This window comes from Balaenoptera musculus, chromosome 9, assembly GCF_009873245.2.
Source record: "Balaenoptera musculus isolate JJ_BM4_2016_0621 chromosome 9, mBalMus1.pri.v3, whole genome shotgun sequence".
NCBI classification, from domain to species: domain Eukaryota; kingdom Metazoa; phylum Chordata; class Mammalia; order Artiodactyla; family Balaenopteridae; genus Balaenoptera; species Balaenoptera musculus.
Window position 1 is genome coordinate 70,822,619 of NC_045793.1, and position 144,179 is coordinate 70,966,797.

At 38.2% G+C, this 144,179-nt stretch overlaps 3 protein-coding genes across 4 annotated transcripts; 1 reads left to right on the forward strand and 2 right to left on the reverse strand.

Moving 5' to 3' along the window:
• Nucleotides 1–11,186: 11,186 nt before the first annotated feature.
• Nucleotides 11,187–41,711, forward strand: TSPAN13 (tetraspanin 13). Its single transcript, XM_036863828.1, has 6 exons — nucleotides 11,187–11,506; nucleotides 30,241–30,408; nucleotides 31,384–31,464; nucleotides 32,332–32,445; nucleotides 33,762–33,875; nucleotides 40,610–41,711. Exons 1-6 carry the CDS (start codon nucleotides 11,444–11,446, stop codon nucleotides 40,682–40,684), a joined length of 615 nt encoding a protein of 204 aa, XP_036719723.1. The 5' UTR covers nucleotides 11,187–11,443; the 3' UTR covers nucleotides 40,685–41,711.
• A 5,896-nt stretch (nucleotides 41,712–47,607) lies between these two features.
• AGR2 (anterior gradient 2, protein disulphide isomerase family member) lies at nucleotides 47,608–59,146 on the reverse strand. 2 transcript variants are annotated; one of them, XM_036863861.1, is made up of 8 exons: nucleotides 59,080–59,146; nucleotides 56,158–56,303; nucleotides 55,833–55,896; nucleotides 55,662–55,714; nucleotides 54,251–54,324; nucleotides 51,460–51,523; nucleotides 49,070–49,153; nucleotides 47,608–47,897 (listed from the first exon to the last, which is right to left on the reverse strand). In XM_036863861.1, exons 2-8 carry the CDS (start codon nucleotides 56,294–56,296, stop codon nucleotides 47,848–47,850), a joined length of 528 nt encoding a protein of 175 aa, XP_036719756.1. In that variant the 5' UTR covers nucleotides 56,297–56,303; nucleotides 59,080–59,146; the 3' UTR covers nucleotides 47,608–47,847. The 2 variants fall into 2 exon arrangements, with proteins under 2 accessions (XP_036719756.1, XP_036719757.1); XM_036863862.1 differs by having other exon boundaries at nucleotides 47,846–47,897; nucleotides 59,062–59,146.
• Nucleotides 59,147–105,017: 45,871 nt separating this feature from the next.
• Nucleotides 105,018–117,773, reverse strand: AGR3 (anterior gradient 3, protein disulphide isomerase family member). Its single transcript, XM_036863863.1, has 7 exons — nucleotides 117,665–117,773; nucleotides 113,273–113,336; nucleotides 107,268–107,320; nucleotides 106,659–106,735; nucleotides 106,350–106,413; nucleotides 105,821–105,904; nucleotides 105,018–105,067 (listed from the first exon to the last, which is right to left on the reverse strand). The coding sequence occupies exons 1-7, from the start codon at nucleotides 117,771–117,773 to the stop codon at nucleotides 105,018–105,020; spliced, it is 501 nt and encodes a 166-aa protein (XP_036719758.1).
• Between the last annotated feature and the right edge of the window lie 26,406 nt (nucleotides 117,774–144,179).

A 144,179-nucleotide genomic window follows, 5' to 3' on the forward strand; every position in this document is an offset into this window, starting at 1 on the left:
AGTCAGAAAGAGGAAAACAAATATCGTATATTAACGCATATATGTGGAACCTAGAAAAATGGTACAGATGAACTGGTTTGCAGGGCAGAAATAGAGACAGAGATGTAGAGAACAAACGTATGCACACCAAGGGGGGAAAGTGACGGAGGGGTGGGGTGGTGGTGGTGGGATGAATTGGGAGATTGGGATTGACATATATACACTAATATGTATAAAATAGATAACTAATAAGAACCTGCTGTACAAAAAAATAAATAAAATTCAAAAATTCAAAAAAAAAAAAAAGAAAAAGAATGGGTGGAGAGATAAGTGAAAAGACCTGGGCAAAAGGAGTGATAAAAATGATGATGGGGTTGGTAGAGGTTGTGATGGGAGTAGCTTAGGTGGGTAATGTCTCCTGGTTAGTGTTGCTCACCAATTATTCCAGCAATTCAATTTATTCTGGCCCAGGGTCTGTGAGCAGAAGGTGTTTGGACCCCTTATGCCTGAAAGCTTTATGAGCAAGTGTGTTCTCTGCAGGCCCTCACCCTGACGTGATAAGATAGAAGCTGCTTGGCTTGCTGGGTCAACGCATAAAGACAGCTGTTTTGACTTTCAGTTTTGCATGTGTGAGGAATAAACTTTTGTTAGAATTATGAAATTTCAGGGTCACATATTCATTGCAGCATAATCTACCATATCTAATAGAGTACCTAACCCGGACCCAGGAATTAGGAAGGCCTAGAGTGAAAAGAATACCAGGGAATTAAAACAGTTCAGTGTGCTTGGATTAAAGAACGCTTGAAAGGCCAATGAGAAGAGTTAGCATGAAAGGTCCAGGCTTTGAAAAGCCTTGTAAACCATTTTAAGGAATTTGACAAATGGCAAAGAGCCATTGAGAATTTTAATTTAGAATGACAAACAGGTCAAATTTATGTTTTAGAGTGATTACTCTTGTTGCAGGATAGAGAGTAGATTGAAGCAGGACAAAATCTGAGGAAAGGAGGCATGTTATAGAGGCTGTAGCAGCAAGCCAGAGGAAAGCTATCCTCAAGTGTTGGGGAGACTGGAGGTCAAGGAAAAGAGTGTAAATAAGCCTTTAAAAGGCTTTGGGAAGGCGTTCTAGCAATGTGTTCAAATATTCCAATGTTTCTGTAAAACATGCTAACGTAAGATATTTTAACCCTAATCAGCTGACATTCTGTGCTCCAACTTCTCCTCTGTCACACTTCTCCCTCCTGTCAGGTGGCTTTGTAGAGGCTGTCCACACATTTGAATTAAGCTAGGGATATATTTAGTTTGGGTTTAGTGTGATATAGTTATGTAGCCTGAAGTCACTTCCATATATAGATATTCCATATATATATTCCATATATAGTTTAGCTAGTTTCATGTAGGAATGTCTTCCAGGAAAACTCATATTGCTACCATGTTAATCCACTCCATGAAACACAAAGGTGCAGTGCCAGAATCAGAATGTGTTATGAATTTATCCTATGGAACCCAGCACAAAAAGAATATGGAGGAGAAAGATTGTGATTTGTAGAGCCAAAAGGAAGTCTGTGGAAAATTCTTTCAATCATTGGATATGTAAAATTGTAAATGGAAGATTCTGTCTCAACTGTATGTATCTCATCAAAATGGAAGTTTTCTCATATCAGATACAATTGCATAAAACCTATAATATGTCACTACTTATGGACATCAATGCAAACTTACTGAGTTGTCGATTTGAGAGTATTTAAGATTATGAAATGCCTTGAAAGGAAGAGAATATATATGAAAGAAATTTGTTAGGGTGTGGCCACTAACATCAAAGATACCCCCAATGCCTTCTGGTATTCATGCCCTTGTACAATCTCCTCCCTTAAGTCTGGGTTGGCCATATTGCTTGGTTTTGACCAATGTGGTAGAAGTGATGAATTCTTAGTAGGTGAATTTACCTACTAAGTAGTAGATTCACCTTAGTAGGTGAATTCTGAGGCTAAGTCCTAAGAAGTCTTGCAGCTTCTGCCTGGATCTCTTGAAACATGTACTGCAGGGGAAGCAATAGATTGTATAAAAAGTCCAATTACCCTAAGATTGCCCTTCTGTGAGGAAGCTCAAGCTAGTCATGTGAGAGGGCCTGCATCCTCCACCGATTTCAGCCATGCCAGCTGAGGCTCCAGGCATTTGGTGAGAAGCCATCTTTTATGTCCAGCCAATTCAAGCCTCCATGTGATTGCAACAGATTGAGAAACCTCAAGTGAGAAATGCCAGACTGAGTCCAGAAAACCCACAGAACCATGGGCGATAATACCAAATTATTGTTTTAAGCCTCTCTTGTTGCGGGGGGGGGGGGTTGTTAGATAGCAATAGATAACTAAAATAGAATCACTGTGGTATAGTAAAGACACCCCCCAAAAATCTTTTCCACATTCCTATCAAGAGATGGCATCTAATTTCCTCTCCCTTTGAATCTGGCCTGGCCAGTTAATTCTCTGCCCAGAGTACAAGAAGTGATACTGTGCCAGTTCTGAGGCCTGTCTTTGAGAGGATTGTAAGCTTCCGCTCTGTTCCTTAGAGCACAAAGACGTTATGTGGTAAAGTCACACAGAGACCACATGGATAGTCCCTAAGACTAAGTGGAGAGAGAGAACAGGTCAGTTCAACCCCAGCAGGTGAGGATGTGAAAACAGACTTTCCAGACCAGCCTGGGTGCCACCTCAATATCATCCAAAAGTCCTATCAACGTTATAAGGAGCAGAAGAATTGGCCAGCCCAGCCCTGCTCAAATTCTTGACCTACGAAATTATGAGATAGAATAAAGAGATTATTTTTTAAGCTATTAAATTTAGGGGTAATGTAATACATTATGCAGAAATAGATAATGGAGATCAGGGGTTTCTCCAAATTTACGTAACATTACCAATAATGAATTGTGACTGTAAGTTGTAGAGCAGAAAAAAGTTAATTTAAATTGTTGATAATAAATAAATTTCTATTAATCATACTAGAGAGAAGATAATTACTTTCCTGTTTTCTCTGTGGAATATATTATCAAATGTTTACCACATAAAAAATAGATCAAAAGTAAGCAGCCAAAAAAATAGAAAAAATGTATTATAGAGTTACATAAGGCAGTCAATTAATAAAAGCTATGTTTTTTTTTTTCAGGATTTTGTGAGGTTTTAGGACTGATCATTTTAAAACTTTATAATTTGTTGTGTTTTCTTTATCTATTCTAGACAATTACTTAATTTTGTACCAAATTTTGTTTTTTGCACTTTGGTATTCTTTTTCTTAAAGTGTTCCTCCAAATTTTCAGAACACTGAGGTCAAAGAGAAGATTCTATAAAGAGAATAAAATCTTCAAAGAGAATAGAATAGAATAGAATCTTCAAAGAGAAGAACAAAAAAATACAAAAGGTCATAAGTGAAGTATCAGGAATCATAACGGCTTTGGACTTTTTAACAACACTGCAAGATAGAATTTAATAAAGAAAGACCTTCAAACTTCTAAGGAGAAACAATTTCCAACCTAGATCAATAACACTGGGCAATTTCAATAAAATGAGAGAGAAGAATAGAAATATTTTCTGACCAGTTGTATAAAGTCTCAAAAAATTTACCATGCTCCTTTATTTTAGGAAAGTGCTAAACAATGTGTTCCAGTATATTTCCAGTATATTCCAGCTAGGTTTCCTTCCATTTTTCTCAAACATAATGATAGCTTATTTAAATAAGCTTATTTAAATAAGCTATAAAGCTGTTGACCACTTTCATTGTACCTTTTCCTGTTCATTCTAATATATTTGTATTAATTAAGGCAGTATTATTTGCTTTCAAATAAAAACAGGATATGGCTTGTAAACAGGATATGACTTAACTCAGACACACTTTTATTTCCCAAAATTATGTGTCTTTGCCCTAAATGGTACCTGGTAGATTGCCAAAAATATCATGAAGACACAGTTGGCATTTTATGGCAGTAACAGCTACTATACAAAACCCCCTGAGTTGAAATGACAAAAGTCACCTTATGAACTGTACTCCTTAATAAACAGTTATTGTTTTAAAGAAAAATTTGTGCAAGAAACTAAGTTTGAAAAATACACAGGTGGTTTTACTATTTTTTTCTAGAATACCATTGTTTATATAATATAAAATATCAGATTACTGCTACTTTAGGCTGTAAGTATTTCTCTCCCCTCTCTCAACTCTTTCACAGTCTAATCCCAAAGTGATCATCCAGGAACAGTGTCAGCGCCCGGGGAGTCCCCGCTCACCCTTTCCCAATCACTATTTCCACACACACTCCCCCAAATGCACGACTACCTGATATTTATGGTTATCGATCCCTCGATTTTATTTATAGTTTTTAAGTCATCTCTAAATACTGTCATTAAATTTATGTTTTTGAGTTTTATATAAATGGAATTATAAAATCTGCATTCTTGCGTTTGGGTTTCTTTCTCTCAACTCCACGTTGGTAAGACACATCCATATTGTCGAGGTAGCTGGATTTTGTTCATTTTTGGTTTGGGATAGGTTTCCACTATGTGAGCGTACCATGATTTAGTTATCCATTTCTAGTATTGATGGATATCTGAGTTGTTTCCAGCTTGGACGATTTCCAGTGCAACAGAAGCTGCATTAGACTATATCAATCTCACTTTTAGAACTCATAAACTGTTTATAGGTGAGGCAGAAAGACACATTTTTATACAAATTAAGAACATTTAGTCACCCTTATAAATGCTAGGTTTCCTTCCATTTTTCTCAAACATAATGATAGCTTATTGAAATAAGCTATAAAGCTGTTGACCACTTTCATTGCACCTTTTCCTGTTGATTCTAATATATTTGTATTAATTAAGGCAGTATTATTCGCTTTCAAATAAAAATAATGTATCTACTGAAGTAGCCATTGGACTAAATAAATACAACACATATCGATCTACAGCACTTAAAATGAAACACATTCAGGCCTCAGAATTGAAATAGGGTAGATTTCCAGAAAGTTTTTTTTAGGTGTGATGGAACATTAATAAATTGCATCAATTCCCTCTAAATTGTAATCTCACTGGTACATTGTTAATATAGTGAATAAAGAAAAATTGGAAGGGAGAATGTGGAGGCAAAAGAGGCAAAGGGCCAAGCGGATTATCCCATCACTAAAGCTGATTGTCCCACCTCTTTAAAGTCAGCTGATCAGGTTGGATTTCTCTGGCTATCAAGCTGAATTTGCCCATTAGGCCCTGGAATTGTATGTAATTTTGTAATAGCTGAATATGCCACCAAAAATAGTCACTTACAGACATTTAGAATTGAGATTTTAGTGTCATATATGACAAGATAGTCATATATATCTATATGTTTTAGTCTTCCTGGCATCATATGGAGGGGAAAATAAAGCAGGTAAAAGCAATAAAAATCTTCAAGTTTAATTTGTGGTTAGAGGAAAAACATTTTCTGAAAATGAATTATGATTTGAGGTCTTTTAGCATGAATTGTGAAACATCCTGCATAGCAAAAGGCAGTCTGAATATTATTGTAGGAGGGATGAACGTGTTGCATTTAATTGCTAAAGATGGCAAAACATCAGAAAGGATAACAGAAAATAGAGCAAGAGATAGACTCGGAAGGAGACAGACAGCCATTGATCAGCTCCTTAGTCTCATTCTTGGCCAAGAAACTCCCTTCTCAAGCTTCCTTCAATCCAAAAAGCTGCAAATCATTATAAAGGAAAGTTTCTACAGTTCTTTCCTTTATTTCCCTGGAGACACAAGAGTATCAGAGGAATAGATGACAAAGAAATTTGTAATTAAAAAAAAATCATTATAAGTAATTTAACTGGATCAATTCTAGTAAAATCACTGAGAGACATTTTAAAAATTGGCGCTTAATTTATTTAAGGATATTTTATTGACTAAGGAAAATGTAGTGGGGTTTAGATATAGCAAAGTGTACTATAGTTGAAGCAATTTAAAATTTGCAGTATTACTGATATTTTATTTGACTATAGATTGTGCATGAGCAATTTTATGTTTATCAATTTCATGTTTATATTTCTGAGAAGTCTAGAAAGTCTTTTGGTAACATAGTTAAAAGTTCTGTACAATAGCTTAGGAGTAATTTTACTTAGGATTTGTTGAACACAATCAAGTCTTGGTGTTGAATTATTAAAAAAGAAATGTTGACCTTAAACTGAACTGATAGAAAAACAGAATTAAAAAAATTAAGATCATGTTAAGCTAAACCTAAGCCACAAAGAAAGAGTTTTTAAATAAGGATTGTTAAAACCTGCAATAGATTACCCAGATGAAGTGAGAGAATTTCCTTCCATGGTAAAATGATGAAGACTGAAAAATTGAAAGATGGTTTGAAATGTGACTAGAGAAATGTTTTTAGGACAGAAGGGGAATATGTAGTCACAATTATTTTTCAAGAAAACACGCCTCTCAGATCTCTCGTGGGAGCATAATTGAAGCCAGCCCCAACGCTATACTCTGAAATTCATCACAGCATTTGTGCTGATATTTCTAGCCAATTACTGTGGCAGGGATACCAAGGCAGGTTCATTACAAGAGGGTGTGTTGGATGTCTCTGACATTTGGCTTTGGCTTGAAGACTCCCTGCTTTCCTTGCCAGAGCTTTTAAAAAGTGCACTGCAGTCTAAGACTTTCCTTCCTTCCTCCCTCCCTCCCTTTTCGCCTTCCTTCCTTTCCTCCTCCCTTCCTCTCCTCCTCCCTTCCTCCTTCCCTCTATCCCTCCCTCTCTTCTATCCTTCCTTCCCTCTCTCCTTCATAGAGGTCAGACCCGAATTGTGTTCTTTTAGCTCTCCTAGCCTCCTATAGCTCCTTCCCTATTTTCCCTCACAGATGTTTCTCCCAGTAAATCTCTTGCACATCTAATCCAGTCTTGGTGTTTGCTTCTCAGAGAATCTGGACTAATGCACAAGAATTCTGTTTGATTTAGATGAAAAACAAAACAAAACAAAACACATTTAAAACAAAGGAGAAGGAGAAAGGAGTATAGCAATCTCCTAAATTGTTAGAAACTCATCTCATATTAAAGATTTATTTAAGGATTAAGAAATTATATGTAAAAACTGATTAGATTTAGTTTGTCTTTGTTATTCCTATTTAAAAACAGTTAAAAAAGCAGTTTTCTAGGAGGCCCAATTTTTTAAAATAAATTTCAATGATCTAGTCTATGGATTTTGGACAAAGACAAATTTCTTTTATAAAAATAAAACTTCCTCTTCCACTTAACAAAATAGTCTCTTACCTTAGTCTCCAATATAATTCTCTGAGAAGAACTACAGTCCAATGTCCTATTTTTTTTTTTTTTCTCACTCAAAAACAGCAATTTGTCGACAAAGGCACAATACCAAAACATAATTTGGAAAAAGGACATTACCTGTGGCAGATTTTATTTTCCAAAGATATACTACAGTACCTAGCATCCTCTGTGCTCTTCTGCAGTGTGGCTTGTAACCCTCCCATCAAGAGGTGGGTCTACTTTCCCCTCACTTTGAAACTTGTCAGGCTTGGGTTCTCCTGACTAGTAGAGAATGGTGGAGGTGATCTTCCTTGGACCTATGCGTTGATACCTCTTACTAACTTTGGAAAATTCCTGACCATTATTTTCTCTTTACATATTTCTTCTGCCCCATTTTCTTTCTCTTTTCCATCTGGAACTATAGTCACACACACACTACTGGATTTTTGTCTCACAGGTATCAAATGCTCTGATCCATTTTTCCACTTTCCGTCTTTGTGTTTTAGTTTGCATAATTTCTTTTATCTTCAAGTTTACTTTTTTCTTCTGTTGTATCCAGTCTGCTGAAATCACATTTTCAAAAATCTCTGATTATATTCTTCATTTTATTTTCATTTTCCCCTCAGTAATCTTTATCTTTCTGCTGAAATTCTCCATGTGCTCCTGTATGTTTTCCACTAAATCCTTTAACACATTTATCATGTTGAGTTTTCAGGACCTGTCTGATAATTCTAATATCTGGATCATCTCTGGTTCTGTTTCTACTGACCATTTCTTCTTTTGACCATAGGTCAAATTTTTTTGATCATCCAAGTCTTTCATAATTTTTGATTGTGTGTCAGGTAGTGTGTATAAAAGAACACTGAGAGTAAAGTAAATAATATTTACCAGCAGAAACTGGTACATCCTTTATTCTGCCAGGCTGCTACTATGGGTACCTAAGTCAGTCTGCACTATAGTTGAGCTGGGTCAGGATTTGTTACAGGTTTAGTTAGGTTCAATTCAGCATTGGCTTCAAATGTTTTTTGAGGGCACAATCAAGATTTTCCTTTTATAGGAAGGAGGCCTCATACAGATCTCTTTGTACTTTACAGCTCAGCCATCAGCATTCTCAGCCTCAGATGTGCTTTACAACTTGGCTGTTACTTTTTTTTTTTTTTTGCTGGGGAGTGTTCTTTGCTCTTCTGTCATGTCCTTGGCTTTCACTCATGTCCTTATGAGTCCTCTCCCTTTCTTGCTGTTTTAACCCAGCCTTGGCGGGCTCTTGCAGTATACTGTAAAGAGATTTTTCTCTTCTGCTAATTCCTTAGCCTTTGGCAGCCACTGCTTTGGATTAGGTAAAGACCCAGATTGCTTCATCTTTCCTGTCCTAATCTGTTTTCAGCCACTGTCATACTTGAGGATGTTTGTGCCCATTGAGATAGCTGGGGAGGGAGCCCTCTTGCCTGACCACAGCCTATAGAGCTTCAAATCCTTGTACTATGTGAAGGCCCATGGGTTAGAGTTGGTACGTAGTTGTACACTCACTCTGTGGCTTTTGATCCTTGGATTATAAACTGTCACACTAGACCATACACCCACATTAAAAGATGGTTAAATGATCAGCTAGTTTCCCTTTATCCCTCTCTATGGCAGTCTTCTTTCTATAGCTAATCCATAAGAGATAAAAGCACTGTGGGCTTTTTCTTCCTGAGAATGTCTTATTACTTCTTGGATTTTAGTTCCTTTAGATGTCTTTGGTTCCTCAGTTCCATGAGAGGTTTTTTTTTTTTAATTGAGGTGAAATTGATATATAACATTCCATACATTTCTGGTGTACAACGTTATAATTCTACATCCACATACACCACAAAGTGATCATCACCAAAAGTCTCATTATCATCCATCATCATACAATTGATTCTCTTCACTCACTTTGCCTACCTCCCCACCCCTTTCCTCCCTGGTAACCACCAATCTATTCTTTGTATCTGTGAATTTGTTTTTTGTTTGTTCATTTGTTTTGTTTTCTGATAGGTTTTTTTTGTTTTTTTAAACTATGATTCTGTAGCTTTTCTAGCTCATTCTTGTTGGGGTGAGAGCAAATGGTCTTTTGCAAATTTCTACATCCAAATTCTAAGGTGGAATCCCGCTATGTTCACTTGTTTTGTTTTCCAATTTGCAGTACTTTCTTGGTTTTCTCTCTTAAAGGCCGCAACTCCTAATACAACCCTCCTACAACTTTAGCTCTTGCCTGGTTTCCATAACTGCTCCCTTAAATTGCCCCCCAGACTTAAGGGGAATTATAATAACTACCTGCTCTTGCTAGCTCTGAGCTGCTTCACTATCCTTTGTTGGCTTCCTTTAACCTTGTCCATATTTTTCAAAACAATCCCTTTATTAAACTCTTCTCAGTCATTTAAATGAGCCACCTCCTTCCTGCTGGGCCCCTGACTGATAGGGGACATTCCTAGGAGAAAAAGTAAGAGATTCAACCCACAGGCAGATAGTAGAGTGTATTATGAAGAAAGCAAATAGAGAATTGTCACAGTTGGTTGAGTTATGTTGAAGTGGTAGTAACGTTGGTGACATCCAGGAATGAGAAGAGGAAGAATAGATTTCCCCCCTAATTCTTCTTTAATAAGCCTCTGGCTTCTCAAATGGAAAGCTGAGCCACAAAGTTTTATTTGGGTTTGAGAGTCATTTTCCAGCTTAAAATTAAAAAAAAAAAAAAAAAAGGAACTCATTTGGGTGTATACAAAAGGTTAATGTGGAATACCAAGGCTAAAGAATTAATGTGGCTTTCTTGGTGAAGTCGGGTCTGGGAAGGTAAAGAGAGATTAGAAGAGGAAGCAGACAATTCCAAGAAGACAAATTATTTTTATCAGCTGCAATATTTTATTTAACATATATAGTATCATTTGTTATCACATAACTTACTCAGCATGAACCCTTAGGTTTCATATAAGTACCTGAATATTTCTCTCTAAGAACCTTTTTTGGCAGAAGGCACCACGAAATAACCAAACCTTTATTGGCTTAGCTTAGTGCTTGGAACACAGCAGGTTTTCAAAAACTGTTAGATGTATTAATACTAGCTGACATATATTAAGGACTAGCTGAGTCCTTACACTGTGCCAGGCGCTCTGCAAAGAGCGCTTGACATACTGTTAATATCCCAATTTTTAGGTGAGGAATCTGAGGATACATGAAGCATTTCTATAGTAGACACTCAAAGTGATAATGAATTGACCCAGGTGGAGACTGTGTCATTTAAAATTTTTCAGTTATCTGTGGGGAAAGAACCCTCAGCTTATTGAAATGCAGGATTGGAAGACAAAAAACCCTCTTGATTTTCTTTTGCATGCATGATAAAGTTTATCAGCATTTTTGCAAATCCCTGTAGGATACATCTGACCTGACAAGAGTCACAATTATGGGCCATATACCTTACCTATTTTCTGAGAAAAGCAGAGATTTCATCTCTCCGTTTATTCTTTCACTTATTTTCTTCCTTTCATTTTCCCCCACTTCATTCTTTCTTTTAAATCGTTCACGTTTATTCATTTATTACTTCATTCCTTCCTTTTTTCCTTCATTCAAACAAGGCCAGGTGCTTAATTTTAAAATCTCATTCAAAATGGTGCCACGTCACCCGCTGGGGCCAAGAACCGAGAGGTGCTGTCATCTTTCTCCCTGCCAGCGTGGATCTCCGTGGAGTCCCGCCCTCTTCTCCTCACCTGCTCCCCAGGAACCCGCGGCGAGGTCGCCGCCACACACTCTGGCCTCAGGCACTCTCCCTCAAGGCCTCCGCCCCTTCCCCCTCTCCCAGGGGCCGCCCCGCCCCGCCCCTCCTCTCCCTCCCCTCCCCTCTCCTCCCCTCCCCTCCCCTCCCTGATCCCAGCTAGCTGAGCGCATTTATTTGCATATTTCTACCTTTGTTCCCCGCCGGCGGCCAATCAGCGCGCGGGGCGAGGCGGGGGGGCTGGGCGGGGCTCGGGCTCGTGCTTCAGCAGCTGCGGCCGCAGGTTCCAGAGCGGGTAGGAGCCGCCGCGGGCGTGCCGCGCACTGCAGCCCCTGCCCAAGCCCCGGGCTTCCCCCCGCGTCCCCGCTGCTGCGCCGCCTCGGCCAGGCCCCGAAGGCAAGGACAAAGAGGCTGCCTGGAGGCTCCGCCGGAGCCAGACTTTACCTGCAGTTGCCGGGAACCGCAGGCTCCAAGATGGTTTGCGGGGGCTTCGCGTGTTCCAAGAACTGCCTGTGCGCGCTCAACCTACTCTACACCGTGAGTATCCCGAGCCCGTTCCTCCCCGCCTGGGGGCTTTGCACCTGCTCGGGTGCTCGGTGACTTCCCTGTCTGGCCAATGACTCGCTCACTTCATCCCGCACCCCCTTTCTGTCTTCCCACGCTCTGGCCTCCCCCGCCCGGCCTCGCCATCCGTCCCCGCTGGGGACCAGGAGCCGGCGACTGTCGCAGTCTCTTCCTTTCATTGTGAAGCCGCCGTCTTTCTGGCTCACTGGCCGCGTCTCTTCCCCATTGCTCTACCCCGCCCCCTCACCCACCGCCTTGTTTTTCAGTTATTTGACCAGACCTCTCCACTTTCCCATCCTTATCCCTTCTGCAACTCGCTCTTGGTTCCCAAACCCATCTGGGGCGGATTTGGAGGCGGGAGCCGCCTCGGGTTTGAGGACAGTTTTGCAAAAATAGCGTGATCTGAAACTGACAAGGTGGCATATGGATGATGTGCGTCGTGTTTAGCTCTACGTGCGCCTGTGATTTTAATTGAGGCCGCCGAGTAGGTTCACAGGATATCCGCAGCTTCCGAAGTTTGTTTCGTGCTTACATAAAGGAATGTCTTTTTGCGGGGAGCGGGAGTTGGGGGAGGGGGAGTTTTGCTTATACCTGATGCTTTTTCCATGTATCTCCCCTCTTATCAATATCCTAAATCCATTTTAAGCTAAATTCTCCAGTAAATAAGCGAGCCTCCACCCAGGTTGTTTCTTTCCCTGCCAACCAGCTCGGGCTTTTTAGTTTTAACCCTGCAGTGTATGTTTATAATTTTTGAGGGGCAATTCGGGGTGAACCGGAGGATGGGAGAGTAGATTGCCATTTACCGATTGCCTACCGCGTCCCAGATTTTACGTACACTTTCCTTTTTCTGACAATCATCCGAGGCAAGGGGCATTGTCTAAATTTTATACGTAAGATAATAGACCGAATAGGGCTTTAATAACTTTACATAGTTGATAGTTGGCGAGTCAAGAAGTGGAACCCAGGCTGTGGGATCCAGATCTTTCCACAGGCTTCTTTACCATGCGGAAGAAACTTCATCTTCTGTCATCATCCCTCCATCATAGTCTTGCTCCCTTCTATAAATACACCTGGGTTTGTTTTGCAGCACCCACCCTGAAAACGAACCCAGCTCCTGTGCATTAGCAGAGAGGTAGGCCATCTGTGCAAGCTTAGGTTACGTCCTTGGAGTGCGGAGTCTGCCTGTGGTCCCCAGCAGGAGGGAGAGGCTGGGTCCTTTTAGCATTACTGTTCCATTGTATGTGAACATGGTTGCAAAGCTTTGAAAGCAAGACATAAACCTGTAAAAAGTATGTCTTTCTGACTAGTTAGTAGGAATCTAATCAACATGTCACTAATCCTAGATTTGGGAAAAATTCTAGACCACCTGGTGATTCAGGTCCTTGTAATCGGAGATCCATGTCAAGTTTCAGATCAGAATTCACCTTTGTCTCACCTGAACATGCCTATCACATTGATTATTTATTAAGTAAAAGCTGACCAATTCTGCAGGTATTTTCTTTTATTAGCATGAATGGCCTGTTTAGAACTTCACATTCCCCATTTTATGCTCTGAATTCTGCCCCTCCCCCTCATGATTTAGTTACCTGTTTGCCAGACGTTTAACCTTATAGTATCTGCTTACACACAGTAGAATGTCTGCGTTGCATACTTACGTCACTGAGGAGGTCTATATAGATTAATATGCCGTATATATTCTTTTTTTCTAAAGGCAAGTTATTTTAAAATCCGGTTCTGTTGCTTTTGAGATATGTCATTTCTACTTGTATCTCTTGTGTATCCGGAAAGCAAAGAGAAAGGTAATTCTGAAGGAGCATATTATATAAGACTTTTATATCTGTTCTAAATTATTGACCTTCAGAGTGTATTCTATTGATTTTAATAGCTCTGTAGTAAAAATTAATTGGAAATTCACAGGACCATAAAGATGGTTGGCCCTTTTAAATCTAAACCTTTTAATTTATTTTTTAAAATTTATTTATTTATTTTTGGCTGCGTTTGGTCTTCGTTGCTGCGCGTGGGCTTTCTCTAGTTGCGGCGAGCGGGGTCTACTCTTTGTGCGGTGCGCGGGCTTCTCATTGCGGTGGCTTCTCTTGTTGCAGAGCACGGGCTCTAGGCGTGTGGGCTTCAGTAGTTGTGACTCGCGGGCTCCAGAGTGCAGGCTCAGTAGTTGTGGCACACAGGCTTAGTTGCTCGGGACCAGGGCTCGAACACGTGTCCCCTGCATTGGCAGGCGGATTCTTAACCACTGCACCACCAGGGAAGCCCTAAGGCTTTTTAGAAAAAGGATATTTCTTAAAATGAATTAGTGTCTACTGTTTATATATTGTGAACAAGTTTAGATGAGTTCAGCAGTTTAAACTGGAAATGAATGAAAGGTAAACGTTGAACCAGGTCTTAAATAGATGCTGAAAATGTGCCATTGCTATTATTTAGATTCTGTATCTTCCCTGGTTTCACCTCAACATTTTAAGATGGGAAATGTTAAGTGGTTGGGGGCAGGGTTAAGGCTGAAGACTTGGGAGACATTTCTTTTTAAGGCATGAATAGGAGGACCCTTTATAGGTTCCAGTCCCACCTGGGTCACTGCCTCCGAAATAAGCTCAAAGTTGTGGGATTGAATCTGAGATTATTTCTAAAGGTGTTAGTAAAGCCAGGATTGCATACTGGTGTGGCAGGTGTAAAGGCCATGGTCTGCTCTGAGTCATCACTCTTGCCTTGAAGCATTTTCTTGAGGAACTTAGGGCAGCCTAACTGTCCACATGCTCAGGTGGCCTGCTTATGACCTTGAGATTAGGGCAGAATTCGTGACCAGTCCAGAAAGCACGTCATTAAGATAGGTTGGATGGAACATCGCCCAAACTTGTCATGGATTTTTGATCACTAGCCAAAGGCGTGGCTGGTTTTTGTTGTTGTTTATGGTTTGGTTGTTTTAATTAATAGAATCCCTAGTGTAGTGAATATCAACAGTTTATAGATACGGGAGGAAAGGGAGAAGATACGGTTTCTTCATGCACTTTCATGGTGTTATACAAAAGAATGACTTGCTCTAGAACTTCCTACATTTATAGAAACTGAATGTTTCTTCACTCAGCAAATATTTATTGGGTGTCTACTGTGTGCAAGTCACTGTTCTCAGTCGGGGAATACAGCAGTGAACCAAACTGGGCTTTGAAATCAACATGCCTTACGAAGCCTCTTTTTCATTCATTATCTTCTCTACATATGATCTCAAGAGCTTTCTTCAGTCAATAAACATTTGCTTACTGTGTGCATTCTGCTGAGAACTGTGGGAAATAATAAACACATACAAAGGCAAATACCTCCTCTGTGAAGACAGGATCTAGTTGGGATTTATGGAGTGGAAAAATTAATGCTATATAAAGGAAGGACTGACTTTAGGTGCCACAAAATTTAGGACTAGGGTAGGTCTTTGTGGGTTGGAGAAGAAGGTATGATTGAATTGGGGAAGTGTGGAAATAGCTTGGTCTTTTTGATACTGTTCAGGATATAAACACAAGTGAAAACTGCTTTGGGAAAACGGTCTATTTTATTTTTAATCGTTGATTTTAAAATAATTTTGATTGAAAGTATTTTGACAAAAAGTGAAAAATAACTTTAAATAATTATTCCTAGTGATTTGTGGGGAATTTTAGGAGGTATGAAATAAGTGTTATATTAAAATATGTAACATTTTGAGGGGGCTTCCCTGGTGGCGCTGTGGTTGAGAGTCTGCCTGCCAATGCAGGTGACACGGGTTCGAGCCCTGGTCTGGGAAGATCCCACATGCCGCGGAGCAACTAGGCCCGTGAGCCACAACTACTGAGGCTGCGCGTCTGCAGCCTGTGCTCCGCAACAAGAGAGGCGGCGATAGTGAGAGGCCCGCGCACCGCGATGAAGAGCGACCCCCACTTGCCGCAACTAGAGAAAGCCCTCGCACAGAAACGAAGACCCAACACAGCCATAAATAAATAAATAAATAATTTAAAATATGTAACATTTTGAATATGTCTCCTCGTGCTTCTTAAGCAGAGAAGAAAAGACTTCTAGGAATCGACTTCTGTTTATATGTATGTGTGTGTGTGTGTGTGTGTGTGTGTGTGTGTTTGTGTGTATGAATAGTTTTAATTAAGAACGTAAGGAACAGAAAATAACTCGTGGTCTTTAAATAAGGGTCATTTCAGAAGTTTCAGTTTTGTTTCTTAGTCTATATTTATTCTTCTAAAATCTAAGTTTGTTTCTGTTGATTTTTTGCAATATTTTTTCTATATCTTGGGTTGCTTTGGGGAAAAAATCTCCATGCAGTCAAAAATTATACCAATTTACATTCATTCTAAGGCATATGTTTATTTGCGTTTTAGGTATCTCTGAAATTGAGGTTGTCTTAAAATAGGTAAAACATAGAAGATAAAAAATATATATATATATATATATATATATCTGTACAGTCTATGGAGAGAAAAACAGCTGGGTTTCAGAAGGAAACCTAAATTTGAATACCAACTTTACAACTTGCTTGGAATTTAACCTTGGGCAAAGGTCTCCATCTGAGTTTCAGTTTTTTCATTTATAAACTGGTGATGATATTTTTCATTCTTCCCTTGTGGAGTTGTTAGGATAAAAGGAGAGAATGTGGATAAATGCTTTGGATGTGCTATAGAAAAAAGAGCAAGTTGTTACAGCTTCGTGGAAAAAGTTGAATTATTTTAAATTTCTGAATTACAAACCTGTATGTTACAATGGAAAGGTTTTCAAGCTACTGGGATTTCTAACACTTACAGGCTGGTGTTAACTCAAGCAGGCCCTATGGGGTCAAGAGTTCATACCCTCAAAACAGTAATATTAATCTTTCAGTTGTAAGAAAAAAATGACTGAGGTATGGTGAGTCTAAGTTTGGAACGATTTTCCTGTACATTTTTTAAAGTCCTATTCTGGTCATTAGAGGGCTGGAAAAGTATAATTTTGTTCAGTTTCTACTCCAAAATAAATGAAAAACACTAATACTTCAGCCAAAGAAAAAAATCTGCTTATTGTAATTGCCTTCAAATTATTGTATTTGACATTTTTCAAAATTCTGATCATTATTTTTCAAATTATTCTTATTTAATATTTTAATGTGTGGTTAGGCTTATGTTATTTCTCGGCCCTTGTTCAAACTACTGAGTGAATTTAAAATATTTAAGTGGTTGCTGAATATTTACTTGGATTTTGAATTTAAAAATGATTCACTGTTTACAGAACCTGGAATTTCCACACGATGCTGTTGAGCTGGTGTTTATAGTCGGCCTTTGTGCTAAATACGTTTGTGAAATTTCCCAACTTTTGATTTTAAAACAGTTACCGAAATGTGCTATTTATGCCATTTCTTACTTGAAATGAGGTTATTTTCTTTCACAAAGTTTAACAACATAATTGAGAGGCTTTTACAAAGAAAGAAAATTTATTAGGGGAATAATTGTATTTCAGCCTACATTTGAAAAGTGAGATTTGAACATCTCAGTGGTTTAATTTGCATACAGTTTTAGGTAGGTTAAAAGTGGGCCATCATCACCTCAAACACATATGAATTACTGGTGAAGACAGGCTAGGTTTAGTTCGTCTTCCTTCTTATCACATTTCACCTGAATTGTTCCTCCATATTATCTTATCACTGTAAAATGAATAATGCACTTGTAATAGTGGATGAAAACTCAGAGAATAAACCCAAATTCCTTAGCATGCCATTCAAGATCTTTCAGCATCCGCTCTTCCCGTGTGCATCTCTTCGTATATTTCAGCCACAGAGGGTTCCCCAGACATTTTACCCTTTGTCGCCTGTCTTTGCTGATCCTCTGCTCTTGACCTCTAATACCTTGCTCTGTCTTTGTAAAACTACTCAAATAAAGCCTCCCGTTTCTTAAGTCAGAAAGAATTGTTTCCTTAAATTTTCACTTGGGAATCAATCTTACTACTTGAGTGCCACCCCAGACTAATTCAATCAGGATTCAGAGAGAGGGAGGAGACATGTGATTTTTTGGTTAAAAAAACCCTTTTTAAAATCTTCCTAGCTAATTCTAAATTACAGTGAGGGCTGAGAGTCAGTGTTGTAAGACTTTATATTATTAGTCTAATTTATTATTATTAGTCTAATATAAACATATTGTTAAGACGAACCAAATAATTTTTCTTTTATTCATTCCAATAATATTAATTAAGCAACAGCAGCAGTGAACAAAAGAAACCAAAAGTTCCTGCCTTCATGGATCTTACGTTTGGGGGAGAAGGTAGATGATAAGCAAATAAGCAAATAAGTTATACATCATGTTAGAAGGTAAAATGCTATGGAGAAAAATGGAGTAAGAAGGCTGAAGCACAGTGGGGCATTGGGGGGTGTAGGGGAGGATAAGGGCATATTTTTATATGTGGTGGTCGGGATTAGCCTTCTCGGTAAGACAGCAGTGGAACAAAAACTTGAAGGAGATGAAGGACAGACATCTGGAAAACAACACTGGAGGGAACGGCCTTTGAGAAGATCCTGAAGGAGTATTTCTGATTTATGCAAGGGACAGAGAGGACTCCTGTGGCTGGGACAGAGTGAGCAAGGGGTGGGTGGAGTGGTTGGAAATGAGTCAGAGAGTTTCTGGGACCCAGATTGAAGGAGTTGAACTTTTACACCAAGGGAAATGGGGAGCCATTGGTGGCTTTGGGACTGATTTTCATTTAAAAGTTTGTCTGGCTCCTGAATTGAGAATAGATTATAGATGGCAAAAGTAGAAACAGTGAGATCACCTGTAAGGCTACTGCAGTAATTGAAGCAAAGATGATGGAGGTTTGGACCAATATTATAGCAATGGAAGTAAGAGAAATAGTCAGATTTTGGGTGTATTTTGAAGGTGGTGCCAACATAATTTCCTGATGGATGAGAATGGGATGTGAGAGAGACCAGTCACAGATTACTTGTGATTTATGGCCTAAACAACTGGCTTGCTGAATCTGCTATTAACAGGAATGGGGAGACTGTGGGTGGACCAGGCTTTGGAAGGAAAATAAGAGGTTCAGTATTAGATGTGATGCCAATCAGATACCCAAGTGGAGATGTCAGATGGCAGGTAGTCTAATAACAGTGGAGTTCAGGGGAGAGGAATAGCTGGAGGTTGAAATTCAGGGAGCCATCAATGTAGAGAGTGGTATTTAGAATTGCTACTAGATGAAATCAACCAGTTGGTGAGGATAGGTAGAGAAGGGCAGTGATCTGTGAACTGAACCAAGGACACTCTTATAATAACAGTTTTCGGAGACAAGGAGGAGCCAGCCAAGGAGCCTGAGAAGGAATGGCCGGTCAGATAGGAGGAAAACCTGATAGAGGCGGGTGTCTTAGAAGCCAAATGCACATCATTTTAAGGAGGCAGAGTTGAACATCTGTGTCAAATGCTGCTAAGTAAGATGAGGACTAAGACATGATTCTTAGGTTGATCAATGAAGAAGTCACTGAAAAAAGCAATTACCCTTTTATTTTGTCTTTTGGTAGACTATATGTCCCTCAACAGTAACGACCGTGTCCCAATCACTCCGGCTTTCCTGAATGCCCAGCACAGCCTTGCCATATGGTTGGCATTTAGTTGATTGAATGAAGGCGGCAGTGCAGGGCTGTTTTGCCCATAATTCCACTTCTTGTCTCCCAAAACTGCTCTGAAGAAGGAAGATGTAGGGTGGGGTTGAAACTTTGTTGGCAGCTGTGAGTGCTACCTCAAACTAGTTATCCTTGGAAAATGGCAAGTCAGGATGCCTTATTTTGATTCTCTTTACATAATTTCTTCCCAGCAGATATTATATATTATGTATTCTGTGCCTTGTAAGTATAAAGCAATCTGCTTGGCACCAAGGAGAACACAGAGAAGAAAACTATGTGACAACAGCACATCAGCCTTCCTTGTATCATTTGAGGAATGAAAATGAGACGAAGAACTGCGGTCTTGGCTTCAACACTAAATGTCTGGATATTTAGCAATATCCAGATTATTTACAGAATTTTCAAATTTCCATCCAGATATTTGGTATCAGAGAAACACATGCTTGATAATCACTGAATTGTTCTTCAATTTTTCACATTAGGCAGAAGTTCAGAGGGAGAGTTCAGTGTCAAGTGTAATTACTCTTATGACATGGAGAGGTCTGGGGCCTTAGTTTTTAATGTATCGGTGGATGCTGTATTACATTTTCGTGGTATAGTCCTTTTAAATCTTATTACTGTTTTAAGATTCTTACCCTCCACTATCATCACGTCTTCTCTCTTGCTTTAGTGCTGACAAAACATTTTTGAATTATTTAACTGCAGAATCGCATCCAGTTTTTTCAAAGGTTCTACGTTCCTCTTTCGTCCTCAAAGCAATTCACTTACCCTGGTAGAATTTGGATGCTCAAAAAATGTAGCTGCTCTAGAAATGATTCAGGTCTCTCTTTGCATGTTGTTTCTGCAATGTGGTGGATATTTGGTGAAAGAATGAAACTCTCTTTTATAGGTTATATAGAGAAAGAATAATCTGGGACACCATTAGGCTGGATTTCTTCACCCCAAATATTGATTAGGTTAGGGAATAAGCATTTGCCTATCCCTAAAGCGTAATGAACAAGATCATGAGCTCTTTCAGTCTGCAGTGTATTTGGAGTACCTCTCCTGTACCAGGCACTTAGCCACATGCTAGGAATATCAGGTCGACATGTGCTTTGACTGTATGGCACTCAAAGTGTAGAGGGCTCATTAGAAGAATTCAAAGTATGACTGGAGGTGGGGAATAGTGGCTAATGAGTTACCTCGAGAGGTAAGCCAGGCCCTTCACATTCTTGGATTTGTCAGCCTGGTGTTTGGACTTTATTCTGAGATTAGGAACAAAAGATAGCCGGCATGGGAATGACCTGATCTATTGGCTTTAAATTAAAGACCATCAAAGACTACCATATTAGGAATAGAGTCCAGCTGCAGGTAATAGAAACCCAGCTACTGCTGCTTCAAATAGTAAGCTCTGTTATTTTCACGTAGCAAGATGTCTAGAAGTAGGTAATCTAGAGAAGGTGCACAATGCAAGCATGTTATCAAGGTCCCAGTTATCCTGCCCTACCATCCTTGGTATGTGACTTTCTTCTTTGTCACCCAATTACATCTGCAACTCTAGGCATTAGGATTTGTTCCCTGCTGGAAGAAGGATAACGCTGTAAAATGCTTTTCCTCATTAAGCTCTGTGTGTGTGTGTGTGTGTGTGTGTGTGTGTGTGTGTGTTAGAATAGTTCTATTGGGGTATTAATGACATACAATAAGCTGCACATATTTAAAGTATAAATTTGATAAAGTTGTGACACATATATACACCTGTGAACCCATCATTGCATTCATGACCTTGAACATATCAACCCCCAAAGTTTCCTTATCCTCCTTTGTAATCCCTCTCTCCTGCCACATAACCTTTGCTCCCAATTTGCAGGCAACCACTGACCTGCTCAGCAGTAAAATTGAGGCTAGAGTTCAATTTGGTAAGCCTGGGGAGGGTGTTTGCAGGAGGGAGATGGCCTAGGACATTTCTCTGGCTCATTGAGTCCCTTCTCGTTTGGTCCTTACAGTAAAAAGTTTCAGGTAGGTCTTTTAGGCTAAAAGGGAGTGCTCATATTTTGTAAAAGCCCATTGATAAGGTGAAGGATATAGAGTTAGTCTAGGTGGGGAAGGTGGTCACAGTGGGGAAGGTAGACAGGGTCACTGCAAGTTTGCAAGTATTAAAAATGTTACGATAAACACTTGCAAGATGAAGCTTGCATTAACCAGAATTCTTTATAATTTATAAATGAACTTAAAAGAATGTGTTGGCGAGATAACACAAACTCTTAGAAGGATATAATTGGGAGATTCAATAGTTGGATCACCAAGTATGGCTGGATCAAGGGGCTCAGAAAAGGTCAGAACTCTCTTGCTCCTTCTATCCACTTGTCAGCCCAGCTTGCCTCTGCGTAGATTCTTTTTGAGGCCAGAACTTTCCATGTGCAAGATGACCACTGGCAGAATCAATTTTAATTGTCCTTATGGCTTGCCATACCAGAGGAACCCTTTTTTCCTCTTTCAATATTCCTGTATGATCATATGGGACATACTAATTAACCCTGTTGGTTTATGGACCCAACCCATGAACCAATCACTGTGGGTAGGAGGATGAGCAACCATGATTGCTGCTGGCAGTGGTTGGAGGGGGCCAGTGAGACACTATGATTACGGGTTTTATAAGAAATGTATGTGCTGGGTTGTAAAAACACCGTATGTCCCCTACAGAGATCATTTGTCCTCTGAGTAGGAATTTGAATCTTCTATTCCTAATTCTAGAATGTTCTAGCAACTCCATCATTTGAAAGGCCTACTGTAGTGGTTTAATGCTTCAACACCTACTTAAGCTAGATTGTAAAGAACATTATGCACAACATTTTTTTTCTTTCTTCCGGAGTGGCATTGCATGTTATTGATCCAAAAAGTGCATAAATACATGTTTATTAGTTTTAAATAATTTTATTTGCTGGAGTGATCTCAAAGATAAAGACTGTTCATCCTGACTAGGATTTCTTGCTCCCCTACTCCAGGCAATGCACTGTGTGCTTGTATATGAATGTCGGCATATGGGACAAATTTTCTAGGTCGGGTAAAAGAAAAATAAGCGCAAAATGAATAAGCAAGGATTTGGTAGTTAACTAATAGCAAAGTCGTATGAGTGAGGACCTTATTGTTCGTTTATACATGACTGTGCAACCAGATCTCATAGGGAGTCAGTCAAGGAGACGCTAATCAAAGCTATATCAACCTGGCTACGAAGCAAGAGCTACAGTTTCTTATGCATTATAATATTGTCTTTACTATTATATCTCGATGTTAAAAATTACTTAACTATGTTGCTAGGCAGTATGATATGGTCCTACAGGAAGAAAAAAATGCACCAAACAGAAAGGTTGCCACAGTTCTGCCTCTGTCATTGGGCACGTCATTTTGCTACTCTGATTTATCACCTGTAAAATGAAGGGACTCGGTTAAGGTCACTGTCCAGATAGCTTTGTGCCGCTAGTGCCCTCCTTCATCAGAATCTATGGGACTTCCCTGGCAGTCCAGTGGTTAAGAATCCGCCTTCCAATGCAGGGGATGTGGGTTCGATCCCTGGTCGGGGAACTAAGGTCCCTCGTGCCGCGGGGCAACTAAGCCCGCGCACCGCAACTACTGAGCCCACGAGCCTCAACTAGAGAGAAGCCAGGGTGCCGCAATGAAAGATCCCGTGCAACTAAGACCCGATGCAGCCCAAAATAAAAATAAATAAATTTTTTTTAAAAAAAGAATCTATCCATGTGCGCACTAGTAGTTTTGCCACCACCTCCTTTTTTAAGGGTTTGCTTGGGGAAGCAATACCAGTTGTAGACACTTTTATAATCTTGCCTTGGCGTGGCTTTTCATTTTAGCCTTTGTACTCTCTCTTTTAAAAGCTCTTTTTTGTATGATTCACTTTTCTTTGTTTTAAAGAGAAAACAGGAAAGGTTGGCGCTTCCTGTTCATAAAAAACATCGCTATCAACAAGTTAACAGATCCATAATTTGTTTTTATCAGCCTTCTGTCTCCCAAAGGAAGGAAACTATTTGTCACAGGTCTAAATTTACTTTCTATTACCATTGGTCTCATAAGGAAACTGTTGTTATTATTAAACAAAAAATTCATGCAGTTCCTTTGTCTACCAGGTTCTAGTGACAAGCAGGCTTTTTAATTATACAGTTAGAATTTTATTGGAATCCATAATTTTTGTATCACTCATTTGGAAGATTTCACATAATCCCATTCTCTTCAAAATTACAAACCAACCATAACATACAATTACCACTATTCAGAAATGAATTGCTTCATTATTATCTTTAAAAGGCTCCTTCTTAGTAAAAGTTAAAGAAACACTGATAATCAGATCTAATTAGAGGCATATCATAAAACTTTAGGTGTTGTTTCTAATTTAAAAAGTTAATTATGAGTACTTGGGGATTTTTGTTACAGTGTGTTAGAGACAGCAGTCACACCCAAAAACATTTATGTTGTTTTCAGTTTTGCTTTATTAAAAAAACCAAACAGGGCTTCCCTGGTGGCGCAGTGGTTAAGAATCCGCCTGCCAATACAGGGGACACGGGTTCGAGCCCTGGTCCGGGAAGATCCCACATGCCACGGAGCAGCTAAGCCTGTGCGCCACGACTACTGAGCCTGTGCTCTAGAGCCTGTGAGCCACAACTACTGAGCCCACGTGCCACAACTACTGAAGCCCGCGCGCCTAGAGCCCGTGCTCCGCAACAAGAGAAGCCACTGCAATGAGCAACCCGCGCACCACAACGAAGAGTAGCCCCTGCTCACCGCAACTAGAGAAAGCCCGCACGAAGCAACGAAGACCCAACGCAGCCATAAATAAATAAATGTTTTAAAAAAACCCAAAAAACAAAAAAACCCAAACATATTTTGGGGGTTTATTAGAAAAAATTGAGTCACTTAAGTAAGTTTATGTTTGGACGGTTTCTCTGTTGTGGTAATAAATGCAAAATTTGTTTTTGATTGGACCGTTAAATCATGTTCTCTTCCACGTTACAAGTGAGAATGTGTATTTAGGAGTCGGGTACCAGAAGGAGGTGATAGGGTGGTGTCAGGATGCACACGTGAGTCTACCCAAGTGTGACAGACCTAGAGCTTCACTTTCTGTTACAAACAAGTGGAGAGTCAGTGAATTACTGCCTACTGTCTTCAGGTCTCTACCACCTTCATTTGAAAGCCTTCCTTTTTCTTAAGTGGGTGCAAATTGTAGGGGAGAATGTGGACAGTACCTGGAGATGCACAGTTGGGAATTAATGTGAAATATTTGAGAGACAAATGAGAATATCTTGATGCGAGTAGCCATGTTTGGGGAATTGTGGGAACAAAGGCTGGGTGAGGCAAGTTGGACAAATTTACAGAGGAAAGCAAAGCGGAAGAATTTAGTATTGGTGTTCCAGTAAGAAAAGGGTTGTTACATTTTCAGGCTACTTGTAACTTGGAAATGCTTTATATGCACAGAAAGTAATATGGTGTACTCATGTGATCCCAACAGCCTGATTTCACAAATGCCAGTGTTTTGCTATGTCTCTTTTTAAGAGCTTCAAAGTTATAGTACAGCTAAAGGGCCCCTCTCCGTTCCCTTTCCCAATCCGCACCAAAAGTATTGTACTCACTATCCTAAAATCAACATACATCATTTCTATGCATGTTTATATATGACAATTTGATCTGGTAATCAACCACAGAGAATATATAGTTTTTTTTTTTTAATAATTAATTAATTTATTTTTGGCTGCGTTGGGTCTTCGTTGCTGCGTGCGGGCTTTCTCTAGCTGCGGCGAGCGGGGGCTACTCTTGATTGCAGTGTGCGGGCTTCTCACTGCGGTGGCTTCCCTTGTTGCGGAGCACGGGCTCTAGTTGCACGGGCTTCAGTAGTCGTGGCTCGCGGGCTCTAGAGCGCAGCCTCAGTAGTTGTGGCGCACGGGCTCTAGAGCGCAGGCTCAGTAGTTGTGGTGCATGGGCTTAGTTGCACCGTGGCATGTGGGATCTTCCCGGACCAGAGTTCGAACCCATGTCCCCTGCGTTGGCAGGTGGATTTTTAACCACTGCACCACCAGGGAAGTCCCTCAGCTAAATATTTAAATAAAATGTTAAGTCTTTTTCAATATTTTAAAGTACGAGTAGCAGGAAGGACTCAGTTACGTGGGTAACTCAGTTGCCTAAGTTCTATGGTAGGATGAGTAATACTCTTCTCCCACCAAAGGTTCACATCCTCATCCTTAGAACCTGTGAATATGTCACCTTATATAGCAAAAGGGGCTTTGAAGATGTGATTAAATTAAGCATCTTGAGATGGGCGATTATTCTGGGTTACCTGGGGGCCCTATATAATCATAAAGGTCTGTATAAGAGGGATGTAGGTGGCTTATACTCAGAGAAAGTGATGTGCTTAGAGAAGGAGGTTGCAGTCTGAGAAATTTGAAGATACAACACAGCTGCCTTTGAAGATGGAGAAAGGGGATATACTGGCCAAGGAGTGCAAGTGGCTTCTAGAGGCTAGAAAAGGCAAAGAAATGGATTCTCCCCTAGAGCTTCCAGAAGGAATGAAGTCTTACTGACACTGTTATTTTAGCTTGGAGGACCCGTGTTGGACTTCTGACCTCCAGAATTACAAGAGAGTACTTTTGTGGTGTTTTAAGCCACTAAGCTTGTGCTAATTTGTTAAAACGACAATAAGAAAGTGATACACCCTCTCAAATGTTTTTGAAGGAGAGGTGCCTAGTATCAGTGATGGGGATAGACTAAAACTATATTAGAGACACAGCAGAGCTAACTTGGTGAGGAATACTCTTGAGAGAGAGGTACATAGAAGGGTGTAGCCTTTTTCTTCCCCTACCTAGAAAAAAAAAAAATCAGAGCAAAGATACTTGTGAATGTTCTAGATAATGTTTTCAATAACAGCATAAAGCCTAGTCTGGAAGCTAGAACTTCTTATAGAAGTGATAAAGTGCCCTACCCCCTTTTTAGTTATAGACATTATTTTTCAAAGGGGGAAGGATTCTCATTATTAATAAGCCTGTAAGTTGGGTAGCTGAGAGAGCAGAGAGCAGTTTTCTCCTTTTGTTGAAATGCTGCTGTTGTAAATAAAGGATTTGGTTTGCTGGGAGGGTACTGACAAGGGATACCTGAATAATTCACTCCAGCTATATGGTAAGGATTGCGCTGATGGTAAAATATCAGGCAGCTTTCTGTAACATGCATTCCTGACTTGTTCATCTGCGAATGCGAGGACTGCTTTGTGTGGGCTGCTGTGACAGATTACCACAAACACGGTGCCTTAAAAACAGCAGAAAGCTATCCTAACAGTTCACGAGGCCAGAAGTTCACCATCAAGTCGTTGACACGGTTGCACTCCCTCTGAAGGCCCTAGGGGAGAATCTGTTCCTTGCCTCCTTGCCGCTTTGCCTCTTCTGTCTTCTGCTGGCCGCCAGCATTCCTTGCCTTGTGGTCACATCACCCTCTGCCTCTGTCTTTATGTTGCTGTCTTCTCTCTCTGTCTCTACTCTCCCTCTGCCTCTCTCGTAAGGATACTTTTTTTTTTTTTTAAGAAATTCACGTTCTTTTTATTTATTTATTTATTCATGACTGTATTGGGTCTTCGTTTCTGTGCGAGGGCTTTCTCTAGTTGTGGCAAGTGGGGACCACTCTTCATCGCGGTGCGCGGGCCTCTCACCATCACGGCCTCTCTTGTTGTGGAGCACAGGCTCCAGACGCGCAGGCTCAGTAATTGTGGCTCACGGGCCCAGTTGCTCCGTGGCATGTGGGATCTTCCCAGACCAGGGCTCGAACCCGTGTCCCCTGCATTGGCAGGCAGATTCTCAACCACTGCGCCACCAGGAAAGCCCCCGTAAGGATACTTTTGATGACACTTAGAGGCCGCCTGATAATCCAGGATAAGCTTGTCCCTTTTAGACCCTTAATTGAGTCACATCTTTTGCCATGGGATACAGCATTCATTCTTTTGCTGTATATGGTAATATTCAGTTGGGGTCATTTTTCGGCCTACTATGTGTTCTGTTATGGTTCCTTTGCAGTCTTTGATGTGTCCTGTTTATCTGGATATTTTTGATTATTGTTCTCTACTCTGACCCACTTTGTAAAAATCTCTGACATAGCAATGATTTGCCCCATTGTAGTTTTTCATTCTCTCCTACATTGAATTCTAGAATGAAAGTCAGCAAGCTGCAGCCCATGGGCCACATCCATTCCATTGCCTATTATTGTACAGCCTGCCAACTAAGAATGGTTTTACATTTTTAAATGGTTGAAAAAAAATCAAAGGAACATATTGTGTTCCACATGAAAATTATATGAATTTAAATTTCAGTATTTAGGGGTATCTTGTCTCTGGCTTCCATGTGTAGTGGGCACTAACCATTTGTTGATGAATATTTAACTCGTGGTAAGAATTTGATTAATGTTGTTAAGGATTTGGTATAATTCCCAAAGGATTCTTTAAAACTATGGATTAGAAGAATTTTATGTGTCATATTATTCACGCTTCTGATCTTTTTGGCCTTAAGACTCAAAGAAATATAGAGTAAATGTCCTGCCCCTGAATTTAATTAAGTTAGTAAATAGGCATCACACCCAGGACTTGAAGCTGGCAAGTGTTGGTTAATTTTATATGTCACCTTGGCTGGGCTGCGATGCCAAGATGCTTTTTCAAGCATCAGTCTAGATGTTGCTCTGAAGGTATTTTTTAGTTGTGATTAACATTTATACTCAGTTGAGTTTAAGTAATCATGGGCCTCATGTACGATATGAAATATGAAAGCATTAAGAACAAAGACTACGTTTCCTAAAGGAGAAGGAATTCTGTCTCAAGACTGCATCGCTGAAATCGTTTCAGAATTTCCAACCTGTCATCCCGTCCTACACATTCTGGACTTGGTGGACCCCACAAGTACATCAGCCAGTTCCTTCAAATAAATCTCCTCTCTCTCTCTTAGTCTCTCTCAATATATATCCTGTTGGTTCTGTTTCTCTGGAGAACCCTGACCGATACAGCAAGTTACTCTGATGTGTTGAGACTGTGGACCATCTTCAGTGTTTGTTGAGTATGTTAAGCATTGCCCTCTCCCCTCACTGAGGTGAGGCCCCTCCAGCATTATCTTCCTCTCCTTCCTTGACACCTCCTTCAGGCTTCTGCCTTTTACACCTTGTGAAAGGAAATGTGTTATATTCGGGTATAACAAAGTCAGAAATAAGCTCACTTGTGATGGGCCCAAGGACTTTTTCTCAATCCAAGATTGTTTGAAGTTGTGAGAAGACTGTGAGTTGATAAAAATGAGACAGAAGCAAGTGGATCTGCTGAGAAGAAGCAGTTGAGAAAATGAGGAGAACTAATTTCTGGGTAGCAGTATTTGTGAGAAGTTTATCCTCTTCTTCTCCCTCTAAAAAGAAAAACTTCCTCTGTGTACTAATTCAATGGAGAACATCAAGTCCATATAACTCCGTAACTTGTTCCTATCGTGCTACAGATAGTTGCTTTCATTCTCAAGTTTTGCTGCTTTATAATAAATGGATAAAAATACAAATAGCTGCTGTATTTGTCCATATTTAGCCATTTTACTTGTATGTCTATACATATAAGAAGTTTTACATACCAAGGCATTTAAAAATTGTGTCTGATAAACAATGACTACACTTATAAAAAATTACACATTTGAGTAAAGAACCATTTGAGTGAGTGATGATTTATTTTGTATCTCAAAACAGTTTATTAGGCCTTGGAGTGGTGCTAGAAAGTTTATTTTACATACTTTGATTCCTCCCAACAAGGTATTAAGCTGTCAACTTGCTCCAGGAAATGGTTGACTCTCGATTGACTTGAAGATACTGTCTCTTTCCTGTTCCACCCTCCACCCCGGCCCCCCGCCCCCATACCTATTTAAGCTGTATCTTCTATCAGTTGATTATAATCTTTATATGGCATGCTATTTAAGTGTTATTTTAAAGAAGTAACTGTAACTTTGAGTTTTACAGGTAATGACTGATTGAGGCATGTGTTTTACCTCTTACACTTGATTTTGTTTTATAAGAATATAAATTAAATGATTGGGATGTAAAATAATTTCTTCTTGCTCAGAACGCCATTTTTGCTCTAAGTAGCTAAAATCTCTTATACTCTTTTCATCCTAAAAGTTTTAATAGTCTCTCTCTATATTTGAATTCTCACAGAATAGCCAATGATATCTAAAGCAATTCATTTCGTCAACAATATTGTGAGATATTTTGACTGTTCCAAAGGCGAGGTTCTGTGATAGGTTCTGGGGATAAAGAGAAGTGAAAAGATGGGGTCTCTAAGTTGCTCAGAATTTAGTTTGTTGGGGACTAGGAAGGTACCACAGAGAAGGTTACAGTCTGGGGCTTTGAAGGAAAGACATGTGATATCCACGTGAAGAAACCAGTATGTCGGACTGAGATGTGTTGGTGTCTAAAAGTTTTACATACGCTATTATTTCAAAAGCTTAAGTAGAAATCGTTTAAGTTTCGTAAGCCAGACGGCCTCTGAGGATCCATAATAATTTTATAGATTATTGTTTGTTTTTTAAAAGCATGGCCAAGGATTAATATAACTTGTTAAGACAATACTATCTGTGAGATCATGTGTGTATTCTAGTATTGAGTGTTAGCAATCATTTGTAAGATACTAAGTAGGTGCCTGAAAAATGTTCTTTTTTTTTAAAGTTTCTTTAATTAATTAATTTATATTTATTTTTGGCTGTGTTGGGTCTTCGTTTCTGCGCGAGGGCTTTCTCCAGTTGTGGCAAGCGGGGGCCGCTCTTCATCGCGGTGCGCGGGCCTCTCACTATCGCGGCCTCTCTTGTTGCGGAGCACAGGCTCCAGACGCGCAGGCTCAGTAACTGTGGCTCACGGGCCCAGCTGCTCCGCGGCATGTGGGATCTTCCCAGACCAGGGCTCGAACCCGTGTCCCCTGCATTGGCAGGCAGATTCCCAACCACTGCGCCACCAGGGAAGCCCTGAAAAATGTTCTTGATATTAATACATAAATTGACGCTTTTCCCTTCTTTCTTCTCCCTCCCCCTCCCTCCGCCCCTCCCCCCATCACTGCCCTTTGTGGTTGTTTTTGCAGTTGGTTAGTCTGCTGCTAATTGGAATTGCAGCGTGGGGCATCGGCTTCGGGCTGATTTCCAGTCTCCGGGTGGTCGGTGTGGTCATCGCAGTGGGCATCTTCTTGTTCCTGATTGCATTAGTGGGGCTGATCGGAGCTGTGAAACACCATCAGGTGTTGCTTTTTTTTGTATCCTTTTTTACAGGTGGGATTTATACCCCACTTGGGTTTGCTCTTATCTTATTGATTACTCCTGTGATAACTACAACTAATTTAAAATTACCGTAAGGAAATTAATTGCCAGACAGCAACTCCTGGCCAGCATTATGTGTATTTGTCCAACCAACATTAGGAACATTTCTTAGGGTTAAGTTATTGTATGTTTACATATTCTCTCTCCTTTTCACATCATGACGAATGTATTCTGCAAGTTCAGTATCATCCTATGTATGTGTTGCAAATTCAGAGTTACATTGAACTGATTCAGTGACTTCTAGGTCCTTTCCAAGTCATTAATATTTGGTTGAGAATTTCACAATGATTTTTTTTTTAAGAGTTGATATTAAGAAAGCTTACATACATTTATCTCTACTTATTTCCTGTTTTATCTATGTAAGAATTTTTATTTTAATCTAAATGAAATTATAATAGATCAGCTTTTATTTATTTTTAATAATTTATTGAAGTATAGTTGATTTACAATGTTGTGTTTAATTTCTGCTGTATAGCAAAGTGACTCAGTTATACATATATATTCTTTTCATATTCTTTTCTATTATGGTTTATCACAGGATATTGAATATAGTTCCCTGTGCTATACAGTAGGATCTTGTTGTTTATCCATCCTATGTATAAGAGTTTGCATCTGCTAATCCCAAACTCCCAATCCATCCCTCCCCACTCCCCTCCCCCTTGGCAACCACAAGGCTTTTCTCTATAATAGATCAGCATTTAAATAATTATTGTTGTTAGTATTTTTCTATATAATTATATCTACAGTGTATCATCAAAATAAAAATTACGTGTATTCTTCTTGCACTTTCTCTAAGTGCCATTTGTTCTGTTTTCTGGGTGACCTCCTTCTAGTGAGTTGTGAAGTTGGCAGTACCTCTGTTTTATGTTATTTTAAGAATTTCCAGAAATAGCCTTAACTTTGATTCTCAGTACATGATTATTCTCTTGCTTGTATTTATTGTCCAGTTTTCCGTATCATGTGCTTGCTTAGCCCTGAACCAGGAGCAACAGGTAAGCAAAGACTTTTTTTCTTTCTACGTTATTATACCACATAGTACATGTAGGAAGAAAGGGGGAGGAATGATTGGAATATAATATAATTTCTTCCTGTTCAGATGCCATTTCGCTCTACATAGCTGAAGTCTTTTGTTCCTCATTGCCTTAGTGGGGCTTCTTAGAGCCCTAAAACACCACGTGTTGCTATTTTCTGCATCCTTGAAGTAGGATTTTGCCCTCACTGGGTAAAAAGTGCTCCTGCTAATGGATGTTCACCCAGTCTTTCCCTACTATTATGCAATGAAACATTGGCTCCAGAATGTTTGTGGTTTCATTCTGGCAATTATTCTCTTCAAACTCTAATTTGTTTGAAGAATATGGGTCTCTCTTTTGGGGCAATGGAAAATTTGTCTTGCTACACTCTGAAAACTAGGCCTTTGACCTAAGTGCTTCTTTTAAATCACATGTGAACGTGAAGACTTTTTATTCTTGGGATAGAAATCATGCCTTCTTTTTGTTGCAGATTGAAGTGTAACCCTTTGAAAAGTTTTGATGCTCTTATAAAGAGTATTATATTAGGTGCACTCAGTTTTAAGAGTTGCAGGCTCCAGCTTTATACACTTTATGCAGGGATGACACTTTTTTTTTTTTTTAAGATTTTTTTTTGATGTGGACCATTTTTCAAGTCTTTATTGAATTTGTTAAAATATTGCTTCTGTTTTATGTTTTGTTTTTTTGGCCACGAGGCATGTGGGATCTTAGCTCCCCGACCAGGGATTGAACCTGCACCCCCTGCCTTGGAAGGCGAAGTCTTAACCACTGGACCACCAGGGAAGTCCCAGAGATGACACATTTTAATGTATGTTTAAATGCGTTTTCTAGGGTCAGCTTTTGGAAGTTGGTTGGAACAATACAGCAAGTGCTCGAAATGACATCCAGAGAAATTTAAACTGCTGTGGGTTCCGAAGCTTTAGCCCAAATGACACCTGTCTGGCTGTAAGTACAAAGTATACAGTGTTTTTTGGAGATGTATTGCATACAGGTGAATAATGGTTAACATGGAAGAAGTGGACTTTCTGATGGTGAATTGTACTTTTAAAGTGTTTTTTATATACCAGCATTACATTCCGTGTACACTATTGTATCAATTGTCTGTTCTCAAATATCCATCCTGAGGATACTGAATATTCCAGGGCCCAGCCAGGCACGGATGCTTTCGGTTCTTTGCCCCTAATTCCTTCCCAGTCAAATCCTCCTAGAACAAGTTGTGAAAGAGAAATAACAGCAGATCAGCAAGTAAATGTCTTGGTTTGGAAGCCTATCAGGGTGGTAGGAGGAGAGTGGTCTGTACTAAATTGGGCTTCTCAACCAGCTAAACATCCCCAGGATGGAGGACACAAGGAACCATCCTCTTTCCTCTCTCCCTTCTTCCCCATCACAACTTCATGCCCTTTCTCTCTGGGAGCTGAGCTAGCAATAGATCAATTAGAGCCATCCTGTTGCCCCAGGCCAGACCACTGACCTCCCAAGTCCAACCCAATCCCATATGGCGATTGACTTGGAGCTTGGAGCTTGGCTCTCCTGGGAAGTTGACATGTGTTTATATTTTGGGGAAACTCCTATTACCCCCTCGCTGAGCCCTGAGCTGGACATCCCTGCGTTGTGTCCTCTTTTGTGGGTTATTAGTTTTCTATTGCTATACAATACATTATCACAGTTTTAGTGGTTAAAACAACACCCGTTTATTGTCTTAGTTTCCCTAAGTCAGGAGCCTGCGTATAGCTTAGCTAGGTCCTCTGCTCATCAGGATCTCACCAGAATGAAGTCAAGGTATTGGCCAGGGCTACAATCTCATCTCAGGTTTGGGGTCTTCTACCAAGCTATTGTTGGTTGAATTCAGCTTCTGGTGGTTGTAGGACTGAAGTCCCATTTTCTTTCTGGTGTCTCTAAGTTCCTAGATGCTGGTCAGCTCTTAACTATACAGACATCTCACAACATGGCATCAAAATCAGCGTGAGAATCTCTTCATTTTATTAAGACAGTGTCTTACGTAATGCAACATAAACATGGGAGTGAAAATCCATCCTATTCACAAATCCCATCCACTCTCAAGGGGTGGTTATTCAGGGCATGTACCCTGGGGGTGGGAATCTTAGGAGCCATCTTACGATTTTGGACACTACTAAAGAACCACGGCTCCAAGATGGATATGATATTCCAGACAGTCATTTTTATGTAGGTGTTTTTTTTTTTTAATCTGCTCATTATAAATGTACTTTGAAATAAAAGTTCTTTTTTGAAAATTGATACAGAGCTGTGTGAAAAGCAGCCACCAGTGCTCACCCTGTGCTCCGATAATAGGAAAATATGCAGGAGAAGTTCTGAGATTTGTTGGCGGCATTGGCCTCTTCTTCAGTTTTACAGAGGTATGTACAAATAACTCAATATCTTCCGTTCTTTGTCATAGAGATTCCTGTTTTATAGGGCAAGAGGGCATGGCATTTTACCTTAGCATGGCACTTAACTTTTGGAATATATCAATGGATGTTTTCACTGGGAACTAGTACTGTAATAGGTGGAGCTGTGGCTTGAAATCAGAAGATCTCGCAGATCTAGCATTAAGTTTATACAGGGTGAAGTGCTTGATCATTAATTATGTAAAATTAAATGAAGAGATTTGACTGGGTTATCTTTTGAGTCTCTTCTATTTCTAGAGTTGTATGATAAATTATAATTTTAGATATAATTTTGGAATAGGTAGGACATTCACATTGTTTAATATATATATATTAATGTGTAATGTACACACATTTATATATAGGTATGCTTTGAAAAGTTGCCTTCCAACCCTATCCCCACTCCCCTTTGTTCCTAGCCTTCTAAAACCTGTAGGGAATCATTGTTATTAATTTCTTACCTATATAACATACATCTATGTTATATTAATATATTTACTATATTAATACATTTATATATATGTCTAAGCAAAACCACACACATATTATTTTGATAATTTTTGAGGAATGCTAATTCCTCATTGTCTTTATTAAACACTCAATAACTCTGGACATTTTTGATGCATCTGAATTGGCAATATGTATTTAAATTAAAACTTTTTTCTTTCACTCATCAATTCTACTTGCAGTGCTTTATTTCATGGAGATAATTGTATAACTATGTAAAATGAATACACAAGAATGTTTATTGTTTATAACAGCAAACCTTTGGGCCAGCTCATGTTTGTCTAGTGAATAATGAGCTGGTGAAATTAGAGTTTATTAGACAAGAGCAAATAGTTAAAAAATGCACTCTCTGGGTTGGAAACCTAGTTCTCCTGCTTTATTAACTGTGTGACCTTGGGCAAGTTCCTTAATCTTTCTGTGCTGCTGTTTCTTTGGCTTTGCAAACAGGCGTAATAATGGAAAGCCCCTATTTCACGAAGTTGTTTTGATGCTTAAAGGAGTTAGTATATGTAAAAACTTGTAATATATAGAAAAATGCCTGACATACGGCAAGTGCTGTGTGTGTTAGCTGTCGTTTTGTAGACATGAGTAAATTATTGATGTACAAGTCCCCATATTATACCCCCTTAAAAAATGATGATGGGACCCCTGTGATGGTTGTGTTAATTGCCCATGTCACACTCCTGTTTTAAACAAAGAATAGCATGTGTAGAATAATGCTATTAAGTAAGATTGTGCATATAACTGTGGAAATATATGGTAGGCTATTGTAAGAATGAGCATTTATCTTTAAAAGGAAATCAGAAAAATCTTGTATTTTTTATATTTGAAGTTTACTCTGTCATTTAATTTCTTGGACATTTGATTTCCCCATCAGTATGTCCCTATAATAAGTAATTTCATGGTCAACTTCCTTGTATATATATTTTTGATCTATATTCCCTAGTTTTTCTTTAGAGTACACCTCCAGAAGTAAAATATGACACATTCAGTATATGGGCATTTTAAAAGAGTTTGATAAATATTGCCAAATTGCCTTTTGGGGGAGATTCTACCAACTTTTGATTCAAGCACTAATTCTCGATATTTTTATCTTATAAAATATTTGCCAATTTGGTAGGTAAAAATAGTATTACAGTTCTGTTTGCTCTTTTGGAAATGTGACTAGTGAATTTGAAAATATTCATGTATTCATGTGTTTTTGGACCACTGGTATTACTTCTTTTGTGAATTGCCCACCTACTGTCTGTCCTGATCAAGGACCTTTGGATCGCCTGTAACTCAGTCTATGCAAAAAAGGGGAATTTTGTAAAAGAATAGGAGAGCGGGCCTCAGGGCCTAGAAGGTGTTTAGAAAAGAGGCCTCAAGGCTGGGGCTCACTGGGTGCTCTTAGAAACCCAGGTGCCCCAGAAAGTTGCCCACTCTCCTTTTATTTCCTCCGTTCCCTTCCTGGCTCCCTCCTCCTCTCATCACTCACTCTACTTGACTTCTTTGTCCTGCTTTCAACTTCTTTTGCATTTACTTAACTTTTTCACGATTTTTAAATAAAATTTATAGGTTTTACTTTTTATGTGGTTCAGTTTATTGCTTTTTGCCTATATGGTTTATCCAGTTGATTTTTATGTTTAGAAGCCCCTTTTTCATTTTGAGTATATATGTTAAAAATGATTAAAGAAGGCAGTTTAGGTGATACAAACAAATTTTAACACTTCATGGACAGTCTCCTTTCAGAGAACTGCAAAATAAGGCCAAAGGCAAGGAGCTTTTATAGGATAAAGAATAAGGAAGGGAATAATAGAAAATATCTGATTGGCTGGGGCCACATAGTCATTCTTGTTTGGGGTGAGAAGGCCCAGAATTGGCTTGGCCTTTGGGGATTGGCTGACTGAATATGTTGCACTTCCGGTCAAGAGGAGCATTTACAGGGACACAAAGTTTACCCAAGTTTCGGTTTGCTGATGTGGCACCCTGGATAAGAGCAGCTTCATCTTGGGCCTAGAAATTTACTTCTCTCTGTATAATTAAATATAAAAATACAAAAAAATATATTTTTTGTTTTATTGAGGTATAATTGACAAGTAAAATTGTAAGATATTTAAAGTGTATATCATGATGATTTGATATACGTATACATTGTGAAAGGATTCCCCCTATCAAGTTCATTAACACATCCATCACCTCACATATTTACCTTTTTTTTTGGGTGAAAACATTTAAGTTCTACTCTCTTAGCAAGAGAGTAGATTGTACAATACAATACAGTATTCTGTACAATTGTACAATACAGTGTTTTCACTGTAGTCACCATGTTGCACATTAGATCTTCTCATTTTGATTGTGTGTGTGTGACATGTATTGAATTTGTGTATATAATGTATACATTACATATATATGTATAAAATGTATGATTAAGATAACATATTATATATACATAGATGTTTGTGTATATTGTATATTCTAATTCAGTTTCTTTTTCTCCCTTTGAGAATGAAAAATCCATACCTGGCTGTTATTATCAAACTGGAGATAAAGACCAAACTTAGTATTCACTTTTTTTTTTTGGCCTCACCACATTTGCGGGATCTTAGTTCCCCAACCAGGGATTGAACCTGGGCCCCCTGCAGTGGAAGCTTGGGGTCCTAACCACTGGAATTCCTCCCAGGAATTCTCATTAGTATTCACTTTTCAAAAGAAGTTTTCCCTGACATCCCTTCCTACTCTAAGCATATTTTCACTTCACTTTTTCTCAGGAAGGAGCCATCTTACTTCTGGGCTGGTCATGGCATTGATTCAAGAAAATTCATATACCGTTTGAAAACAATCCTGTGCATTTTTCCTTTCTTTCTTTTAAAATAAAACATGGATTTAAAAGTAAAAAAATTTTGTCATAAAAATTTAAAAATATAGGTGGGAAAAAACCAGAATGAGCAATCTCCATACACTCTATTAGCCAGAGTCAGTAATGATCAGAATTTCGCCACATGGTTTCTTTTTTATATCTGGGATTTATTTTGAGAATTTAGTGCTTTTGAGCAGCTCCATTTTCTTCTCATCGGATCACACTGCCTTCAGCTATGCATATATTATTTTAAAAGGAGGTTATTTATTTATTTTTAGAGCAGTTTTAAGTTCACAGCCAAATTGAGAGGAAGGTCCAGAGATTTCCAGTATCTCCCTGCACCCACACAAGCAGAGCCTCCGCACTGTCACCATGACTCACCGGATGGTGCATTTGTCACAACTGCATTGGCACATAATAACACACAAAGCCCATAACCTATATTAGGGTTCACTTTTGGTGTTGCACAGTCTATGAGTTTGGACAAATATCTCCATCATTATGGTATCATACAGAGTATGTTCACTGCCCTAAAAATGCTCTCGTGCCCTGCCTATTCATCCCTCCCAGCCCCCGCTGTCTTCTAAAATATTAATTATTGAAGAATATAAACTCATGGGTCTTAGATTTCTAAGGTGTTCTTTCATGGAGTCCTGCTCTGAATTTATACACCATGTCCTTTTGAAACCTAGCTAGAGATTTTAACAGTAATTTATCCAACCTGATATTTTTTGGATTGTGACTATTTTATAGGCTCTCTCACTTTAAAAATTTTTATTTTATTCAATATTTCACAGAATCAGCGACTCTCAGAGTTTGAAGGGATGAGACTAGCTAGCTGATGATTTCCTGTCATAGAGGAAATAGAAAGATTTCCTTTGAACTATTTGTAATACATGAAAATAAATATAAACCATCAAAGAAACATTGATTTAGAATCCCCCAAAAAAGTTATAACAATTAGTACATGTGCTTTGTAGAAAATTTAGAAAATACAGACAATTATGAAGCTGAAAGAGTAAATGTATCTACTAACTAAAATTACCTCCTCAGAAATCATCATTAATATTTTGTCATATTACCTTCTGCCTTTCTATATTTAATAAATATAAAAATAAATAACAAAGGACATGCTTTTTGCACACTCTGTGTAGACATTTCATAGAACTGTACTCTGGTGATCTCTTGCATCCTGGGTGTAGGTTCTAGAGTCAGCAGAGTTTATGATCGGGTCAAAGTTACCCTTGAAAATCTTTAAATCATGAGCACCTTTGTAAGCTAAAAATCCAGTAATTATCTAACTTTGATCTTTTTGCATTTTGGGCATGACCTTTTCATGCTCTCTCTGGGTGTGAGGAGATAGTGGTCCAGCAATGGGGCACAAGAAGGGGTTGTTTCATTTTATCACAGCTTAATTGGAGGAATTTTGGTAAAATGTGACTCCAGATTATGAGTATGTTATTTACCCGATGGCTTTGTTTCCCCTAAGAACTGTAACTTACACCATCGGCATGTATTCTGGGGTGATTATAAAAATATTTAACAAACTCAGAAATTCTAACTAGAAGTTCCCTGTGTGCCGGTATTTCTGAGGCAGGGTCAGGGAAATGATGCTCGGGCAGGATGAGAGGTGTCAGAGAAGTAGCTGCTTGATAACAGGTGTGTAAGTATTTCAGTACTGTAATAACAAGCATGGCTGAAATGGTAGGTGGAATGTTGTTAGCTTGAGAATGGCCTGTAACACATCAGATTCTCATATAAAACAACACACGTAATTAAGAGCTTGGACCCAAGATTTGAATCCTGGTTCTGGCACTCATGACCTGTGTAACTATTATCCAGTTATTTAACCTCTTGATGCCTCAGTTCCCTCACTGGTAAAATGAGGGTAATGACAGTTCCTATCATATAGGGTTTTTGGTCAAATTATATGAATTTGTGAAATGTGAAGAACAGAGCCAGTCACAAAGTACTCGTCATAGTTTTAAGTAAATTCCTTCCCCCCAACCCCCGTCATACAGACACCAAACCAGACTTTCCACTTCCTTAAATTAGACTTTTGTTTCCTTGATTCAACACAAAGCATAGTTCCATCAGCCCTTACATGTTGTAATAAACATTGCCAATCATGAGTTTTATAGTAACTCAGAAATTATTATTGTGGTAAATGGAGAAAATTTTAGATTTACCACAATTCTCTACACGTAGTTTCAAGAGCTAATGAGTAGTCAAGTGAAGTCAAGTGAAGTCAAGTGAACAAAATTTAGATTAAAAGTTGGCACAGGTCTGAAATGGGAAATATAATTTGAAATTCATTTTGTTCCATTAAAATTTTGCATCTTTTTCAGTCTAAGAATTTTTGATTATTTTAAATAAATTAACTTTGAGGTAGCAGAACCAGAATGAACACATTTCTCAATTAAAAAAAAGGCAGGTTATATTGATTAACTCGTTAGTGAACGTGGTGTGAGAAATGGCACGATAACTACTTATTACTTTTCTAAAAGTATACGTCCCCCTCGCTTGGAGAGGTAGGAATTATGACATTGTTTATGATCTGTGTTGGAAAATGTATCTATTGCAGGATTTTTGTTATTGCTTAATTTTTGCCAAACTCTGTTTCTGAATTAGCAAAATATATGATATTTTAGCTATTAAGACAATTCAGTATTAATAGCTAACTTGTATCACTTTCCTATTGCCGCTCTAACAAGCAATCACAAATGTAGTAGCTTAAAGCAACACACATTTATCTTCTTATACTTCTGGAGGTCAGAAGCTTAAAATGGAGACTCATTCTGGAGGCTCTAGGGGAAACCTGTTTGCTTGCCTAGCTTCTAGAGGCTGCCTGCACCCCTTGGCTCGACTTTGGCTTGACTTTTCTTCATCTTCAAAGCCAGCAGTGTTGCATCTTCTCTCTCTGAATCTGCTTCCCAGTGCTTCTGTCATGACATCACCTTTTGGCTGTATCTCTGATTTTTGTCCTTCCCGCTTCCCTCTTTTAAGGACCCCTGTGATTACATCACAGAGCCCACCCAGATAATCTCCCTGTCTCACGAGCTTTAACTCAGTCATGTCTGCAATGTCCCTGTTACCACGTAAGGTTGTATATTTGCAGATTCTGGGGATTATGGTGTGGACAACCTTGGAGGGCCATTATTCAGCCTACCACAATGTTCATATTAATTTTTTTTAGGATCTCTAATTTGGGTTACGTACTACATTTTAAAAAGAAATCTCTTCCTCTTTGAACAAATAATACAAAGTGCTTCAGAGGTTTCAGATTATTTTGCTGATAAACTGAATAAATACACACAACTGTTACTTTCTCTTTCTTCTTTTCTTTCTTCCATTCCAGATCCTGGGTGTTTGGCTGACCTACAGATACAGGAACCAGAAAGATCCTCGTGCTAATCCTAGTGCGTTCCTTTGATGAGAAAACAAGAGAAATCTTTCATATTCTGATCTTGTACATTTCCTCTAACTTTAAGTTAAGCTAATTTGCCTGTTTAAGGAAACAGTATATGAAAAATTGCATAATTGACAGTGGAATTATATATTTTTATGTTTCTCTGAATGCTTTTCTTTTTCCATTGCTGAAAAAATCTGAAACTTGTGGTCTCCTCTGAACCTCAGTGGTACCTTGTAATCTACTGTTTTTCACAGTGTCAGCACTGTCCACTGTGGCCTTTCTTAGCGTTTTTACCTGCAGAAAAACTTTGTATGGCACTATTGTGTTGATCATATTGTGAATCTAAATGTACATCTCACTGGAATAATTAATTGTATGTGGCACTGTGCTGTGTAGATAGTTCCCACTGGAAAAAAGAGTTGAAGTTTATTAAAGCCAGAAAGTATGAGATTCTATTCTGTTAAGTTCAATAAGGGAAATCTAAATTCCCCATTTTTTTTTGTCCTTTTAGGAAAGATGTTGTGGTGAAAATTGTTAACATAAAAGTGATAATTTAGTTCTAGTAGTCTTTCTGATTACACTAATGTACTCTAGAAATAGCTAGGTCTTTAGGAAAGTGTGGTTTAGTTTTTGATATTTACAGGTAAGTGCAAAGGAGAAATGGTTTCATGAATGTTCTAATGTGTAACATTTGCCTTCAGCCTTCAAAATGAAATGAGTTTGAGAAATTCAGAAATTATATCTATATAATCTTGATATTCTTTTATAATAATTTGAAGTCCAAAAGACTGCCTTTTTAATCAAGTTACTATTAATGCATTGGCCCATATAGCAAAAAGATATTTGACTATCTTACAAATTCTAAATACCTTTTCCGTGAAATTTCTCAGTATTGTCTCAGCAACTCGTCAAATCCAAGCTATTTGAGTGTGATCTCCCATAATTTGGAATTTAAATAGTATTGTGGTTCTGTATATCATGTTAAAAAATTAAGTATGGAAACCTTTCTTCGTCTATGAATGTTTGAATTAAAAGAAAGTAATGGAAGGATTGATAAATGAATTAAGTGAAGTGGAATTCTTCTCTTTTTTGCTTCGGGTTCCCTTTGACTGACCTAGAGCTGAGTGTATAATCCAACCGTGGAATTAACTTCCAGCACCAGTAGTCATCCCAAAATCTTTTCTTGAAATGTTTCAGTGTCTAATATTTTCTCCATAGCGAAAATTGTTTTTTAAAAGAGAAGTCGCTCATTTTGGGGGGAAAAATATGTAAGTTCTTTCCTGTTACTGAAAATTACTAATTTCCTGTCTTATATTTTATGTAGTATATGGTATTTCATTAGTAATTGTTTCGATGGCTTTTAGACCAAGAAAGAGGATAAATGGTTAATCTGTAGAATTTTAGAGCATTTTGAGGGTGGGTCACTTACATGCCTCTGGAAGACTTGCTCATCTTTCAAGAAAACTAAATTCCCTTGCTGTTGTAGGGGAAGAAAGATAATTTTTTCTCTGTTCTTCTGAGTTCTTGGCTGAGACCCCGTGTAGTAAATGACAGATAACAAGAGAAACAACAGAAATTTATTAACATGTATACCTCATGTATACATAGGAAATATCCAGAAAAACTGATTAACTCCTCGAGATGGCTCAAGCCATCATCTTACATACTGTCTTCAGCTAAAGGCAAAAGAAAGGTGTGTGTGTATGGGAGGGGGGCTATCAGGAAGCCAGTTATGGGAGGTTACTAGGAAAGACACAGTAAATAAGGATAAGGTTTGTTAGCAGTTTTAAGCCAGTGCCATTGATAAAAGAGTTTCTTGTGATTTGGAATCATCCTTTTCTTCCTGGTACAGAGAAGGAGACACCTTTACAAATGGAGATTTAAGTGTAAATTTACCTTACAGAAGAGTAAATTTCTACTCTGTTTTCAGAGCTTCTCCTGTCTGTTGTTTCTCAAAAGTAATCAACTCAAACTAATCTTAATGCCGAAGAGGCATATTGTGAGGTGGCGGGCGTATTCTGCTCTCCTTCAATTTCATATCGAGCTCTGGGTGACCCTAAAAATGTTGCCACTTGTACCATAAGATGAGATTGTAAGTGACACATGAAGGAAGTGAGATTTTTGGACTCCGTCTTCCTTTAAGGCATTTTGTATTTTCCCTGTTTGCTTTGTTGCATTTTGAAGTTTCCATGAAGTTCTGGAATCTCCTACTAGAATACTTTTCTTGGTGCGAATGATTTTATGTGGGAAGGGCTGTTCCAGAGAGAACCAACCCATAACCTTGGTTTGTGCTCTAATTGCAATGGCCTTATTTAGGTCACCCTAGTTACAGACCAGGGACTGAGAAGCAAGAATCTTTAGGACTACTAAACTCTGAAGACTGTCCCGAGTCCCGAATGGCTGCTGGAGAGGCTGCCGAGGTCAGGCGGATCCCAGGATGACCGGAGGGCCACTGCCTCTTGTGCACAAAATGTTGCCACAAACACATTTTGTGACCTCAGAGGAGGGTACGTTTCAAATCAGGGTCTGTCCTGGAGCGATAACAAATGTCTGTAAGGCCAACTCAAGACTCCAGAGCTTCTTTCTTCTAAACCTAGCATTTATTAAAAAGCAGACAAACAAAATACCTATTTTAAAAAATTCTTTCATTCTCTGTGGACTTATTTCATTTAGAGAAATGTTTCTCAGAACATTTACGCAGTCAGCCTTGATGTTAAAGTTGGAATTTTAGAAAATATAAGGCTAATACAAAGGGAAAAAAGTTAGGTTATAAATTCTAGAAATCCGAGCTCATATAGCTTAAATTCATCTCAGCTACTGTGTTATCTAAGCAACAGTGAGTTTGTGAAAACCAGTTATGCATGTTCAACCTAAGTAATATGCTGCTGAATGGAACCTTTCAGGAGAAAAAGAAACCAGAAGAGTGGCTTTTAGTTCTTAGTTTCTTCAGCCAAAACCCTCCTCCCACAGTTTTTCTAAATATTTGTTTAACCCTGTTTAAGTTTTTTCATCCTCTTGAAAATGCACTGACTAAATATATGAAACTGTTTCACCATTTAGCTGGTACTGAGAAAGTTAGAATCACGTTTTTACATAGTATTTTCTAGGGGAAAACCACTTTTGGGCATCTTGATTATACAAATAGGATCATTCACATGTCAGTTGTTTTATTGCAGACGACAATAAGGTTAAAGACCAAGTTGTCCAAGTTTCTGGATAAGTGAAGGGATTTGTGTAAAGTTGTTCTGCACTTGGTATGTTTGGGTCTGGCAGTTAATTTTTACACCAGGCTCTCTATGCCAGATGCAATTACAAGGTGGGTTTTCCATGAATGTTTTCTAAACAATTTTAAAGGGGCGGTGCCCTTCACCCCACACCTCCACCTGACTCCAGAGGGAGAGGGAGGGAGAAAGAGAAAAGAGACCACAGCTTTTCATGTTGAAGTTTATCTGGAATGTCATGATCACAATTGTAGTCATTGAAATGACTCTTGAAACAGTGGGAAAGGGGAAGAGCAGCACCCCCTATACCATGTGCCGGGCTGCTTCTCTGGTCCTCTCCTCTGCTGAGGAAACTCAGCTTTTGGAATTCATTTTCAAAGAAGGGCTTGAGGGAGTTCCCTGTGAGTGAAAATATATGTCGAAGAACGGACTTTCACATCTCTTGGAGGGTGAAACCATTTCTGCTTACTTTTGGGATCTTGCTTTTGACAGGTCGATGAGGTCACAACTTGACAGGCGGCCTCTTAATAAGTTAGGCTGACTTCATCTGGACTTTGAAGTCTGCCTCCTTGGTGGGGTGCTGGAAAGTTTCGTGCTTGCCTTCGAGCTCTTTCTCTTCTCCCTCCAGCTCCCATTCTCAACAGTGATTACTAAATATGAGGACCTCAGTACCTACTTAGGATTACTGAAGGCATCAAACAAGCAAAAAACCAAAGCAGAGATAGCTGGTTATAGGTGATCGTTGGAAGAAGACCGCGGTTCTAAAACAGGTAATAAAGGTTTAGTCAGGTATGTTGATCATCTACGTAAATGACTTTTATGGATGATTTTTGTTACTACCTTTTTTTTTCAAAGTTAGTCCTCTCCCTCCTACCCTCAGATAAAACTGATAAAAAAAAAATTTAAGGTGGTAACATATACATAGCATAAAATTTATCATTTTAACTGGCTTAGGTGAGCAGTTCAGTGTTATTAAGTACATTCGCATTGTTGCACAACTGTCGCCACCATCCATTTCTAGAACTTTTTCATCTTCCCAAACTGAAACTTTGTATCTGTTAAACAATAACCCCTCATTCCTCCCTCCCTTCAGCTGCTGGCAACTACCATTCTACTTTTATCTGTGTGAACTTTACTGCTCCAGATGCCTGTCTGGAAATCAGACAGTATTTGTCCTTTTGTGGCTGGTTTATTTCACTTAGCATAATGTCCTCCATGTTCATCCATATGTCAGAATTTCCTTCTTTTAAAGGCTATAGAATATTCCATTCTATGTAAAGCACATTTTGTTTACACATTCATCCATCAATGGCTATTTGGTTTGCTTCTACCTCCCAGCTATTGTGAACAATGGTGCTGTGAATGTGAGTGTACAGATATCTTTTTGGGTACCCACTCAGAAGTGGAATTATCAGATTGTATGGTAATTCTGTATTTATTTTTTGAGGAACGGTTATATTTTTTCCATAGTGGCTGTACCATTTTACATCCCCCCTAGGTTACCAACATTTTAATTCAGCTATTCAAAATAATACTCTAGTCTTAAGGCATTCTTCCATTTCTCTCTCAAGATATGCTCTCACTTAAATTTATTTAAACACAAAGGAAAGACTGTGAGATGACAGTAAAGGGTTTGGTAGAAAGAGCAGGCATTGTTAACATTTCCATGAGCTTAAAACAACCATTTTTATGTTTGCAACTTCCCTTTCTAACCTTTGTTAAGTACACATGTCCTATAGTTGCAATTATAGCATAGAAATTCTTAAATTCTTTTTCACTTACCCTTTTTGTTTCCCTGTGATGTTTATAACTTATAGATGACAACGTAGTGCACTTTGTGTTAATTATGTAATCATTAGATTTGGAGGTGGCCCCTTTCTTTGGGTATGTTTAAATAATGTTGCCATTGGCATCTTCGCAGAACAGTTTCTCTTGAGTGATTTTCTTAGGACAAATTCTCAGAAGTAGAGAAAACTGGGTCAAAGTTGATCAATTTTTTTTTTTGAATGACTATTGCTCTGTCACTTTTCTAAGGGAGACTCATTTCCCTTGCAGCCTTGACATTTGACTTCTCAGAGATGTATTTATATTTTAAAAAGTATATGGGTGGCTAAAATAGCATGTCATTCAATAAATTTTAAGGACTTAATCTTATTTCACATCAGCCCAATTAAAAAAAAAAAACTATTTTGCTGTACAATAAGGAAACCTGAATAGCTTAGAAGTTGTCATTCAAAATATTTGTTTATATACATGGAACCTGTTTTTTCCTCCAGTTAACCCTCAGAGAGCTTTCTAAATGGGATATTTTACCTTTTTAAGTACATGTAGGTTACCTACTTACAAGGAGGGCACCCAATCCCTCTGGTGATATTTTTGCTGAGGATTTATATGTCATTAAATCAACAACATAGGTTTCTGTTGCAGAGCTCTTTGACAGTACTGTGTGAGAGAAAAGTATTTTAAAAAGTATCAACTGGGAAAGTTAATAATGCCAAAGAATCTATTCAGAAAAGGCTGTATCCAAACAAACAAACAAAGTTAATTAAGACAAGCAATAGATAACCAATAGGCAAAGCATTGCACAGACTGTCGCAGCCATTCAGGGGCCAAAGCAGGCAGTGGGGTTTGGGTGATAAAGGAATTTTATCTAACAATGAATGTGAGATTAAATATGTAGTGAAGTAATTAATACATGGTTCTACTTTTTTTTTTTTTTTTTTTTTTTTTGGCTGCGTTGGGTCTTCGTTTCTGTGCGAGGGCTTTCTCTAGTTGCGGCGAGCGGGGGTCACTCTTCATCGCGGTGCGCGGGCCTCTCACTATCGCGGCCTCTCTTGTTGCGGAGCACAGGCTCCAGACGCGCAGGCTCAGTAGTTGTGGCTCACGGGCCTAGTTGCTCCGCGGCATGTGGGATCTTCCCAGACCAGGGCTCGAACCCGTGTCCCCTGCATTGGCAGGCAGATTCTCAACCACTGCGCCACCAGGGAAGCCCCATGGTTCTACTTTTTGTCAGCAGAATAAAGAGTTAAAGGTAGTTAAAGTGCTCCCCTATCTGATGGCACCTCCTCTCTCACCTCATCCAAAGATAAGTAGTAACCTCTGATCTTTACCCCATGGACATGATGTCAGTGCCCTTTGCTCTTTACCCAGCAAGTCACATTTGGGTGAAGAAGATGGGAACATATCAACTGAATTTATTCCCGGCCAGTACTCTAAAACCTTAAGAAACCAAATATATTATGAGTTTAATTTTCAGGATTTCATTAGGGTGTGTTTAAGGATACAGATATTCTTTGAATGACCTTTTTTTACAAAATTAGTCTTCTGAAGGAGAAAGCTACCTGCCAGAGGCTTTCTCTGAGAGCAAAATCTAACTAAAATTGGATTGCTAAATTCAAGAGTGTCCATTGGAGTTTCTGGCCAGGGTGAGGAGGGGTGGTCTTCAATTAGGTATTGATTTTCATGGGATGCCTTTCTAGATATTTTCACACTAGAGCATATCATTTGATACTTCTGTTGTTCAAGCTCATGTCTACTTTTAGTCAGCCAGTGAGAAACTATAGTGAGATGAGATGATAACTTTGTTTTTGGGCTTCATTGCTTGAATTAGGTTTGTCTTGTCCTCTTTTTGAACATTTTGTGTGTCTGAAAATCCTATTTGGTGAATGAACCAAAGAGCTTTTCTGTGAAAGACCAAGTTGGGGGAAAAAAGAACAGTTTGAACACCCCTAAAAGGATTTATTTTTTTAAAAATCATGGCTCACTCTGGTAGTATAAGATATTGTTTTCATACATGTATACTTAAAGCCAAATTTAAAAAAAGAGCTGTTGTAACATGAAACCATAATCTAATCAGTAGGTTCACCAGTGCTTCTGCCTTCTCCACAGTCTTCTAAAATCTCCTTTGGTTCCAAGTCTCAAGGCCCAACACAAAGGGAGGAGCTTGCAGATTTTGTTTTTCCTCTATAATTCAGTCTTCAGGAACTTGAGAGCTTTCTTCATGTTGTCAAGCACTAATGTGGGAAAAAGTTATGAGAGTCAATACATCATCAGATCATATTGATAGATATAGCGTGAATGTTGGTAACCTTGTAAATTTTTTTCTAAAAGTATGTGAAATGGCTTTTATTATTATAATCTAGTTCTCTTCCAATGTTTATTAACTGCCTTTCTTACAAGGCACGGTGATATTACCTGTGCAGAATACCTGCCTTTAAGGAACCCAAAGTCTTATTAAGATCTATACTGTTATCTCAAGAATGGTCAATACATTTAGAATGTGCTTCACCTGGCACACCCAGCATCTACTGGAGACATTGCTAATGGACCAGGACATTCTTTCCTGCTGCCCAGACACAACCTCATAATCCTTCCCAACATAACGTTCTAGGTTGGTGCCACCCAACAGAAATTTCTGTGATGATGAAAAATAGTCAATGCCTATTCACTGAGTACTTTAAATGTGGTTACCATGTCTGAGGATCTGAATTTTAAAATCTTAATTAAAACAGCTACATGTGACTAATGGCTGACATATTGGGCAGTGCAGGTCTACATAGTCACTAGTCATTGAGTGAATTGGTTCTTATGACAAGACTCAATTTTCTTCCCAGAAGGACTAATTAGATGTCACAACTAGGTACAGCCTCTCATTGAGGTTCTTCATCTGCCTTGAGTCTCACACTTTTTTTTTTTTCATGTTATGGCAACCCCAGGGGAAGTGAGTATCTTGGCAACTATTTGGAACCATCTTTCCTATTGATCTTTAAAATTGAACTTGAATTCAACTTTAATAAGCTGGACTAAATTATTTCACTTTTGTTACTTGGAAAACATTTAACAAAGCATGCAGATTGCTACTGTTGCTATTGTAATGGTACGATTACTATTGCGCTCAGGTCTGTGGTAGAAGGAGTTAAGTGAGCCTAAGAGAAACCTGAAAAGGAGGTAATATGGTCCTAGGATTCTCCTAGAGGAAAAGATACCTAATCTAAATAACTCATCTTTAATTGAGTTTTTAAAAAAGTGAGATCAATGCTTGAATGTCATTTGCTGGAGGACACAAGGCCAGTTAGGGTCAGACTGGTTGTCTGGGGTCTCTGAGCACAGCTTTTTCTCCCCTCCCCATGTGGGCTCTCCTCCCAGTACAGCAGTGAAACAGATGTTCAAAGGAGGTAACACTTACGTAGAGCCATATCCGAAGGTTCGTAAGCATAGAGACGATTTGAGTATCTTCCAGTGATGTCGGCTCTAACTGTCAGGGATGGGTCTACAAAGAAAAAGCCAAAGGGAATGGAGTACTATGTTTCAAAATAACCCCTATTGCATGATGAAGCCTACATGTGTATCCACATCCCATGAAGAGAACACAGTGTGTCCTGCTGGATGAGATTCTACTCCATCCGGTCTGCAACCTGGCCTCTGCAGCCGGTACCCAAAGCCAGACTGGGAGCATTCAACAGCCGTGCAGCGCTATTTGTGGAAAAGGTTAAGAACCCTGCTGTCCTATCTATAGCAACCTGAAAATAGGGTAATATACATTCTTGGGATGGCGTTTTGTTTTTTTGGTGAAAACATTGGCATTCTCTACTAAAGAATTATTTTAAATTTTTGAAATGATTATACTGTAATTGAAATATGTTACCAAGAGCAACCTGGATAATTAGGAACTCACATCAAATGCTAGTTTTCCAAACCAAAGTTGTTTTTTTTTTTAAGTGAATAAAAGAATGCAAGCCCTTAAGACCAGCCAAGGCGAAATAAGTGTGTAGTTTTTTTACTTTATTGTTAAGTAGCTGCATTTTAAAAATAGAGATTTAAGCGTCTTCCCCTATACATATATTCCTATAGGTTGAAATCCTTTTTTTTTTTCATGTTTTATATTTACTTGAAGTTATCAGTTATTGAGGAAAAAACAGGTATAAATAAGATGCATCCAGAAGGGAGGTACTAGGATATGCAAAGGCCTAGCAACCTTGCCTTGAGAGAAGTGATTGAAGGAGGCTATGGTCTGTGTCCTGAGAATTAGATGAAGAGGAAAGATGAGGCCCAGCCACATGGATGCCAAGTCTGTCACCGGTACCTGATGGACAATCCCTGTCATTTCAGAATGTTGGACTAGGACCAGCAGACATAAATCACAGGAAGCAGACTTTCCTTTGTTCAAGAAAGACTTAAGACCTACTCTGCTTCAGCTCGCTGTAGAGGATACACACACAGGGTCTCATCTTCATAATACTGTGACATCAGAAAAGCGTTTTCAACTCCCAAGCATTGGCTTACAGCCTTGGCTGCACAGTCATCTGCAGAGCTTTCAAAGACTGCCACCTGCGTCCCAGCCCCTGAGATTCTGATTTAATTGCTTTGAGGTGTAACCTGGGCAGCTTGATGTTTAAGATCTTCCAGGCAATTCTAATGTGCAGGCCTCGTGGAGCACTACTGAGCCGGAAGAGCAAGCTGCCTGGGACCTAGTTCTTATGACCAAAGGAATCGAACGGGGGTTAAAAAGCCCTTAGACAGGAACACTCTGAAAAGAATTCCAGCACAGGGTGTGACTGGATGACCTATAAGGGCCCTTTCCTTTAAGGGTCTAAATCCCAACAAAACCAAATCTGTAAGATTAGCTCTAGTTCGGCCTTTCTCCTTTTCTCCCTTCACTTTTTCTTGCCCCTGTTTTATAGGTTAGTGTGAACTTGGATGAACTACAGAGGTGATCTGCTTGATCAGAGTGAGCTCTGCTGTGTGATGGATTTAATTATGGATTGTCCTTTTATCAGTATCACTTTGATCAAAGCCAAACTCAATTCATTTGTTCAATCATTTAACGAATACTTATTGTGAGCCTACCACAGGGTCATGCTGAAAATATGATGGTGACCTGAAGGAGATCTGGTCCCTGCCACATGGGGGGCAATATTTATTAAACAATCACCCAATAAATACAAAATTAAAACTGAGGAAAGAGTGACCATTGAGAGGAATATGGTGCCACAAGAGCACATCGTGGGAGTTTGAGCAGGTCAGTGAATGACAGTGATTAACCAGGTGACCTGGGGGTACCGAGGGGGGAAGCAGAAAAGCTTTCCAGCAGAGGGAATGGCACATGAAAAGTACCAGTGGCAGGAAGGAGCATGTCTCCTTTGATTTTTTTTTTCTTTCAGCCCATATTCATAACTTGCCTAGAAATAATGATCAAAAAATGTCAGAAAGAAAAATCCAGCACAGGAATCAAAAGTTTGCCTGATTAAATATTTATAGACCTGATATAATTCAGGGAAATGATTAATACGTTTAAACAGTTAACAGGTTACTTCCTTCTCAGGTGTACTTGTGGCAGAAGATGAGAAGTTAATATTAGCAGATGAAGAAAAAAATGTCATGTATGGAAATAGGTAGAAGCTTGCATTTCCTAATGAAAATAGGTTGTGAAACTGAACGTTAAACCTCCCCAGTAGAGCTTCGTCGTGGCCTTGGCCATGGTGCAGCAGCACGTGAGGGTGTGGAGGACAGAGGCAGAGATATGGCGGCACTTGTGTAATGTTCACAGTGTTTTATCTCATTGTCACTTTTACTTACCAATAAACATAATCCTGGGGACGTATTGGCCATCGGGAGAAAGGTGTTTGTCAGTTGTTTCATACTAAGATTTAAAAAAAAGCAGCTTTCAGTTTGTTTATATTCTTCAGTTATTTTCAAACTTGTTAAAACAACAGTGTGTCCATTCCTGGGCTAGGCATCTTAAGACACTATAAGTCACATCTCTTAATACAGAGAGTTTATAATATAGATGGGGAGGCAAGTTCCATGCATGAAATAATAAGACAGAGCAGACTGTGATGCAGAACATGAGGTAAAGAACTGATGCATGTGGTGAACAAAGAGCCAAAAAACTCAGTAAGGGAGAATTTGGAAGGCATACAGTGTTTGGGGAAGGAGCTTGGATGAGGTAGGAGGAAATAGCATAATGAAAAAAAAAAAAACAGAAGTCATTTTTAGAGAATCTGCAAAAACAGGATTATCTTGAGAATTCGTCTATCCATTTATCATTTTTTAATTTTCTCTGTTTAACAGGGAGATACAGGTAGGAGAAGGAATATTTAGGATCCAGGGGGGTGAAATGTTATGATGAAGGATATACAGGTGCATTGGGTGCCCAGCAGGGCATTTAGCCTCATCTGCAGGTTCCGCTAGGACTTTCTGAAGTGGGTAAAGAGGAATCTTTAAAAAGTGAATAGGGGTCAGTTATATAGAAAAGGAGGTTACTCCAGGCAGTGGAGGGGGGAAGATTATACAAAGGTAGAGGAAAGGCCTAGCACTTCATATAACCAAGTGTTTGGATGCGACTAAAGGATAGGGATACCTGAGGCAGTAGTGAGAGAAGATGCTAGAAAGCTACTTCAGGGGCTGGCTTGTGAGTGGCCTTGCACACCACGCCACAGTGTTTACGTCTGCTCGTAAATAAATAAGAACCACTGAGACTGTCATACAGAGTGAAGTAAGTCAGAAAGAGAAAAACAACTATCGTATATTAACGCATATATGTGGAATTTAGAAAAATGGTACAGATGAACCTATTTGCAAAGCAGAAATAGAGACACAGACATAGAGAACAGATGTGTGGACACCAAGTGGGGAGAGGGGGGTGGGATGGATTGGGAGATTGGGGTTGACATATGTACACTACTATGTATGAAGTAGACGGCTGGTGAGGGCCTACTATATAGCACAGGGGGAAGAAAAAAGAAGGTACAATCTGTCTGCAGGACACATATTAAGTTAACCTTAGAAATGCATTCCAGTATACATTAGGTGCAGACAAATACTGTTTGATTCCACTTATGTGAGGTACCTACAGTAGTCAAATTCATAGAGTCAGAAAGTACATTGGTAGATGCCAGGGGCCAAAGGGGGACAGTGGGGGGAGTGGGGAGGGGGAATGGGGAGTTAAAGTTCAATGGGGACAGAGCTTCAGTTTAGGAAGGTGAAAAATTCGGAAGATGGATGATGGTAAGAGTTGTACAACGATGTGAATATACTTATTGCCACTGAACTGTACAATTAAATATGGTTAAAATAGTATGATTTATATTTTGTGACTTTTACCACAATAAAAAGAAAAAATATTAAGAAGAAAAAAAAAAGAACCACTGGAGGGGTGTTAGAAGTGCCATGATTGCAATTTGGTTTTTAGAGTGATTACCCCGACAATCATGTGGGATTAGATGGGATTTATTTTGTAGGCAGGGAGCCACTTAGTAATACTGCAATAAGCTAGGCAAGGTGAAAAACTCTTACACTAAAACAGCGGTCCTCAATTTATAGGGAAGTGACCAATAGCAAGAATATTTCAAAGTTAGAACCACAGGGCTTCTTGACTGCCGGAGGTGAGTGGGAGGATCACCTCTAGAATAACACTCTAATGGAATAAGGAATAGAGGAAAAAGAGCTTTTTGAAAAACCTGGGCCTCGCTGATAAATTCGGTGTTGAACGTGTCGAGTTGAAGCTGATTACGAGATTTCTGGAACTAGGCTGTGTGCGTAAGTTGGAAGCTGGTGCGTGTTTGGGGAAGATGTGGGAGTTATCGGTAAGCAGGCATTGATTAAAGGCCGATGAAATTGTCCATAGAGAATATAAAATACAAAAAGAGAAGTAGGTCAAGTAGAGATTCATGAAGTCACTCATATTAAGGGGTAGAAGGAGGAAGAGGAGCCTTGGAAGGGAGGTGGGGAAGAACCGCTGGCGTGGATGTTCCTTCAAAAAGCCAACTTGTCAACCTGGAAAGAGGATGACAGAGAGAAGCTTCAGGGGACATCTAGTTAGGGAGAGTAGTTTTCTGAGTAGTTTATTGACTGTTTGCTCTCAGAAGGAAAGTGGATACTGTTTGTATACCAAGCAGAAGAACTTGTCAAGGCAGAAAGCTTGACCATCAGGAGGGGTGGTGATGGTGAAGTAGGACGGGAAAGCATGAGGCCACAGCACATGTGGAATGATTAGATTTGGACACCTGGAGAGCCATCTCTTCCGGGGAGAGAGGGCACACGGACTAAGAATGGGTGGAGAGCAGCGAGGACTGCAGGGGAAAGGGGCACAGCGAGGAGTTTTTAATGACAAAAACGTTCCACTTATTACAGCAGCAGAGAAATTCTGGACCACAGGAGAGTATTTTTCAGACAACTTAAAATTATTAATTCCTCAATAAAAATGTAGACATGCAAGAAATAAAATCTTTCCTCATTGTTATCTATGAGATGAGATGTTTGGAGCACATCCCCATTAATGCAGTGTGACTAAGATGTGTAGGGAAGATGAACCATCCATTTCAAATTCTAAGCCCCAGAGAAATGGCAGGATGAAGAGTAAACTTACAACTAGATTGAGGAGGACAAACTGCTCTGCCAATTTCTGGATTTCTTTATTTTCAGCAAATGTCTTCTTTAAAGCTATAATGTAAAGAAAAGATTGTTAAGCATTCATTTCATCACCAGTTAAAACCATTATTCTCTGTTGGATTTTAAGTTGAACTGTATTTGTAATACAATACTCAACTCCGCCCTTTCTGCAAATGGTTAGTGAAGTAATATCTAGGCCATTGACTAGCTTTGCTTCGCTACGGACTCATCCAATCATTCATTCATTCATCCCTTAATTTTTTTAACCCATATTTACTGAGTGGTTACTATGTGGCAGGACCGTTTCATGTACTGGGAATAGAGCAGTGGGGAAAAAAAAAATAATGTGCTTTCTTCATAGGGCTCAAATGCTTGTGTAGGAGACAGGTCATAAACAAGTAAATAATTTTAGGTGGAGATAATGGTACTTTGCAGAAAAATAAAGCAAAGCAAGAGGTTTAAAAGCTACAGGGTGGTTAGGGTAGACTTCTTTGAGGAGGTGACATAGAAGTGAGAGGGTGCTGCATTCTAAGATGTTAGGGAAATGTCACACATGGCGGAGGGGACCGCAAGAGCAATAGCCCTGAGCTGGGAATGGGTTTGGATGCTTGAGGGAAAGCACAATGGCCAGGCTAGATGCAGTGGAGGGAAAACATGGCGAGAGTGGTAAGAAAGGCAAGGCAGCCAGGGGCCAGATCATGTCCAGCCATTTGGGCCATGATCAGGAATCTGGATTTAATTTTACCTGTGATGAGAAGCCACTTGAGCACGTGAGTGTTAGGATCTGATGGCTTCCGTGTGGAGAACTGACTGTCCGGTGACCAGGTAGGTGCCTGTTACAGGTCTAGGCAAGATCTAAACTTGGTTTGGATGAGGGTGGTAGCAGTGAGGCAATCGGAAGTGGCTGGATTTGGGCAGGACCTACATAATATATGTGGCCCATTGCAAAATGAAAATGTGGAGCCTTTTGTTCAAAAATTATTACGAATTTTAAGACAGCAACAACAGAGCTTTACAACAAGCATAGGAACCTACTAAGCACTGGGTCCTGTGTGACCGCACAGGTGGTGTGCCCACGAGGCTGGTGCTGGCTTTCGGATATATGGTGAAGGTAAAGCAATGGTATTTGTGGATGTATTGGATGTGAGATGTAAGAGAAGACAAGAAGTCAAGGATGAATTCTAGAGCTTGTTTTTTCAAAATGTGAACCAATGGCTAACACAGACTGTGGAAATATTTGAAGTTACTTTAAAATATGTTTTTACTACATAAAATATTCTTTTAAATTCAGCTGTGCTAGGTGCTAAGGATGTAAAGATGAGTGATCTGGACCCTGGCCCTAGAGCTAAAAGCCTGTAAAGGAAATTATATTTAGAAGTATGAATTACCTTGACTGTGTGGGCATTCATCCAAGTGATGAATAATCATCAAGGGTTTATTGCTTTAAGAGACAAAGAGAGATTGGATAATCTTCAATGAGTAGGATTTCATGTGTAGCTAAAGATCACTAGATGGTGCTCTTGAGAGCTTTGAGGGAATTCTGTAAAACTTGTCTTTACCTTGTCTTGGATTTGTATAAAGCTTCTTCATATGTCTGAGTCCAGATGAGTTGATCGCCCCAACCTAGAACAAAATGAACAGTATATTTAAAGTGATTATATTCTCAGATCCAAAGCTGTTGAAAAGCAGGGGTAAAACTGGGATCAGTATATACTTGACGCTAAAGAAGAGCAAAACCCCCTAGAGAAAGCAGAAACAATTATAAACTTTGATAAATCTAGAACAAACACATAAAAAATATGTTCAGCACACAACTCTCAGCTCTGAATGTTAAATCTTTACCAATTATGTATAACTGGAGACCGACAAGAAGCTGACTCCTACCTCTGGAGAGGGTCTGGGGCAGTTTGGGTTGAGAGTCCTTTGTGTCCTTCTTAGCTCCTGGTTTGACTGTGGTGTCTTTGGCCAGAGTGTAGGAGAGGGCCACAAGGAGCAAGAATGCTGACACTGAAATCTTCTCCATGGCAAATCTGATATGGAAGACAAACAGATAAGCAAAAAGTCAGTAAAACAAAAGAGAATTAGCAGTTTTCGAAATCTTCAGATTGTAGCACAACCATGGGATACAGCAGGAATTGAGGCTTAGATGAGATTGAACACGTGCAATTGGAGTAAAAAACTACCTTCCACAGAATTTTCCTAAGAATACATAGTATGAATATCTATCTATCCATCTATCATCTATCTCATCTGTCTACCTCTATATGCTATAGATCCAACTAGATAAAATATGAAAATCTCCATAGAAATCTATAATATAGAAATAACTACATATATATTTTAAGAAAATAAGTAGATAGATGTATATATTCTTATAGCTAAGGGAATTTGCTTTTAAATTTATATTAAAAAAATTGTAGTACTGGAAGACACCTTAAGGGTTATATCCTCTTTTCCCACCTCCCCATTGTCTCATTTTGTAGATGAAGAATCTGAAATTCAGAGAAATGAAGACTAATGAGATGGGCATAGAACCAAGGCTTTTGGATTGTGCCATTTTGCAATGCTGGCTCCCATCTTCCCATCCTGAAAAAATTACCCTAAACATACATACTTCTTTAACATTTTGTTAAAATGAGGACGCTGCCATTGAAGAATAAGATCTGAGTAAAATGATTTATTTCATTTAGAAACTGCCAGCTTTATCTTTTAACTAAAAACTTGCACCCACAAAACTCTCTCCCTAGTGTAATATTCACTCAAATTCTATATATTGGTTTTGAATTGGTTAAAATACACCAGTGCAGGTTTCTTTCAGTGAACTAATTCTTTGACTCTCAGTGCAGGCCTGTTAAGGTAGGTGGCTATAGGCATGTACTTTAGTGCACAAAAATATTCTATGGGACTCCTAACACAGAGAAACCAACCCCATGGATGTCTCTTTGTTAATTTTTTTTCCTTCCCAGTATTCCAAATTTAATTCTCCGGGAATGTTACACTACTGTGAAGCAGATGCTTATGAATGGGAAAGTGAATGACAAGGTAAGATCCATGAATGAGTGAGGAAGTGAGCTAGCTCGCTAGCAAAGTGAATTGCACTAGCCAATCACTAGGGTTATCCAGGGACCATAACATGCAAAGCTGGATACTTGGGATGCTAATAAAGCCAAAGACCGAAATTTCCTAAAAAGAAACATCTAACTCTAATATTGGTGTATGTTTCGAATTAAATCAGCTGAACTCTGCAAGGGAAGCAGGATGGACCATCAATGCTTAGTATTTTTAGGGAGTAAAGTTTCTCATGTTCTGATAGAGCAAGTGGGAACCTTTGTTAAGTATTAGCCAATTCTAAAAAAAAGGCGTTGCTAAGTCACCAAATCCAGATGATGCCTTGTATTAAACTGACCAATTATTATCTGTGTCATCGTACGTAGCCCCACAACATCTCACTCAAAAAAGACAAAAGCATAAAAACAGGGATACACTTTCTTCATTTTCTATACCCATAAAGATATGGAAATGCCAATAGCAATTTTTATTATCCAGCATTTTGCAGAAACAACTAAAGTGTGCTCCAAGTCTTCCAGCCTTTTTGGTACAAAGGCTTCTTTTTAATGTAAACAACAAAAACCAAGAACCTTTATGTGAGAATAGTTATACTTTTGGAATACTAGTTGGATTCAGAAAAATATCATGGCAAATAATGACTTTAAATTTATCGACACACATTTGATTTTGTGTTTCTTTATACCAACAGCATCTAATGTATATTAGAAAAAATAGTAGTAAACTAGTGGTGAAGTATTTAATTCATTGACAATTCTTGTTGTGCAAGTGGCTACTAGAACTCCTTGCTATAGCTCTGCATCTTTCAGGTTGGAACTGTTGATATCTTATACGTGTCTTATGGCAGGATGACTCAAGGGAACCGAATAAAACTCCTGCTGTACAAACATCCTGCTCTGAGCTGACTTTCTGAGATTCACTGTACTGAGTTTTCATTACTGAGTAGACTGTGATCTGCAAACTGCCTGCATAAACCACCTCAAAACAGAAAGCTAACCACCGAGGACATTGATAATTTGGAGACACACACACACACACACACACACACACACACACACACACACACACACACATATTCTTCAAAACCAGAACTTTTCACTTTTCATTATATTTCTGTCTTCTTATCTTCAGCAAGGAATGCCTTGCAGGAGGTTTCAGTGTCCCTGTTCATAAATGCCTCAGGAAAGCAACCAGATCTCTCCTCCTACAGCCTATCCCATGAATTTAAAGATTGAAGAAGCAATAAGGATATCTTTATATTAGACACAGAAAGAAAACCGTTTTCTGATTTGCAATAATATTCTGAACTGTAATTCCAAGCAGCCAATCTGAGCTGAGCTTTCACAGTCCTGCAGGTCTTTGCTTTGCCAGTGGGAAAGAAACAGAGCATTAGATGGTGATCAGGGCTCAGTAACTAAGACAGGAGACGCTGGGCCCTGTGCCGGGCTTGAAAACTCCTGGAGTTCGCTCACTCTTAAACCTTTCATTTCCTGAGGGAGAAAGCATTACCTTGAACCAGCTCAGGAGCATAGCTCTGCCAAAGAGAGGTCCCAGTAAGCCTTTGGTGGAAATCCCATGATTCCCTCTCCAAATCCCATTTCACTGCCCATGGAACTACCCTGCACTCCTCTGCCTGTGGATTGTCTGCAACTTTACACAGTAACCAAAGGCCAAATCTCATTCTAACAAGTGCCCTTCCAACACTGCTGTCAGGAGCCTTACCTGGATTTCCCCACCCACCTGTCTGTGTGAGCCAGATGGCCTCGATGCGGTCCAAGCTTCCTAGTGTGCTGGCTCAGCCCAAACCTGTATTTATGCACCTGTGCACACCTCAGGCCCACCCACTAATCCCACATTCACATGTTGCAAACTCGGAGAGGAACTGTTCTTTTCCCAAGTCTTCCCTGGGCTAAAGAGTTCCTTGTTTTTAAAAATAAGGTTGCAAAGGAATGCCTTTCAGTATGCATGTTGTTAACTGTTTGTGAAAGTAGATTGTTAAGAGATTGGGAAAAGATGGTCAGAGTGCCAAATCCAGGTAAGCTTTAAATGAAGACATTTGATTTGCCTGAAGGCTGATTTGTCTTTTTGTGATTGGATGGAGTTTGCGGTTTGTAGAATTTTTTTTTTTTCTCCCTCTTGGGGAGATTGCCTCTATTTAGTTGGAAACACACAAGAGATGATTCACAATTCTAACCCCTACAGTCTTATAAGCTGCTATCCTCCATTATGGTATAAATTATTTTACACAATGTACTTCCTCTTTCTGGCAAACAAAATGTATAGTCACTATAGGTATGAAAAGAATCCAAACCAAGCATTCACATCATATTTTAAAACTAAGGAAGTTACTGAAAAAAGATATCCTAACACTAGGAGTTTTTATTAATTACCTTGCAGCAACTTCCCTCCAAAGAATTCAAAGCTATTTCACAGATATTCTTTTTTTTTTTTAAAGGACTGTGGTTACCAATGGGGTGTGTGGGAGGATAGGGTAGAGGAGGATGTGTGTGGACGTGTTTCGTACTGTTTAACAGATATTCTTTTATTTAATGGCAGACTTTCCTGCTAGGCATGCAGGAAAGTATTTACATCATTTTTCAGACCTAGAAAGTAAGGTCTGCAACTATTTTCTCATTCAAGGTTATACAATTATTCGCTAAACTTTTTAAGACTGGAATTGGGTTTTCTGTAAAAAATTTTAATCCTGTGTTTTGTTCGTGAAACTATGCGCAATCCTTAAAAGTTCAGAATAGAGAAATCTTTAACAACAGAAAATTAACTAATGGGATGCAAGCCCTATAAAAATAACTTTTGAAATGAGTTAATATTTCAAAACATTTTAAAGTAGGTAAATTTTTTGATAGAGCCTTAATATCTGTGGGCAAAATATGAAGTGATTCCCAAAACGGTGAATTTTCATTAGAAATGAGTTTACAGAGATCATTTCTTTAGGAGTTTGAGTGAAAACAATGATTTGAGCTCAACTTTTAAAACTGATAAGCCTTTTATATAGACTCAGTCTATTTAGCCTTTAGAATAGTCAATTCAACCCCCTCATTCTGCAGATGGAAAAAATGATGTTAAAAAATTAATGACTGTGTGAAGATCTCACAACTTGTTAAGGGCATCGCTGAGACCAAAGCTGTGGTGTCCTCTAGTCTACCACCTGCTAAGAATGGGAAGTGGGTAGCATGTGGTCTACATAAGATTCTTGTCTGAGTCCTGCATCCTTGTGTTCACTTGCTGGATGATCTGAGAGACATCATTTAACATCTCTGAAACTTCAGTTTCCTTATTTACAAAACGGTGATAAGATTACCATACATGTCTGTTTTGAGTATGAAATGAGATTTTAATGAAATAAGAAATGGGAAAGTACTTGGTACATTCATTTGCTAGGCTGGTATATAGCAAAATACTATAGACTGTCTGACTTAAACAACAGCAGCTTATTTTCTCACAGTCCTAGAGACTGAAAGTCTGAGATCAAGGTATCAGCAAGTTTGATTTCATCTGAGGCCTCCCTCCTTGGCTTCTAGATGCCACCTTCTTCCTATGTCTTCCCACGGTCATCCCTCTGTACCTATCTGTGTTCTAATTTCCTCTTCTTGTTAGGACACTAGTCATCTTGGATTAGTGCCCATCTTAATGACATATTTTACTTAATTACCTCTTTGAAGACTATCTCCAAATATCCTCATATTTTGAGGTACGAGAGTTATGATTTCAATGTCTGAATTTTTTTTTTTTTTTTAAGATTTTTTTTTGATGTGGACCATTTTGAAATGTATTTATTTATTTATTTATGGCTGTGTTGGGTCTTCATTTCTGTGCGAGGGCTTTCTCTAGTTGCGGCAAGTGGGGGCCACTCTTCATCGCGGTGCGCGGGCCTCTCACTATCGCGGCCTCTCTTGTTGCGGAGCACAGGCTCCAGACGCGCAGGCTCAGCAGTTGTGGCTCACGGGCCTAGTCGCTCCGCGGCATGTGGGATCTTCCCAGACCAGGGCTCGAACCCGTGTCCCCTGCATTGGCAGGCAGATTCTCAACCACTGCGCCACCAGGGAAGCCCCTGAATTTTTTTATTGTGGTAAAAACAGATCACATGAGATCTACCCTCTTAACAAATTGTTAAGTGTGCAATACAGTATTGTGAACTATAAACAATGCTGTATATCAGATCTCTAGAACTTGTTTCTTGATGTTTAATTAAATGAAATTAAAATGAATATCAATGGATTAAATTCACCTAAATTAGATTACATTTCAATATATTAAATTTAATATATTAAATAGCTGCTTGTACAAAATTCTTTTTTTTTTTTTTTTTTTAAATTTTATTTATTTATTTATTTATTTATTTTTGGCTGCGTTGGGTCTTCGTTTCTGTGCGAGGGCTTTCTCCAGTTGCGGCAAGCGGGGGCCACTCTTCATCGCGGTGCACAGGCCTCTCACTTTCGTGGCCTCTCTTGTTGCGGAGCACAGGCTCCAGACGCGCAGGTTCAGTAATTGTGGCTCACGGGCCCAGTCGCTCCGCGGCATGTGGGATCTTCCCAGACCAGGGCTCGAACCCGTGTCCCCTGCATTGGCAGGCGGATTCTCAACCACTGCGCCACCAGGAAAGCCCCCAAAATTCTTTAATGAAATCCCCCTAAGTATTTTTACCTACATTTACAAATTTAATACCAGTACGTCTACTTCTTTTAAACTTTTAAAATGTCCAACAGGGCAGATTTGCAAATGTAATTACCAAAACTTTTCTAAGCACTTTAGCAATTCTTGTAAATATCATAAATTAAAATTACTGATTAACAATTCAAGTTATATTAATCATGTAAATATTGCTCACAGCCAAATATATTATGATTCTCACTTTCAAAAGTATGGTGAAAAAAGTATGGTGGTTTGGACAATAAATTATATGGTCTAGATAATAAAATCTACCAATGTTCTCTGCAAAAAAAATTTGCCTGTACACACACACACATAATTTTACAATTATTTCGGATATCTCATTTATATACTGAACTTAATCCGAGGAGCCCTTTGTGGGATCCGTAGACCCAGGTTTTAAAAAAACTCTTACTCAAATGTTTAAACGTCGATGTGTAGCCGTTTTCAAAGAGCCCACAGCTTTAGAATTTAGCATTTAGCTCTCTGCCCTTGTTTTATAGCACAACCTTGTATTTCTTCCCGTCTATCAGCAGTTTTATACTGTGGTCTAAATTGGAAAGAATCCTAGTCTCACAGTCATTCAAGTCTTTTGTTGTCCCTGAATAAAGGCCCACAGTCGGAAATCCTTTTAGATTGCAGTGGAGGTGGAGCTTATAAGGAAGGAGGAATAAAAAGTAATTTATAATGTATGAACATCCAAAATGGATGAAGTGATTTCCCCACAAACTCTATCTTTCAGAAGATGGGTATTTATAAAGAGAGCATGTACATCATTCTTTGGAGTTTGAAGGGAATAATCTCATGACTCCTTAGAACTTCCCATTGAAGTGATTTGCTGCTAATGAATTTGGATAGGTGGGAAATGGGTCATTTAAACAAATATATCTGGATCTGGTAAGTAGCCGTATATGAAAGAAGGGTTTCACATGCATTAAGGAGACGTGTCCTTAGCAGTTGGAGTCTGACCCTAGAGTCAATATTGTTACATGACCTACACACTCCTTAGGGCGGAGCCGTGAACAAGCAGAGATGCTGTCGAAAGCTGTCATTCCTCCTTAAGGATGCAAGTGACTTTTTTAAATAACCTAATCCTACCTTCTGAGATAGGTTTACTTTGACTTAAGCTCTATGAATTTCTTCTGATAATTTTTTTTTCACCTTTACTATTTTCCTACCCAATGTGAGCAGATTGTCTTGTGGTCATGACAAGAGTTTTCTACCTTATTATCTAGCCATCTGTATACTGAAATGGCTGTTGTTTTGTGAGGGACAGTGGTAAGTGAATACCAGTGTAATATGAGAATAACAAATACATTACATATTAATATCATCTTGGTAAATACAACACATGGTGTACTGTTACATCATGTAATATAACACTTCAAAGTTTGTCAAGTTTTCTTGAACAAGAAAAAAGTATACATTTTCATATTTTGTATCCACAGTAGAAAACACACTTTACTGTTTAGCAAATGGGCTCAAAAAAAGTGCTTATGATTTTCTAATTTGACAAACAGTAATAAGTAACTTTCCAAGACCTCAGTTTTTTTTGTGCATATAATTGAGTCTGTTTCTTGAAAGACGAAAATAATCTGTGATCTGTGATTCCAGATTTGCTTTGGGTCTGCTTGTGTGTATCTTTTATACCGATTGATTCCGTTATACTCTTTCTCCAACAAGGTTTCTCAAACAAGGTTTGAGTAATTTTGGGGTTTTCAAAAAATTTCTGTGATTGTTATTTAAAGAAATACAATCGCTTTCAGGAATTGATCTTCTGGGGACACTTTTTACTATCCAATTTTTATGTCTTATCCTTAAAATTAGCTAACAATGAGAGAATAACACATACTTGTATTCTCAGTATTCTTCTGTTTGCCTGTGTTTTCCATATGACTCATTCTTTAATAACTATTCTCATAGTCCAGAGCAACAGGTCAGCCCTGAAAGCAAACAGAAAAGAAACTTGTCACATTTACTTTCTTCCTGATTTCTGTAAGACCTCGTCATCGTTTCAAGGCTAAGCTGTGCTGTGTTCACCATATTACTTTTTTTTTCTAATCTGTGCTTATAGGAAAAGATACATTTGTTCATTATTAATAGGCTTTTAGACTCTGCACGATGTGGAAAAATGGGTTCCAGTTCAGTGAATATTTAAGACATAATTTTGGAAGTGTATCTTAATTACAGTTACATCAGTTTTCTATTATTCCTATTTCATGTTGGGTTGCGAAATAAATGTCTCTTAACGCAAGAAATTCTGCCAACAAATTACTATAAATGTTAAAGCGTTTGGTGGATTTGGTAAATCTCCTGAGGCTATAAGGATGGTTTGAGGGATATTTGAATTTCCAGGGCACAAAATGCAGATATTCTATAAGGAGATTTCCATATGGGATCATTCAGGTCACTTTGTGAATTAGAATTAGCACCAGGATGATTTTTGTTTTCTAAGCATCAAAATAGGAATAGGATTTTTTTTCAAATGAGTACATGGACATCTTTTTATGACTTAAAGTTTAGTCTTACCTGTTTCATTTCACTAGCCCCACTCAGGCTCATTTTATACTGGTCTTAAATGAAAATCTTCACTTCTTCACAGTTCTTTCAAACGAGCTTTAGGTAACATGTACAAAATGTGTATCATTTACATCTCGGATTTGTTTAGAAAACTGGGATTAATGAATTCCTGAAGATGGGGAAAGAAAATAAAACAAAGCTGTGAAAATATTTAAAACTTCTAAAATCATACATTTTAGTGTATGTCTTGAATTGTTATTAACGCTGGCTGTGATTTCTGAAGTTTTATTATAGTGTTCAATTATTAAGCACGATACCCTTAAAATGTAATTGGCCACTCATGTTCTATATCCTCTTTATTCCTTGTTGTAAATTGGTTTCTGTCGTTAAACCACTTTCCTTGTAGCACCATTTGTTAACTTTTATCATAAGCTTTTCCTGCATAATTTTGCCTATTAGAGTCATTTAGATAGTTCAGTGCTACTGGATGATGGAGAAGTGGATAAAAGGGCCTAAAATGATTGCTTTGGGATTTCTAAACTAACACATGAATTTTAATGGAGACTTTTTTCCTACAAAATTACTCTCAAAAATTTCACAAATGAAATTTTTATTCCTGGTGGTTTTGGGTGTTACTTTTGTACCTATTTCAAACAGTATACGTTACTGAATTTTGGCAAAGCTGCCTCCCTTTGTTGACTACATGTTCTGAGCTAGAATAAACCAGAGATCATGTATGAAATAGTATAATATTTATTCTGGCACATGTGATCCAAGAAAGATTAAACTTCGAAAACGAATCCCCAAAGCATCTCAGAAACAAGAGTACATCCTCTGAGATCTTGTCGCTCGGAAACACTGCAGGTTTCGGTGGAACGAAAGATAGGTCTAGTTCACAATTTTTTAAAATAACAGCTTTCACAAGGGAGTTTTGCACACTTTCTCAGATTCTGACTTTGTGGCCATTTTTCTTTTACAAGGCACTCTGGAGGCACATTTCAGGTTAGGTAATAACACCACAAAGATTTATTAAGCTTGGAAGAAGGAAGTTACCAATGGGAAAGTGGAGCCCAGGGGGCCAGTTGGTGCTTGCTAATCGCTAGAATTCTGGAGTGCTGGATAAGTACAGAGAGTTTTATATTTTATTTCCAACCACAGGTCAGCGCTAAAGATATGGCCACAAAAATGCTTTGTTGAGTCTATCTTGTTATCTGAAATCCAAGAAAGAAGTAGTTCCAGGATCATACTTGTACTCAGTGCTTAATGCCAGAAGAGAAGAAATGAAATAGTGCTTCCTGCACCTAATGACATGACCCGGAAGACCCTTTGCCCCTTTTTATACCTTCAGCATCTGTCCCAGCAGCTAGACTTGCTACCCTTAAAGTGCCTCTTCCAAGGATGCCTGTGTATTCACTAGGCAGAGCGCTATATTACGACAAGAAGTTGTGTAAATCAGAACTGAGTCAGGATTCTCCTATTTGTTCTTGTGTTAGCATAATGCCACTGGGGCTTTCAAGAGAATTATTGTGTCTTCTTATTGCTAGAATTGGGGCAGGGTGCTGTCCTTTTGATATCCTGGGGAAGTTTCTCTTTTATAGAATGTAAATGCAGTCATTTCAAGTCCTCCCAGAGAGCACCGGGGTGCTATTCCCCTTTCCCCACCCCATTTCATAGAACTGGGATGCTCTGATCATTTTTAATGGTTTTGTTTTTCATTTCTAGAAGTTTTATTACGTTCTTTCTTAATCCACCTGTTTATTTTTATAGCATTCTACCCTTATTGTTTCTTTCCTTTTAACCGTGTCTTTAATACTAATTTGATAGCCAGTGCTAAACACACCTACTTGGTTTGCTTGTTGACTCTTCTTCGGGGGGGGGGGGCGTTTTGTTTGCAATGGTCTATATATTTTATTTTTGAAATCATCTCTTCTAGGGGTTATTTTTCTGTAGGAGCCCAGTGTGCTGGGTCGTATACAAGTTTTTAGAGAGGATTTTTGAATTTGTATCTGGCAGGTGCCTGAGTGGTATCTCTGATCCGGGACCATTTTTACGTTACTTGCTTTCCTCTAGAAGATTCCAGCACAATGAGGATGGTGTAAACTTTGTTTCCACACCCACACATAGGACAGGTGTAGAATTTTCATTTTTTTACAAGACCAGGTTTCTTTTATTTGGATTTTCTCTACTAGGTCTCTGCATAAAAGTTGGTTTCCTGTGTTTCTTGGCCACAGGGTGGAATTTTCTAAACCCTTTTCCCCAGGGCCCTCGTTTCAGCAGAGTTCTCAGTTTTAGCTCTCTTCCTTGCACCAAAATCACATTTCCTAAACCCATTTGGCACTTCTGAATGCTCCTGGAACTGTCAGTTGGAGATGATAGGATATAAAGGCAACCCAGTCTCCTGCAATATTCAGGTCTGAGTTGATTTGTATTCATGCAGGCTCTTGTAATTCCTTTTCACTTGCTCCCTGGAAATGAGAATCAGCAGAAAGAGTGTTGTCTAAGGGGTGATTATTGCCATGGTGATGTGGGAGTGACTTTATTTAAGGTCCTGGTGGAGCCGGCCCTGGGTTTTACTCATATTGATTGGTGAGAGGAAGACTAAGGAAGGGAAGTAGATGAGGTGGGGACCTGGCAGCAAGCCTGGGGTGATTCGGGTGGTGATTAAAACTGTGCTGGCAGCAGATGGGTACCCAGACAGAGGCCTGATTAGGGGTGGGTAGAACAACAATGCCATCTAATTCTTTCCGGAGAGGTAGGAAAAGGGCTCTATTTCCTGCTTTTATATATTTATCCTCAGAGTGAGAAGTGATAGCATTCAGAATACGTGTGCCCCAGCGTAAACATCTAAGAAAATAAGCTGATGGGACAAAGGGTGAATTAGAGTACCGTGTGCTTCCCAGGATGTGCCATCTTTATTCCAAGAACACTGAGTGTTTAATATTAACCATGTTCTTAATATTGTATATCTAATATACTATCCAAGTGTGTGTGTGTGCATACATGTGTATACACATAAGTGTATACATATATAATACGTATCTATACATGTGTGTATATATCTACATATCTGTATCTATTTGTATATCTATATATATGCACATACGAGGTGGTTAAGTATCTTTGGTGGTAATGAAGCTTTAGTAAAGGTGAAGGAAGCTTCATTCCATCAAAAAATAATTGTGACTTGCTACCATTTCCAGGCACAGGAAATTCAGCAGTGACTAAAACAGAGAAAAATTCCTGGCCTCATGGAATTTACATTCTAGTGCAGAAAGGCAGACAATAAATAAAATAATTTAGCAAAACATAAAGCTTGTTAGATGGAGATAAGTAGGATGAAGGAAAATAAAGCCAGTGAGGGGGACATGGAGTGTTGGTGGAGGGTTCCTATAATTTAAATAGGATGCTGAGGGAAGAGATATTGTTTGGGAGGGAAAACTTACTGGTAATTTTTAAAACATAAGGATATAGCAACTGTGAAAACTGGTCTCGTGTCGAGCTGTGATCGTCCATGCCCTGCTTAGACTGGACGGTCTCCAGCACTGCTGGACGGTATGATGCAGTGATAAGAGCATGGGCCACAAAGACAGCACCTGGGTTTGAATCTTGGTTACTAGTTGAAGGACCTTAAGTAAATTTCTTAATCTCTCTGCAGCTCTGCTTTCTTATGGGTAAACTATGGATAAAATAGTAGCTACTGCACAGAGTGTTTTAGAAGAAATGAGTTCACATTTTAACTTACTAAGAACAGCACCTGGAACACGATAAGGCCTCTGCAAATGTTACATATTACCCTAGGCAACAAATTCATTCCCCTCTTCTAGCCATTCCTTCTCTCTAGCACACTATCTTTATTGACGACTGCTACTTGCTTAAACAAATAACACAACTTCCTGCACCTTAAGAACAATCTGGAGGCTGTAAGAGAGAAATATATGGGCGAAACCTCTAAGCCCTGGGAAAAAAGTTCTTAATTCCCCCAAATGTTAAGTGCTATAGAAATTTCTGGATTTCTGTAGCTTCTAGAATTTAACTTTTGCGGATGTAACTCAACTGTCTTTTGGTCTGTCTTTGTTTATAGCAGATGTTTTAGTAAATAAAAAATGATTACAAGCAAGAATATGTATGTGTATATAAATAATATTCTCTGTGCCTTCAAGTCATTTGTAAATTAGAACTTAATTTTTATCTCACCTGCATCTGTAGAGGATTTTCGGAGTCTGTCTTAGAATTTGTAATATACAACATAAAAGGAAGCTAAGAATGTGTGATTGGCTCAGAAGCTATGGTACTATTGTAGACTTGTCCACTTCCACTACATCTGTAATATGAGAATCACTAAACTATCTGTCTGTGAATAAGCTGACTCAATGCATGCTTGAGTGTGCAAAAAATTCAACCCTTTGTAGTAGTACAGCTGCTATCAAATAAAATTTGGTCCAGAGTTTGCATAATGGAGCTTATGATTGAGGGAGGACAAAACACAAAAATAGTTAGCAAAAATTGGTGGGAATTTATGGTTTCTACAAGAAGTGTGTGTGTGTGTGTGTGTGTGTGTGTGTGTGTGTGTGTATTTCAAAGCATAGCATCAATATATGAAGATCAAGGGAGTCTTAAAATATTTTGCAGGAATCTCTGAAGGATCCTGTGGTGGGAGAGAAAAAGTAGGCAGCCCCAGTCTCAATCAGAACAACTCTCATTTTGTGTGCTTACACAGTGAACTTCCAAGTAAAAATTTCTTTAGAACAAATTGATTTTAGGGACAAAATATTTGAAAGCCACTGGTGTAGACCAGGCTTTTCATTGCCACTCTATTTCGTCCACCACTGAATGGTCAGCACCTAGCATGGTACCTGGAACCCAGAAGAAATTCAGTAAATATGTAGTGAGTGACTGAGGGGAGGTGGGAACATGCACACCAGCCATTTGTTGGGAGACTCATATGGTTCAAGCTGGGCTTTTAAGCGAGACGAATAATCTGTTATACTGTTTTGAAAGGGGAGAGAAGGTAGTGGAGAAGACGGAGACTGTAGATGAGGCATTAATGACAGCTTCAGTTGGGTTCAATGACACTGGGTTGTGCTAGTGGAAATGAAGACCAGGGGACAGAGGAGGTAGAAAAGACTGGATTGGCATCCAATTTGGTGTGAAAATGGAGGAGATGGATTTTACTATCAGAGTTTCGAGCCTTAAAAAGCTAAGAGAAAGGCAGTAAATATGGGATGGGGTGTGTTGCGTCCAAGGAGTGGTGGAAAATAAAGACTGAAAACTGACAATGAGACCTGGCAACAAGGAAACCCTTGATTCATTGTTTGAAAGAACAGTTTCTTTTATAGGAACCTGCTTATATTTGCTCTCTGCAGTTCAAAGACTCAGACCGGGGAGCTCAACCACATCCTGGTTTCCAGGACAAATCCTGGCCTCAAATGGGAGGGAAAAAGGAGCCTTAGCTGAGCACACTGACACTCAGAATCAACTCACGTTGCTTTTGTTGGTCTCTAATCTTGTGTCCTCACTGAGCACTGGACTTGTGCTTCATCCCCAACACATTGTTTCCACAGGTTACCTTGATTCTGCTATATGGATTTCTGTGTTATTTTCTATCTTTAAATCTTCATCTAGGTGCCTTTGCCTAAGGTTCACCTCCTGCCTCGATTGCCCTGACCCCCAAAACAGGGCATCAGCCTCGCTCTTGTGGTCCCATCCTGGAACTGGCCTTCGGTAACTGGGGCTTGGTGCTCTGCTCAGCGAATCCCCTCGTGCTGGCTGTTGCAATCTCTGAACATGGCCTGTTTCTGAGTATTTGCATGCTGTGTTTATTTGTTAGGGCATCCTGGTCTTCCACGATAGAACTCTGTTTGACTGAACTTAACTGCCACTTCCAGGTAATGTTTTTTGCCTGGCAGACTGGATTTTTACTAAAACTAGCATTAGAATCTGAGCCCGCAATGGCTCCTGACTCCAGTGGGTCTGTTTCCAGGATCCAGGGTCCCTTACTTCATGTCCTACCTGCTGTATTGAACTGGATCGTTCCTCAAAGGCACCAAGCTCTTTCTTGCTTCAGGTCTCTATAGATCTGATTGCTCTAATCTAAAGGGTCATCCTACATTCTTCTTAGAACAACTGGCTATTTTTTGCCAACGTTTCAGAAAAGCCTTTCTGACCATGGTACCCAAGTAGGTAGGCTTCCCTTGCTGTCACCAGCATGCAACCTGTTCATCTCTTTCACGGCGTACCTTGTTATTTCCAAGTATTTTTGATTTGTTTACCTGTGACTTAGCTGTCTCCCCTGCTAGATTGTAAAATCCAAGTCACCATTGTATTTCTAGCACCAAGTACAGTGCATGCTCCGAAAGTATTTGCTGAATGAATAAATGTGCCCTGTATATGACATAGAAGTAGATCATTGAAAGCAAAAGCCAGATTTTAGGGTTTTGGTATATGATTGGGCAGAGAATAATTTGTGGAAAACCAAATACTGATAACTCAAGAAATTAGGGTCAAGAGCGGGGGTTGTAATTTGAGGAAATAATAACAGGGTTGATGAAGGTTTACTTTAAAATGAAGGCCATCTGAGTTTGTTAGAGATAACAGGAAGAGGGTCCCAGAGGGCTAGAGGAATTGAAGGAGAAAATAGTTTTGTCTGCTTAAGTGAAGTTGGGAATTGAAAAAGGAAAATATTCATTCATTCATTCATTCATAAATGGTAAAAAATCCATTTACCAAAAATCAAGGTAACTTTCAGAATCTATGTGTTGGGGAGGAAACAGAAGTTGTGAATGGGCTAAGACTCAACAAAGGTGTATAAAGGAACTGTCAGTTCCTTTATACACCTTTGTTGAAGTATCCTCAGACAGCCAGGGTTTATGATATTTCTTTAGAAAAACAAATTGCTGCACTAGAGAAGTTCACAGGACAGAGGCTGTGGACTTGCAATTCACTCTCGGCAATTTTCCCCATTTGCTTTTAACCTAAGGTTTTTAGTCACCTGTGGGTTTTTTTTTTCCTCATTTTTGAAATTTCATATTAGTCTGAAATAAGTTGATAGCATATTTTATGGGTAATTTAGCAGATAATTGGGATAAAGGGAAAGGATATGGAAGAGAGAGGAGGAAAAAAGCTTAGTAATATTTTTATTGTATGGCACCAGATTCATATTTTATCTGAACTTTTTTTTTTTCTTGCTAAGCTTAAATTTTCTTTGCATGGTGGGTTATACTTAGGAGATAAAAGAAAAAAACCCCACAAAAACTGTCGTTCAGCTTGAAGACTTGATCCTCACTTGACTGTTAAATATAGTACTGTTGGCTACCCTTAATAAAGTGCATGTGCCTTGGGACCTCAGCTTCTTCACTTCTATACAGAATGGGGTAGTAATGAACTCCTCTGGGTTGCTAGGAGGAAAATAAACAGTCAGATCGTAAAGGATTGGCTAAATATTAAATGCTATACAAATACCTTTGGTGCTGCTATTGAGGAAGGATGCATGACCTTTTAGATAAAGTTTATTAAATTTCTAAGGGAAGAAAATGAAGGAATAACAAAGCAGGCATTGCAGTTGGAAATCAGTCCCCTGATACTTTACTGATTAAGTAGACTGGTTTTCAGTCATACTTTCCTTTTGAGGAAATGCAAACACTTTAGTGATATGGGCTTGCAAATTGTCCTAGTCTCATGAAGCAGGCGGCCATTTTTACAAAGAAGGAAGCTTGAGCAAGGAGTATACGTGACTTGATAAGGATCAGCAATATGGCAGGAGAGAGGGGAAACTTACATCAGCACCTGCTTCTGTAGGTAATGAGTCACATACCCCACAGTTCAACCAAAGTTGCACCAAGGACAGCTGCTGTACCTAGTAGGTGCTCAATAAAGGTTTGTTGCTTGACTGAATGTTGTTTCCAGAATGTCCTATTGAACAACCACCAGTCTGCTAATCAGTATGAAATATGCTCTGATTTCCTCTGCAGCAACAGATTTGTTCATGACTCTGGGTTTCGTGTGGGTTTTAGGACTGTAATTCCGAGGTTACATCCCACAAACACAATAAGCAGTGACCTAAGTGGAGTGGCAAACAGTCCCCTTCCTGAGTGCTACATGTTACCATTTGCCCAATACTTTTATATTCATTTTCTCTTGATTCCATGAGGTAAGCAGGGTAGGCATTTCTTCCACTTCTCTGAAGGGGAGACTGAAACCTCAGAGGTTATGCCCTGGCCTAATGTGTTATGATTAGTACTTTGCTAGAATTTAGTGTGACCAGAAATGAGGTCTCCTGGTTCATATCCCCATGTTTTTTTTTTTCTTTTCTTTTCTTTTTCCTAAAAAGATCCTGTGGTAAAAACAAATGAATACATAAATAAAATTTGAGGGTCAATCCTTTCATGAAACTTTGGATTAAAACACCGAGAGCTTCTGTTAAATAAAAATAAATTGCCTAGAAGAGGTCTATCATTAATACTCACAGAATATTATGTCATAGTAGCCAGAACAATAGGAATAGCAAATACTCTGTGCCAGACAGTCGCAAAGTGCTTTACAGATATTAACTAATTTAGTCCTCACAATGACTCTATGAGGTAGGCACCACAAATATTCCTTACTCTCAGATCTATTTAGTTAGTGAGTATGGATAGCAAAGTTGGAAAACGAGGGATATTATACTGTCCAAATCAATTTGATTCCTGATTTTCAGACAGCAAGTAGTAGAAGTTTCAATAGCAAGGGATTTATTCAAATTTATTCAGTTTCTAAATTTAAATAACAAGGATATTTATACTATTATATCTGTTCTATACTAGAGGAAACTGAGGCCAGGGAAAATTAAGTAACCTGCCCAAGGCCACCCAGCTCGCAAACTGTGGAAGCTGAACCTAGGACTTGAATCCAGACAGTCTGGCTGCCGATTAACTTCTTATTTACTATAAAACACTGTCTTTCACTAAGACCCCCAATTGTGCCCCAGAAAGTTTAGGACCTTAAGTGTTGGATAGAAAAGAGAAGGACACAGCGAGAACATGGGATGTTAGAATATGGGTGATGGGGGGTGAGAAAGAGAGCAGCTCTGGGGATACAGGTGGGTGACTTTAGGCCAAATGACATCCACTTACCTATGGTTTTACTTTAAAAACTGGGAAGCAAAAACATGACTTGTCTCTAACATATCTGATGCCCAGAATCCTATTTATCTTAATGTTATCAGAAAAGTGATGAACCCAGCTGGATTCAGTGTTAGCTCCCCTGGTGTCTTTCTATGTGCCTGTCTGGAGTTCCAGGTCTGAGGCACACACTGAATAAGTTCTACTTCATTCAGCAAGTTGTACACACACAAAAAAACTTGTTAGAGCTCTTAGCAAAAAATATGCAAAATATGCAAAAATTTGTTAGAGCTCTTAGTTTCCTAATGCTACTCACTGGGCATTATTGCCAAGAGATGTTCTCTAGGAAAATAGTTTTAGAGTCAAATAGGCTTAGAAATCACCGCATTAAAGAGTGCCCATGGAGTATTGCATAGTAGCATATTAAAGGCTTTAAGAAGTCCTGCAGGAATGAAGTCTGTTTAATTTTGCTTAACCAAGCATTTTTTCAGACTATTTGATCAAAAAAAATTTGGAAGGCGTTTCATTGTTGTTGTTATTTGCATAATATCTATTAATATTCCAGGGAACAAACTTTAGGATATCTTGAATTAGGGTAAAACGAAAAATCTTTCACCAAGACAGATATTTTATAGAATCAGACTGCTGCTTAGTTGATATGATAATGTGCAGCCTATTTCTAGGAAGATAGATCTACTTATTTATTTCCAAGGCAACATGCTTCTGTGTGCACAAAGTTCTTTTATGTACATCACATCGTTTGACTATTAAAACCACTGTTAGAGAAAGTAGGGTAGCTAAACTTATCCCACTTGATATAAGAATGTGGCTCAAAAATGTAGTGTCACTCCAACTCCTCAGACACCCAGAGCTATGCTGATGGCCGTCACTTTTTTCACAAATGTGTTGAATCACTTGGGGTACTTGGGCTTTGAGTTTTACTTTTCATCATGGTGAATGCTTTCTGTTGATCTATGATCATCCTTTGTGGTGGTTACCATTAATGGTCAAGGGGAAACATCTGGCTGATGTGGAAAGGGAAGTTTATGGCTATGGAACCGAAAATAGAAAAAGTTCTGTGAGAAAACAGAGGTAGTACCGTGTGTTCTAGACAGTTGAAATAACTAAACAACACTAAAGCACTAAAAAATTATAAAGATTGGTCATTGTGAAGTTGTATTAACTTTCACAAAAATTACTGGATATGGAGTAATAACCCAGAAGCCAATGAATTTATAAATATCATGTTTTTCAAACAATCAGGACTAGAGTTTGTCTCTTGAATATTTTCAATAGGATCATGGATTTTACATTTGAGAATGATTTTAGAGATGAGTTACTCCAGATTCCTTATTTTACAAATGGGAAATAGCCTCAGAAAAGTTACGGGGCAGACCAGACACTCACTGCTTTAGCACAAGATTGGACAAGATCCCCAGTTGTTTCACTCTTTAAGAAAAGGCTTCCTGTTACAGTGAAGGACAGTGGGGGAAATTTCCAGGGCCAGATCTGAATTGCTTTTGACATGCAAATATATTAAGAACCCTCAAGAAACTTACATCCAGTAGCATTTAGATACTTGCTATCCTACAATTTCTAGAATTCCCGTACATGACTGTTTCCTGCCTAAATAGGATTTAGGAAGTTCCTCCTTGTGTGAGAACCTATCAGGGTAGTTTGATGCCTTCCTCTCTTACTTATAGTGGCCATAAGGATTTTCCTCTTGTTCCCTGTTTATTGGGTGTTCATAGATTCAGTCTACTCTCTTGGCTACATGCCCTATTTACTTTGGGTTATCTTGGGATTATAATTCCTGTTAGCAATTATTTTCTCTCCTAAACTCAGAATTCCTCCTGGTATCTCCTCCTAATGAGAACACTATGAAGTAGTGAAAAAACATTCTTACAATAAAATTCTCTATTCAGTCACAGATTGACTATTGAGTAGAGACAGATTCAAGTTTATCTTTTGGCCCATACACTTGTAAATGAGATCTGTCTTCTTGGGCTTGTTTAAAGGATTAATGGTAATTTATACAAGATGCCTGGTATGTTTGAGGTGCCCAGTAAATAGAAGACACCAGTATTTTTTTTTTTTGCATTTTATTTTATTTATTTTATTATACAGCAGGTTCTTATTAGTTATCCATTTTATACATATTAGTGTATATATGTCAATCCCAATCTCCCAACTCATCAAAGACACCAGTATTGTTGTTAATATTAGATGCAGGGCTGCCTCTTTGAAAAGGCTTGCTGATACCTTATATCAAAATGCAGTACAGTAAAAGCTACTCTGTTTGGGGAGGAGGGACAGGGGTACAATTCAATGCAGTCCAAGTGCCCTTATTTCTTGTGATTTTGCTTGACCTATTGACTCTCTAGGAAAAACAAGACTCCTGCCCTTCAGACAATCAGCCCTGAGTATTCTTTTTCTCAATACAACTTTTAATTAATACTGAATCCAGCACTGTAGTGGTTATTAGTGGGGCCCACAGTGTATAGACCCACGTGTTATAATCACTAGTCACAGGAGAGGGAGATTGAAGCTGGGGTACAACTTGTACTGATGAAGGAGATGATAGCTACCAGCATATTTTCCCCAAGCCTAGGCAGAATAAGATCTTTTTCCTGTCTTCCTGTAGTTTACTTGACCATTTTTAGAATTCCATTTTGAATCATCTAAAGTATTTCTGAATGCATCTCTTTGTATTTTCTAGTTGTTACTTTAGGTATTATGTTACACATACATAAATTAACACAGTTTATTGGCATCAACATTTACCAATTTGAGTGAACGGTAGAAACTTTACCTCCCTTTAAGTTGCTTTATCTTCCCTTTTTGTATAATAAAATAGTTTTAAATACTTCCTTGACATATCTTGAGCCCTGCATGATACATTATAATTTTTGCTTCAGGCATCAAATATAATTTGGAAAACTCAAGAGGAGAAGACGCATGTATTGTATTTGTCCATATTCTTACTCCTTATCTTGTTTTTCCTTCCTTTTTGAGGTTCCCAGATTCCTTCTTTTAAAATTAACATTCTGTTTCAAGGATTTTCTTTAGCCATTCTTTTAGGTAATTTCCCTATACATAAGTAATATATATAGGTAATGTGTTGTTTCACTCTCTGTTTACAAGACTTTGCCTTTAGTTTTCAGATGTTTGATTATCATATGTCTCGGTGTGGATATCTGTGGGTTTATTCTATTTGGATTCTGTAGGTTTATGTCTATTGCCAAGCTTGGAATTTGTCAGCCATTGTTTTTTTCAATGACTTTCAATCCCAACATCCTTTTCCTTTCCTTCCAAGATGCCAATGGCATAAATGTTAAGTCTTTTGTTATAGTCCTATGCTGAGACTGTTATAGTCCCTGAGTCTATGCTCTTTTTTTTAAAGTATGTTTATCCTCTGTTGTTCAGATTGTGATTTTTTTCACTTTTGTCTTCAAGTTCATTGATTCTCTGTTCTCTTCATTCTGCTATTGAGTCCATCCATTGAGTTAAAAAATTCAGTTATTATATTTTTCCATTTAAATATTTCCATTTGGTTCTTCTTTATATCTTCAATTTTTTTGCTGAGACTTTCTAGTGTTTTCATTGTCTTCAAGTACGTTTGTAATTGCTCATTGAAACATCTATATAAGGGCTGTTTTAAAGTACTTGTCAGATAGTTCCAACATTGGTGTCATCTCAGTGTTGACATCTAATGGTGATCTTTTCTCATTCAAGTTGAGATTTTCTTGGTTCTTGGTATGATGAGTTTTTAAATTTTTCTAATGGGTCCTGGATATTTTTGGCCTTATGTTGAGATTCTGGATGTTATTTAAATCTTCTGTTTTATCACTGACACCTCTGATACCATACTGATAAAGGAAGTGGGGAGCCATCTCATTATTGCCCAGTGGTGATGGAAATTCAGGTTCCCCACTGAACCTCTGTTGACAGAACAGGTGGGAGTGAGTGCCTTGTTACTGCTAGATGCAGTAGGACTTCTGACTCCCCACTAGGCCTCCAATGACTCCGTCTTGCGTGGGAGAGGAAGGGGTGCCTCATTACTCCTCCCTACACAGCATTTACTAACAACACAGGGGTGGAGAGATGGTGTCATTGGTCTCCTTAACACCATCACAACTGAGAGAGGTGTCATATTATCACCAAATGGTGGTGGAAGTCTTTGCTATCTGCTTGGGCTTTGCTCACATGGGTGATGGTGAAGCTACAACAGTTCCCATGATGTTTGGTCAGAGCAGAGTGATTTTTGTCTAAAAGTTTTATGTCTTGCTGGTTTGTGCCTTTCTGGTCCTTTGCCTGGAGAGAGCAGGCTTTTCTTGGAGCTTATTTTGTGTGTGCTCATTGGTGGTATCAGGTTGCAGACTTCTTCAGTCCTAAGTTTAGGATATTTGAAGTAAAAAGAAAACACAGTGAATTCTCCACAGTGTCATTCTTTGGATCCTGAGGTCTCTATTTGGTTTGCCTTCTTCTTTCTATCTTTCAGAGTCTTCTTATTTTCTTCACATATAATGAGGAATGAAGGAAGTACATCTACACCATCTTGTCCAAAACTAAAAGTTCAGAGTGAGATCTTTATTTGTGCAAAGACTCAAATAGCTCAGCCTAAGATCAAAGCTTAGAATTAGGGAGAAGTAACACAAAGAACTGTAATAATATTGCTCCCATTTATTGAGAGCCAACTGTGTGCCAGGATCATACAATTATTTGTTTCTGATCCTTACAATACCATTATAAGGCAATTATTTTTATTCCAATTTTGTGGATGAGGTGCATAGTTTCAAAAAAGGTCAATAAATTTACCCGAGATTTCACAACTAGTAAATGTTGGAGCCAGAAATCAAACCTGTGTCTGTCTGATTCTAAAGGCTAAGCATTTATTGATAGACCAAAATATAAACATGAGGGGGGCACAGAGGCAAGACCTGCAGATAGAAAGGAAAATAAGTGCCTGAAGTTTCAAACTATTATTAGGGGATATAAATGTGAAAACATAAATATTCTAAAAGGCTTTCACACATAGTGTCTGCTAGACTACATGAACAGGCTGGCAGAAAATATGTCTACTAATAACAAGTGAGTAAAGTATTCCCTGTTTTTACACTTGGATTGTTGCAATAAAGGATTCTAAATATATGAACATTAAGATGGGATTCAGTTCCATTTGTTTGACACATGGTTCTTTGTAGCTCATAATGGTAATACTGAATAAATATTTACTGAATGAATAATTATCATTTATTAGACACTTGTGAAGCCCTGAGCTAGGTGCTTTGCTACATTATCCCTCTTCCTTGCAACAGTATGTCAAGTGGGTATTATTACTACAATTCTGTACTTAAAGAAACAGAGGTTTTGAGAAAAATTAGGTGACTTGTCTAAACTAATGTAGGTTAAAAAGATGGCTGAATTAGGATTTGAGTCCAGCACCACTCAAAGCCTGGGTGCTTGACCACAAGCCAAGGGGTGCTGAAGGGGGCCTGCCTGCTTGGGTGCGAGGATGAGTCAAACAGTGAGCAGAGGCACCCTGTAAATTGTCCTTCATTCGAGCCAAGAATCGCATTATGTTGTTAATTAATACCTGCCAGTTGAGCCACTTAGGAAGGTATTTAAAGTTTGCCCTTTTTAAAAATTTGTTTATTTATTTATTTATTTTTGGCTGTGTTGGGTCTTCGTTTCTGTGCGAGGGCTTTCTCCAGTTGCGGCGAGCGGGGGCCACTCTTCATCGCGGTGCGCGAGCCTCTCACTATCGCGGCCTCTCTTGTTGCGGAGCACAGGCTCCAGACGCGCAGGCTCAGTAATTGTGGCTCACGGGCCTAGTTGCTTTGCGGCATGTGGGATCTTCCCAGACCAGGGCTCGAACCCGTGTCCCCTGCATTGGCAGGCAGATTCTCAACCACTGCGCCGCCAGGGAAGCCCAAGTTTGCCCTTTTAAGGGAGGGTGGTGGTTTTTCTTGATGCTGAGACCCAAAGACATTTGCCCCAAGTTTACCTTGGTTAGTTAGTTCTCTCTGGAAAGCCATAGGGTAGCCTCATGACTCCTGAGGAGAGGGAATTATTATTATATACCATTATTTCTGTCCAGCCCCTTTTTGTTCTTTTAATCCAAATCTTTGCCATTGATGAGTCTGAGTTTCTAGGTACAGCAGAGGGAAAAGAAAGTTAACTTTGGGTTCAACTTTTTTTATAATGCAACTGTATCAATGGTAAGTACCACTTTGGAACAGTGCCTTTTGTGTTGCCATGAAGTCGTACAGTCAATTATCATTAATTGAGACTTTATGATAATGGATATCCGGCTGGTTTGACGTTAAACTTTGATAAGCCTTTGGAAATGTGAGTCTGTGCCAAAAAATAGTGTAAATAAGATTTCAAGTGTGAATATTTACCTATTTAAGACAATAGACTAATTAAAAACTGAGCAGTTTAACATAAAACCTACTATAAGTAAATTGAAATAAATGCTTCTTATGCAGTTTGTCTTATACATTTAAAACAGACCACTTTTATCCATTCACTGACACTTTATTAAGGGCCAGATCCAGTTACTGCCTAAACGTGAAAATAAACTACTTCTTTCTAACTAGTCTATTTTATATTGTTCACTACAGTGTGAATGAGGTATTCATTGAGGATATGGGGGGAGTTCCCCAGTTCTGTTAACCAATTTAACAATCTATCCCAATCTAGAGACTAATGGTGTTGATGGGCTTCTGTGAGGCTCTGAAGGTAACAAACAAAACAACACCAAAAGCTACCTGTAGTGAATGGATTGGAAGGCTTGGGAGTATTTCTATTTATTTATTTGTTTGTGTTTGTTTATTTTACAGTAGGTCCTTGTTGGTTATCTGTTTTAAATATAGCAGTGTGTATATGTCAATCCCAAATTCCCAGTCTATCCCTCCCTCCCACCCTTCCCCCCGGTAACCATAAGTTCATTCTCTAAGTCTGTGAGTCTGTTTCTGTTTTGTAAATAAGTTCATCTTTATCATTTTTTTTAAGACTGCATATAAGCGATATCATATGATATTTATCTTTCTCTGTCTGACTTACTTCACTTAGTATAATAATCTCCAGGTCCATCCATGTTGCTGGAAATGGCATTATTTCATTCTTTTTAAAGGCTGAGTAATATTCCATCATATATACATACCACACCTTCTTTATCCATTCATCTGTTGATGGACATTTAAATTGCTTCCATGTCTTGGCTATTGTAAACAGTGCTGCAATGAACACTGGGGTGCATGTATCCTTTTGAACCATGTTTTTCTCCAGATACATGCCCAGGAGTGGCATTGCTGGATCATATGGTAGCTCTATTTTTAGTTTTTTAAGGAACCTCCATTCTGTTCTCCATAGTGGCTGTATCAATTTACATTCCCACCAACAGTGTAGGAGGGTTCCCTTTTCTGGCTTGGGAGTATTTCTAACCCAAGAGGACTTTCCATACCCTTTAATGTATACAGTTCCTTCTGAAAAAATCCTTAGCCTTCTATAAAGCTGTCCCCAGCAGATGAGGTTGGGTTTCTGCTAACTAGTTACCTTCCCCTCGGGTCCGACTTGTAGTTACCAATCAAAGCTTGAGAAAAAGGGTCAAATTACATCCTACTCAATAATGGATTTAAATCTAGATCCTTAGATGCAAAAGAATAATGATGTTTATTTTCAAATGAGAGTGTTTTTCCTATTTTTGAAGGTAAGTTGAAGACGGTAAAATGTGGCCCTTTGAGGAGTCATCATTTATAGGAGCGTGAATGTTTATCGAATGTCAGGGTCTGAAATTACCATCACTCCTTTTAGGGATGAGGTTACAGCAGCCAGTACATATATATAGCCAGGAAGCACTGGATTGGTCTCTGGTTTTGTTCAAGCCCATCCAGCCTGAGTCAGATAACCTAGAGATGAATGAGAGATGATCTCCTCATAATACCTTACTAGCTGCAGAAATATTTTAAACGCAGTTTTTCTCTAAATGATAATTCTCACTCTGTGGTGAAATGGTAAGAAATACACTCTTAATGAGTTATTCTAGATTTTTAGCCTAAAGCTTAAAAAATCAGGTTTCAGATACAGAAGCTTTTGAATAGGAAAGGAATTAAACCACCAGTAACTAGATTTAGGTAATATAGAAAAACACTTAAAAAACAAACAGGAAAGATACCACTCCCTTTTCTGTTTCTTGACCCATTCCACGGTGTATGTGTGTGTGTGCATGTGTGAATTTAAAATTACTCATGTGCAATTAATAACTTGAGTGAATTTGGCATTTTATTATAAATGGTGATATGTAAACTGTTACTGGGAGAGGCTCCAACAAAGGGCTTTGTTTTTCTAAATAGTCAGAGCTAGCTTAGTATTTGTGGAAAGAATGTAGTTTAATACTGTTGATTTGTTTTTGCATTTCCTGCTAGGGCTGGTACATTGAGAGTTGTTTTCACTTTTTAATTTTTTAAAAAATAATTTTATTTATTTATTTTTGGCTGTGTTGGGTCTTCATTGCTGTGCACGGGCTTTCTCTTGTTGCAGCGAGTGGGGGCTACTCTTCGTTGCGGTGCGTGGGCTTCTCATTAAAGTGGCTTCTCTTGTTGCAGAGCACGGGCTCTAGGCACACGGGCTTCAGTAGCTGTGGCACGTGGGCTCAATAGTTGTGGCTCGCGAGCTCTAGAGCGCAGGCTCAGTAGTTGTCGCGCACGGGCTTAGTTGGTCCGTGGCATGTGGGATCTTCCTGGACCAGGACTCGAACCTGTGTCCCCTTCATTGGCAGGCAGATTCCTAACCACTGCGCCACCAGGGAAGTCCCACTTTTTAATTTAAGAATGAACATTTTCCCCTAACTTCTTCAGCAAGATTTTAGGTAAATAGCTAACTTCATAAGAGAACTTGATGCACTACTTAGATGAAAGTATCAGTATTAGATTATCTTTTATAAAGTTCAGTTCTGTAATTTGTTTTGTGCTGTGACACATATTTAAAAAATACCCAGGATTCTTTTCACCTCAAATAATAAACCACAATAAAATGCCTCTATTGTACTATCTTGAAAGAAATATTTCTAAATAAAAAAAAAGTTTCAATAGCTCAATAAACTATTATCTGAGAGAAATCTGGAAAAGCATGTTAATCCAGACAGTGAGAAAAATGCAAATCTGACAACATCCCTATGGAAAGTCCAGGTTACAGAATAAGAAGAATAAGGGAAAAAGTGGGTTTATGAGAATGAGCCTGTCATGTTGAAACTTCTGGAACAGTTTCCTGTTGATGTTTATTTTTTAATGGCAATAGTAAGCTCCAGAAATACTGATTTAACATCTATATTTATTTTTTCTAGCTAATTAACACAGTCAACTCCAGATTTGTATTTCTATTACTCGTTTGTCCCTATTGATTTCTGGAACTACCTCTGAACGTTTACACTTTTTTGTTCAAAACTTTGTGTTTTGGCTCATTAAGAAATTTCCCTGAAGATTTCTGCTTTCTGCCTGTTTGAAGTTAATTTATTTTTTCTTCTTGGTTCATACTCTTTGCAATTATACTTAAAGTCAACTTAGGCCTTGTGTGATGGGGCCCCTGTCAAAGCATGTTGCTCTAAAGGCCCACTGGATCCTTTGCAGACTGGGGACCTTAAATGCCTTCTTCTTTAGAATTTTGCAGTCTATTCCAAATAAAAAGCTTTCTGTGGTACCTTGAACTCTATTTCCCTGTTTTCAATTCTGGCCATTAAGTGTCTGATTGGTGCTTTTAAATTTAATGTCCTCAAGAAGTTAATTTTATAAACAAATCAAAAGCATTGTATAGTAGTTGAAAATGCCCAGAGTTAGGGATCAGGTAGAATAGGTGAAATTATTCAGTCTCTCTGAGCCTCAGCTTTCTTACCTGTAAAAGGGGGGCAATTATACTAAGCTCATAATGTTGCAAAGTTCAGATATTAAGTAAATATTCTAGCAGAGTACTTTGTACATACATGCACTATAAAAGGCCACTATTTTTTAAATCATAAGAATTCTACAGTTTAATCTTAAAACCCAACAGAATTTTTATGAATAGAGCTGTTTTTGCTCACTCCCTTTTCTAGGTACATGCTAAATCTACTGAATTTCTCCCTTTACCTAGTTTATGATGGGACCTGAGTATCTATATAGCTAACAACACCTTCATTTTTCCATTATCTTTGCTCTTCTCAGTTTGAGAAACACCTTGGACAATTTTTGTTATAGCCTGCTCTCTTTCAAAGTACATGGGCCTAATAAACTTTTGACAGTTCTCAATGAGTTTCTGTATTTAGACAATGGCTGACACTTCAAAATTAAGTGCCTCTCCAAAATGTTTTGCTGCACAGCTATGCCATAAGAGGTATTCATCCTTCAGGTTGTCTTAAAACTTTCTCTCTCTCTCTTTTACTCTCTCTCGCTCTATCTAGAAGATTGTATTTTCCAAACAGTTTACAACATCTCCCATTCCACATGCTCTTCTTTCAATGTGACTTTGACACTCCTCTCATTAAAACGTGGGCTCTGTGCTTCCTCTTTGTCACACTGGTGGTACTGTGTAATGTTATGTGACTTCCAAAGCCAGGTCATAAAAGCAATACAAATTCTGCCTGGTGTCTGGATATGCTTGCCCTTGGAACCCAGCCACCATGCTTTGAGGGTGCCCGAACTATCCCACATTGGTAGACCACAAGGAGAATACACATACACATTTTCTGACTGACAGTCCAGCTGAGGTCCCAGCATCAACTTCTAGACACAGGAGTGAAGACACCTTAAGATGATTATTACAGCCCTTGGCTGTTGAGTTACTCTCCCCTACCTTCAAGTCTCCCCAGCCGAGGCCCCAACATCATAGATCTGTGCTCTGCATGAAGTTCTGACCCACAGAATCAGTGCAAGTAATAAAAAATAGTTCTTTTAAGATAGTAAGTTTTGAGATGCTTTATAAAATTAACAACAGTATCTAGAACACTTTCCTTCCCTTTCCTACTCCCCCTTCCCATGGCATGTCAATAGAAATTAATTCTGTTACTTACCTGTATATTTTGAGTAGATGTGAAATGATAATTTGCTCTGTGCTATGCACCATTGATTCCAAGCACTTTATGCATCTTATTTAAATGCTATAAGAGAATACTACAACAATACCAACTATACTATAAGAGAACCGCCATTATTGTTATCTGAATTTACAAATGAAAAAACCCAAAGGTCAAACATCTATTAATTGTTGGCTCCAAACCTCTCATTTTACATCCAAAAGTGCAGAGGCAAGTGAAAGCAGTAATATATAATTCTAGGTCAGAGAGCTCAGTTTATGTTTTAGGTACATAGATTGAAAATATTAGATTCCAAATACACTAAAAATATTTTATTCATTTAAAACTATTTCCTTTTGAACTTTAAAGAAAATATAAGAAGTTACTTTTTCTTTTAGTAACTTAACAAGTTGCTGGGATCCAGGGAACTGTGAATTAGTAAATCTAACCTTAGAAATCAAGATTAACATTACATTCTGTCCTTTACAAACATATTTCTTCTATTCTCAGATGCACATTTTTCAACATTTTAATAGCTCAAAAATGGGAATGCCTTTTACAGTTGATCATGTGTCATAGTTGAATTGGCAACACTTTAAATCATTTTTAGTGTTATACATAAAATAATGATCTTACAATAGACTGTCTTGTTTTGATAAAATGCACATATTTTACATTTTCAACCTATTAGATGATGGAATCTGGCAAACACTGTTGTTGCAACAATGGCATACACATATGAGGAAATGACAGATAACTCAAGAATCCTTCTAAATGATTGATGCAGTAGTGTTAAACTGAATAGTCAAAGACTGTCAAAAATCCAGGAGGCTCTGAAATGAGACCAGCATTAGCCTCCCAGTATTGTCTTGCAAATACACGTATTTTTACCCAGAGAACTGTCATCACAGATAGACACTAGGTAGTCAATATTTAATAGGGTCTCTGCTGGAACGAGGTTTCATAGGAACACAGCCAAAACCCAGTGAAATTTATTGGGGCACCTGATGGTGTTGCCAATTACTGCCCTTTTCTGCAAATAAAGGCATCTCTTGCATCAAAGGACTCCAGTACCTAGTTTTATCCTGACATTTCTCTTGTAAAATTTATTTTTTATAAGTCAATTATCATAAAGTTAGCTTTTCTAATCTATCACAGCAGGTTTGCAAGATTTTATATCAATTTGTAGTTTTTAAGTCATTGTAGTAGTAAATGGGCTAAATGTTATTGGTTCTTGTATTCCTCCACCGTATCTAATTTTCAGAGATCAGTCATGTTCCTAAAGACTTAACTTAGTGATTTTATACACTACAATAAACCAGTCTAAGATCTTCATATTCATGAAAGTAATGATCACAATACAGTACGAGTTGGGATTCTTATAGACAGTGTTTTCAGAAGAAGGCATTTCACTGACCAGGTTGGCAAAACAGCTGCCTGTAATCAGGACTATTGCATCTACTATGGCCATTGCAGATATGATCCCTGCCTCAATAACTCCAGATTTGTTAGTTTATATTCCTTCTTTTAGTGGGGTTGTTGCTTGACTAATAGAATTTCTTGACTGCTGAGGAAGCAAGGTTTCAAGATTGGTTTCCTTTATGCTCCTCTGAGAATTTTTTTGTTTTAAAGGGGAAAATAGGAAATAGCTAATTATTTTTAAATTAGATGAAACCTCTATTTCAGTTAATAATGTATAAATTTTAGTAATTAAAGGTAAAATGAACTTTTAGGTCATTATACTCAATGTGATGAAATCCCTCAGAGATGTAGTGACATCTAAGGTCACATGGTTAGAAAGGGGGTGTGTATAACTGCCATGGTTTACTAAACAGCCCACAGCAGAAGAGGCAGTGCTCTGAGTTAAGATCAGAGGAACAAAAAGGAACCAATTGAAAAGCTGCCTCGCAAAGACTATTTTAGGTAGGAGCAGTGAGTGCAAATAATCTGAGATGGGAAAGAGCTTCTTGGCATGAGAGGGCAATATAAGTGCCAGTGTACGTGGACACAGTGAGCAAGAAGAAGACTGGTACAAGACTGTTGGATAGAAGGCCGGGAGAAAGGAAATGAATCAGTAGCACCTTACAGGCCATGAACCATGGACATTGTTGGTTGCCTACCTAACTTTCATTTTCCCCTTGTTGTAGACTAAATGTTGGTATTCCCCCAAAATCCGTATGTTGAAAACTTAACTCCCAAAATGAGATAATATTAGGAGGTGGAGCCTCTGGAAGGTAATTAGGTCATGAGTGTGGAGCCCTCATGAGTGGGTTAGTACCCTTAAAAGAAGAGACCAAGAGAGTGCTTTATTTGTCTGCCTGTCTGTCTGTCTGTCTGTCTCTCTCTCTCTCTAACATGTGAGAATACAAGGAGAGGACAGCTCTCTGTAGACCAAGAAGAGAGCCTTCACCAAAAACCCAAACATGCTGGCACCCTGATCTCACACTTCTAGCCTCCAGAGCTGTGAGAAATAAATGATTGTTGTTTAAGTCACTCAGCCTATAATATTCTGTTACAGCAGCCTGAACTAAGACATCCTTCTTCCGTTTTTCTGATTTTCTGAATCTTACCTATCTTCATGCATTGCCCATATTCTTCAGTGAGAAGCTGATCCCATCTCCAGTGCCATGAATGGGTCCTAGTTGGCTTAGGCCAATCAGCATATTCCAATCCTCTGTTCATAGTCATTTTTGTCAGGGGTGGGCCTGTGACCCAAGACATGCAATTAGGGCAAACCATGGGACACTTGTTCCCTCCTTTTGGACATGAACAAAAAAATTTGTTATCCTGATTGTGTCTGATAGACATTTTGTGAACTATTATTGGGAGAAATTCAACACTGTGGATGGCAGAAGAAAGCAGAAAATGGGACTTTGATGACCTTTTTTAGATGCTCTATTTCTGGATCTTCCTTATGTGAGTCAGTGAATTCCCTTTATCATTTAAGTCAATTTGAACTGGGTTTTCTTTTTTTTCTTTTTTCTTTTTAAACAACACACGTGGTAAGCTGCTCTTTTTTTCTGAATCTTTTTTTTTTAATTTTTAAAATTTATTTATTTATTTATTTATGGCTGTGTTGGGTCTTCGTTTCTGTGCGAGGGCTTTCTCTAGTTGCGGCGAGCGGGGGCCACTCTTCATCGCCGTGCGCGGGCCTCTCATTATCGCGGCCTCTCTTCTTGCGGAGCACAGGCTCCAGACGCGCAGGCTCAGTAATTGTGGCTCACGGGCCTAGCTGTTCCGCGGCATGTGGGATCTTCCCAGACCAGGGCTCGAACCTGTGTCCCCTGCATTGGCAGGCAGACTCTCAACCACTGCGCCACCAGGGAAGCCCCTGAACTGGGTTTTCTTATCTGAACATGCAGAGACATAGTCCACTGGGAAACCATTAAGTGGGTTTATGCCAAGGAGTGGTTTGCCCTTGTTCCATTTTTTTAAAACGTTATTCTAGGTTAAATAATAAAGAAGATTTATTGGCTTACAAAGGAAAAACTGGAGCAAGAAGAATAGTTAAGAAGCAACTGCAGTAGTCTATGTGAAATGTTATAGTGAATAAGTCTAGAGGGTGACATTGGAGGTAGAGGAAAGGTCATTTGCAAAGAAATATATTTCGGTGGTACAGTCAAAAGGACTTGTTGAAGAGTTAGCTGTGGGTAATGAGAAATAGGAATAATCATGGGTGAGTTTTCCAAAGTCATGGGAAGGTTTTGGTTTGAACCATTAAGATGGTGCCATTTACTAACATGGAGTCTGGCACCCAGTGGAGAAATCAGGACTGGAAATAAGATTTGTGAGTCATCAGTTTATCAGTAGGTTTTAAGTAAATAGAATTAGATGAGGTAACTTATGGAGAGATTATAGGTAAAAAGTAAAGGAAGGACTAGGATGGAGCCCTAGTGCTTTCCAAGTTTGGAGGTTGATCAGAGATTTGGGGAGGACGTTAGGGAAGATTGGCCAGGAAGGCAGGTAGAAAACCTACAGTATGGAGAGTTAAAATAACAAAAGTAGGGAAATATTTCAAGAGAGGCATCAGCAGTCTGGAATCCTCCTGAGATTCTGAATAATAGGGAGAGAGGGAAATGTCTGTCTCTTTGAATGTGATGAAAATCTGAGATACTAGAAAGCTCTAAATAATCAAAGATTAATTTTATTATTTATTTAAGACAGATATGTTCTCAAGTCTATGCTTTGAAGATATTTCATGGATCATGAATCATAATTAAGCAGAATATTTGATCAAAGTAATGATTCTAACTCAAGTAACTCTCAGGCCTTATAGGCTCCATCCAACAAAAATAATTTAAAATGATTCCAATTTTTACTTGCACTTCTCAAAGAACATAAATGGATATTCATGTCATAACTCACTTCTCTTAAGTTCCTTTTTTCCCCCCTCTAATTGTCTTAAATTTGCGAGAGCGAGAGCGAGAGTGAGAGCGAAACTGTCTTTCCCTAATATTTTCACTAAATCTCCCCCAGATACTCGTCTGTGGTCCTAGTCCAAGCCATGTCAGGCCACTCTTGCATGACTAGAAAACTCAATTACTGCATTTCTCTGGACCTTCCTTCTGGAAGGAAATACAAGAAGTCGTTTGGAAGTTCTATCTCACTCGTATTGCTTTCTCCTGTGGTGAAAATCAGATGAATCAAATTATCTTCCTTCTTAAATCTAATTTTCCAGTTACCCTGGATGAGAAAGTTTATGGGTCAAACTATTTTGCTTTCGGGGGGAATAGTCATTTAAAGAAGTTTTCCTACTGTGACTCATTTTCAAAAGTCAAAATACCACATTTTAGAGGACCTAAAACATTTACTGCATTTATGAAATTAATTTTCATTCCAGTGGCCAACTCACTTTTCTTTGGTTGCTGCTTTGGAGAAGGTTATGTGTTTTCCATAATGTCATTATCCCATTGAAATCCATCTGTCTCCTTCCCCCTGCAGTGGGGCAACTCGTTCAAGTTCAGCAGGGAAGCCAAATTAATTACCAATCTCCCACCTTTTCAGTAAGTATAGAAAAAACAAAAGCGAAAAAACAGGCCTACAGGGGAGGGACGGGTATGTATACTTGTGCTCTAAAGGTGTAATGTGAAACTCATATTCTGTTAAACCTGTTGAACATTTACTTAAACTTCTTCACCAGTGTGGTTCACATTTACAATAAAAAATGACCATATCATACTGTGGAAAGAAACAACATAAATTACTAGAGAAAGAAGACTAGATAGGCCACACTTTCTGGCTCAAGTTGGGAACCTGACTTGTACCCTTTTATTAGAGCTAAAGTATGCATGTACTTACACATCAAGGGGCTCTCCAAATGGGAGAAATCTAGTAAATCCCCAACAGACCTCACTACACGTCTGCCTTCCATCCTCTTCCTTTATTGATTGGGGCAGGTTTTAAGCAGAAGAGAAAGGAACGATAGGACCCATGGTTCATTCCCCTACCTCCTACAGCAGTTTAAATGCTGAGGTGTCCTAAAACTTCGGATATACTTTGGAAACTAAGCTGAGGAATGTTTTCTTATTCATTCTGGTCCAGTGCAAATATTTGTCTATTGAGAAATATATAATACATTAGACTTGTAAACCCACCATCTGCCTAAAATGAGCCAACACCCACCTGTAAGGAGGCGGATACAGGCTGGTATCCTGTTCCTCCAGCTCCTAAGTGAAGGCTGCTGACGTTATGCAGCCCGGGTTTGTTTGAGCTGCCCCATGCCAAGATGGTCTGATCAGATTCCAAAGGGTGTGGACGTTTGTCACAGCCCATAAGGATTACTTTCAGGTTCTGTTAGAGAAAACTTTTTGCAGTAATGGGGTCAAACGGAGGCTAAAAAATACCGTCAGCTTTGGACATGTGGGTGCATTTGTGAATTCTTCAGAGCAATGATCTAGTGCAAGGGATGAAATAAATCAATCAATCACCTCCTGTTCTGCCATGGTAGCAACAGGTGTGATGGTCCACATTAGCTGAGAGAGAAAGAGATTGTCATTGGTGGAGAGTATGATAGCAAGGAAAGGATACTCTGCTCCCAGTGCTTTGTCTTTTTAAATGACCAGAAGTCCTATTTTAACTGACAGACGTTTGGCTGACCCTTGACCTTCGAGTTCTCCCTGAAAAGGTTGCTCTCACTACTTAACAATAAGCTTATAAAATCTGGAGAATGAATTTGTAGTGGAGCGGTGTTCCTTGAAGCAGCTGCCATTGCTTTGTTTTTTTAGTTTTGTTTTATTGTTTTTGCATACCCTTTTTTACTGAAGTGTAATTGATTTACAGTATCATGTTAGTTTCAGGTGTACAGCACAGTGCCATTGCTTTTTAAAGAAGCTCCCCCAGAGAACAAGAATTTCAGGATGGTCACATCACATAAAGTGTTCCCCTGAAGGGCTTGCCTCTGAGATTGCCCTTCTTTGGAAAGACTCTAATACACAATGGATACAGAAAGATGACTAATTATTATATTTTAGGGCTTGAAAGTTTTGAAACAAACTACCACATAATTTTTACAAAGGTTTTAGAGTGGTATTAACATGGCTGACCTAAGAAACATGATTGTCTAAGACTCCTGTGTGATTTATACAAGTTATTTGCCAAATATAGGCATGAAAGCAAATCAAGCTACATAACTTGCTCTTTTGGGGTGTGTTGCTTTACTCTGCATTTTTTCTTAGGATACCAAAAAGTTTATGGTTAGTGTAAATAAAATTCCTAAATGCCGCTTAGGATTAATAAAGTCAGAAGAGAGTAGCTTCAATATGGTTACCAGGTTTTAGGTAGACAGAACAGGTAGTCTTAAGGGGTAGTTGAAAGCCCATTAATTGTTAGAACCTGGAGGCACTAAAGCTTCAATAGATAGCTTCAGCTTTCCATCGTTAAGGATGGGAACACAGGTGGAAGTACTAATCACAAATACCTTACAGAGGAGAGCAAGAGTCACTGATGTAAGAATTTACCTAGAGCTGGTCCGGCAAGAGGGGCTCTGCGTAGTGGATGATTTCAAGAGGGCAATGTGTAACCCGAAAAGAGGTCTTTAAGAATGTGAAGAATTCTGCCAAAGGTAAGCTGTCCTCTTGGAAGTTTTCCTATGGGTACAGCGTATAGCGTGATAAAGTAGGAATAGTGGGTCGCTTAGATTCGTGATTGTTATTGAGGAGGTGTGTTTGGGATTTGAAATCACACTGTCCTGTCCCTCTTCCCTTGGTTCCCTGGATGCTTATGTTGAGATTCAGTTGCAGAGTCACCAAAAGCTGGTAGAAGCTTGTCCTTTGGTTTGTTGGGGGTGGAGGCTCAAAGCCAAGAATGGCAGGACCGCGTACAGTCTTTCTTTAAAATGTTAATTAGAATCAATGTGAACTGCCCTTCCTTTATAAAGGACATACTCTACATGTTTTCAGTTATTGCACACTGTCAGTTTTAATTAAATCATATATTTTTTTACAACATACAGATCCAAAGCAGAATTATATGGTGGTAAAACGTGTTGACCCTGGAGCCAAACTTGCTGGGTTTGAGCACTGGCTCTGCTAGTTAGCTATGTGACTTTTTTTTTTTTTCTTTTTTCTCTTTTTATCAAGTTATTGCACATCTTCAGGCCCCAGCTAATCTTAAGTAAAATGAGGGTCACGGTATTTCACATTTGTGGTGAGGTATTAATAAGATAATCTCTGCAAGGACCTCAGCTCTGTGTCTGGAACATAGAAAGAGTTCAGTATGTTTGCTTTAATAATAACGAAAAATACTGAGTATAATAACTCTTTCTCTAGGTATGACTTTTGTTTCTGCATTAAAACCACAGTGTTAGATGTTGATATTTCATAAACCTAACTTAACCGATTATATACAGCTCTGAGTACTAAAATAACATTTAATTTGGCAGAAATTTGTTTGGAGGGTAGACTAGAGCCAGACAAACTTGTTGTGAAAAATGATTCTTCAATTCTAGCAGGCCTTCTTTTTAAGTGTGTGATGAGAAGTTTTGGTGTTTCCTTACCTACCATGGGAATCACGCAAACTGGGGATGGGAGAGGGGAAAGCATCTCGATTGGTTTTCTAGGGCTGTCTAACAAAGTACCACACACAGGCTAGCTTAAACAACAGAAATTTATTGTTTCACAGTTGTGGAGGCTGGAAGTCTGAGATCCAAGTGTTGGCAAGACTGGTTCCTTCTGATTGCTGTGAAGGACAATCTGTTCACGTCTCTCATCTGGTTTCTTGTGGTTTGCTGGTAACTTGTGGCATTCCTTGGCTTCTGTAGCATCTCCAGATCTCTGTCTTCATCTTCACAGGATCTTCTGTCTTTGTGCATATCTCTGTGTCCAAATTTCCCCTTTTTATAAAGATGCCAGTCATATTGGATTAGGGGCCCACCCTATTCCAGTCTGACCTCATCTTAACTTAATGAATGATACCTTCAGTGACTCTATTTCCAAATGAGGTCACATTCTGAATTACTGGGGGATTTAGGACTTCAACCTATGAATTTTGGGGGGAACATAATTTAACTTGTAACAGCATCCTATCCTTGCACTATAATATACTTCAAGAAGTTGCAGTAGTCAATACTCAGCAAAAATCCAGTTGCCTGATTTCAAAGCTGTGGGCAGTGGATTTATTTCTTCTTTGAAGAAAAGATGTCCGTAAGCTGGTATTCATAAAGTTTATCGCTGCCAACATCGGGGGAGGTACACACTTAATGGCATCGTCCTGTGGGTGGTTGCTGCAATCCTGCATCCCCCCACAGCAGTCACAGCTTATTTTGTGAGGGGGCGGTGTGTGTGTGTGTGTGTGTGTGTGAGAGAGAGAGAGAGAGAGAGAGAGACTGATTTTCAGCTCCCAAGGGCTTTTCACTTCGCTAAAAAACAGACACTGCATAAGAAACAATTTTTGAAAACAGAAAAAAAAGCTTATCTTTCTCTACACAGTAAGGATGTTCGTGGATACACAGATTATGTATTAGGCGTCACTTTAAGTGCGGTTGTGTTCTAAGGAGTGCTACTGAGGGCTCTCAAGTGCATCTCTATCAGTCTTTATAGTATGTAATCCTATATGTTAAAGAAGTTTGTCTGAAGCTTGACACAGTATCTTAAGCCTAATCTAAAATTCTCAAAGGCATTACTAAGAAAACCTTGTATACTTTTGTGTTTTAGAGTTAAACCAATGAATGAGAATTTCTGTAGCCCCTGTAATGTGCTTTATTCTCTGTTTCATCATGTGAATTTCCGTAATGGTGGAATACAGTCTCGTTCAAGGCGCATGGGTGCTGCATCCTGTGTGAAGCCCCACTAGGAGTCGGGCCATCTCTTCTCTGCTCCCACATCGTCCTATTACATTATTTCATAAGGAATTGTTTCTCCTCAGTGATCTCTCTTACTGCTAAATTATGAACTCCTCTCGAGAACAAAACAGCCTTATGTATATCGAATTTATCTTTGGATCTATAATATCAAACACCGTGTCTGGCACAGAGTAGAAGTTAAATTAGGAGAGATTAAATGCTATAAAATAATTGAGGTTATTTTCTGGAACTCAGAAACTGAGAGATTGATTGGAAATATAAAGAAATGTTGCAAAAAAAAAAAAAAAAAAGAAATGTTGCTATTTTAGGCAAAAATTCAGGGGAAAGAGGAGGAGAAGGAGGGGCATCTAGTGCAGTGATTCTAAACTGGGGTGGCCACTATTAGCAAATGAAAGCGCAGGTCACCCAGTTAAAAGTGAATTTCACATAAACAGCAAATACACTTTTTGCATAACTGTGTTCCAAATATTGCATAGGACGTACTTATACTAAAAAAAAAAAAAAGGTTGCTAATCTCTAATTTAAATTCAACTGGATGTTCTTTACTGACAATCCTATTCTAATCTCTTTTTGAATATGTAACACTTTTTTTTTTTAATAGGCTATGAAGAGACATTTGGCACCTTTTTGTATTTGTTTGTTTGTTTGTTTGTTTATTTATGGCTGTGTTGGGTCTTCGTTTCTGTGCGAGTGCTTTCTGTAGTTGTGGCAAGCGGGGCCCACTCTTCATCGCGATGCGCGGGCCTTTCACTATCGCGGCCTCTCTTGTTGCGGAGCACAGGCTCCAGACGCGCAGGCTCAATAGTTGTGGCTCACGGGCTCAGTTGCTCCGCGGCATGTGGGATCTTCCCAGACCAGGGCTCGAACCCGTGTCCCCTGCATTGGCAGGCAGATTCTCAACCAGTGTGCCACCAGGGAAGCCCTGTAACACTTTTATGATTAATTTCTTTTATTGCTGATTTAAAAACATAATATGAATAGACTTTTCACTCTCCCTTCTCATAAAATGTCTATTTAAAACCTCTTCCAGCCAACTCCTACACTATCTTCCCAGAACTGCATAACCACACTCTCCACCCCCGCCCCACCCCCCCACCCCCGCCCCAGCTCTATGTGCCTTCACAGAATCACAGAACACTTTTTTCTGGTGAATATCTAGAATGCCAGGGAATGCTCTCGACACAGTATTTACAACCCACAGAACTCGAGCAAAGCGTCCTTTCGTTTGGCTGCATCACAGAATTTCCTGGCTTCTGATCTCCTGATCTTTTTCTAGCATGTGATTCCAGCAAACTGACCCATTATGCCTAAATTTAAGTTGCAAATATTTCTATGCCCAGAGCCAATTTCCTCTAATTGCATCTTCTGTCTCATATATATATTTTTTAACATCTTTATTGGAGTATAATTGTTTTACAATGGTGTGTTAGTTTCTGCTGTATAACAAAGTGAATCAGCTATACATATACATATATCTCTATATCTCCTCCCTCTTGCATCTCCCTCCCATCCTCCCTATCCCACCCCTCTAGGTGGTCACAAAGCACCGAGCTGATCTCCCTGTGCTATGCGGCTGCTTCCCACTAGCTATCTATTTTACTTTTGGTAGTGTATATATGTCCATGCCACTCTCTCACTTCGTCCCAGCTTCCCCGTCCCCCTCCCCGTGTCCTCAAGTCCATTCTCTATGTCTGCGTCTTTATTCCTGTCCTGCCCCTAGGTTCTTCATTACCATTTTTTTTTTTAGATTCCATATACATGTGTTAGCATACGGTATTTGTTTTTCTCTTTCTGACTTACTTCACTCTGTATGACAGACTCTAGGTCTATCCACCTTACTACAAATAACTCAATTTCATTTCTTTTTATGGCTGAATAATATTCCATTATATATATGTGCCACATCTTCTTTATCCATTCATCTGCTGATGGACACTTAGGTTGCTTCCATGTCCTGGCTATTGTAAATAGTGCTGCAATGAACATTGTGGTACATGACTCTTTTTGAATTCTGGTTTTCTCAGGGTATATACCCAGTAGTGGGATTGCTGGGTCATATGGTAGTTCTATTTTTAGTTTTTTTTTTTTTTTAATCAGTCATCAATTTTATACACATCACTTTATACATTTCAATCCCAATCTCCCAATTCATCACACCACCACCCCACCACCACTTTCCCCCCTTGGTGTCCATACGTTTGTTCTCTACATCTGTGTCTCAATTTCTGCCCTGCAACCCGGTTCATCTGTACCATTTTTCTAGGTTCCACATACATGTGTTAATATACGATATTTGTTTTTCTCTTTCTGACTTACTTCACTCTGTATGACAGTCTCTAGATCCATCCACGTCTCAACAAATGACTCAATTTCGTTCCTTTTTATGGCTGAGTAATATTCCATTGTATATATGTACCACAACTTCTTTATCCATTCGTCTGTTGATGGGCATTTAGGTTGCTTGCATGACCTGGCTATTGTAAATAGTGCTGCAATGAACATTCGGGTGCATGTGTCTTTTTGAATTACGGTTTTCTCTGGGTATATGCCCAGTAGTGGGATTGCTGGGTCATATGGTAGTTCTATTTTTAGTTTTTTAAGGAACCTCCATCCTGTTCTCCATAGTGGCTGTATCAATTTACATTCCCACCAACAGTGCAAGAGGGTTCCCTTTTCTCCACACCCTCTCCAGCATTTGTTGTTTGTAGATTTTCTGATGATGCCCATTCTAACTGGTGTGAGGTGATACCTCATTGTAGTTTTGATTTGCATTTCTCTAATAATTAGTGATGTTGAGCATCTTTCATGTGCTTCGTGGCCTTCTGTATGTCTTCTTTGGAGAAATGCCTATTTAGGTCTTCTGCCCATTTTTGGATTGGGGTGTTTGTTTCTTTAATATTGAGTTGAATGAGCTGTTTATATATTTTGGAGATTAATTCTTTGTCCATTGATTCATTTGCAAATATTTTCTCCCATTCTGAGGGTTGTCTTTTCGTCTTGTTTATGGTTTCCTTTGCTGTGCAAAAGCTTTGAAGTTTCATTAGGTCCCATTTGTTTATTTTTGTTTTTATTTCCATTACTCTAGGAGGTGGATCAAAAAGGATCTTGCTGTGATTTATGTCAAAGAGTGTTCTTCCTATGTTTTCCTCTAAGAGTTTTATAGTGTCCAGTCTTACATTTAGGTCTCTAATCCATTTTGAGTTTATTTTTGTGTATGGTGTTAGGGAGTGTTCTAATTTCATTCTTTTACATGTAGCTGTCTAGTTTTCCCAGCACCACTTATTGAAGAGACTGTCTTTTCTCCATTGTATATCTTTGCCTCCTTTATGATAAATTAGTTGACCATAGGTGCGTGGGTTTACCTCTGGGCTTTCTATCCTGTTCCATTGATCTATGTTTCTGTTTTTGTGCCAGTACCATATTGTCTTGATTACTGTAGCTTTGTAGTATAGTCTGAAGTCAGGGAGTCTGATTCCTCCAGCTCCGTTTTTTTCCCCTCAAGACTGCTTTGGCTATTCGGGGTCTTTTGTGTCTCCATACATATTTTAAGATGATTTGGTCTAGTTCTGTAAAAAATGCCATTGGTAATTTGATAGGGATTGCATTGAATCTGTAGATTGCTTTGGGTAGTATAGTCATTTTCACAATGTTGATTCTTCCAATCCAAGAACATGGTATATCTCTCTATCTGTTGGTATCATCTTTAATTTCTTTCATCAGTGTCTTATAGTTTTCTGCATACAGGTCTTTTGTCTCCCTAGGTAGGTGTATTCCTAGGTATTTTATTCTTTTTGTCGCAATGGTAAATGGGAGTGTTTCCATAATTTCTCTTTCAGATTTTTCATCATTAGTGTATAGGAATGCAAGAGATTTCTGTGCATTAATTTTGTATCCTGCAACTTTACCAAATTCATTGATTAGCTCTAGCAGTTTTCTGGTGGCAGTTTTAGGATTCTCTATGTATAGTATCATGTCATCTGCAAACAGTGACAGTTTTACTTCTTTTCCAATTTGTATTCCTTTTATTTCTTTTTCTTCTCTGATTGCCGTGGCTAGGACTTCCAGAACTATGTTGAATAATAGTGGTGAGAGTGGACATCCTTGTCTCGTTCCTGATCTTAGAGGAAATGCTTTCAGTTTTTCACCGTTGAGAATGATGTTTGCTGTGGGTTTGTCATATATGGTCTTTATTATGTTGAGGTAGGTTCCCTCTATGCCCACTTTCTGGAGAGTTTTTATCATAAATGGGTGTTGAATTTTATCAAAAGCTTTTTCTGCATCTATTGAGATGATCATATGGTTTTTATTCTTCAATTTGTTAATATGGTGTATCACATTGATTGATTTGCGTATATTGAAGAATCCTTGTATCCCTGGGATAAATCCCACTTGATCGTGGTGTATGATCCTTTTAATGTGTTGTTGGATTCTGTTTGCTGTTTGAGGATATTTGCATCTATATTCATCAGTGGTATTGGTCTGTAATTTTCTTTTTTTGTAGTGTCTTTGTCTGGTTTTGGTATCAGGATGATGGTGGCCTCATAGAATGAGTTTGGGAGTGTTCCTTCCTCTGCAATTTTTTGGAAGAGTTTGAGAGGGATAGGTGTTAGCTCTTCTCTAAATGTTTGATAGAATTCACCTGTGAAGCCATCTGGTCCTGGACTTTTGTTTGTTGGAAGATTTTTAATCACAGTTTCAATTTCATTACTTGTGATTGGTCTGTTCATATTTTCTGTTTCTTCCTGGTTCAGTCTTGAAAGGTTATACCTTTCTAAGAATGTGTCCATTTCTTCCAGGTTGTCCATTTTATTGGCATAGAGTTGCTTGTAGTATTCTCTTAGGATGCTTTGTATTTCTGCGGTGTCTGTTGTAACTTCTCCTTTTTCATTTCTGATTTTATTGATTTGAGTCCTCTCCCTCTTTTTCTTGATGAATCTTGTTAAGGGTTTATCAATTTTGTTTATCTTCTCAAAGAACCAGCTTTTAGTTTCATTGATCTTTGCTATTGTTTTCTTTGTTTCTCTTTAATTTATTTCTGCTCTGATCTTTATGATTTCTTTCCTTCTGCTAACTTTGGGTTTTGTTTGTTCTTCTTTCTCTAGTTTCTTTAGGTGTAAGGTTAGATTGTTTACTTGAGATTTTTCTTGTTTCTTTAGGTAGGATTGTATAGCTATAAACTTCCCTCTTAGAACTGCTTTTGCTGCATCCCATAGGTTTTGGGTCATCGTGTTTTCATTGTCATTTGTCTCTAGGTATTTTTTGATTTCCTCTTTGATTTCTTCAGTGATCTCTTGGTTATTTAGTAATGTATTGTTTAGCCTCCATGTGTTTGTGTTTTTTTACGTTTTTTTTCCCTGTAATTCATTTCTAATCTTGTAGCGTTGTGGTCAGAAAAGATGCTTAATATGATTTCAATTTTCTTAAATTTACTGAGGCTTGATTTGTGACCCAAGATGGACCTATCCTGGAGAATGTTCTGTGCGCACTTGAGAAGAACATGTAATCTGCTGATTTTGGATGGAATATCCTATAAATATCAATTAAATCTATCTGGTCTATTGTGTCATTTAAAGTTTGTGTTTCCTTATTAATTTTTTTTCTGGATGATCTGTCCATTGGTGTAAGTGAGGTGTTAAAGTCCCCCACTATTATTGTGTTACTGTCAATTTCCTCTTTTATAGCTGTTAGCAGTTGCCTTATGTATTGAGTTGCTCCTATGTTGGGTGCATATATATTTATAATTGTTATATCTTCTTCTTGGATTGATCCCTTAAGCATTATGTAGTGTCCTTCCTTGTCTCTTGTAGCAGTCTTTATTTTAAAGTCTATTTTATCTCATATGAGTATAGCTACTCCAGCTTTCTTTTGATTTCCATTTGCATGGAATATCTTTTTCCATCCCATCACTTTCAGTCTGTATGTGTCCCTAGGTCTGAAGTGGGTCTCTTGTAGGCAGCATATATATGGGTCTTGTTTTTGTATCCATTCAGCAAGCCTGTGTCTTTTGGTTGGAGCATTTAATCCATTCACATTTAAGGTAATTATCGATATGTATGTTCCTATGACCATTTTCTTAATTGTTTTGGGTTTGTTTTTGTATGTCCTTTTCTTCTCTTGTGTTTCCCACTTAGAGAAGTTCCTTTAGCATTTGTTGTAGAGCTGGTTTGGTGATGCTGAATTCTCTTAGCTTTTGCTTGTCTGTAAAGCTTTTGATTTCTCCATCAAATCTAAATGAGATCCTTGATGGGTAGAGTAATCTTGGTTGTAGGTTCTTCCCTTTCATCACTTTAAGTATATCCTGCCACTCCCTTCTGGCTTGCAGAGTTTCTGCTGAGAAACCTTATGGGAGTTCCCTTGTATGTTATTTGTCATTTTTCCATTGCTGCTTTCAATAATTTTTCTTTGTCTTTAATTTTTGCCACTTTGATTACTATGTGTCTCGGCGTGTTTCTCCTTGGGTTTATCCTGTATGGGACTCTGTGCATTTCCTGGACTTGGGTGGCTATTTCCTTTCCCATGTTAGGGAAGTTTTCGACTATAATCTCTTCAAATATTTTCTCTGGTCCTTTCTCTCTCTCTTCTCCTTCTGGGACCCCTATAATGCGAATGTTGTTGCGTTCAATGTTGTCCCAGGGGTCTCTTAGGCTGTCTTCATTTCTTTTCATTCTTTTTTCTTTAGTCTGTTCCGCAGCAGTGAATTCCACCATTCTGTCCTCCAGGTCAGTTATCCGTTCTTCTGCCTCAGTTATTCTGCTATTGATTCCTTCTAGTGTAGTTTTCATTTCAGTTATTGTATTGGTCATCTCTGTTTGTTTGTTCTTTAATTCTTCTAGGTCTTTGTTAATCATTTCTTGCATCTTCTCAATTTTTGCCTCCATTCTTATTCCGAGGTCCTGTATCATCTTCACTATCATTATTCTGAATTCTTTTTCTGGAAGGTTGCCTATCTCCACTTCATTTAGTTGTTTTTCTGGGGTTTTTTCTTGTTCCTTCATCTGGTACTTAGCCCTCTGCCTTTTCATCTTGTCTATCTTTCTGTAAATGTGGTTTTTGTTCCAGAGGCTGCAGGATTGTAGTTTTTCTTGCTACTGCTGTCTGCCCTCTGGTGGTTGAGGATATCTAAGAGGCTTGATGGGAGGCTCTGGTGGTGGGTAGAGCTGACTGTTGCTGTGGTGGTCAGAGCTCCATAAAACTTTAATCCACTTGACTGTTGATGGGTGGGGCTGGGTTCCGTCCCTGTTGGTTGTTTTGCCTGAGGCAACCCAGCAGTGGAGCCTACCTGGGCTCTTTGGTGGGGCTAATGGCAGACTCTGGGAGGGATCACGCCCAGGAGTACTTCCCAGAACCTCCGCTGCCAGTGTCCTTGTCCCCACGGTGAAACAGAGTCAGCCCCCGCCTCTGCAGGAGACCCTCCAACACTAGCAGGTAGGTCTGGTTCAGTCTCCCCCAGGGTCACTGCTCCTTCCCCCGGGTCCCGATGCGCACACTATTCCGTGTGCACCCTCCAAGAGTGGGGTCTCTGTTTCTCCCAGTCATGTCGAAGTCCTGCAATCAATTCCCACTAGGCTTCAAAGTCTGATTCTCTATGAATTCCTCCTCCCGTTGCTGGACCCCCAGGTTGGGAAGCCTGACGTGGGGCTCAGAACCTTCACTCCATTGGGTGGACTTCTGTGGTATAAGTGTTCGCCAGTCTGTGAGTCACAACCCCAGCAGTTATGGGATTTGATTTTACTCTGATTGCGCCCCTCCTACCGTGTCACTGTGGCTTCTCCTCTGTCCTTGGACGTGGGGTATCCTCCTTGGTGAAGTCCAGTGTCTTCCTGTCGATGATTGTCCAGCAGCCAGTTGTAATTCTAGTGCTCTCGCAAGAGGGAGTGAGAGCACGTCCTTCTACTCCGCCATCTTGGTTAATCTCCTATTTTTAGATTTTAAGGAACCTCTATACTCTTCTCCATAGTGGCTGTATCAATTTACATTCCCACCAGCAGTGCAAGAGTGTTCCCTTTTTTGCACACCCTCTCCAGCATTTATTGTTTGTAGATTTTTTGATGATGGCCACTCTGACTGGTGTGAGGTGATACCTCATTGTAGTTTTGATTTGTATTTCTCTAATGGTTAGTGATGTTGAGCATCCTTTTATGTGTTTGTTGGCAATCTGTATATCTTCTCTGGAGAAATGTCTATTTAGATCTTCTGCCCATTTTTGGATTGGGTTGTTTGTTTTTTTTGATAATGAGCTGCCTGAGCTGCCTGTATATTTTGGAGATTAATTCTTTGTCAGTTGCTTTGTTTGCGAATATTTTCTCCCATCCTGAGGGTTGTCTTTTGGTCTTGTTTTTGGTTTCCTTTGCTGTGCAAAAGCTTTTAAGTTTCATTAGGTCCCATTTGTTTATTTTTGTTTTTACTTCCATTTCTCTAGGAGGTGGGTCAGAAAGGATCTTGCTGTGATTGATGTCATAGAGTGTTCTGCCTATGTTTTCCTCTAAGAGTTTGATAGTGTCCGGCCTTACATTTAGGTCTTTAATCCATTTTGAGTTTATTTTTGTGTATGATGTTAGGCAGTGTTCTAATTTCATTCTTTTACATGTAGCTGTCCAGTTTTCTCAGGACCATTTATTGAAAAGGCTGTCCTTTCTCCATTGTATATTCTTGCCTCCCTTATACCATAGGTGTGTGGGTTTATCTCTGGGCTTTCTATCCTGTTCCATTGATATATGTTTCTGCCAGTACCATATTGTCTTGATTACTGTAGCTTTGTAGTATAGTCTGAAGTCAGGGAGCCTGATTCCTCCAGCTCCATGTTTCTTTCTCAACATTGCTTTGGCTATTTGGGGTCTTCTGTGTTTCCATACAAATTGTGAAATATTTTGTTCTAGTTCTGTGAAAAATGCTATTGGTAGTTTGATAGGGGTTGCATTGAATCTGTAGATTGCTTTGGGTAGTATAATCATTTTCACAATGTTGATTCTTCCAATCCAGGAACGTGGTATATCTCTCCATCTGTTTGTATCATCTTTAATTTCTTTCATCAGTGTCTTATAGCTTTCTGCATTGAATATGTAACTTTTTAAACTGTTTTATCTCTTTGAAATGCAATTGAAAGTTCCCTAAACTCCTCTGTGAAAACGCCTATACACACAGAATTGTGCATACTGTTTCAGGTAGCTGGTGTAAGTAATTTAATTCTTAATATTGGATGTGTTAGAGAAAGAATAAGTACTTTTTTGGAGGTTACAAGGCTAAAAGTAATACAAGTTAAGTTATATATACACATATGGGTTCTATGCCTAGTCCTGCATTTCAAAGCTAAGGGTAACGACAGAAGTGATGGAATCTAAGCCACTAATTTTATAAAGTGAAGAAATTAGATAGAAATATCAACTAAGATATAGAATTTAATTGTTAAAGTAGAGTAGAGAAGGAAACTAAATTGGTTACAAGACTACACTGATTAATGTAACTTATTATCAAATTATATATATATAAAATAGATGTATAGTAAATGTTAGTGTATGTATAATTATATGCATAATTGAATTATATATAATTTAAATACATATGATAAAAATATAAAGGCATATATTTTCATGGTAAAGAATTATCAATTTATCATTTAATAACATTTTTACATTAATTGAAGAGAAACAAGTGAATATTCTATTTTATTAGTTCTTAAAACAGCAACTAAATTGTCAACGGGTTCCTTCTTAGTTCACTGCAAATGACCATGGACATTTTCTGCCTCTGCACTATTTATGCAACAATGAAATCAGTTATATTAGTCTTCATACATTATATTATTAGAGTATACCAGTACACTTTGGTCTCTTAGAATGCATTAAAAAATTAACTCCAAACTTTGATCTAAAATTAAAAAATAGGATATTTAATATTCTTTTGCAGTGGGGGTACATGGATATCTGGTGTTGATGGTCTTGTAAACTGTTTCTATCCAAATAGATCAGTTGCTAAAAGTCTGCTTAAAATGAACTCAATAATGATCAGATAAAACCTGGAAGAAACCTTTCTTTCTCTGACTCATGAAACATTGGAATTAATCAGACATCAGTATCATAGATGTTGTTTATCTGTCTCATATAAAAGTGTACCTTTATATTTAAAAACTTCAAATTATTTAAATGTAATCAAATCCTATGGATTAGGAAAACTTTTCCCATCTCAAATATTCTCTCGTTTCTGAGAATTATTCCCAGCTGATTATGGGGTTTCCATTAGTAATTAGAATTACTCCAAATGATTAGGGAAATTTTGTTCATAAAAAATTAGGATTTTTGTGTGTGTGTTATTTAAAGGAATAGAAGACATGGATGTGATCCTCCAAAAGCTTCCTGTGAAGAATTGAGTTGGTGGTTGAATGTTTAATAATTTCAGAATGGATAGATTCCTCTTCTGCTAGTTAACTGGAGGAATTCTTTAATATTCTGGAGGCAGTTACATTCTTCTTAAAATGATTAAAAGTGTTAAATATCCACCCAGTAATTAAATTAAGCAAAACATATTTAAAGTTTTAAAATATATTTTAAATTTATTGTAATTACTTTTTAAGTGTCTGTTTTAAAGTAAAAAAAGAAATAAATGGTTAAGTCTAAAAGTTATGCTGCTAAAAGTTAAATAATAAATGGCTTGAGGTGCATCCATTTGGTTTGGCAACATGCAAATCATTTATGACCTAAACTTGCAGGTTCGATATAATAGAGGGATCAGAATTAAGATCAGATTACTTGGTGGAATGGATGATAGATGAGGAAATAGAAACAAGCAGTGTAGACACCTCTTATTTAGGTCTTCCTGTCTCCACTATAACTGTCAGCAAGCTTTCTTTGCTACTGATGCAGGCAGAAATCGAACCACAACATTGTCATGCTCCGGTTTTGATATTTATTGAAATATCATTTTACCTTCCTAAGAATATTCAAACACAGTAAAAATCTAAACGGTAATGTTACAAAATTCATTTACCCACCCATTAGTATTAGTCAGTTAGCCAGAAGTTTTTCTTCGTGACATTTGACCTCTTAGAGGTAGTACATTATAACTCGGATTGAATAAGTTTTAATGCTTTCTTCATGTTTTCTATCACTGTAATAAAAGTAAATATGTATTTTCTATTAGTAAATGAGAGTATCAAATTTTTAAATTAACCCCTGAATCTAAAATTGGCCCATTAAAATGAACAGCTATAAAGATTTGGGGATTTATCTGCAGCCTTAAAGAATATTATGCTAAAAGTGTACATGTAAATTTAAGGATTAGACCATTCAGAGCTGGTTAATTAACTTAATGTTAAAAAATTTTATCAAAGGGATTTTGAGGGAGTATCTGTTTTGTTAACTGATTATTTTATAGCAGTATTGCTGGATATGACAGGCATAGCTATCTTATTAAACATAGTTGATAGTGAATGTTGGAAAAATCAAAGTCCCAAGTCAGACTGTATCTCCTTGCTTATAGGCATTAAAGGAAGAGAAAAGATTTAATTATGATCACTTTGAGGAAATCACATATGATCTTTCATACCAGAAGAATGGACTGGCTTTCTTAAGGTTTAGTTTTCATGTGTACTCTATTCTTTTTGGTGCTGTTAACATTTCGTGATCACAAGAACTATTAGAGATCCCTGTTGAAAAAAGAGATTCCGAGGTGCCCCAGAAATTCTGATTTTGATGGGAGCTAAGAGTTTGCATTTTAACCACTATCACCACTACCAACCCCAGGGCCTGCGATGTGTGGGTAGCACTGTTTGTGGGGAAGCACCCATGTAGGGTATCATTGACCCTTCTAACAGTCAAGTGTTGCTCGTATCACTGTTCAAGATAATTTGTGAATACTTACATAGCGATAAATCCTGAGGTTCATATGTATATAATCTGTTTGAGTATCTTCCAGTTATATCAGCTCTGACTGTTAAAGAAGGATCTGCCAAGAAAAAATAAGTCCCTTACATATTATTTAAAATGTTCTGAAAATCATTCTTGCCTCTTACTCTAAAACAAACGTTAAGCAAATTTATAAGCAAAATCAGTTTTCATACATGTGAATTCATTATGAGTTAATCTGAATTCTCATTTTAGTGTGTCACAGGTCTCTGTCAACATATAATAGTTTAGAGAATGATACTGAAACTACATTGGGATATTGATTTCATAGCATCAGTGAATTTAAAAAATTAAAATTTAATATTTATAAGTTGCAAGTTACAGATATAATGAGTTTGATTGTTGACCTAACAAGAACTGTTATTGACTGGGTTACTAATGACTTCCCTTTAAAAGGAATAGTACTTGAACTAGCATTTAAAAGTAAATAAAAGCAAGAAGGCTACTGATTTTCTAAATCTGATGGAAAGAGATTATACAATTACCCACAAACATGATTCTAGGCACATATTGTCCATCAGGTGATAAATTCTTATCAGTGGTTTCATGCTAGGAAAAAGATGAAAAAAAAGAGAATGTTATTGTATTGGATTGTTTTTAACAGTTGATTTAAAAATATTTTATGTAAACAGGCCTTTCAGTAAGTTGTATATTTTGGCCTCTTACAATTCTATATAACATTCTATATCCACTAATACTTTATAGCTCTTTTTGTCTTTAAAAAAAGACAAAAAAAGACATTCAGCTTTTCCACTGAATTGAGATATTAAGAAAACATTGTAGAGGTCGTGTACCATGAGATTCAGCATGATGAAATTATTCTGAGCCATTTCTTGTATTTCTTTATTTTGGGCAAACACTTTTTTTAGTGCTGTGGGAGAAAACAATGTCAGTTAGTTTCAAGGATCAAGACGCCTTCAATATAATGTAGCAAAATTAAGCTAGTATTTTGCATTTGTTTGCATCTGTAACTTGGATGTAAATAGTTCATTGGCCCATTGCCACTTCGTCTCTCATTGGAAAGCAATGAGGGACAGAGTCTATCCAAGAAGACATCAAGAGAGAGTCACATTGATGAAATCACCAGTTTTATAATGTCATGTAATTCATTGACTCATTGGTTAAAACAGCATCTTCTTTCAGCCAGTTTTCCTACCTTTTTGGGGGGGGCAGGGGAGGAAGAAGGATATAAAATTCTAAAGGACATATAATATAAATATATTCAGTAGATTACTAACAATCATTGTAGTCTTTAAGCACCTTAGTAAAATGGTGGTACTCTAGCAGTTGTCCTTTTTTTTTTTTGGAATAGAGTTTCCTGAGTGCCTTCTTAACAATTTGTAACCAGGTCACTTTCCTACTTCATATTGGAGATACAGTAAGATCTCAGGAGCAAAAATTACCTTGGCAGTATTGACAGTCCTCCAAGTGATGAATAACCATCAGTGGCTTGTTACTAAACAGAGAGAGTGTGGAATTGAGCCAAGTGATTAATTTGAGTCAAAATGTACAGTGAAATTAGATTTAAGATTCTCATACTTTCTATGAGACATAAAGTAAACAGCTCAGCCTGACAAATCACAGCGCTGTTAGTCTGTAGTCCTGTTACTCATAACATGGCCTCAGCACTGAAACATCAGCCTCACCAGAAATGTAGCTCATTAGAAATGTAAATTCTCAGGCTCCCTTTTGGCCCGACTCAGTCAGCATCTGTGGGGGTGAGGTCCAGGAATCCTTAGCTTAACAAGCTTACCAGGTCATTCTTATGTATACTGTAGTACAGTTAGAAAAATAAAAGTCAATTCTGTCTCCATAGATGAAAGGATATTATGAACAAGGTAGTATTCATTTCCAATGAACATGTGGTATAAAATTTTGGAAGTGTCGAAGTTTTTACTTAGGTTTTTTGTTTGTTTTTAGTTTTTCAGAAAGTCTATTAACATTTGACCATTTTCACAACCTTTTATTCTTGTCACAACTTAAAATTACCAACAGTCTCAGGGAGAGTTCCCTTCCTATATATTTTTCAGTGTCATTTTGATTTTAACTCTCTGAAGAAAAGTTTTGATGGTAGCTCCTTGACTACCCTGGCGTTTAGAATACGAGAAAAATTAGAATGTTAACTACAGTGAAGGAGAAAATAATTATGATTCGGGTATATAAGATGTTTTTAAAAATGTTTCTTTAATTTTGCGAGGATGCTAGGTACAAAAAGAGATAGACGAGTGTATACGTATCAAGCATAAATCTTTTTACAAACAACAGACGTAATCATATGAAATACTTGTTATTGAATAATCCTGTTTTTCAAACTTTAGTCTCAAAAGTGTTATATAACACATTTTGAAGTGTAAATAATTTCATTTAATCCTCAAACTTAGAATATAAGTTAATTTTAGGTAAGAATAAATCCTACAACTTATCTCTTAAAATTTATAACATAGAAAGCCAACATTTGCCAACAACTTCACATTTACTGGTGGAAGAGCAGATTAGATATCCAATGAATGAAATATTATTACCTCTTTTTAATTAGTAGAAAACTGAGCCTAAGAATATTCACTGACATTTCTTCAGAGACACATACAGAACTTAGACCTCCTAAGCACCAAGTAGTAATTCTTCTACTAGATAACTTTTTCTCTGATTGCACTTAGGTAGATAGAGGTGTCCGGTGATGCAGAACAATTCAGGGGCATGAGTCATTCTGATTTCCTGAACTGCTACACTTTCTTCCCAGCATAACAGCTGGAAATAAGGATAGCTCTGTGTAAGGAAAGACATTGATGTAACTCTTGGACAACTAATTTCTCCATCAGATTTCTGGCCAACCGGAGTCCACGGAAAAATGTATCAAGACCACAGAATACTCAGTCTTAGTAGTTCAGCTTTGAATGGGTTGTTCAGACAGTCAAACCAAGACAGTAATCTGTTTTAGGAAAGGCTTCTGTTCCTGGCAGACACTGAAGTAGGAACACCTGAACAAGGGCTCAGAAACTTTTAAAGCAAAGAGGCAGATGGTAAGTATTTGAGGTTTTGCAGCCCATGTGGTCTTGTTCACAACCGCTCGCCTCTGCTGTTATTGCACGAAAGCAGCCATGGACAATATGCAACAAGGTGAGAGTGGCCGTTACAGTAAAACTTAATTTATAACACTGGAATTTGAATTTCAAGTAACTTCCATGTGTCACAAGATATTATTCTTCTTTTGATTAAAAACATTGTTTTAATGTAAAAATCATCCTTAGCTCACACACCAGATTATCAATAAAACGGGTGGTCCCTAGTCTTACGGTTACCAGGGGCGAAGGGTGGGGGGAGGGATAGACTGCGAGTTTGGGATTGACATGTACACACTACTATAGATAACCAACAAGGACCTGCTGTATAGCACAGGAAACTCAGCTCAATATTCTGTAATAACCTAAATAGGAAAAGAATTTTAAAAAGAATAAAAAAATAAAGCATTTTAAATTGGGAAAAAAAAATCTTATGAACTAGCACATCAGATTATGAGAAACTCGAGTGAGAGAAAGAGTAAAAATTTTGGGGAGCTGTACTTCTGAGATGCTCTAAAACCAGAGCCTTCCAAGCCTAGGTGTTTATCAGCATCATCTGGTGAATTATCTTTTAAAATTCTACATGTTTTTCATTGAAAATAAGTTACAAATTCAGATGGTTTAAAATTCAAAAGTTACAAAAGTAAAAATTCTTTCTCCCATCCTGCCTTCAAGAAGTAAGCAGTGTTACCATTTTCTAAGTCTGCTTCCAGAGTTTTTCAGGTCATATAACAAAATACACATGTGCGTATGCATATGCATATACTTATGTAAATGTATATGATTATGAATTGTGTATGTTCATATGCATGTCCATATGTATATATATATATATATATCCTTTCTTTTTTAAAAATACAAATACTAGCAAGCTATACACATGTATTTGCATTTGGCTTTTTTAGCATAATGGTATATCTTGGATATTATTCTCTTGTGCTTTTGTATAATATTCCATTATATGGACCATCTTTATTAGTCTTCTCAAAATAGATATTTAAATTCTTTTCAATCTTTTATGTTTAGATTGTTTAGAGACATTTAAAAAGATGCTTTGGTGGACATGATGTTACTTACATATAATTTTGCACGTGGGTGGGTATATTTGTAAATAAATTCCAGAAGTGGAGTTTCTGGGTCAGAGTATGTGCATTTATAATTCTGATGCACTGTGTATACTTTCCTTAGAAGCTGTAGCAATTTATATTCTCTCTGATAATGTGAGAGGTAAGTATTTACTCTCACTAAAACTGGTTATTGAGCTTTTAATTCTTTTATCCAGTAGGTGAAAGAGGGAAGTTAATGTGGTTTTACTTTCTTATAAAAAATAGTCACCATATGATCCAGCAATTCTACTTCTGGGTATATACCCAAAGAAAATGAAATCACTATTTCACTATCTCAAAGGGATATCTGCATCCCCATGTTCATTGCAGCATTATTTACAATAGCCAGGACATGGAAGCAACCTAAGTGACTCTCAGTACATTTGTAACAACGTGAATGAACCTTGAGCATATTATGTTAAGTAAAATAAGTCAGAGACAAATACTATATGATCTCATTTATATGTAGAATCTGGAATTTTAAAAAGAGTAAAAACCAAACTCATAGAAACAGAGAGTAGATTGGTGGTTTCCCGGGGTGGGGATTGGGAGGTGGGGAAACTGGGTGAAGGTGCTCAAAGGGTACACACTTCCAGTTATGAGATGAGTGAGTCCTGGGAATCTAGTGATGACCAGAGTTAACAATACTGTATGGTATACTTGGAAGCTGATAAGAAAATACATCTTAAAAGTTCTCACCACACACACACACACACACACACACATGTTAACTATGTGAGGTGATAATTAACCTTATTGTGGTCATCATTTTGCAGTATATACATACATCAAATCATCACATTCTACACCTTAAATTTGCACAATGTTATATGTAAATTATATCTCAATAAAGCTATAAAAAAATAATCTTACTCATATGTTTAGGTTACTAATTTTTTTATTCTGTGAACTATCTTTCCTATCTTATGTTCATTTTTTCAAGGTCATTGACTTGACCTTTTTCTTACTAATTTATATGAGTACTTTGTATATTAGAGAAATTCACTCTTGTAATATGTGCTATAGTTTTCTGTTTTGTATTTTTTGCCTTTTTCATTTGCTTATGATAAATTTCTGGTTGTGCAGAAATTTGCATAATCAAAAATATTAGTTATTTATTTTAGGATTTTTCTTTCTTCTTTTTTTTTCCTTTGGCCATACTCAACTCTAAAGGAGGACTAGGGTGAGGCAAGAGTAGCGTCTAGGGCACAAAAATTAAGTGCTTTGTTTTTGCATCCTAGACATCCCTCATGCCTCACCCTAATTGTACCCTACTCCAAGAATTTAAAGAAATAACAGTTTTGTGATAGTGTCTTCTAGTACCTTAATGGTTTCATCCTTATAATTAATCTTTATAATTTATTTTGATATAAAATGTGAGGTATAGATCCAAATTTTTAAATTTTTCACAAATGGCTATCAAATTCTAACAATTATTTTACATACTCTATCTCTCCTACTCCTGATTCAAAATGCCACTTAATCATGTAAACAGTTTCTGTAGTATCCAGTTTTCTGTTCTCTCCATTCTATTCAATTCATTTATCGGTAACATACTGTGTTATTAAAATGTTTCATATTGATTAAGGGCTAGTTCCCACTGATTTCTTTTCAGAATGTTCCTATTTAAGTCTGTCTATGTTTCCATTTCACTTTTAAAATCACTTAAAAACTTGTACTAATATATTGTGATTGTCTTAACAAATTTTTTAACTATAGAGAGGATTGACATTTTTACGATGTTGAATCTTCCTATCCAAGAACATGATATCCCTTCACATAGGTTTGTAATTTTTTTCCTCACTAGTACATTTAGTTCATACAGATTTTGTACATTTTCTGTCAAGTTTATCCTGGGATATTTCATCTTTTTTTATTGCTATTTTATATAAGGTATTTTATAAGTGTCTTTAACTATTTTAATTATATATATATATATATATATATATATATATAAATGCTGTCGATTTCTATGTATTAATTTAGTCTCATCTAATTTAACTGAATCTTCATACTTCTGAATACTTTGGGCTGATTCTCAAGTTTTTCACAAACCCAGTCATCAGCTGCAAATAAAGGTTCTTTCACTCTCTCCTTTCTAAGTTTTTCTCATCTAATTGCATTGGTTAGTATCTCCAGAACAATGTTAGTAATTTTGGTGATTAAAGAATCCATCAGTGGAATACTTTGTTTTTCCTCAGTAAGCATGATGTTGACTTTTTTGCTGGAATGGATAAGTTTTTTAACTTCAAATATGGATTTGGCATTGTATTAAATACTTTTTTAGCATTTGTGGAGATAGGAGATACTTGTATGATTTGTGTCCTTATAAATATTAAATTATTTTAATTAATAGATTTCTTAATCTTGAATCTTTTGGCTTTCCCAGACTGAATCTCACTTTATCAGGGTATATTCTTTAAGTGTTCTGCTGTCTGCTCTTTGCTAATATGTTGTTTGTTTTTTACATTGCTATTTGGAAATAAGATTATTCTGTAGACTTCTTTTTTTTTGTAATATTTGTCCAGTGTTGAGAGTGTTTTACCCAATTCTTATTTGGAATCTTTTCTTTTTCTTCAAAGAGTTGAATTGAACATTCTTTAGATATTTGATAAATTCTTGGGGTGCTTTTAAAAGTACAAGTTTCTCAGCTCCATCCCCAAAGATTTAGTAGATCTTTAGTAAATCACGTCACTCTTGGTCACTGAGCGCCTGGCACATAGAAGTGGATACTCAGTAAGTAGTTGACCCTGACTATGGATTTTTTAAAAAACTCTCTGAGTTGTTCTGATGATCAGACAGCCTTGAGAAGTGCTGCTATAAGTCAGGTTCCTGTTTAAGCTTGTATAATGCCCAGTGAGTGATATTGTTTTGTTTATACAATTTATATTCAAAAGTTTGCTTGGTGGATGTTAACTAGACTTATTGTGGTAATCATTTTGCATATATACAAATATCCAATCATTAAGTTGTATACCTGAAACTAATATAATGTTAAGTCAATTATTCCTCAGATAAAAAAGCTTGCTTGGATAATTAAGAAATTAATATAAAAGTATTTAGAGCTGTTGTTTATAAAAAAATTCTAATAGCAACTCTTAGTCCAAACAGCAACTTACTTAGTCCATACAGTAACAGAGCAAATTCTTATTGTATTCTCTGAAAAGCTAACATGCTAGTTTTTGGCTCTCCTATGAGGAGGTATCTGTATCATCTGTCAAAGTTAACTGAGAGGTGTTTTACCTTTTTTGAATGTGAAAGAGACCTTCCTCATAAGTCTGCATCCAAGTGATGTCATCTCCCCATCCTAAACAGAAGAGAGAAATCAATGTGTTAACTCAGGACTACCAAAGAGTTCTGAATTGGGGATGTGATAAGCAGGTATCTGTCTACAGATATTTAAGCTACCAAGCAGTTGTGTGACATAAGGTATGGAGGACACATAATTATAACTAGATACAAAGAGGTTGTGTCCTTTCAGGTGATATTACTGAGGTTTTGTGACTATGTTTTAAATCTTAAGGCCCATGGCCTTGAACCCAGTAAGTGTTCAGTAGATGCTATTATGATTAGTGGTGATTGAAAGGACATCTCTGGACCATGCAAGAGCTCTCGCTTTCAGAATGTACAGGAGGAAATAACAGTTAATCTTTGTACACTTTGTAAATCTATCGGGAATATTTTGCGCTATACTGAACAGTGTCCTTGAATCTTGAGTGCCAAGAGATGTTGACTCCTTCAAAGTCAGAACACATCATTGAAAAAAAAGGAATTTCAAATTTTGCTTTGAGTTTTTTTTTTTTTTTAAATATATTTATTTATTTATGGCTGCGTTGGGTCTTCGTTTCTGTGCGAGGGCTTTCTCCAGTTGCGGCGAGCGGGGACCACTCTTCATCGCAGTGCGCGGGCCTCTCACTGTCGCGGCCTCTCTTGTTGCAGAGCACAGGCTCCAGACGCGCAGGCTCAGTAGTTGTGGCTCACGGGCCTAGCCGCTCCGCGGCATGTGGGATCTTCCCGGACCGGGACACGAACCCGTGTCCCCTGCATTGGCAGGCGGACTCCCAACCACTGCGCCACCAGGGAAGCCTTGCTTTGAGTTTTAACAGGGAAAAAAATTCTGGCGTGGGAATTTCATGGTTGAGAGACTCAATAAAACCCTTGTTTTGGAAACCTCCAAAAGAGTGGAGGAGAGGGAAACAGAACACAACGAGTAGGGAGAGAACCCACTAGCTTTTTTTTTTTAAAAAGAATCAATTTTATTTATTATTTATTTTTGTTGCGTCAGGTCTTCGTTGCTGCACATGGGTTTTCTGTAGTTGTGGCGAGTGAGGGCTACTCTTCGTTGTGGTGCCCAGGGTTCTTCTTACGGTGGCCTCTCCTGTTGCGGAGCACAGGCTCCAGGCGTGCGGACTTCAGTAGTTGTGGCACACGGGCTCAGTAGTTGTGGCTCACGGGCTTAGTTGCTCCGTGGCATGTGGGATCCTCCCAGACCAGGGATCGAACCCGTGTCTCCTGCATTGGCAGGCGGATTCTTAACCACTGCACCACTAGGGAAGTCCTGGGAAGTCCCCCCACTAGCTTTTAAAGAAATGATGTGAGTAGTTGGGAATGTGTATTAGAGATTGAAGAATAAGACCATTGAGGAGAAGAATGCACAAAACATCCAGAAATATTTCAAAGTATTTTCAGGAAATGTCTCAGTCTATGGATGAAAAAGGTTGAATTAATTAGAAAATAGAAATAGTTGCAGGCTATTTTGGACCCAGATTTTTTCATAAGTTTCATATGTTGTCAGACTGGAGTTCCTGGTTTTGATACCATGGCTTAAAGATGTCCAGGACTTATGAAGCAGAATTGTGAAGCAGGATAAATATGATCCCATGATTTTTGCCTGTTGGGTTTTGGTTTGTTTTTTAATAACAACTTTATTCAAATATAATTCATATGCCAATACAGTTCATCCGTTGAAAGTATATACATTTTTTTGTATATTTACATAGTGTGCAACCATCACCACAATCAATTTTAGAAGATTTTCATCACTTCAGAAAGAAACCCTGTACCCTTTAGTTATCACGATGCACTTCTTTCATCTCCTACAACCCTAAGAAATGGCTAATCTACTTTGTCTCTATAGATTATCTTATTCCAGACATTTCATATAAGTGGAATCATATAAGATGCGATGTATCTTATGACTGGATGCTTTCACTTAATAAAATGTTTTTAAGGTTCATCCATGTTGTGGCATGTATTAGGACTTCATTCTTGGGCCAAATATTATTCCATTTTATGGATATACCACATTTTGTTTATCCATTCATCAGTTGATGGACATTTAGGTTGTTTCTACTTTTTGGATTTTATGAATAATGCTGCTATGAACATTTGAGTGCAAACTTCAGTGTGAACATATGTTTTCATTTTTCTTGGGTATAATCCTTAGAAGTGGAATTGCTGGATCAAACGGTAACTATAACTTTAACTTTCTGACAGTTTTTCCAAGTGATTGCATTACTTTACACTCTTACCAGAAGTGTTGTTGGTTTGTTTCTGCCTGACTTTAGAATCCTAACATTGGAAGACATCTTACGTTAGCTTCGTACCCCAACCTTAGCAGGAATACTTCCTATCTGTAATAACCCTGAAGGACTTTCTTTACAACTTTGCTCAAACACATGTAGTAAGTTTATGCCACGTTTTGCATTAGATAAAAGTTATTTTGGAAACAGCCAGTGAGACTAGGTTCCTACTTAATTTCCCTATTCTGTTGCAAATATCATTCAGTGCCAGAATGTCAGCCGTGGGAAGAATTACTGTTCTCTGCTCCTGTTTAACTTAGTTCCACAAATATTGAAGGAACATCTGCTCTATGCCTTGCTCCACTTAGCACTGGGTGTACGAAGGTAAGACAATACAGTCTTATTGTTCTCTGTTCATTATCATAATTCCTAATTCATAATCCATTACTGGATATGCTTACTTATCTTCTGAGATTTTATTCATTCTCCAGCATGTATTTATTGAGTACTTACTGTATGCCAGGCACTGGACCAGGTGCTGGGTGCAGAGCAGTTTTGGTTTAAAAGGAAGTTAAGATTTGGGGTTCACTTTTTTATTGAACCATTTCTTACCTTTTGCCAATTAATACTCCCTTTTCTCCCTAACACTGTCTCTGTTTACCTGGTGCTGCTCCGCACTCTAAGAGGCTGCATATGCTACTTGGTACACTGTAGTCAAATTTCCCCTTCACCCCTACCTTAAATCCTCATTCTCAGTTGTTTCCTATGTGCCAGTAGAAGATAAAGGCTTAACCAAATGCAAACCAATTCTGAATAATGGAGTTCCCAGCTGCTATCAGTCATCTCCCCTATTGAAATAGTTTAACTGAAATAAGACTCATCACGTTGTTTAAAATTTATTGTACGTATTGAGTACATGTTTCATAAAATTCACCAAATAGTTTTAATGGACATTTGGAAGTGAATACACAGAACGTTGGTACCTTACTTATAGTTACAGCATACTGCTTAACTCAGCCCTCGAGGGTCTTTAAGGGCAGTGAGTTTGATCTCTGGCACTTTTAAGGCTACTGAGTTCATTGTTTTATAACTGTTGTGGGTATATATGGAGGTGCATGATAAATTACACTTAGGAAAATATTTCCCTCTTTTATTTATTTTGCAAAAACTTACTGATTATTTTAGACTTACAGTTTCCGTGATTTTAAACTGAAGTAGAATTAATTATCTTGGCTGAACACTGATGGGCAATTGGCTGGCACCCAATACATCTGTTAAGGAATGAATTAACTTGGAAAGAAAGTCAATATTTTAAAATTTGAAATTATGCTATAGTTGATCTGCATTTGTTTGCTCCGGTCACATTACCATTCCAAGTACCAGTCAAGTGTTTTTTGGTTTGTGTTACTAATTTAGAATTAGCTATTTGGAGACAAATGATTTTCTTTCCATTTCTGGTAGCTGGAAATGTAGGAATCAATTCTGAGAATTTTCTTTATGAATTATTTCTTTGCAGATGAAGATATAATTGTTTCTCAGGCCAAAGTAAAACAGTTGGTACAAAATGGAAATGTTTTCAATGTAGCCAATGACAAATCTAGATTGTGTCCTCTAAAAATACTGCAGCTGTTTTCTGGAGTCAGCATAGCAAACACTTGGTTAACCAAAATTCTTGGAGGGTGGAGATAAAGTATAATTTTCTGGGGACCCCAGTGTAAAATCATTCCAAATTATTTTCTTGCCTGAATAAAGAGAGGACAGGGCACTGGAACAGATTTTGAGGGAATCCTGATTGCATTTAGGATATCAGTATAACATGTCAGTCAATAGCATTTTGCAGGACTCTGGTTACCAGAGTTATAGGCAATGAAACCAGTTCTCCACTATTTCTATAGAAGATGCAGCAAATTGTTGTTTTTCATTTCATTTGGCTCACTCTTTAAAATTAACTGATCCTCTCTGTTGCTGTTTTTTTTCTCCTATTTTAAAGTGATACACAACAAAAAACTTCAGTTAATTGAGTTGGCTTTATAACTAGACTACAGGCAAGAGATGATGAATTTTAAAACAATCCAAATGACTGAGTTCAGAAAATAAAATGAGATTCCAGTACCTCTTGAGAGTGTCTGAGGAGGTCTTTTTCCCTTTTTGATTGCGATGGCAAGGTTAGAAGAAACCGTGATGAGTAAGAGACAGAGGACCAAAGCTGAGTGTAACATCATATCTTCTCAAGAATCCCTCAGAAGCAGCTAGATGATAAAAAATAATTGTCAGAATCTGGTAGGTTACCTCAGGCTGTCACTAAGACATTTGTTAAGAGACCAAACCTATGCTGATAGATTGCTCCGCTTGTGTGAATTGACATGGTACAACCACCTAGAACTTTCACATTTTATTTTTAAATTATTGTAAAAATACAATCAACTCAGTAGATGTCCACTTGATGAAAAGCCACATTCCTGGCATCCTGGGAGCAGTACAACGAAGTTGAAAGAGAGCTGGACCAGGGCACCCAAAGCCTACTTCTGATGGTATCCTAGTGCTCATGGAACTGCATTAAAACTCAAATAAGATGATATTGATTAAAGGCCTTGCAACTGCTAAGTGCAATGGAAAGGTGATGTTTGTCATGCATAAATATTCTTTGCCCTTTGGTTCTTCTTGATCTAATAGATTAAAATGACATTTTAACTCTGCCAAGACAGTAAGATTAGGCATGAACAAATACTGCTTAAATTCGAACTGAGAGGAAAAACAGAATATGGAAGTTCTTGTTCTTCAGTTCCTCTACACTTGCTTATCTTTTTTATCCTTCCATCATTTACTCAGCCTTTTGTCCTTAAATTTACAACCCTGCCCTATTTAAAATTCATTCCTCTCATTTTAGTATCTTTATCTAGCCAGCAGTACATCCCTTCTGTCCTCTCCTGGATTGAAAATGGTTAGTTTGGTCCTGTTTAAATTATTTTCTTTCCTAATCTACAAGGGACCCACTTTTAAATTATTTTGTATTGAGAAACCCTGTTAAACAATAACCATGGTGCTGATAAGGATCGCAGTTTAAGTTCCTATAACTTATTAATACTGTGAAACATTTCAGCATGCCATCTTTTACCTTATGGGCATCATCTTGTACCATAAAGACTGAAACAAAGAAAGGGTGGATTTCAGTAGGGGTTAAAGACAGCTGACTCTGGAACACAAAGTCCAACGTGGGGAGGGCAGACTCTGTCAGAGTGAAAGTTGCAGTGGAAATATTGAAGCAACCATCTAGGGTAGGGTCTTAACTTGGGTCCAGTGAGCTTCTAGAAGGTCTATGATTGAGCTACTGGAGTCTCAAAAATCCCTGAATTGTATGTAAAATTTTATGTGCCTTTGTTCTCTTTTCTGGGGAAGAGAGCCCCTAATTGCCTTAAGATTCTCCGAGGGATCTCTAGAAGTAAAGAGTTAAGAAAAAGTTAATCTGGAGGAAGCATTAGGAAAAGTTCTTTATGAGAGAGACAGAGATTAGTGGGTAGAATCTATATAAAAAGAGAGAAATTATAACTTCACCATCTTCTTATTTTAAAGCTGCCAAATTTAGAATGAATAGGAACTGAATTTTTTTTCAAATTTCAAGTTGCTATGTATTATTGTCAGATTGTTCTACTTAAAAATCAAAATATTTGTTTTCTGTTTGACATTGATAAATTGTAAAATAGATAGTAAATATATTCTATGACAAAACCAATCAATTTATATATTATTATCTTTGGATGAACAGTAATTTCCCTGGTAAACAGAACATGAGTTACTTATGATCCTCTAGTATCAGATGCGTGGGTAAAGCTACTTGGGGGACACAGATGACTACGACATGGTCATGGCCCTGGAGCAGCTCACATTGCCCTTTGAAGGCAAATAACCACACATCTACAATTAGGTGTTACAAACACGGGGAGTTACCATTTTCTGACACAGTATTTCACTTTTCAAAAGTAATTTAACGTAAGTCATTTACTTAAATATTATGTAAAAATTCTCTATAAAAGAAAACTGGGAGTGAGATTTTACATTCTTTTTTAATATTCTTTTCCATTATGGTTTATCACAGCATATTGAATATAGTTCCCTGTGCTATATAGTAAGATCTTGTTGCTTATCCATTCTATATATACTAGTTTGCATCCGCTAACCCCAAACTCCCACTCCATTCCTTTGTGCTCTTTCCTGGGGAAGAGGGCCTCTAAAGAATATTAAAAAAAATGTATATATATATGTATAACTGCATCACTTTGCTGTATGCTGAAATTAACACAGCATTGTAAATCAACTATACTTCAATAAAAAAATAACAGGGAGGAACAAATGTTACTTGCAGCATAATTTTTAAAGGGTCACTTTTGGTGAATGTTAGTTTATTATAATATCATTAATACACATAAAGAACAAAAGTATGAAGCCAACAAAGGAAATCTAGTCCATCAAAAGAAGAAAAATATCATTTCATTGAACTTGCCCTCTGCTTTACTGAAGACCTCACTTTTGTACAGCGATAATTTGATCCTTTAAATATAACTGAGCTTGACCACTGATTAAATAATCTGGAAATTTTGCTTGCTTACCTGAACTTGTCAGTGCTCTTGCTGGAAGTGTATTCTGGATATTTCTGGTTAAAAATGGGTGTGGATTTATAGACACACACAGGCACACACACACCTGATCTACAGCCCCACCTGCATTGAAACAAGACTACAGTCCACCTGCACACTTAAAAAACAGCCTTGTCTGAAAAATCCATGCTTCTTTCCAGCTCTCATGCTCTCACACTAGAAAAAAAAAGTGTCCTTTTTCCTTCTCTAAATTAAGGTTGAGTGTCCTCATAGAATGAGGCCAAATACCACCTTTGTGCTTTTTTCTCGTCTACCTTTTGCTTCCCAAGGTAATTTAATGTTTGGCTGGAGTTCAACACCCAGAAAAAAAAAAAAAAAGAAATGGTGGCGAGAGTGGGGAAGGAACGGGCATGAATGTAGGAACTGTGTGTGCACCATTGTTCTTGATGAAAGGTCAGTGAGGCTTGCAGATTAGATGTAAAACCAATAGAAATTCCTCAGGTTTACTCTCTTTACAGGAGTATAATTAATGGCTAAAGAGAGCAGGTCCCCCCACCTTTTTCTTTTTTTCTGAGAAAGAGAAAGAGGAAAAGAGAGAAATAAATAAAAATGCTGTTTTAAAATTTAACATTTTTATAATTTGATGACTCTTTATAGTCTCTCTGTAAAACCCCTTACCTTACCATGCCAAAAAATAGGAAAACAGGCCATTAGAGATTGTATTTATCTAATAGTTAGATTTTTAAAATTGTATAATTAATCCATGATTATGGTAAAACATTTTTAAAGTGTGGAATTGTGTCAAAATAAGAAGTAAAATTCTCTTCCCCTTCACCAGCATCACCTTTCTCTGATCACTCCACCCCCAAAGACACACACACACACACACCCACCCACCCACCCACCCAAGTTCTATTTCCTGGACTTAATTACTGTTAAAGTGATCTAGGGCAGGGTCATCAAATCTGGCCCACCTGTTTTCGTACAGACCAAGAGCTACTAATGGTTTTTACATTTTAAAATGGCTGGGTGAAAAATAAAAAGAGTCATACTCTGTGACATCTGAAAACTGTATGAAATTAAAATGTCAGTGTCTGTAAATAGAAATTACTGGATGCAGTGCAACCATGTCCATTTCCTTATTATTGTCTATGGTTCTTTTTGCATTCTAAGTGGAGTACTGAGTCAAGGACTGTATGGCCTGTGAAGTCTAACATATTTACTCTCAGGTCTTTTATAGAAAAAGTCGGCTGATCTTTAATTTAGGTGCTTGTTCAACAAATTTTTCCCTTCCTTCCTCCCTCCTTCCCTCTCTTTCTCTTTTTTTTGCTTAATTACTCACTATAGTAATAAATGTACTGCTAAAGAATGGAGGTGGTGTCTATCCTCTGACATTAAAGAGAGTATGCTTTGCTTCTAGTATTTTAACTTTGGATATAGAGCTGGTTTGATTCACCATAAGAAGGTAGCCATTGTTCCTATACTACGTCTCTTGAAAGCAGGAATGTTGGATTTTGTTCTATAAAGATGCATAAATGTATATAGGGTAGTAAATTGATATAGTAAATGTATTCATTTCATATAGTAAATTTATAGTTTTCCTATTGAACCTTCCATGTGATCCCAAGAGAAACCCCATGTAACCAGGTTGTATTATTCTTTTGCTGTACTACTGATTCATGTATTCATTTAATTGTGCTTTCTTCCTTCTGTAGAATTCTCAAAGGGAACCCATGTTCCTTGGAACATGCTATTGAAATAGAATCCTTCCTGCTGAAGGTTAAGGAACTTGATCAACAATTATAATTTTATATCCAGCACTTACAAAGCAAAGAAACAGCTAGGCACTCATCCCTAAGTTTTCCTCTTAAAGAGAGTGGCACAGCTTTCACTTTCTTCTTGACTGGTAGTGGTTTATAGAAAAATCTTTTTCTTTTTTTTTTTTTTTTACCATCTATATTGGAGTATAATTGCTTTACAATGGTGTGTTACTTTCTGCTGTATAACAAAGTGAGTCAGCTATACATAAAGATATATCCCCATAGCTCCTCCCTCTTGCGTCTCCCTCCCACCCCTGCATCCCACCCCTCTAGGTGGTCACAAAACACCGAACTGATCTCCCTGTGCTATGCAGCTGCTTCCCACTAGCTATTTTACATTTGGTAGTGTATATATGTCCATGCCACTCTCTCACTTCGTCCCAGCTTACCCTTCCCCCTCCCCGTGTCCTCAAGTCCATTCTCTATGTCTGCGTCTTTATTCCTGTCCTGCCCCTAGGTTCTTCATGACCATTTTTTTTTTTTAGATTCCATATGTATGTGTTAGCATATGGTATTTTTCTCTTTCTGACTTACTTCACTCCGTATGACACTCTCTAGGTCCATAATCCACAGTTTCGTTTCTTTTTATGGCTGAGTAATATTCCATTGTATATATGTGCCACATCTTCTTTATCCATTCATCTGTCGTTGGACATTTAGGTTGCTTCCGTGTCCTGGCTATTGTACATAGAGCTGCAATGAACATCGTGGTACATAACTCTTTTTGAATTATGGTTTTCTCAGGGTATATGCCCAGTAGTGGGATTGCTGGGTCATATGGTAGTTCTATTTTTAGTTTTTTAAGGAAACTCCATACTGTTCTCCATAGTGGCTGTATCAATTTACATTCCCACCAACAGTGCAAGAGGGTTCCCTTTTCTCCACACCCTCTCCAGCATTTATTGTTTGTTGATTTTTTGATGATGGCCATTCTGACGGGTGTGAGGTGATACCTCATTGTAGTTTTTTTTTTAACATCTTTATTGGAGTATAATTGCTTTACAATGGTGTGTTAGTTTCTGCTTTATAACAAAGTGATTCAGTTATACATATACATATGTTCCCATATCTCTTCCCTCTTGTGTCTCCCTCTCTCCCACCCTCCCTATCCCACTCCTCTAGGTGGTCACAAAGCACCGAGCTGATCTCCCTGTGCTATGTGGCTGCTTCCCACTAGCTATCTATTTTACCTTTGGTAGTGTATATATGTCCATGCCACTCTCTCACATTGTCACCGCTTACCCTTCCCCCTCCCCATATCCTCAAGTCCATTCTCTAGTAGGTCTGTGTCTTTATTCCCGTCTTGCCCCTAGCCTCATTGTAGTTTTTTTTTTTTTTTAAAGGAATTCCTTTATTTTTATTTTTTATTTATTTACTTATTTATTTTTGGCTGCGTTGGGTCTTCGTTTCTGTGCAAGGGCTTTCTCCAGTTGCGGCAAGCGGGGGCCACTCTTCATCGCAGTGTGCGGGCCTCTCACTATCGCGGCCTCTCTTGTTGCGGAGCACAGGCTCCAGACGCGCAGGCTCAGTAAGTGTGGCTCACGGGCCTAATTGCTCCGCGGCATGTGGGATCCTCCCGGACCAGGGCTCGAACCCGTGTCCCCTGCACTAGCAGGCAGACTCTCAACCACTGCGCCACCAGGGAAGCCCATCATTGTAGTTTTGATTTGCATTTCTCTATTGATTAGTGATGTTGCGCATCCTTTCATATATTTGTTGGCAATCTATATATCTTCTTTGGAGAAATGTCTATGTAAGTCTTGCCCATTTTTGGATTGGGTTGTTTGTTTTCTTGGTATTGACTTTCATGAGCTGATTGTATATTTTGGAGATTAATCCTTTGTCAGTTGCTTCGTTTGCAAATATTTTCACCCATTCTGAGGGTTGGCTTTTCATCTTGTTTATTGTTTCCTTTCCTGTGCAAAAGCTTTTAAGTTTCATTAAGTCCCATTTGTTTATTTTTATTTCCATTTTTCTAGGAGGTGGGTCAAAAAGGATCTTGTTGTGATGTATGTCATAGAATGTTCTGCCAGTGTTTTCCTCTAAGAGTTTTATAGTGTCTGGCCTTACATTTAGGTCTTTAATCCATTTTGAATTTATTTTTGTGTGTAGTGTTAGGCAGTGTTCTAACTTCATTCTTTTTACATGTAGCTGTCCAGTTTTCCCAGCACCACTTGTTGAAGAGGCTGTCTTTACTCCATTGTATATTCTTGCCTCCTTTATCAAAAATGAGGTGACCATATGTGTGTGGGTTTATCTCTAGGCTTTCTATCCTGTTCCATTGATCTATATTTCTGTTTTTGTGCCAGTACCATACTGTCTTGATTACTGCAGGTTTGTAGTATAGTCTGAAGACAGGGAGCCTGATTCCTCCAGGTCCATTTTTCTTTCTCAAGATTGCTTTGGCTATTCAGGGTCTTTTGTGTTTCAATACAAATTGTGAAAATTTTTGTTCTAGTTCTGTGAAAAATGCTATTGGTAGTGTGATAGGGATTGCTTTGAATCGTTGATTGCTTTGTGTAGTATAGTTATTTTCACAATGTTGATTTTTCCAATCCAAGAACATGGTATATCTCTCCATCTGTTTGTATCATCTTTAATATCTTTCATCAGTGTCTTATAGTTTTCTGCATGCAGGTTTTTGTTTCCTTAGTTAGGTTTATTCCTAGGTATTTTATTCTTTTTGTTGCAGTCATTAGTGTATAGCAATGCAAGAGATTTCTGTACTTTAATTTTGTATACTGCTACATTACCAAATTCATTAATTAGCTGTAGTAATTTTCTGATAGCATCTTTAGGATTCTCTATGTATAGTATCATGTCATCTGCAAACAGTGACTGTTTTACTTCTTTTCCAATTTGGATTCCTTTTATTTCTTTTTCTTCTCTGATTGCTATGGCTAAAACTTCCAAAACTATGTTGAATAATAGAGTGGGCAACGTTGTCTTGTTCCTGATCTTAGTGGAAATGGTTTCAGTTTTGCACGATTGAGAACGATGTTGTCTGTGGTTTTGTCATATATGGCCTTTATTATGTTGAGGTAAGTTCCCTCTTTTCCTACTTTCTGGAGGGTTTTTATCATAAATGGGTGTTGAATTTTGTCAAAAGCTTTTTCTGCATCTATTGAGATGATCATATGGTTTTTCTCCTTCAGTTTGTTAATATGGTTTATCACAGTGATTGATTTTCATATATTGAAGAATCCTTGCATTCCTGGGATAAACCCCACTTGATCATGGTGTATGATCCTTTTAATGTGCTGTTGGATTCTGTTTGCTAGTATTTTGTTGAGGATTTTTGAATCTATGTTCATCAGTGTTATTGGCCTGTAGTTTTCTTTTTTTGTGACATCTTTGTCTGCCTTTGGTATCAGGGTGATGGTGGCCTCATAGAATGAGTTTGGGAGTGTTCCTCCCTCTGCTATATTTTGGAAGAGTTTGAGAAGGATAGGTGTTAGCTCTTCTCTAAATATTTGATAGAATTCACCTGTGAAGCCATCTGGTCCTGGGCTTTTGTTTATTGGAAGGTTTTTAATGACACTTTCAATTTCAGTGCTTGTGATTGCTCTGTTTATATTTTCTGTTTCTTCCTTGTTCAGTTTCGGAAGGTTGTGCTATTCTAAGAATTTGTCCATTTCTTCCAGGTTGTCCATTTTATTGGCATATAGTTGCTTGTAGTAATCTCTCATGATCCTTTGTATTTCTGCAGTGTCAGTTGTTACTTCTCCTTTTTTATTTCTAATTCTATTGATTTGAATCTTCTCCCTTGTTTTCTTGATGAGTCTGGCTCATGGTTTATCAATTTTGTTTATCTTCTCAAAGAACCAGCTTTTGGTTTTATTGATCTTTGCTATCATTTCATTCATTTATTTCTGATCTGATCTTTATGATTTCTTTCCTTTTGTTAACTTTGGGGTTTTTTTGTTCTTCTTTCTCTAACTGCTTCAGGTGTAAGGTTAGGTTGTTTATTTGCGATGTTTCTTGTTTCTTGATGTAGGCTTGTACTGCTATAAACTTCCCTCTTAGAACTGTGTTTGCTGCATCCCATAGGTTTTGGGTCATTGTGTTTTAATTGCCATTTGTTTCTAGGTACTTTTTGATTTCCTCTTTGATTTCTTCAGTGATCTCTTGGTTATTTAGTAGTGTATTGTTTAGCCTCCATGTGTTTGTATTTTTTAGAGACTTTTTCCTGTAATTGATATCTAGTCTCATAGTATTGTGGTCAGAAAAGATACTTGATATGATTTCAATTTTCTTAAATTTACCAAGGCTTGATTTGTGGCCCAAGATATGATCTATCCTGGAGAATGTTCCATGAGCACTAGAGAAGAAAGTGTAGTCTGTTGTTTTTGGTTGGAATGTCCTGTAAATATCAATGAAGTCCATCTTGTTTAATGTATCATTTAAAGCTTGTGTTTCCTTATTTACTTTCTGTTTGGATGATCTGTCCGTTGGTGTAAGTGGGGTGTTAAATTCCCCTACTATTATTGTGTTACTGTCAATTTCTCCTTTCATGGTTGTTAGCATTCGCCTTATGTATTGAGGTGCTCCTATGTTGGGTGCATAAATATTTACAATTGTTATATCTTCTTCTTGCATTGATCCCTTGATCATTATGTAGTGTCCTTCTTTCTCTCTTGTAATAGTCTTTAAAGTCCATTTTGTCTGATATGAGAATTCCCACTCCAGCTTTCTTTTGATTTCCATTTGCATGGAATAGCTTCTTCCATCCCCTCACTTTCTGTCTGTATGTGTCCCTAGGTCTGTAGTGGGTCTCTTCTAGACAGCATATATATGGCTCTTGGTTTTGTATCCATTCAGCCAGTCTGTGTCTTTTGGTTGGAGCATTTAATCCATTTACATTTAGGGTTGTTACTGATATGTATGTTCCTATTACCATTTTCTTAATTGTTTTGGGTTTGTTATTGTAGGTCTTTTCCTTCTCTTGTGTATCCTGCCTAGAGAAGTACTTTAACGTTTGTTGTAAAGTTGGTTTGGTGGTGCTGAATTCTCTTAGCTTTTGCTTGTCTGTAAAGGTTTTAATTTCTCCGTCAAATCTGAATGAGATCCTTGCTGGGTAGAGTAATCTTGGTTGTAGGTTTTTCCCATTCATCACTTTAAATATGTCCTGCCACTCCCTTCTGGCTTGCAGAGTTTCTGCTGAAAGATCAGCTGTTAACCTTATGGGGATTCCCTTGTATGTTATTTGTTGCTTTTCCCTTGCTGCTTTTAATATTTTTTCTTGGTATTTAATTTTTGATAGTTTGATTAATATGTGTCTTGGCGTGTTTCTCCTTGGATTTATCCTGTATGGGACTCTCTGAGCCTCCTGGAATTGGATGACTATTTCCTTTCCCATATTAGGGAAGTTTTCAATTATAATCTCTTCAAATATTTTCTCAGTCCCTTTTTTTTTCCTCTTCGTGTTCTGGGACTCCTATAATTCGAATGTTGGTGTTTTTAATGTTGTCCCAGAGGTCTCTGAGACTGTCCTCAATTCTTTTCATCCTTTTTTCTTTATTCTGCTCTGTGGTAGTCATTTCCACTATTTTATCTTCCAGCTCACTTATTCGTTCTTCTGCCTCAGTTATTCTGCTATTGATTCCATCTAGAGAATTTTAAATTTCATTTATTGTGTTGTTCATCATTGTTTGCTCTTTAGTTCTTCTAGGTCCTTGTTAAATGTTTCTTGTATTTTCTCCATTCTATTTCCAAGATTTGGGATCATCTTTACTATCATTACTCTGAAATGTTTTTCAGGTAGACTGCCTATTTCCTCTTCATTTGTTTGCTCTTGTGGGTTTTTACCTTGCTCCTTCATCTTCTGTGTGTTTTTCTGTCTTCTCATTTTGCTTAACTTACTGTGTTTGGGGTCTCCCTTTTGCAGGCTGTAGGTTCGTAATTCCCGTTGTTTTTGGTGTCTGCCCCCAGTGGCTAAGGTTGGTTCAGTGGGTTGTGAAGGCTTCCTGTTGGAGGGGACTAGTGCCTGTGTTCTGGTGGATGAGGCTGGATCTTGTCTTTCTGGTGGCCAGACCCACGTCTGGTGGTGTGTTTTGGGCTGTCTGTGGCCTTATTATGATTTTTGGCAGCCTCTCTGCTAATGGGTGGGGTTGTGTTCCTGTGTTGCTATTTGTTTGGCATAGGGTGTCCAGCACTGTATCTTGCTGGTCGTTGAGTGGAGCTGGGTCTTAGCATCGAGATGGAGATTTCTGGGAGAGCTTTCACCATTTGCTATTATGTGGAGCCGGGAGGTCTCTGGTGGACCAATGTCTGAACTTGGCTCTCCCACCTCAGAGGCTCAGGCCTGACACGTGGCCAGAGCACTAAGACCCTGTCAGCCACACGGCTCAGAAGAAAAAGGAGAAAAAAAAGAAAGAAAGAAAAAATAAAATTTAATAAAATAAATAGTTATTAAAATAAAAAGTAAAAAAATTTTATTAAAAAAATTAAAAAGTAATAAAAAAAGAAAGTAAGAAGAGAACAACCAAGCCAAAAACCAAATCCACCAATGATAACAAGCACTGAAAACTATACTAAAAAACACTCAAAAAACAAACAAAAAAAATTCTGACAGACAGAATCCTAGGACAAATGGTAAAAGCAAAGCTATACAGACAAAATCACATAAAAAGCATACACATACACACTCACAAAAAGAGGGAAAGTTAAAAAAAATATATATATATATATATATTTTTTAAAAAAAGGTAGAAAGCAACCAAATCAGTAAACACATCTGCCTGTGATAATAGGCTCTAAATACTAAACTAAGATAAACATAAAACCAGAAAAAAATTAGATGCAGAAAGCAAACCCCAAGTCTACAGTTTCTTCCAAAGTCCACCACCTCAATTTTGGGATGATTCGTTGTCCATTCAAGTATTCCACAGATGCAGGTACATCAAGTTGACTGTGGAGATTTAATCCGCTGCTCCTGAGGCTGCTGGGAGAGATTTCCCTTTCTCTTCTTTGTTCGCACAGCTCCTGGGGTTCAGCTTTGGATTTGGCCCCGCCTCTGCGTGTAGGTTGCCTGAGGGCATCTGTTCCTACCCAGACAGGACAGGGTTAAAGTAGCAGCTGATTAGAGGCTCTGGTTCACTCAGGCTGGGAGCAGGAAAGGGTATGGAATGTGGGGTGAGCCTGTGGTGGCCGAGGCTGGCGTGATGTTGCAACAGCCTGAGGTGCACCATGTGTTCTCCCGGTGAAGTTGTCCCTGGATCACGGGACCCTGGCAGTGGCAAGCTGCACAGGCTCCCCAGAGGGGAGGTGTGCATAGTGACCTGTGCTTGCACAGAGGCTTCTTGGTGGCTGCAGCAGCAGTGTTAGCATTTCATGCCCATCTCTGGTGTCCACGCTGATAGCCGTGGCTTGCGCCTGTCTCTGGAGCTCATTTATGCGATACTCCTGAATCCCCTCTCCTTGTGCACCCCGTAACAATGGTCTCTTGCCTCTTAGGCAGTTCCAGGTTTTTTCCTGGGCTTCCCTCCAGGTAGCTGTGGCGCACTAGCCCCCTACAGGCTGTTTTCATGCAGCCAACCCCAGTCCTCTCCCTGGGATCTGAGCTCCAAAGCCCGTGCCTCAGTTCCCAGCCCCCACCCACCCTGGCAGGTGAGCAGACAAGCCTCTCAGGCTGGTGAATGCTAGTCAGCACCAATCCTCTGTGTGTGAATCTTTCCTCTTTGCTCTCTGCACCCCTGTTGCTGCGCTCTCCTCCGTGGCTTCAAAGCCTCCCCCCACCGCCTCCACCTGTGAAGGGGCTTCCTAGTGTGTGGAAACTGTTCCTCCTTCACAGCTCCCTCCCAGATGTGCAGGTCCCATCACTATTATTTTGTCTCTGTTTTTTCTTTTTTCTTTTGCACTACCCAGGTACGTGGGGAGTTTCTTGCCTTTTCGGAAGTCTGAGGTCTTCTGCCAGCGTGCAGTAGGTGTTCTTTAGGCGTTGTTCCACATGTAGATGTATTTCTGATGTATTTGTGGGGAGGAAAGTGATCTCCACATTTTACTCCTCTGCCATTTTGACTGTCCCTCTATAGAAAAATCTTAAAGCATTCTGACATCCCTGTTAAAACTCCTCACAGATTATCTATTTTATTTATTTAATAGATCTTTATTGGAATATAATTGCTTCACAATGCTGTGTTAGTTTCTATTGTATACCAAAGTGAATCAGCCATATGCATACATATGTCCCCATATCCCTCCCTCTTGAGCCTCCCTTCCATCCTCCCTATCCCACCCTTCTAGGTCATCACAAAGCACTGAGGTGATCTCCCTGTGCTATGCTGCTGCTTCCCACTAGCTATTTTATATTCGGTAGTGTTTATATGTTGATGCTACTGTCACTTCTCCCCAGTTTCCCCCTCCCCCTCTGTGTCCTCAAGTCCATTCTCTATGTCTATGTCTTTATTCCTGCCCTGCAACTAGGTTCATCAGTACCATTTTTTTTTTTTTTAGATTCCCTATATATGCGTTAGCGTACGGTATTTGTTTTTCTCTTTCTGACTTACTTCACGCTGTGTGACAGACTCTGTGTCCATCCACCTCACTACAAATAACTCAGTTTCATTTCTTTTTATGGCTGAGTAATATTCCATTGTATATATGTGCCACATCTTCTTTATCCATTCATCTGTCGATGGACATTTAGGTTGGTTCCATGTCCTGGCTATTGTAAATAGTGCTGCAGTGAACATTGTGGTACATGTCTCTTTTAGAATTATGCTTTTCTCAGGGTATATGCCCAGTAGTGGGTTTGCTCGGTCATACGGTAGTTCCATTTTTAGTGTTTTAAGGAATCTCCATACTGTTTTCCATAGTGGTTGTATCAATTTACATTCCCACCAGCAGTGCGGGAGGGTTCCCTTTTTACCCCACCCTCTCCAGCATTTATTCTTTGTAGATTTTTTGATGATGGCCATTCTGACTGGTGTGAGGTGATACCTCACTGTAGTTTGATTTGCATTTCTGTAATAATTAGTGTTGTTGAGCATCTTTTCATTTGACTCTTGGCCATCTGTATGTCTTCCTTGGTGAAATGTTTAATTAGGTCTTCTGCCCATTTTTTAATTGGATTGTTTGTTTATTTGATATTGAGCTCCATGAGCTGTTTGTCTATTTTTGAGATTAATCCTTTGTCCATTGTTTCATTTGCATATATTTTCTCCCATTCTGAGCATTGTCTTTTCATCTGGTTTATGGTTTCCTTTGCTGTGCAAAAGATTTTAAGTTTAATTAAGTCCAATTTGATTATTTTTGTTTTTATTTCCATTACTCTAGAAGGTGGGTCAAAAAAGATCTTGCTGTGGTTTATGTCAAAGAGAGTTTTTCTTGTTTTCCCTCTAAGGGTTTTATAGTGTCTTGTCTTACATTTAGGTCTTTTATCCATTTGGAGTTTATTTTCATGTATGGTGTTAGGAAGTGTTCTAATTTCATTCTTTTACATGTAGCTGTCCAGCTTTCCCAGCACTACTTATTGAAGAGGCTGTCTTTTCTCCATTCTGTGTTTTTGCCCCCTTTGTCGTAAATTAGGTGACCATATGTGCGTGGATTTATCTCTGGGCATTGCATCCTGTACCACTGATATGTATTTCTGTTTTTGTGCCAGTACCATACTATCTTGATTACTGTAGCTTTGTAGTATAGTCTGAAGTCCAGGAGCCTGATTCCTCCAGCTCCATTTTTCTCTCTCAAGATTGCTTTGGCTATTCGGTGTCTCTCGTGTTTCCATACAAATTGTAAAATTTTTTGTTCTAATTCTGTGAAGAATGCCAATGGTAGTTTGATGGGGATTGGATTGAATCTGTAGATTACTTTGGATCATATAGTTATTTTCACAGTATTGATTCTTCCAATCTAAGAACACAGTATATGTCTCCATCTGTTTATGTCATCATTGATTTCTTTCATCAGTGTTTTATTGTTTTCTGAGTACAAGTTTTTCACCTCCTTGGGCAGGTTCATTCCTAGGTATTTTATTATTTTTGTTGCGATGGTAAACAGGATTGTTTCATTAATTTCTCTTTCACATTTTTCGTTGTTGGTGTATAGGAATGCCAGGCATTTCTGTGCATTAATTTTGTATCCTTCAACATTGCCGAATTCATTGATTAGTTCTAGTAGTTTTCTGGTGGCATCTTTAGGATTTTTTATGTGTAGTATCATGTCATCTGCAAACAGTGACAGTTTTACTTCTTCTTTTCCAACTTGTGTCCCTTTTATTTCTTTTTCTTCTCTGTTTGCCATGGCAAGGACTTCCAAAACTATGTTGAATAAGAGTGGACGTCCTTGTCTTGTTACTGATCTTAGTGGAAATCCTTTCAGTTTTTCACCATTGAGTATGATGTTTACTGTGGGTTTGTCACATATGGCCTTTGTTATGTTGAGGTAGGTTCCCTCTGTGCCCATTTTCTGGAGAGTTTTTATCATAAATCGTTGTTGAATTTTGTCAAAAGCTTTTTCTGCATCTATTGACATGGTCATATGGCTTTTATTCCTTAATTTGTTAATGTGCTGTATCACATTGATAAATTTGCATATATTGAAGAGTCCTTGCATCCCTGAGATAAATCCCACTTCATCATGGTGTATGATCCTTTTAATGTGTTGTTGGATTCTGTTTCCTAGTATTTTGTTAAGGAATTTTGCATCTATGTTCATCAGTGATATTGGTCTATAATTTTCTTTTTGTGTGATGTGTTTTTCTGGTTTTGGTATCAGGGTGATGGTGGCTTCGTAGAATGAATTTGGGAGTGTTTCTACCTCTGCAGTTTTTTGGAAGAGTTTGAGAAGGAGTGGTGTTAGCTCTCTCTAAATGTTTGATAGAATTCACCTGTGAAGCCATCTGGTCCTGGACTTTTGTTTGTTGCAAGATTTTAAATTATGGTTTCAATTTCATTACTTGTGATAGGTCTGTTTATATTTTCTAATTCTTCCTGGTTCAGTCTTGGAAAATTGTACCTTTCCAAGAATTTGTCCATTTCTTCGTTGTTGTCCATTTTAATTGGCATATAGTTGTTTGTAGTAGTCTCTTATAATCCTTTGTATTTCTGTGGTGTCAGTTGTGATTTCTCCTTTATAATTTCTAATTTTATTGATTTGCGTCATCTCCCTTTCTTTCTTGATGAGTCTTGTTAAGGGTTTATCAATTTTGTTTATCTTCTCAAAGAACCAGCTTTTGGTTTTATTGATTTTTGCTGTTGTTTTCTCTGTTTCTATTTCATTTATTTGTGCTCTGACCTTTATGATTTCTTTCCTTCTACTGACTTTGGGTTTTCTTTGTTCTTCTTTCTCTAGTTGCTTTAGGTGTAGGGTTAGATTGTTTATTTGAGATTTTTCTTGTTTCTTGAGGTAAGATTGAATTGCCATAAACTTCCCTCTTAGAACTGCTTTTGCTTCATCCCATAGTTTTTGGGTCATCCTGTTTTCATTGTCATTTTTTTCTAGGTATTTTTAATTTCCGCTTTGATTTCTTCAGTGATCTCTTGGTTATTTAGTAGTGTGTTGTTTAGCCTCCATGTGTTTGTGTTTTTTAGAGACTTTTTCCTGTAATTGATATCCAGCGTCATAGCGTTGTGGTCAGAAAAGACACTTGATACGATTTCAGTTTTCTTAAATTTACCAAGGCTTGATTTGTGATCCAAGATATGATCTATCCTGGAGAATGTTCCGTGAGCACTAGAGAAGAAAGTGTAGTCTGTTGTTTTTGGTTGGAATGTCCTGTAAATATCAATGAAGTCCATCTTGTTTAATGTATCATTTAAAGCTTGTGTTTCCTTATTTACTTTCTGTTTGGATGATCTGTCCGTTGGTGTAAGTGGGGTGTTAAATTCCCCTACTATCATTGTGTTACTGTCGATTTCTCCTTTCATGGTTGTTAGCATTCGCCTTACGTATTGAGGTGCTCCTATGTTGGGTGCATAAATATTTACAATTGTTCTATCTTCTTCTTGGATTGATCCCTTGATCATTATGTAGTGTCCCTCCTTATCTCTCATAACAGTCTCTATTTTAAAGTCTATTTTATGTGATACGGGTATTACTACTCCAGCTTTCTTCTGATTTCCATTTGCATGAGTATCTTTTTCCATCCCTTCACTTTCAGTCTGTATGTGTCCCTAGGTCTGAAGTGTGTCTCTTGTAGACTGCATATATATGGGTCTTGTTTTTGTATCCATTCAGCCGGTCTGTGTCTTTTGGTTGGGCCATTTAATCCATTCACATTCAAGTTTCTTATTGATATGTATGGTTCCTATTACCATTTTCTTAATTGTTTTGGGTTTGGTTTTGTGTGTCTTTTTCTTCCTTGTGTTTCCCACCAGAGGAGTTTCTTTAGCATTTGTTGTAAAGCTGTTTTGGTGGTGCTGAATTCTCTTAGCTTTTTCTTGTCTGAAAAGCTTTTGATTTCTCCATTGAATGTGAATGAGATCCTTTCTGGGTAGAGTAATCTTAGTTTTAGGTTTTTCTCTTTCTTCACTTTAAGTATATTCTCTTACTCCCTTCTGGCCTGCAGAGTTTCTGCTGAAAAATCAGCTGATAACCTTATGGGGATTCCTTTGTATGTTATTTGTTGTTTTTCCCTTGCTGCTTTTAATATCTTTTCTTTGAATTTACTTTTTGTTAGTAAATTAATATGTGTCTTGGTGTGTTCTTCCTAGAGTTTATGCTGTATGGGACCCTCTGTGCTTCCTGTACTTGGGTGACTATTTCCTTTCCCATATTAGGGAACTTTTCCACCATAATCTCTTCAAATATTTTCTCAGTCCCTTTCCTTTTCTCTTCTTCTTCTCGAACCCTTGTAATTTGAGTGTTGGTGCATTTAGTGTTGTCCCAGAAGTCTCTGGGGTTGTCTTCAGTTCTTTTCATTCTTTTTTCTTTTTTCTGCTCCTCAGCAGTTATTTCCACCATTTTGTCTTCCAGCTCACTTATTCGTTCTTCTGCCTCAGTTATCTGTTATTGATTCCTTCTAGTGTATTTTTCATTTCAGTTATTGTGTTTTTTTAATCTCTGTTTGTTATTTAGTTCTTCTAGATCTTTGTTAAACATTTCTTGTATTTTTTCAATTTGTGCCTCCATTCTATTTCTGAGATTCTGGGTCATCTTTACTCTCATTACTTTGAATTCTTTTTCAGGTAGATTGCCTATTTCCTCTTCATTTAGTTGGTCTTGTAGGTTTTTACCTTACTCCTTCATCTGTGACATATTTTTTTGCTGTCTCATTTTTTGTTTTTTTTTTGAGTGGGATTATGTTCCTGTCTTACTGGTTGCTTGGCCTGAGGCTTCCAACACTGGAGTTTATAGGCTCTTGGTTCTGAGATGGGTATGTCTGTGAGATCTCACTCTGATGAATATTCCCTGGGGTCTGAGGTTCTCTGTTGGTCCAGTGGTTTGGACTCTGAGCTCCCACCACAGGAGCTTTGGCCTGACCCCCGGCTCATGAACCAAGATCCCGTAAGCCATGTGGGGTGGCAAAAAAAATTAAAAAAAAGAGAACAATAACAAGGTAAAAAATAAAATTAGACTAGGAAACTAACAGATATGTTAGAAAGAATATAAAAATAAAAATATAGATGAAACAACAACTGGAAAGTACAACAGAACCACAATAGTAAAAAAGAGGAGGAGGGAAAAGAAAAAAAAAGGGGGGGAAGGGCTTGGCTGTGGAGGATGGGGCCTAAGCAAGAGCGAGGTTTTGGTGGTGGGCAGGGTGTATGCTTAGGACCCACAATGCTGGAAAAGGCCCTGGGGTCTTTGGGGAGGTGGGACTTATGCTCACCTGAACAGAAGGGGCCCAGGTGTGCCCCCGTCCCCTGTTATCAGAGGGTGGGGGACCTCACCTGGGAGCTCCAGAGCCTTCCTGGGCTCGAGCCAGCAGGGCAAATGCACTCCTCTCCTCTCCTGCTTCTCCCAGATGGCCCCATCTGCCTCTTCTGCTCTCCCAGGCCAAGGACCTATGAAGATTAGAGAGGTCTTTGGAGGACAGGAGATCAGCCTGGGAGCTCAGCAGGCTCCCTGTGTCCAAGTGGGCAGGACAGATGCCCTCTGCTCCTCTCCTCCCAGAGGGCGCCTCCTGCCTGCCTCTCCTGATCTCCCCGGCCTCAGGGACGCCGATCCTGTCCGGCCTCCACTTCTCCTCCTCCCTCAGTGCCCCCATGTCCTACTGGTTCACTTGGGGGTTCCTCCTGTCTCCTTGGGCATCAGGGTCCCCCCCCCCCAGTGGCTGGCAGGCGCCCTAGTTGTGGGGAGACGTTAACTCGGCATCTTCCCACACCGCCATCTTCCAGATTATCTATTTTAATAGATAGTGAGTGAGAATAAGAAAGTCAAGTACTTAAGGCGTAGTTAAATTAGGTCTCAATGTGTCTGCACTGATCAGTATCATTGGTTTTTTCCCACTAGTGTGACTATGTAATATATCCTGTAAACCAGGACAACTTTGAGAGTAAAAGAAGGTAGTAAAAGCCATTGGAATTATATAATTTTAGATAGTATTTTGAAATATATATTTGTCAGCCAAAATTGGTTTTATTGTATAATAGATCACAAATAGCTCTATTAATGATAATTCTCTGTGTCCACCTAGAGGGGTGGGATAGGGAGGGTGGGAGGGAGATGCAAGAGGGAGGAGATATGGGGATATATGTTTATGTATAGCTGATTCACTTTGTTATACGGCAGAAACTAACACACCATTGTAAAGCTGTTATACTACAATAAAGTTGTTTAAAAAAAAAAGATGATTCTCAAGAATAAAAATCTTTAAAATATCTTCATGTACATTTTGGCAAAAATTAAAAAATTATTCTTTGTATATATATTAATGTTAATCAATTTCTTAACTATACTTGTCTCTTATACCAGGTGGTTGGTATTTTTCTGATTTTTCTGGTATCATTGGTCTTTATTTTTCAGTGTGATCTTATATTTATTTTTTCATAAAATTGCATGCAATCATCTTCAAAGTTGTCCTTATGGTTAATATATTTAGAATTGTCATCAGCTTCAATTGGTACTCCTCTGTAGACCATACTATTTTTAATTAAGAAAATACTTTTTCCATAGTTGCTTGGTTACCTGCTAAATTCAAGAAAATTTATTTCAATGGAGGATGATATTTTAAATCTTATAATCAATTTTAATCTTATTGAAAAGTGCTCTCAAATACTTTCTTTTAGTTTCTGTTTAAAGTCATTTCTTCAACATTTCATTCCATTTGGGAATAGAATACAAATTTATAATTAAAGACCCCTTTAATAAGTCAAGGTAGTCCACACTTGTTAATTCTTTCAAGGTCAGTGACCCATATTTTTACAAGATTAATAGGTCACATAAACCATAAATTGAATTTAGGATTAGAATTACCTATCCACTTTGTGTGTGTGTGTGTGAATGTGTGTGTGTGTGTGTGTGTGTGTGTGTGTGCATGCACACATGTATTTGTCCATCTGTCTGTCTGTGTTTCAATTTGTCTCTCACTGAGAATATATAAAAAATAAACAGTACAAAAAGGTTGACAGTGGAGAGTAGGTCTCTCTCTATCTTCCAGTGTATGAGTCTCCTTCTTAGGGCAATAATGATTATCAACTTCTTGAGCTTTCTTCAGGAAATACTTTCTCTATTTTCAAGCATGACACTATCCATTTATTATCTATCTATCTATCTATCTATCTATCTATCTATCTATCTATCTATCATCTCTGTATATATCTACATATTATTCTTTTTTTTAAAACAAATGGCAGCATTCTATCAATATTTCTAATCCTCTCTTTTTCATTTAATAATATTAAATATTGTACCACATAAGAAGAGGAATTTTTGAAACTATTCAGTAAATGAAAGAGAAAGAATATACTGTAGAAAATGTTTATCCATCTTTATTTTCTAAATCCTGTAGAGGCAAATATTTATTTTAAAAATATTGATTTTTGGGAAAAAAGAGAGTCTTTGCTTTAAAGGAATAGATATCTCCAGAATTTGTTATTGAGCCATGTTAATTTATTTCAAACATTTAAAAGCGTAGTCTTTTTTTATAAGCTTCTCATGTTCAGGGTCTGCAACCTACAGATTCTTGCTCTGTCACGAATGGTTACATTTCCCAATGCAAAACAATAGCCCTTTCATTTCCAGTAAGTATCTTAAGTCTCTTAACTTTCAGTATACTACAACTAAACACTTGATAAATGTGCAGTATTTTCACAATATGGATAAAAATGGGATTTATTCCTTGGTACTTTCCCTGTGGCTACATAAGATTAAATAGAATTACAAATGTCATTTTTGGACTAGAGATTCGGTCCTTCATTTAGAATCTTACCTGTAGCCTTTTCCTTTTATCCGTAAAAATGTTCCTATGCCTACAAATAGGCAACACATTTTTCCTCTGATGGAGGGAGATCTGGGACCTAGACTGGCCACTCAGTTTCCCCAGATTCAGTTTGGGGAGAGCCTATTTTGGAAATTGTGGGTGACGTTAAAATGGAGTGTAGAGAGTTGGGAGGCAGCCATGGCAAGTCCTCAGAGGGATTTAAAAATAGTTTTCAAATGGATGAAGAACAGATACAGAGAGTAGGAAGAAGAAAGCGGAGCCAGTGAGTCACAGAACCAGGGAAAGGAGAGGAGAAAGCAGTGGGTCTGAGGGTAAATGGGCACAGGGCTCTTGGATGATGTTAGGACAGCTGGCTCTGTTTAAATAGGTGGAGAGAGTGTGGATATGGCCTTATTATCATGAGATTGGAGGATGAAGAATCTTAAGATGGCAGATACAATGTTCATAATGAGATAAATTTGAGTTTCAAAGCTTATGGTTTAATTTGTAAAAAAATAAATTATATTCATAAGCTGCAGTTGTGAAAGTACCAAGACACAGAATAAATTATGTTTCTAGGGGAATGATACATCTTTGTATATACCTTCAAAAGATATTAATAGAGGAGTGTTGCCTGAAAAGGATACTGCTCTTGCAGCTGATCTTCCCCTTCACACAGCCAAATGCAATTCTTGGTCAGGGTTCTTAGGGGCTAAATATTGTACATACAGATCCACAATGAAAATTAATGTTTAAAGACAAATTCCTATAAATCAAGTAAATTGCATATTATAATTCTTCTCAATACGGACTGATATTTTGTGTGCTTAATGAGTAAACAATGTAGTAGCAGACCTCAGTCCTGTTAAAGCTCTTCATTCATCTTCCCTCTGTTTTGTTTCAGATAATACAGGATTTTAATTTCATATTTTACATTTGCTTATATCCCTTTTACAGAATTACTGAACTAAATACTACTGGTTGCTTACTTAAGACTATTTTTCTTTCATATAGGTCTCTTTTCTGAAAGACACGGATTTAGTTCAGATATTCCCTTGTCTCTGTGCTGCTATATATTTAGGGGAGGTGGGCCTCATAGCTAGTTCCAAAGGGAAATCTTGGTTGGCCTATTCCAGTGGTTTTCAATCAGGGGACATTTGGCAATGTCTAGAGACGTTTTTGATTGTCACAACTGGAGAGGGTATTGCTGGCATCTAGTGAGTAGAGGCCAGAAATGATTTTAAACATGCTTCAATGTACAGGACAGCTCCCACAGCAAAAAATTATACAGCCCTAAATGCCAGTAGTTCTGAGGTAGAGAACTCTTGGTTTATTTTAACCCAGTCATGGTGGTTCCATTCTAAATTAGTGTTGGTTTAAGCATGAATGTGTGATATGATTCTGGCCAATGAGCTATGAGGGGAAATCTAAGGAAAGTTTTTTTTCTCATTAATGGCATCAATAAATGTAAAGAAAATGGTCCTTTTCCCATTGTATATTGTCATGTCTGGATGTAATACATGCAACTATGGCAGCCACCTTGGCACCATGAGGGTGGTTAGGGAGGACAAAGTAGATATACTTTAAAGAGCCTGATAGAGAGATGGAAAGAGTGTGTGTACATGTGTGTGTGTGTGTGTGTTTAAATATCAGAGTCACTGTTTTAACCAATCTTGGAACCATCATGATTTAGGGCTTGTTATACAAAAAAAAAATTTTTTTCCTATTGTTTAAGCCAACTGAGTCAGAGTTTTCTGTCACTTTTAGTCAACAGCATCCTAATTGAAAAAATTTTTTAGCATTTGCTTGTTTTGTAATTAAACTTTCAACCATTTTGACATTTAGTTACATTGGTTTCATTTCTTATTGACCTTTCTCATTTGTCATATCTTTCTCATCAGAATTTTTTATTTTGTGGAAGCAAGGGTACGTGGGTGATATTTACTGATCTGTGTAAATCTAGAATGTCTTTCACTCTCATGGGAATGAGAGTTTGTTTGGATGTTGAATTATTTGTGGTTCAGTAAATTCTAGATGTAGCTGTTTAGTGTTCTGCTTGTTTAGTATACAGTATTTTCTCTTTAGTGAAGAAGAAAGATTCGAGGCCAATCTGACTCTTTATTATGTGACTTTATTTTTCTATCCAGATACTTATGGGAGTCTTCTGCTTATTCTTAAAATAAAAAAAATATTAATCAAGATATTGTAAAGTATAAATTTCTGCTCCTTAATTTTGCCTAAAACTCGATGAATTTGTTTAAAGTAAACACCCAAGTCTGCATTCAGTTCCTAGAAGTGTTTTCTCTTACTGTGTAGCTGGTCATTGATTTTCATTCTGTTCACCTTTTTCTTTCTGGAAAACTTGTTTTGTTTATATTGGATTTCAGACACTATTATCTGTGTGTCCTTGATAACTTTCATCTCTTTAGCCTTTTCCTCGGAGGCCTGAATTTCTCAAGATTGTTTTCTAACTAACTGATTTGATTCGTGTAGTATTGAATTTATTACTTATTGCTTCCATTACAGTTAAAAAGTTAGCAGTCACACTTTTAAATTATAAACCTCCTTTCTGTTTTCAAATTGTTCTCTGTGTATGACTACAGATCTTGCTGTATATGTGAGGCAAGATGCCTTTGTAGAAGTGTGTCCATCCAGATATTAAACCTTGGGAGTGACCTCACTTTCTTAAGCCAGTGTCTTTGCCAAATTTACAATGTGAGTGCCTCAGTGGCTCCCACTGTTTGAAGGCTCCAAGTTTTATTGCACTTGCTGGAAATTCCAGCAAAATTGAAATTCACTCCCCCCTAATATCCCACGACTTAGCCTTATTTTCAGGCCCCACTGCAAACCTGCTGGAGGGGTCCCTTCATTTATGCCCCTGAAAGCTTTCCTTTATAAATTTTAGATCATGGCCATATCAGTCCTCTCTCACGTTGATCCTGCCTGTGCTGTCTTAGAGAGATTCTTTGAATTTTCAGTTAGCCTAAGTATATCTTTCTGTAGTTTATAAGGAGGTATAACTTTTTTCCTACTGTATTCAAAGGAGAGTTTAGAAGCATGTGGGCTTAAGTTGCCATCTTGAACTGAAAGCTACCATTTACTGCACTTTAAATTGAGCCTAAAATGGGTTCAGTGACTTGCCCAAGCTCACGGTGACAGAGCCTGGTTTCAAACTTAGATCTTTTGAATGCAACTTTTGTGTTTTTCGCACTTAGGGAGGCATCATACGTGGTGGTGAAGAGTGGGGGCCCTAGCGAAGGGGAGTAGACAGGTTCTAACAGCTGGAAGGGTGGTCCCATGATGGGTCACCAAGGGGAACTGATTCTCCAGTGCTGATTGGAGGGAAAGCAAGAACTTGAAAGGGGAATTTTCTGTTTTGTTTTATGCTTCACAATGGGACCACTGATTTTAATCCCATGTTTTACAATGCTTCCTCGAACATTTTCATCATTGCCGTAACAGTTGTCATGACAGAACGATGTCACTTAAAGAACAATGATCATGGGACCATTTGTCCTCTCCTGCACGCCTCTAGTTGGCCTTCGGCTCTAGGGACAGGATGTCTGAGCTCATATACTTGATTAGTAGCCGGATAAATTATTAATGTAAATAGAAATAATGATAATGTTCATCTTACAGAGCTGTGAAAATTACATGAGAGAAAACATGAAAAGGGACAGAAAATGAATAGTATCTTCCCAAACATGTGGCTACCAGACTTTCTTATAGTTACTGGAAATAAGACAATATAGAGAGTTGCTTTCTTTTTTGGAAGAAAAAATAAATATTTTAAAATGTTGTTTGATGAATTCCCAATAAATATTAGTTCCCTTATTTATTATTATAACTATTATTCCAATGAGCCCACGAAACCCAGAAACTAAATAAGAAAATGCTTTATCAATAGGATGGACTGATGTAATATTTTAGTTATTTTCCAAAAATGTACACTTTTGTAAAGGGGAGACTTCCCTCAAGAAAAGGCCCACTTTGAAAATGTATCATTCTTATATAGTTTCAAATACTAATTCTATTTTCATTTTAAACAAGTTTAACTCAGTTTTAGTCATGTTTTTCATGGCCCAACAAATTTTTCTAGTGCAGTCTGTCTTCACTAGAAGGTGAGGCTGTAATCTGAAGAGCCCCGTCAGTTGGGAAACTTGACGGGGGCTGAGCTGATCTCTGATTCTGACGTTAGGTGTCACTACAATCAAAGAAAAACAGAGCAAGCAAATGAGCGGTGAAGTGGACCTTGGACCTGGAGGGAGAAAGATACACATTTAAATTGTGGTATGAAGTACCTGGAGAAGAAACGACGTATCCACATTGCCATGGTGAAGAAGGAACATCTTAATACATGGATGGCAACAGGACCCATTTTCCTAAACGTTGATTAGAAACAACTAGTAACTACTTTGCAATTCTTGCTATTTCTTCCCCTAAAAATGCTAAAACTGATAGAGGCCTCCAAGGATTTTTAAAGCAGAATAATCCCAATAGGTTACAAATGAGATTTTCACAGACTTGCTCACTGAGAGTTTATTTCTTCTAATGAGCTTAAAGCTTAAACTTTAAATATTTAAAAAAAAATTTAGAACTTATCAGGTGTTTCAAAATTCCCTTTGCTTTGTAAAGATGTGAAAAATCAAGAGATTCAATGGGCTTAAATTAAAAACGTGTTTCATACTTGGAAGGAAGTTATTTTTGTTTCTTCCACATTACTGACATTTCTGTGTTACCAGGTATGTTCACATTTGTTTATTTAAGCAAAATATCTACAAACAGTTGAAGACAATGGTACCCACCTAATGTTTTCTTTTATTGTTAGGCAACACTGTGAACTGAAAAGTCCATCCTCCCAAGAGATGTACTAAAATGTATTTTCCCATGTATATGAATTGGCACACACTGTTGGAATAGATTCAGAGTGTTTAACAATTGATACACCGTAGGTACTGACAAATCTAATGAATGCTAACATTAGTGCTGGGGGTTCCAAGGGAAGAAAAGAGTGCTCCATATGTGTGTGGGGCAGGGGACTTGGTGGTGAGCAGTGGTGACAGCACCTATTTATCAGCTCAGGGAAGAAGTATTTCAACAATTTAACAACTGGGATGGCTGTATGAGTACCTACTATTGAATATCAGCCTTGTGTGTATGTAGCTTGGCTTATCAAGGGCCCACAAGATCTCTGGTTTAGACTCCAAATACAAGTATCAAAATTCAGTCTTGTGGGCTTCCCTGGTGGCGCAGTGGTTGAGAATCTGCCTGCCAATGCAGGGGACACGGGTTTGAGGCCTGGTCTGGGAAGATCCCACATGCCACAGAGCAACTGGGCCCGTGAGCCACAATTACTGAGCCTGCGCGTCTGGAGCCTGTGCTCCGCAACAAGAGAGGCCGCGATAGTGAGAGGCCCGCGCACCGCGATGAAGAGTGGCCCCCGCTTGCCGCAACTGGAGAAAGCCCTCGCACAGAAACGAAGACCCAACACAGCCATAAATAAATAAATAAATAAATAATTCCCATTTAAAAAAAAAAATTTCAGTCTTGTTTCCTTCTTGATAATGGTCTCTACTGCCAATTTTTGGTTAAGAATGGCTTTAGTGATGGGAAGTTGCACCTGGGGAAAAACTGAAAAATACAGGGAGAAGCTTGGTCTGTTCATTTCTACAACATCTTCCTTCCTCAGGCTGTGATGGAGGCCTTGATTCATCTTCTGTCATGATTCTGATGGGCATCATGATTAAAACATTGCTGAAGATTCAGAAAGCCACATTAATATCTGACATAACTACATTACCTTGGCGTTTGCAGGGGTACACTGATATTGGGGACAGGAGTGAGGTTCTCAGTATTGGTAACATATTCATTTGTTTTAAAGTATCTTGAACACTGATCTCTTTTCTTTGTTCT

Coding starts and splice junctions, on each gene's coding strand:
- TSPAN13 (XM_036863828.1), top strand. CDS start 11,444: ATGGTTTGCGGGGGCTTCGCGTGTTCCAAGAACTGCCTGTGCGCGCTC. Junction 32,446..33,761: donor CAAATGACACCTGTCTGGCT/GTAAGTACAAAG, acceptor AAATTGATACAG/AGCTGTGTGAAAAGCAGCCA. Junction 33,876..40,609: donor TCTTCTTCAGTTTTACAGAG/GTATGTACAAAT, acceptor CTTCCATTCCAG/ATCCTGGGTGTTTGGCTGAC.
- AGR3 (XM_036863863.1), bottom strand. CDS start 117,773: ATGATGTTACACTCAGCTTTGGTCCTCTGTCTCTTACTCATCACGGTT. Junction 106,736..107,267: donor GGACTGTCAATACTGCCAAG/GTAATTTTTGCT, acceptor TTTCTCCCACAG/CACTAAAAAAAGTGTTTGCC. Junction 105,068..105,820: donor ACCTCAGGATTTATCGCTAT/GTAAGTATTCAC, acceptor CTTTTATTACAG/TGATAGAAAACATGAAGAAA.
- AGR2 (XM_036863861.1), bottom strand. CDS start 56,296: ATGGAGAAGATTTCAGTGTCAGCATTCTTGCTCCTTGTGGCCCTCTCC. Junction 54,325..55,661: donor TGAATGCCCACACAGTCAAG/GTAATTCATACT, acceptor TTTACATTATAG/CTTTAAAGAAGACATTTGCT. Junction 49,154..51,459: donor CCCCAGGATTATGTTTATTG/GTAAGTAAAAGT, acceptor TTTTCTTTGTAG/ACCCATCCCTGACAGTTAGA.